This window comes from Coregonus clupeaformis, unplaced genomic scaffold (assembly GCF_020615455.1).
Source record: "Coregonus clupeaformis isolate EN_2021a unplaced genomic scaffold, ASM2061545v1 scaf1294, whole genome shotgun sequence".
Taxonomy (NCBI): Eukaryota; Metazoa; Chordata; class Actinopteri; order Salmoniformes; family Salmonidae; genus Coregonus; species Coregonus clupeaformis.
This window is the reverse complement of record NW_025534748.1, coordinates 33,606-157,990: the sequence shown is the minus strand read 5'-3', so window position 1 is coordinate 157,990 and position 124,385 is coordinate 33,606. Positions and strand designations below refer to the sequence as shown.

Below are 124,385 nucleotides of genomic sequence, written 5' to 3'. Positions count from 1 at the left end.
ACAGTTTTTCTCAATTACTAAAACACTAAACCCTATTGTCTGAACCAAATGCTCAGTTGCCTGAACCCACTGATTGACTCAATCACTCTTTTGGCAAAACCATAAGCACTTTTCACCTGTTTAGACACAACTTGCCAACACATTTTTTTTTCATTGTGATGCACCCGTGCTGCATAATGGTGAGCAACAGGTGACAAAAGTCAAAAACACAATTAGAGCACAGGTATCACCACTTGAACACAACAACTCAAAATGGATCACACTTGTGGCTAATTATGTGAGGAACATATACAGTAAGCCAGTTCAGAGAGCACTGGTTTGTGAGGCCCTACAATGGATAGAAATATGAGAGGAAGAGTTCGTGTGAGAGGAGTTCGAGGTGGTCGAGGTGGTCAGCGAAGACAAAGAACAGTAATATCTGATGAAATCAGAGCTACTGTGATTGACCATGTTCTTGTCCATGGTATGAACATGAGGGGAGGCTGGACAAAGGGTACAACCAAACATCAGTAGATTCACTGTGTCCACCATAATCCGAAGATTTAGAGAAGAGAACAGGTAATTACCTTTTTTGACATTATAGTACATTATGTACATGTTGACAGCAATTACTGTATGACATACTATATACTGTACCACAGTATACTGTAAGTGAATATATGTTTCAGTACATCACTGTACCAATGTACTGTAGTATTGTAATGGAGGGGTTGGTCTAACTGTTTGTAGGCCTAGTATTCCATGTATATTTTTTGTAACTCCATGTTCTCTTTTTGTAGAATTGAAAGACTGCCACATGGGGGTGGGAGGACAGGTATGTTCTCCCCACACCAAGAGACCCTAATTGTTGATATGGTCCGTGAGAACAATGCCATTAAACTGAGCGGAAATTCAGCAGAAGATCATTGAGGACCATTTACATTTTGAGGGTATCAACAGTGTCAGCCTCTCTACTGTTGATCGTGTCCTCAAGCGCAACAGACTGCGCATGAAACAGCTATACAGAGTGCCCTTTGATCGCAACTCAGACAGAGTCAAAGAGCAAAGATTCCAGTATGTACAGGTTGGCATATATCCAGACACATTCAATGTTGATTACTCTAAGTAGTGATTTACTGTAGTGGCCTAAATCACTTTTTTCGTATCACTTACAAAACTATATCTATTTCTACAGAGGGTTTTTCAACTGGATGCAATGGAAAGACCCCATCAATACATCTACATGGATGAAGCTGGGTTTAATCTCACCAAAAGGGGAGAAGGAGAGGCCGTAATGTGATTGGCCATCGGGCCATTGTTGGTGTTCCTGGGCAGCGTGGTGGCAATGTCACATTATGTGCTGCCATCAGCAATCATGGGGTTGTCCACCATCATGCCAACCTGGGGCCCTACAACACTCACCAGCTCCTCATTTCCTCAATCACATGCGAGATGCTTTGTTAGGGCAGCAGGATGAGCATCCCATCTATGTTGTTGTTTGGGACAATGTGAGTTTTCACAGAGCCCTCCAGGTTAGAGATGGTACAATATGAACCAAGGTTTTATCAATCTTTGCCTTCCACCGTACTCCCCTTTCCTAAACCCCATTGAGGAATTATTCTCCTCATGGCGGTGGAAGGTATATGAACGCCAACCTTTACACCAGGGTAAATCTCCTGCAAGCCATGGGACTTGCCTGTGGTGACATAGGTGTGGAGGCATGCCAAGCCTGGATACGGCATGCCAGGGGTTTTTTCCCCGTTGCCTGGCCAGACAAATGTGGCCAGTCCTGTGGCCTGACCCAGTACGGAGACATGATGCTGTGGCTGAGTAATGCACTTATTTGTATATTTTTGTACTTTATTTTTACATGGGCTTACTGTACACAAGTGGCAAACGCATAAGATTTCTGTTTGTTTTTACAAGTGCTACATGTAAATGCACAAGATTTCTGTTTTTGTCTTTTTTGTACAAGTGCTAAATGCACAGTTTTTTTGTTTTGCAACATGCATTTAGCCTACAGTGAACAATAAACATTTATTTCTCCAGCTTCATGTCCTGAGCATTGTGTTTTCTATTTTTCTACGTAGTGTTTAGTGACTGTTCAGTAGTGTTTTTATTTTGATTGACTCGGGGCACGATTTGAAAACATAGTTCAGTTTTGAGCACAGATTGAACTGTTTTGAGGTGAAAGTTTGGTTTGCAAGAAGAGTCTGAGGTTTTGTGGAATGTAGCTTGAAAATTGGGTTTTGTGTTCACAGTTAAGAGAAAATGAGAGCAGCTTTCAAGAAATGTGTCTTAGCAATCGAGAAAAACTGTAAAAGAGAAAGTCCCCTACTTACTGAAGGAGACATAAAAACAAAGTCAAATACAGTCCAGTCCGATTGCATTCCACTAAATGCATTGTGTTAGTTATCGTTAAGATTTTGCCCCCTGATGTGTGTGTAGATGGAGAGTTGTGTTTTGAACTCCTCGTTGTCACTATCAGATGAAATAGCCAATCGAGAGGGACATTGTAGAAAGAGTTCATCTCACTAGCCAATCGTGAGGGACATTGTAGAAAGAGTTAATCTCCCTAGCCAATTGGGAGGGATTTTGTAGAACAGGGTTTCCCAAACTCGGTCCTCGGGACCCCAAAGGGTGCACGTTTTGGGTTTTGACCTCCACTACACAGCTGATTCAAATAATCAACTAAGCATCAAGCTTTGATAATTTTTATCAGCTGTGTAGAGTTAGGCAAAAACCAAAATGTGCACCCTTCCCGAGGTCCCGAGGACGCTGTTGTTAGAAAGAGTTAATCTCACTAGCCATTCGGGAGGGACATTGTAGAAAGAGTTAATTTCACTAGCCAATCAGGAGGGACATTGTCTCTCTTTCTCTCTCACTTTCACTATCTTTTGTTCACTTTAACATTTTGTCCCAAACTCTCTCTGCCTCCCATTCCCCTTTCACTCTGTCCCTGTCTCTCATGTTCCCTCTGTCTCTCTCACTTTCACTCTGTCCCTGTCTCTCTCTATGTTCCCTCTGTCTCTCTTTTTTCTCCTCTCCCTCCCGCTCTCCAGTGTGTTCTCAGCTTGGTATTTTCCCTTTTCTCCTAAGGGGCTTTCACAGACATATGAGAGCGTGAGCGAGAGAAAGAAAGAGGGGAGGGCGAAAGAGAGAGCAAGATAAATAAAGTTATGGAATCAGACACCTGGGGAAAGGGATGGGAGGATGGAGGAAATGAAAAGAGAGGAGGAAAGAATGGAGGGATTGGGCAGTTCTGGAAATAATGAGCAAAATAACCTCAGCACTGGTGGTAAGGTATTTAGGTCAGTAGATGATCATATAAGAAGACTGCGTGTGTCTGTGTGAGAAAGTGAGTAAGGGTGTGTTTGTGTGTGTGTGACATGCACCTGCGTGCATGTGTGTGAGTCTCCGGGTCAACCAGAGGAACACACCCTAGCTGCGGTTCGAAAAAAACACACTGCCACTCTGAGTAAAGGAGAGTGTCAATCACAGACACACACACTGTCAGTTTGTAGCGTTAGTGTGCATGCACGCACAAACACTGCTAATACTGTATCATGGAGAGAGTCCAGAGAGACTAACCACAACAACTTGTCACTCAGAAATCAGGGTCAACAATGTAAGAGTCAATTATCCGTGAAATGAATGGCCTGCCAATCATCGGTGAGAGTGACATTAGCCTATTAAATGGCAATGGTACTAGGCTAGTCAGGCCCCGATGGTCCCGACAAAACTCCTGGCCCAGTGACCTATGACACACATTTAAGCGGTTACCTTTACAATAACATGATAGTATCCTTCATATACAACCATATCAGCCTATCAGAGAGACTGTGATTGTCATTCCAGAGGTAGGATACCGTCCCAGACCTTAACTGCTAGCTGGTCATTTAAGTTCATGGCATTGTTTTGTCTACTGAACAAATCAGATAGCAACAGACAGACACCCTTCCAAAACATCCATATATCCATACTCTATCATTCCAACTCCAGTGCACATGCACACACTCTATCATATTTGCTGTGGAGAATTTAGTATGTACGCATGTGTATTATTCGATTTGAACAGAGCATGTCCTATGTGCTCTCCTGTCTCTTCTCCTCTTCGCTCATGTTTGTTGTGAGTGTGTATGTGTGAGAGTGTGTGTTTACAGTATGTGTGTGTGCGTGTCTGCTTACAGTGTTTCTGCATTCAGTGTGTGTGTGTGTGTGCTTTTACATTGTGTGTGTGTACTGTGTGTACATTGTGTGTCTTAGCTTAAAGTGTGTGTGTGTGTGTGTATGCATGTGTGGTCGAACATGCGCGCATGTGTTTAAGGTGTCTGAGTTTCCCGATCCTCTCCTCCCATAGGTAGGCCTATAGCTCCTCTGTTTGTTATAACAGACTGGGGTATTTCACAGGTCCTATATTTCATGCTTATATAAACTCTGCCATTCAACTTTCGACCCATCGCTCGGTCCACGTGATTGGTCAGGAACATCTTGTTACGTGCCATTGCCACCTAGTAACAGCGTGAGATAGGCTACTCTGCATCACAGATCATGAATGAACTTTTCAGACCCGGCACCTGCATAAGGTGATTGTCATGTGTGTTTTGTGTATAAAGTGATAATGACCTAGGTGTTATTGGTTTGAGCAAGCCACTGGGCTGCGCACCACTGGGGTGACATGTCTGTCTGTTGAAACTATCAAGGACATTTGCAGGGTACTGTGCTTTAACATAGAGACAACAATAATTGAACTTCTCATTATTCACATAAAGAATAAGAGGGCGGATCTGATCCTAGATCAGTAGTGCTACTTTGGGACGTTTCGCGAATATGTGCCCTTAATCTTCAACAAATACGTAACCTTCAACAAAAAGGAGATGTAGCCTAGCATTTCTATGCTTTCTTGGCTCTCTGCATACACACTCTCTCGTTCTCAGAGTTCTCCCTCTGTCCATCTCTCTCTACCTATCTCTTTCTCAGAGTCCACACACACTCGCTCCCCCTCTCTCTTTCTCGGTGTCCTCTCTACCTCTCTCTCTCTATATCACTCTAGCCCCCTCTATCTTTCTTTCTCTCCCTCTCTCTCTGGCAATAAGGAAACCTTAAACATGTATGTCCTAGTGCCTGAGGGAACAATCAAAGTAAGAGTCTACAATAAACATGATCATCTCTAGGATGTAATATTTATGTTGAATATTTCCATGCTGCATATTCATGTAATTAGTTATGTTTTCTTGGCTATTTCCAAGTTGATTCTTTCTGGGCTCTTTCATCTCTCTCTATGTCAGGGTTCCGTAACTGGCGGCCCGCAGGCCAATTTATTTGGCCCTGTCACGGACGTTGAAGGACGGGTCAGACCAAGGCGCAGCGTGAAATGCATACATGTTTATTTTATAAAATAAACACACGAACAAAAACAACAAAACAACGTAACATGAAGTCCTCAGGCTAAACACAATACAAGCCTATACACGGAACAAGAGCCCACAAACACAGTAGGCAACTGAGCTACCTAAGTATGATCCCCAATCAGAGACAACGAGCGACAGCTGTCTCTGATTGGGAATCACACCCGGCCAAACATAGAAAACCAATACCTAGATTCTACACATAGAAAACATAACATAGATACTAAACATGCACGCCCTGACCAAACTAACTAGAGTTCTATAGGTCAAGGCGTGACAGGCCCTCAAGTTTTTCTGAATAAAAAACTAACGTTTTTTTGTATTACTTTTGTTATTGTTGGACATGAACTGTAAAAACACCAGCAAATCAACTCCAAGTGATTTTAATTTAGGAAATATTATTCTCACGCATAATAGAGAGATATAAAGTTGAAGTCGGAAGTTTACATACACCTTAGCCAAATACCTTTAAACTCAGTTTTTCACAATTCCTGACATTTAATCCTAGTAAAAATTCCCTGTTTTAGGTCAGTTAGGATCACCACTTTATTTTAAGAATGTGAAATGTCAGAATAATAGTAGAGAGAATGATTTATTTCAGCTTTAATTTATTTAATCACATTCCCAGTGGGTCAGAAGTTTACATACACTCAATTAGTACTTGGTAGCATTGCCTTTAAATTGTTTAACTTGGGTCAAATGTTTTGGGTAGCCTTCCACAAGCTTCCCACAATAAGTTGGGTGAATTTTGGCCCATTCCTCCTGACAGAGCTGGTGTAACTGAGTCAGGTTTGTAGGCCTCCTTGCTCGCACACACTTTTTCAGTTCTGCCCACAAACTTTCTATAGGATTGAAGTCAGGGCTTTGTGATGGCCACTCCAATACCTTGACTTTGTTGTCCTTAAGCCATTTTGCCACAACTGGAAGTATGCTTGGGGTCATTGTCCATTTGGAAGACCCATTTGCGACCAAGCTTTAACTTCCTGACTGATGTCTTGACATGTTGCTTCAATATATCCACATAATTTTCCTTCCTCATGATGCCATCTATTTTGTGAAGTTCACCAGTCCCTCCTGCAGCAAAGCACCTCCACAGCATGATGCTGCCACCCCCGTGCTTCACGGTTGGGATGGTATTCATCGGCTTGCAAGCAACCCCCTTTTTCCTCCAAACATAACGATGGTCATTATGGCACAACGGTTCTATTTTTGTTTCATCAGACCAGAGGACATTTCTCCAAAAAGTATGATCTTTGTCCCCATGTGCAGTTGCGAACCGTACTCTGGCTTTTTTATGGCGGTTTTGGAACAGTGGCTTCTTTCTTGCTGAGCGGCCTTTCAGGTTATGTCTATATAGGACTCGTTTTACTGTGGATATAGATACTTTGTACCTGTTTCCTCCAGCATCTTCACAAGGTCCTTTGCTGTTGTTCTGGGATTGATTTGCACTTTTCGCACCAAAGTACGTTCATCTCTAGGAGACAGAACGCGTCTCCTTCCTGAGCAGTATGACGGCTGCGTGGTCCCATGGTGTTTATACTTGCATACTATTGTTTGTACAGATGAAGGTGGTACCTTCAGGCGTTTGGAAATTGCTCCCAAGGATGAACCAGACTTGTGGAGGTCTTGGCTGATTTCTTTTGATTTTCCCATAATGTCAAGCAAAGAGGCACTGAGTTTGAAGGTAGGCCTTGAAATACATCCACAGGTACACCTCCAGTTGACTCAAATTATGTCAATTAGCCTATCAGAAGCTTCAAAGCCATGACATCATTTTCTTCAGTTTTCCAAGCTGTTTAAAAGCACAGTCAATTTAGTGTATTTAAACGTCTGACCCACTGGAATTGTGTGATATAGTGAATTATAAGTGAAATAATCTGTCTGTAAACAATTGTTGGAAGAATTACTTGTGTCATGCACAAAGTAGATGTCCTAACCGACTTGCCAAAACTATAGTATGTTAACAAGAAATGTGTGGAGTGGTTGAAAAACAAGTTTTAATGACTCCAACCTAAGTGTATGTAAACTTCCGACTTCAACTGTATGTGATCATATACAAATGTAAGCAAGGTTTGAAATGATTATGTTTAAGTCAAATGCTGTATCTGTTTGGGCTTCTTGCGGTCAATTTGCAGTTTACAAATTATTTACAATTATGTCCCAGCCCCCTGACCATCCGCTCAAGAAAAAAATTGGCCTGCTGCTAAATCTAGTCGATGATCCCTGCTCTATGTTCTGTCAGTAGAGAGCTCTTCTCCTCACAGTGAGGCTTTGTGTACTGTCCTGGACCCTGGCAAGAGCAGTCATGCGTCCGGTCACACTGTGACGTAACACCTAATAATCACACACAGGCACGCACATACACACACACGCGCATGCACGCACCCACGCACACACAAATGCACACATATAAATGCATACACACACAGAGTCCCCTCAATGTGTCTCTTGTTCTGTCCTGGTGCGGCATGCAAAGAGCCAGGTGACAATGGCACACGGGTCAGCTCACTCAGGACACGGGGGGTGTTGGGACTGGAGTAATTGGACCCATGCATGAATAACCCCATGTTCCAATAAACTCCCCCCCTCTACATCGCTAAAGAATGGATGGGTCTCGTCTCTGACTGTGAGAATGCAGTCTGAAGATGGATTTGACTTCCATTGAATGAGCGTGACTCACCCAAGCTACGATACTGACTTCTTTGATAACAAGCTACAGCAATGAAAGACAACTGAATGGAAGGGTTGTGTTTTAAAGATACAGTGATCTAACACTACAGCCAATCATGGAATCAGAGTTCAAATCCTATTGGCTGAGGGGGTTCACTGACCTTTGACCTTTTGATAAGTCATGACCCACTCCAAACACCTTGCAGGTGTTATTATGTTGTTATGCTATGGAGTTGTTACTGTTGTTATGACCTGACACTTGCCCCTGGGTAGTGCCAGCGCCAGGTATCTCCGTGCCCGTTGTGCCAACCACTGTGCCAACCACGCCACCCTAACCCCCGCAGGTGACACAGAGGGGATGCACTGCCAAGTGGGTGGGAGGTCCATGACCATGCAGGTGGTGGTGGTAATAGTTGGCACACCGTGCTCTGCCAACCTGCCAAGCCCAGGTATGCTCACGTGGCGCTGGCAACAGGATCCACCCGGGCACCGGTGCCAACATAAGTTACCTCGGTATTCCCTGGTTTTGGCACCCGTCTCTAGCACAAGACCTTGCATTATTTCATTACACGCACCACAAGCCTGAGGCAAGAAAGACACCTGACACCTCAACCACAGCCGACTGACCAAGAAACCACACCAGAGGGGTGAAAAATGAGATATATGTGTTGAGATATATGTGTGTGTGTGCTCAAGATTGACTTCGAAATTGGAGGTATGTCCATGTCCTGAGGACTTCCGAAATGCCTTCACAACTGGCCACTAGGGGCAACAGTGAGCGCTATTACCATCATAATCCCATGATTTGGATCCATAGGTCATATATTCAATCTCTGTGGTCATATGTTCAATCTCTGTGGTAGACACTAATTTTAACCCTTAACTTAACCATTTGGAATGAAGGCCTAAGGTTTTAACCCTATCCAAAACCTTAACCCTTAACTTCGAAATGTAATGTTTGTAGAAATGGAAAGATGCGGAGCAGGAGGAGTCAACCCAGGGTGCCAAAAACAATTTGAAATTTGACATTTGGAGCAACTTCGAAATTTGATGTTTGGAGAAACTTGGATATAGGTCAGAATCTGAAGTTAAATTGTTAAAACCATGTGATCTTGTATAAACGAGTGTGGTCTTGGTCAATGTAGGCTATTGGTTTTCAGAGGGGTAGATGTGGTTGCTTTTTTGACAGCCCCAGCTCTGCTCAGAGAAAAAATGTAGGGGGGAAAAAATGGAAGGAAAAAATGAAGGAAGAAATACATAGGGCTGAAGTCTGGCTGCGGTTTCTGGTTGAGAGAAACATTCTGAACTCTAACCAGCAGCTGATTTAAACTACATCCCTTCAACCCTGGAAGAATGTGCGTGCGCAGCTGGTGCGAGAGATCACAAGGGCTCGAGACATTGGTTGTCAGGGGACTGGGAGAGTCTGAGACAGAGGAGGCTGCCCAGAAAAACACAAGCGGAGGAAACGCTCTTTTATAAGACACGCGCGAGAGCCCACAGAGAGGAGGGAGGGTGTGCAAGACAGAGAGAGAGAAATAGAGAGAGAGAGGCACACGCCCTCAATTTGGTAACACTAAACCGAAGCAGATTTCTGCTTGATAACAACAATGTAATAAACATATTTTGGTTCCAAATGACTTTCCTGAATAACAGGTACGAGTACAGAAACGCATGCAGTACCATAATAACAACAAACACTGGCGTCATGCTTGGCGTAACACCTGAGTGTAAAATGCGCTCTAGTCCGGTGAGTGGGAAGGGATGGACCTGGCGCGCAGTGGTATGTGTGTGTTGGCCAGGTGATGGGGGAGTGCGAGTCGGACTCTATGGGTTTCTTTATTTATTTACCTGCCTGGTGAAAAGGATGGCGGCGTCGTGGTGGTGCTGGTTGTCGTCGTCCAGTGGGTTCTGCTGGTTCTGCCACTTGCAGAAGCTCTTGAGTGTGGCGGCTGCGTTCTTGGACACCTCCAGCCCCTTCTCCTTCTCCGTGACGATGGCCACCTTCACAACGGACAGACGGATGGGGTTCTCGATGCTGGCATGGCTGTACAACTTGGAAGCGATGGAGGCCAGCGTGAGCAGGTAGTGGTGCAGGTCCTTGCCATACTTCTTGGACATGGACTCGTCTGCAACCAGCAGGAGCTCCACGTGCCTGGCGCGCGAAACCGACCTCTTGCGCCGACTTCCCAGTGAGGGTGGAGAGGCACGTTTGGAGAACTGCGTCCACCATCTTCTGCGCTCCTTGCCCCCGTCCAGGGTGACATCGTGCCGGTCGCGTTTCCCTTTCCCTCGGCCCTTACGCTGGTGTTTCCTCGATGCATCCATGCGCCCGCGCCCTCCCTTGGTCCCACAGCTCTCGCTCACAGGCATGGCTTCGAAGCTGAAGCTCTCCCGCGTGAAGTAGTGGAGGGCGCTCTCCGCAGCCTTGTCCTGCAGCGAACGCTCGTCGTTATCGTGTCCCTTGGTTCGGATGAGGGTGTGATTGTGTAGCGCGCGTGTTTCAACGCGAAAAAGCCCTCTAGACCCCCACCACAGAGGCTGAAAACCGCCAGGGACTCGGGGTTGGAGTCCACGGTTCCCCGGTAAACACACTCCCGGTTCAAAGGCGCGGCGCCTTCTCCCGCCCCCATCAGGGTCATCACATATTTCGGACTGAAGTGATGTGACAAAATGGACTCATCCCTCTCCATATCTAACTGAAACCTTCTCCCATCCATGTAAAGCAGGTAACCAACCTTCCCACCCCCATGGTAAATCCGATCGACGTTCTGCACAACACCCTCTTTTGCAGGTGGAGCGAAAGCCCTGAAAGTAGTGAGACCCGCGGCGAGCACGGCATCGCAGCCCGTATGCAACTCCACGATGCACAGCAAAAGAAACACCAACATGCCTCCAGCAAAAGCACAAAAGACACCGGTCATCTTTACCCCAAAACAAGCAGTGCACGGTGAAACATATATATTCCAACTAAAACAGTCATGGAAACGAAGAACAAACAATTTTCAGAACAGGTCCCGTTTGAATGCGCATGGTCTCGATATCCAGCATTTCCATGAAAAGTGTAAAAACGCAGAAAAATTAAGGCATCGGAGGGAATGGAAGAAAAGACACAGCGGAGATGGAAGAAAGGAGCAGCGGAGAAACCGGCTTGAGGACTGAGCTGAACTTGGAGAACAAAACACAAAGTTTCCTCTTAATAGAGGAGAGAAAAAAAGTCCTGCCCCTTTGCACTCACTCTCCACACCACCCCCATCGTCTCTCTCTCTGCTGCGTTCTCGTGTCTGCCGAAATCAAAGCAAAGTCAAGTGCAGGAGGCTTCGGAGTCTGCCGCCCCACTCAACTCCACTTTTTGGTCCTGTCCCCGGCGCCGAGACGCAAACAGGAGTGTAAAGGAGCACTAGAACAAAGCATTTTTCTGTAATGTCACCCATATCTTCAGCCTTCCCACTAGTTGGGACAGCAAGAGCGTAGCAGTGTATGTCGTGTGCCTTTTTTAACGCGCGAGCATGTGTGTAGTCTAAATATGATCGCGCGCAAGGGTTCAATTCGAAGGGGTCATCCCTCAAAATCTTCTTCCTTTGTGAGATTGAAAAAAAGACACTCGTGTTTTGGAAGGAGATATAAAAAAAAAACGTGCCGTCATTTACAGTCACAAGGAGTCACTCTATGGACTGCTATAGAAAACCAGCGCTATGCTACAACGCTCCAGATACCCTAGTCGCCCGCGGGTTTAGCCTACTCACTGTACAGAATAACGGCTTTTGTGCGATGGGAGCAGGGGCATTCACTCTGGTCTCTGTGTGGGTCTATTGGAGGTCATTTCACTCAAGCGTGACATCATCACTACTAGCAGCCACACAATGTCAACAATAACAACAACACCAGCCACCACCACAACTCATAAGCTTCCGTTCTTGTTATAGTAGGCCAAATAGAAAATAGCACTCTATCTCAGCATTTAAATGGTGTATTTAACACCTGCCTGTTATTTTTAAAGGTTCTAAGTGTGGCTCTTTTAATAATTGAAGGGGAAACTGTAACAGTGGGCTGGAGAGTGTCTGAAGTCAGAATTGTACAACTGTAGAGATGGATAATTTATGGCATTTTCAGAATAGAAGTTCTCACAGTTCAACTGTCTCAAAAAGTGTGTGTGTCCTGTCCCATGTTCACAATGCTGAGCACACGTCTTTCTCTTTCTGTGCGGGAGGTATTTCTTCAGGATCCTGACGTCGAAGAGTCGCTGTCGTGTCTTCTTCACCACGGTGTCCATGTGGTTTGACCATTTCCGCTCCTCTGAGATGTGTACGCTGAGGAACTTGACGTTCTTGACTGTCTCCACGGCGGCCCCGTTGATGAGTATGGGGGCATGCCCAGCCTGGTTCCTCCTGGAAGTCCACAATCAGTTCCTTTGTTTTACTGATGTTGAGGGAGAGGTGGTTTACCTGGCACCACGCCATCAGAGTGCCTACCTCCACCCTGTAGGGCATCTCGTCATTGTTGGTAATCAGACCTACTACTCTTGTGTCATCAGCAAACTTGATAATGGAGTGGGAACTGTGTGAGGCCACGCAGTTGTGGGTATACAAGGAGTACAGGAGGGGAAGAGGATGGTGGCATCGTGGTGGTGCTGGTTGTCGTCGTCCAGTGGGTTCTGCTGGTTCTGCCACTTGCAGAAGCTCTTGAGCGTGGCGGCTGCGTTCTTGGACACCTCCAGCCCCTTCTCCTTCTCATGGACTTGTTTGCGACCAGCAGGAGCTCCATGTGCCTGGCGCACGAAACCGACCTCTTGCGCCGACTTCCCAGTGAGGGTGGAGAGGCACGTTTGGAGAACTGCGTTCACCATCTTCTGCTGTGCGCTCTGCTGTGCTCCTCGCTCCCGGGGAACTGTGTGAGGCCACGCAGTCGTGGGTATACAAGGAGTACAGGAGGGGACTGAGGATGCACTCTTGTGGGGCACCTGTGTTGAGAATCAGAGTCGAAGAGGTTATGTTGCCTACCTTCACAACCTGGGGGCGGCCCTTCATGAAGTCTAGGACTTAGTTGTATAGGGAAGAGTTCAGTCCCAGGTCCATGAGGAGGGACTGTTTTGGGACTGTCAGTGTGTGTGTGTCTTGGCAATAGATTGTGTCTTCAGGGAAGTGTGTGTGTGCCAGGGGTGTCATGCCTGTGTGTTTGGAGAGAGCTGATGCATACATAGCAGTCTAGGGCCAAACTCTCAGAGGGGAAGTGTGACTCTTCATGCATCTCCAGCTCTGTGTTTGTTTACTAGTTTACTGGTGGCTGAGTCACAGAACAGTGCTTTCCCATAGGAGTCATCAAAACACACAGAGCGAGAGAGAGCGAGAGAGGGAAGGAGATATGGAAACTTCCTTCTGTTTAGCCGCAAACACCCACGCACGCACCCATACACGCACACACACACACACACAAGCACCCACACACGCACACACGCACACACGCACACACACACACACAGTGTTGTAAAGCTAACCTTGTGGGGACACACAATTCAGTCCCATTCAAAATCAAATTTTCCCTAACCCCTAACCGTAAACCTAACCCTAACCCTAACCGTAACCATAATCCTAACCCTAACATTAACCCTAACCCTAGCTCCTAACCCTAACCCTAGCTCCTAACCCTAACCCTAACCCTAAAACTAACCCTAGCTCCTAACCCTGAACCTAATTCTAACCCTAACATTAATTCTAACCTTAACTCTAAACGCCCTAGAAATAGCATTTGACCTTGTGGGCAGTGGTAGAAAAAGTACTCAATTGTCATACTTGAGTAAAAGTAAAGATACATTAATAGAAAATGACTCAAGTATCAGTGAAATACTACTTGAGTAAAAGTCTAAAAGTATTTGGTTTAAATATAGTATCAGAAGTAAATGGAATTGCTCAAATGTACTTAAGTATCAAAAGTAAAAGTAAAAGTATAAACCATTTAAAATTCCTTATATTAATCAACATTTTATTTTATTTATTTATTGGCGGGTAGCCAGGGGCAGACTCCAACACTCAGACATAATTTTAAAACAAAGCATTTGTGTTTAGTGAGTCAGGAGGGATGACCAGTGATGTTCTCTTGATAAGTGTGTGAATTGGACCATTTTCCTGTCAAAAGTTATTTTGGGTGTCAGGGAAAATGTATGGAGTAAAAGTCCCGTGTAGCCCCGTGTAGCTCAGTTGGTAGAGCATGGCGCTTGCAATGCCAGGGTTGTGGGTTCGATTCCCACGGGGGGCCAGTATGAAAAAATAAATAATGTATGCACTAACTGTAAGTCGCTCTGGATAAGAGCGTCTGCTAAATGACTGAAAAGTACATAATTTTCTTTAGGAGTAAAAGTAAAAGTTGGCAAAAATATAAATAGTAAAGTAAAGTAAAGTACAGATACCCCCCAAAACTATTAAGTAGTACTTTAAAGTATTTTTACTTAAGTACTTTACACCACTGCTTGTGGGGACCAACAAAATGTCCCCAGTTGGTCAAATGTTGTTCATTTACTATTCTTGTGGGGACTTCTGGTCCCCACAAGTATAGTTAAACACGTCCACACACACGCACGCACAAGCACCCACACAACCACACTCCCTCCAACCCACCAGTCCCCATTTGTCCGCTTGAGAAAGGGCAAACGTTAGGTTATCAATAAATGTGCATTTTTGTGTGGGTGAACCCGAGCGCCCATCCTCCCCCTCTAAAATCCTGAGATGTCCCTTGTTGTACTAATCCAGTAATACTGTGGCCTAGTATGAGAGAGAGGGAGAGAGAGAGAGCGAGAGCGAGAAAGAGGGTGTGTGTGGGTGGACTTCTAAGCATGGCCAAAACATTAAACAGAACACCATGTGCTGACTGCCACCCTAAGCCTCTCCCCCTCTCACACCTCCACATGCATGACCGACACAACCAATGCCCCCCGCATTACAGCAGGTTAGCTTTTTTCCTAATGAATCTTATTCTGGAGGCAGCTCTGTAGAGTGGTCACTAGCTGACACAGCCACAAAGTCATTACATCGGATTTTAAACCCCAAAAAATAAACAAAGCAAATGTTTGTTTTCATGAATTTTTACAATTTAGCCAATTTTGACTTTGCAGCTGGCTCATCTAGCAGAAATTGCTCTGTTCTGCATCAAGGACAAGACTAATAAACGTCTACCTGCCACATTACATGGAAAATGAAAGGGTCCATTCCGGAAGTGTACTTAATCCAGAAAAGCAACAAAGAAAACTGTCACGTTATGCCCCTCTCGATGATAAACAAACAAAAATAAATGCATTGTAATGAATTTGAATTCTATGAATAATACATTTCCTGAGTTAATCACAACTTTCTCCTCCCCTGACAGCTGAGGTGTATCAGACCCAATGATGTGTATAAACCCTGGATGGCGGCAGGTACGCTAGCGGTTAAGAGAGTTGGGAAAGTAACTGAAAGGTTGTTGGTTTGAATCCCAGAGCCGACTAAAAATCTGTCGATGTGCCCTTGAGCAATGCACTTAACCCTAATTGCTCATGTAAGTTGCTCTGGATAAGAGTGTCTGCTAAATTACTAAAATAGTTCTGGTGATTTCACAAGCAACACATTTGACAAATGAAAAAAAAAAAGTATAAATACATTGTAAACCACTGAGGTGAATTCAGAATACATGTGCATTTTACAACTACATGTAAACCAATGACAGTCAATGCTGCTGCAGGTAATATTTTTTGTGTTTGCTTACACAAAATCGTGTGATTTGCTACACAAAGAACAACTTATAAAGCAACTGGTGATGATGGCAAAAAAAACTATATGGAAGGGGAGAGAGGGTAGGAAAGGGATAGAAAAGGAAAAGGAGGTGGGTGGGTTACAAAGACAACCTAAACACTCATACAGTATAGCGCTTGAGCATGGACAAACTGCATCTGCCACACATCCTCCAATATGTTTCTCTCTCTCTTTCATTCCTTCTATCTCACACACACACACTGGATCATTTCTAATCCTGATCAGCTGAAACAGAAGATGTATGCCAGGGAATCATATGGAACTAACCACCCCCTCATCTCCCCACACACACACACACACACACTAGTACCATATACAGTTCAATGGCCCAGTGAAATAGTGATAGATTGCACGTTCTGCACAGGAGTCCCAGAGTATCTAAAATACTCACCACTAAAACAACATGTGCATTACCACGCGTGCACAGACACGTGTGGAGCAGGGACAACCCAGTTCTATGGTCGCCTGCTGTGGGGGAATCCAATACAGCTAATTGACACCGGACTCTTTTACATAACCAACTGGCTAAGTGATGGTGGATGGTTCCAGAATTCCCCGGGCACAGCTCTTCATCTCGATGACTTTCTGTTTATGTCCCAAATGTCACCCTATTCCCTATATAGTGCACTACTTAGCACACTATGTAAGGAATAGGGTGCCATTAGGGATGCACACACTCTCTTTTCCTCACACACGCTCTCCCTCTCTCATGCATAATAGACTACTAATGCCCGCTGGGATAAAAATAAATCAGATAAAGAACGTTGGCATAATAATGAGAATCACAACATTTGTTCTCGAGTGATAGATGACAAGTTGGCTTTGATCCTTTCTAAAGGAGCCCATCCATCTCTTCATCGCGCTCTCTCTCTCTCCCTGACTATCTCTCACTCTCTCGCTCTGAAGTGTGGTGTGCCTGTTCAGAGGCGCTCTCTCTTCTGACATCTGTTGCTGTGGCAGCCAGGGGGGGTAGGTGACAAGTACAGGATGTCCCCTAGGACCTAGGTCACAGAGGTAACGTACCTACGCCAGTGAAATAGGACTCACTGGGGCCCTTGCTCCCTGCCATCCAGGACCTCTATATCAGGTGGTGAAAGGAAGGCCCTGAAAATCGTTAAAGATTCCATCCACCCAAGCCATAGACAGTTCTCTCTGCTTCCGCACGGCAAGTGGAACCGGTGCATCAAGTCTGACACCAACAGTCTCCTGAACAGCTTCTATCTCCAAGCCATGACACTGCTAAATAGCTAACAAAATGACTATACACACTGAGTTGACCCTTTTTTGCACACTCACAGGGCCCTTCACACTCACGCACACTGACACTCCAACACACACACGTAACACTCACTTCATCATTTGCTCACACACACATAATATGGTCACACACACCCACTCACATACAATCATCATATACTCTGCCGCTACTCTGTTTATCATATATCCTGATGCCTAGCCACCCTTGACCTATACATATCTACCACTCCAGTATCCCTGCACATTGTAAATATGGTACTGGAACTGACTGACCCTGTATATAGTATGCTTACTCACTTTCTCATGTTCTTCTTATTTCTTATTTTTATTTATTGTGTGTTTTTGTTCTACCTTAAGTTATTTTTAGTATTACATTGTTATTGATTACTGCATTGTTGGGTTTAGAGCTAGCAAGAAAGGCATTTCACTGTACTTGTGCGTGTGACATTAAAACTTGATACTCTGTGGAGGAACACAGCCTTCTGTACACACACACAGGCAGTCACACACACAAACACATACGTATGCACACACTCGTTTAATACAACAAAAGCATGTTTTTTTTTAAATTATGATTTCAATGAGAAAGTAAACAAAGAAACATGTTACTGAAATAAAAGAGCCATTTCCATGGCTCACAATTTGTAAACCGAGATGACAGTGTACGTTTCCAGCAGCTTTGAGAAGTAAAATAGAACACATTGGATCATGATTAGTCACAGTTGTCACATACTGTAGAACAAGTAATAGTCCCAGCGCTTTTCACATGATTGTGAAGCTCTTACATTATGCAATTAGATTATATACAGTAGAACTTCAAAGATACGAGCCTCGGAATTACAGATAGACCAATCAACCAAACAGGCAATATGAAACTGGGAACTTCTGTAAAACGTAAATGTTGCTTACATGGTCTAAAAAACACATCAGATATTACAGTATCTGGATAAATGATTAGAAAACACATGTAAAAAAAATATATATGTATATATTTTCTGGAACAAATATTTTCTATAAAAATATATAAAATCAATATATTCTATAATGCGTTTTGTAAGTGAATTTCAAAGTTACGGACATTTCAGTGTTCCGAACAACCTCCATTCCAGACATGTTCGTATGTCGGAGTTCCTACTATACACTGAGTGTACAAAACACCTTCCTAATATTGAGTTGTACCCCCTTTTGCCTCAATTAGTCGGGGCATGGACTCTACAAGGGGTCGAAAGCATTCCACATGGATGCTGGCCCATGTTGACTCCAATGCTTCCCACGGTTGTGTCAAGTTGGCTGGATGTGCTTTGGGTGGTGGACCATTCTTGATACACACGGGAAACTGTTGAGCGTGAAAAACACAGAAGCGTTGCAGTTCTTGACACACTCAAACCGTTGCGTCTGGCACCTACTACCATACCCCGTTCAAAGGCACTTAAATATTGTGTCTTGCCCTTTCACCCTCTGAATGGCACAAATACCCAATCCATGTCTCAATTGTCTCAAGGCTTAAAAATCCTTCTTTAACCTGTCTCCTCCCCTTCATCTACACTGATTTAAGTGGATTAAACAAGTGATATCAATAATGGAGCATAGCTTTCACCTGGATTCACCTGGTCAGTCTATGTCATGGAAAGAGCAGGTGTTCCTAATGTTTCGTACACTCAGTGTATAATATGTCTCTGATTATTACTTATGTTTTCAACATGGTACTATTGCATTCATTTTACTTGTTTCATTATTTCATTGTTCAACACAATAAATAGCAAAAAGGAGAAAATATCCTTTACGGTATGATATTTTTTATTTATTTTCACTACTTCCAATCCAGAGGAGATTTCTCATTTTCTGTAAACAGTTTCAGCCCTATGGGCCCTGGTTAAAAGTAGTAGTGCACTATATAGGGAATAGGGTGCCATTTCAGACCCAATCAGTCTGATCAAAATAGTCCAGTCAGAAACCATTGGCTAGTCTGACTGAAATTATGATGAGGTAATGATCTGTGTCACACAGCAGCTCATTAATGTCAGTCCCATGATCACATATAAATATAAAAGTGTTTGTCTCGCTCTACTCCTCCCTCACTCCCATCCCTTCTCTACACAGTCAGCCGGTCACAATTCGATCCCTAACCTTCCCATTGGCCCCAACGTTTGCAGATGTGTAAGGTGGAAGCAATATGGCGGAAGCTTTATTACTACACTGCTTACACCTATCCAGAACCTTCAGATGAGGGGTTAGGGCCAAGGTGGAGGGAATAGGGAGCGATTTGGGACTGGCTTTTATCCCTCCCTCCCTTTCCCTCTCTTTCCCCCCTCCCCTTCTCCTTCATTCACAAAAACACACACAGTCAGGGGCATGTCACTAAGCCCAGTCCACGTATCCCATGCCCAATAGCATACAACTGGATTCCATCACAGTTTCAACCACCATCCTGTCTCCATTTATCTGTGAGGACACAACAGAGGGGCAGAGGCCTTCCCATCTCCATAGAAACATCCCTTGATCCCCGATTCCGATCTGTCCCATTGGTGCGCAGAAACCGTGAGACCGTATCATTGGCTAAACCCAGGGTGGTCATCCCTAGATCACGTCTGCGATTGGCTCCTTGGGTTTCTCGGCGGTGAGAGCCAGACAGGGGTCAAAGGTGAGAGAGGTGGTCCGGTGGTCCAGGGCTAAATTGGAGTTGGGGGCAGGACGACACAGCCGGCGGAAACGCTACAGGCAACAGGAGAGATGGACGGGTTGTTAGTCACACACAACATATGCCTTAATGCACTGTACAGTATGTCTTATATGCTTAGTACAGTCTTCTGCACTGACTTACTGGCCAACCTAGTCACTATAGCATGATGGGAAGGTACAAGTTATTTTCAAGGCACACTAACTAATGTCTTGTATAATCATAGGGTAAGTCACAGGGGAGATGGAGGTAAGTAAGTGTAGAGTCAGTCCACATAGTGCAGTGTTGGACGGTAGGGGCAAGAGTAACAGTTAATGTGAGAGTCAGGGTTATGGTAAGGTAGTAGTTGGTTGTTGGTGTAAAAAATGTCACTGTGTGACTGACCTGTGTTAGGCTGCCGGGGGTGGTGGCCAGTGCGTAGAGCGCACAGATGGGCAGCAGGGAGACAGAGGAGAGGGTGAGGAGCCAGCCTAGGGCTGTGGCCCACCCCGGGGCTACTACGCCCTTCCCCAGGGACAGAGGGGACCAGCACACCAAGGAGAACACAAACGTTGCCTGGAGAGAGAGACAGAGAAAGAGAGTTGCACACACACATTGCTTGTCTGAATATGACCTAATGGAATCATCTTGGACCAGTGTATCAGTCTGATTCAACATTTATCCATTTATAGGGTAAGAAATGTATAGAGAAAAGTCACAACAACTAGATTCTGCAAAAAAGGTAACCAAATAATTCACACAATTGCTCACATGTATACACAGATATCCAATGACAGACACAATTGGGATATGTGAAGTTCACAGGACTCCTCCCACACACAGGGGTCAAGGGTTAAAGGTCACTCACCGTGCACATGGCTGGCGTCAGGTAGCGCCAGCACAGCTTGAAGAAGGGCAGCGGGCTGTAGCCAATCATGTGCTTAATGTTGTCATTGAACCTGTCAGGCCCTAAGGAACAGGGCGAGGGTTATTACGTGGTTCTGTGGTCAAGGCCTGGTTCTGACCACAACAATGGTTGAACCATGGTTCTGAATTGAAAGGACCATAAAAGGTCAGTCTGAAGTCCAGGCACAATCTTGAAGACCAGTAATTGAAAACTAGAAAATGGCCCTAGAGACCCCAAACCACTTAAATCAGAGCACAGACCCATATAAGACCGTAGAACAGGATATTGTCTAAGGTCCTGAATAGACCACCTTTAAATCCCACGGTCGTAACGACCATGGAGGACCCACTGGAGACCTGACCGCAGTCTAAACGACCTTGGTCAAACCCAATTTCCACAGCTCTCCACGGGGATGTAAAGCATGCCTACCTCAACTCTCCCTGGGCCTATATACAGTGCATTCGGTAAGTATTCAGACCCCTTCCCTTTTTACACATTTTGTTACGTTACAGCCTTATTCTAAAATAGATTAAATTAACTTTTTTCCTCATCAATACCCCATAAAGGGATAACAGGTTTTTAGAGATTTTTGCACATTTACATAAATATTCAGACCCTTCGATATGAGACTCGAAATTGAGCTCAGGTGCATCCTGTTTCCATTGATCAACCTTGAGATGTTTCTACAACTTGATTGGAGTCCACCTGTGGTAAATTCAATTGATTGGACATGATTTGGAAAGGCACACACCTGTCTATATAAGGTCCCACAGTTGACAGTGCATGTCAGAGCAAAAACCAACCCATGAGGTCGAAGGAATTGTCCGTAGAACGCAGAGACAGGATTGTGTCGAGGCACAGATCTGGGGAAGGGTACCAAAAAATGTCTGCAGCATTGAATGTCCCCAAGAACACAGCGGCCTCCATCATTCTTAAATGGAAGAAGTTTGGAACCACCGAGACTCTTCCTAGAGCTGGCTGCCCGGCCAAACTGAGCAATCGGGGGAGAAGGGCCTTGGTCAGGGAGGTGACCAAGAACCCGATAGTCACTCTGACAGAGCTCCAGAGTTCGTCTGTGGAGATGGGAGAACCTTCCAGAAGGACAACCATCTCTACAGCACTCCACCAATCAGGCCTTTATGGTAGACTGGCCAGACGGAAGCCACTCCTCAGTAAAAGGCATATGACAGCTCGCTTGGAGTTTGCCAAAAGGCATCTAAAGGACTCTCAGACCATGAGAAACAAGATTCTCTGGTCTGATGAAACCAAGATTGAACACTTTGGCCTGAATGCCAAGCGTCACGTCTGGAGGAAACCTGGCACCATCCCTATGGTGAAGCATGGTGGTGGCAGAATCATGCTGTGGGGATGTTTTTCAGCGGCAGGGACTGGGAGACTAGTCAGGATCGAGGCAAAGATGGAGCAAAGTACAGAGAGGTCCTTGATGAAAACCTGCTCCAGAATACTCAGGACCTCAGACTGGGGCGAAGGTTCACCTTACAGCAGGACAACGACCCTAAACACACAGCCAAGACAACTCAGGAGTAGCTTCGGGACAAGTCTCTGAATGTCCTTGAGTGGCCCAGCCAGAGCCCGGACTTGAACCCGATCGAACATCTCTGGAGAGACCTGAAAATAGCTGTGCAGCGACGCTTCCCATCCAACCTGACAGAGCTTGAGAGGATCTGCAGAAAAGAATGGGAGAAACTCCCCAAATAAAGGTGTGCCAAGCTTGTAGCGTCATACCCAAGAAGACTCAAGAATGTAATCGCTGCCAAAGGTGCTTCAACAAAGTACTGAGTAAAGGGTCTGAATACTTATGTAAATGTCATCTTTCTGTTTTTTTATTTTTTATACATTAGCAAAATTCTATAAAAACCTGTTTTTACTTCGTCATTATGGGGTATTGTGTGTAGATTGATGAGGGAAAAACACAATTTTATCCATTTTAGAATAAGGCTGTTACATAACAAAATGTGGAAAAAGTGAAGGGGTCTGAATACTTTCCGAATGCACTGTAGGCACGCATGTTTGACGCTAAACGCACACACACACAAACACACACACACACACAGTTCCCACTGCTTAGGAATCCACTAGAGCAGACAGGTTCCCACCTCACACAGACTGCTCCAGTCCCCATCATCATTCCTATCTGTGTCTCTACCTCCTGGCTCGGGCCCTTATCGTAAAACAACAATTGCCTCTTACACTCTCAACTTACATGGAAACAAATTAAAGTAGAACACCCAAAATCCCTCTACAGCTCCACTGTAGACTATCTGCAGATTTACACCCTGGCTTGTCTATGTTAGAGACTTAGTGTTAGCATTAGTGTTAGCATTTGAGGCAGATCTATGCTCAGGCTTTTCTGTCTGTCTGGAGTTTTTGGGATGTTAGCGTTAGAACGTTAGTATGTTAGCGTTCGAGGCAGATTGATGCTCAGGTTTTTCTGTCACTTGAGTTTTTCTATGTTAGCGACTTAGAGTTAGCATCTAAGGGAGATTCATGCCTGAGCTTTTCTTTGTCTAATGTTTTTGTGTGTTAGTATCTGAGGCAGCTACTGTGGGCTTCCCAGGGCCCCATGGCTGAGACTGTGTGGCGACACGTTCAGCGGGAAGATTTAGGGGCTGGGGAGACAGTGACTAATTAATAGGGCTGGCGCTGGCTCTGTCTCCACTACACTCCAGCTCACACTGAATGTCTGCAGCTCACAATAGACTACTCCAGATTCATATACTGTTGACCTGAATAGAAATATGGAAGGTAAGGGGAGAGGACGTATAAGATTTGTGCATAGTTAAACAACACCACCGGTGGCTCACTTTGTGTGTAATTGCACAATTGAGAGAGACAGCCATAGAGAGATATATAGATAAAAGTAAGAAAGAAAGAAATTACTGTGTTTCGAGGCACCCATCAGAGGGTGTGTTCAATGTTAAGTGTACATTAGGGTGAATGATGTTGTGTTAAGGTTGTGATAAGGTATTTATTGTGCACAGCCTCTGGACTCACCGTAAACCCAGCCCACAGCCACTGACTGGAAGATGGACAGGAGCAGCAGACTGGCCCCACTGCAGGAGTAGTGGTCATAGATCTGGAACACATAGAGACCACCCTATCCAAAGAGAGTGAGAGAACATTACGTCACAGATTTATCACCACGTCATAGATCTATACAATTAAAAAGATAGAGGGATATTATTTAATTGGGAGAATACATTTGGATAATGTACTAATTGTAACAGAGTGTCTAGCGGTATGTGAATATGTCAACTAGTTGGACATTAGTTCAAATAGACAGACAGACAAACAGACAACCAATCATGTAGACCAGTGTTTCCCAACCCTGGTCCTAGAGTACCCCCAACTGTACACATTTTCATTGTAGCCCTGGATAAGCCTCAATGAGTTGAATGAGGTGTGTTTGTCCAGCGCTACAACTAAAATGTGTACTGTTGGGGGTACTCGAGGACCAAGGTTGGGAAACACTGATGTAGACAGATAGACAGACAGGCAAGCAGACAGACAGACAGACAGACAGACAGACAGCTAGCCAGCCAGCCAGCCAGCCAGCCAGCCAGCCAGTCAGCCAGCCACCCAGCTAGCCATGTAGCTAGTCATGTAGACAGCCCCCCAAGCTAGCCAGCCAGTCATGTGTCCAGTAAAACAGACAACCATCCATCCACCTAGACTGACGACTCACACTAAGTTCTTCTGCTGCTCTGTCGTTCGCTACATACTTTAGTCTGGGACTGCCATCATTGAAGTTGTTTATGGTGAGGAGGGACACAAGGGGCATTGTACAATTACAAAGTAATCAGCGATTGGATCGTCTCTAACCAATCAGAGTATCAAAGCCAAAGACACATTTTCTAACCGCCGCTTTACCCACGTGTGCTCTTGCTCTGGCCCAACCCATTGGTTTCTGGACCAATCAGACAGCCCTGAATGTGTTCGCATTCGGTGAATGGTCGGGGAGGTACTCAGATTCAGACTTCCAGAGAAGAAACTAATGTCAATGGGCATGGCGTAGCGTTTGGCCGAAGCAAGGAGTCTGGGTAGCCAGGCAATCATCCACCCACCCACCCATTCATCCATCCACCCATTCATCCATCCAACCAGACTCACCGGGGTGACCATGACCAGGCCAACCAGGAAGCAGACGACACACACCATCAGCAGCAGCAGCTCACGTCGATAACCCAGCCGGATCACCGTAGGGTAGAGGTCAGTCACAGAGGTCATAAGGGCCTCCAGGCTCACAAACTGGACAGGGGGTGGAAGGGGGAGGGGAACGGGGTAGGTTGGTATGTGTAAGATGGTTGTTACATTGCAATGCTTGTCTGTTGCATACTGTGTGTGTGTCTGCGTGTGCATGTCGATACGATGCTTGTTACATTGTAATTATTTGTTATATACTGGATGCATGAGTGGAAGAGACCCTGTGTGTTTGTGTGTGAGTGTGTGTGTGCGTGCCACACACACACCTGTGTGTCCAGCCCCAGCATGATGATCATGAGGAAGAAGCACACAGCCCACAGCTGAGGGAGAGGCATCATGGCTACAGCCCGAGGGTACGCGATGAAGGCCAGCCCAGGGCCTGGAGAGAAACACACACAGTCAGACACACACAGCCATACACAGTCAGACATACAGTCAGACAAGCACAGCCATACAACACAGTCAGACACATTCAGTGCCTTTAGAAAGTATTCACACCCCTTGACTTTTTCCACATTTTGTTCTGTTACAAAGTGGGATTAAAATGGATTTAATTGTACTTTTCTGTCACAAAAAGACTCTGTAATGTCAAAGTGGAAGAATAAAAAATAACATTTATTAAACACTAATATATTTTGATTATATAAGTATTCAACCCCCTATGCCAATACATGTAACATTTACATTTTCGTCATTTAGCAGACACTCTTACCCAGAGCGACTTACAAATTGGTGCATTCACCTTATGATAGCCAGTGGGACAACCACTTTATAATATATTTTATATTTTTTACAATTTTTCTTTTTTTTTGGGGTGGGGTAAAGGTGGGTAGAATGATTACTTTATCCTATCCCAGGTATTCCTTAAAGAGGTGGGGTTTCAAGTGTCTCCGGAAGGTGGTGAGTGACTCCGCTGTCCTGGCGTCGTGAGGGAGCTTGTTCCACCATTGGGGTGCCAGAGCAGCGAACAGTTTTGACTGGGCTGAGCGGGAACTGTGCTTCCGCAGAGGTAGGGGGGCCAGCAGGCCAGAGGTGGATGAACGCAATGCCCTCGTTTGGGTGTAGGGACTGATCAGAGCCTGAAGGTACGGAGGTGCCGTTCGCCTCACAGCTCCGTAGGCAAGCACCATGGTCTTGTAGCAGATGCGAGCTTCAACTGGAAGCCAGTGGAGTGTGCGGAGGAGCGGGGTGACGTAAGAGAACTTAGGAAGGTTGAACACCAGACGGGCTGCGGCGTTCTGGATGAGTTGTAGGGGTTTAATGGCACAGGCAGGGAGCCCAGCCAACAGCGAGTTGCAGTAATCCAGACCGGAGATGACAAGTGCCTGGATTAGGACCTGTGCTGCTTCCTGTGTAAGGCAGGGTCGTACTCTGCGAATGTTAGAAACACCTTTGGCCCCGATTACAGCTGTGAGCCTTTTGGGGTAAGTCTCTAAGAGTTTTGCACACCTGGATTGTACAATATTTGCCCATTATTCTTTTTTAAATTCTTCAAGCTCTGTCAAGTTGGTTGTTGATCATTGCTAGACAGCCACTTTCAAGTCTTGCAATAGACTTTCAAGCCAATTTAAGTAAAAACTGTAACTCGGCCACTCAGGAACATTCAACTCCAGTGTAGATTTGGTCTTGTGATTTAGGTTATTGTCCTGCTGAAAGGTGAATTCATCTCCCAGTGTCTGTTGGAAAGCAGACTGAACCAGGTTTTCCTATAGGACTTTGCCTGCGATTAGCTGTACTCCATTTATTTTTATCCTAAAAAACTCCTTAATCCTTGCCCATAACATGCATACCCATTACATGATGCAGCCACCACCATGCTTGAAAATATGAAGATTGGTACTCAGTGATGTGTTGTGTTGGATTTGCCCCAAACATAACGCTTTGTATTCAGGACAAAAAGTTAATTTCTTTGCCACATCTTTTGCAGTATTACTTAAGTGCCTTGTTACAAACCCCCACACCATCACACCATCACACCTCCTCCATGCTTCATGGTGGGAATCACACATGTGGAGATCATCCGTTCACCTACTCTGCGTCTCACAAAGACACATCGGTTGGAAATAAAAATCTCAAATTTGGACTCATCAGACCAAAGGACAGATTTCCACCAGTCTAATGTCCATTGCTCGTGTTTCTTGGCCCAAGCAAGTCTCTTCTTCTTATTGGTGTCCTTTAGTAGTGGTTTCTTTGCAGCAATTCGACCATGAAGGCCTGATTCACGCAGTCTCCTCTGAACAGTTGATGTTGAGATGTGTCTCTTACTTGAACTCTGTGAAGCATTTATTTGGGCTGCAATCTGAGGTGCAGTTAACTCTAATGAACGTATCCTCTGCAGCAGAGGTAACTCTGGGTGTTCCTTTCCTGTGGCGGTCCTCATGAGAGCCAGTTTCATCATAGCGCTTGATGGTTTTTGTGACTGCACTTGAAGAAACTTTCAAAGTTCTTGACATTTTCCTGATTGACTGACCTTCATGTCTTAAAGTAATGATGGACTGTCATTTCTCTTTGCTTATTTGAGCTGTTCTTGCCATAATATGGACTTGGTCTTTTACCAAGTAGGGCTATCTTCTGTATACCCCTACCTTGTCACAACACAATTGATTGGCTCAAATGCATTAAGAAGGAAATAAATTCCACAAATTAACTTTTAACAAGGCACACCTGTTAATTGAAATGCATTCCAGGTGACTACCTCATGAAGCTGGTTGAGAGAATGCCAAGAGTGTGCAAAGTTGTCATCAAGGCAAAGAGTGGCTACTTTGAAGAATCTCAAATATAAAATATATTTTGATTTGTTTAACACTTTTTTGGTTACTACATGATTCCATGTGTTATTTCATAGTTTGATGTCTTTACTATTATTCTACAATGTAGAAAATAGTAAAAATAAAGAAAATCCCTGGAATGAGTAGGTGTGTCCAAACTTTTGACTGGTACTGTATATTGGCATAGAAAACTGTAATGTACCTGACTGGGCCACATCTGCGATGTCCACGCCCTGCTCCTGAGCCATGAAGCCCAGCACAGAGAAGATGGCAAAGCCTGCCAGGAAGCTGGTGGCACTGTTCAGCAGGCACAGGGAATAACAGTCCCTGGCAAACAACACAGACAATCACAATCAATCACTGAGTAAATATAGGGAACAGACAATCTCAATCAATCACTGACTTCAAACTATCTATAAAAAAAGAAGAATTAATCAATAAAACAAAATGCTTTAAAACATTTTCCATTATGTTCCCTAATGAACACGACCCTGGGTTTGTAATTGCCAAGACCTGTGTGTCAGTGTGGGAAACAGGCAGTGTGGGATTTTGTTCTAGTTGGGGTACGGTCTCTGCGTTTTCCCTGTCATTCCAGGCATTCTTTATGTAAAACATCTGGGGACTGGGGGACTGGGAGTCGGGGTCTGCCTCCTAAATGTCTCCCTATTACTGGGTCATAAGTAGTACACTACATAGTAAATAGGGTGCCATTTGGAACAAAGCCAGGGAGTCCCTTCAAAAGCAAATGTTCATCAACTTCAAGTTCTACGGTTAATTTTGCCAAGTCATGAGATGAAAATTGAAAGGTTAAATTATTCCTTTGCTTTATTTGTCTTGGTGAGCTAAATTGATGAAATTAGTACCACTTTGTGAATTTGGTTTGTTGTATCATCTACTGTGTGTGTGTGCGTGTATGAGGCTCACTTATAGCAGTCGTTGTTGTATTTGTTGTAGCTGCCCAGGGCGGTAAGGCTCCCCAGACAGATGCCATAAGAGAAGAAGATCTGAGTCCCCGCATCCATCCATACCTAAACAGAGATGGACAGATAAATAGAGATGGATGGAAGGAAGGAAAGATGGAGAGAAAAAAATGAGGGAAAGAGAAAGGGTAAAAGTAGAGAGAGAGCGAGAGAGAGAAAGAAGGAGGGAGCAAGACAAAAAGAGAGAGAGAGAAAGAAAGAAAAGAAAGACAAAGACAGAGAGATAGAGAGAGGGTGGCTGCATAGATAGATGCATAGACTAGAGTGTCGAATCAGAAATGCATAATTTTAGCAATGGGTAATATTATTTAAAAAAAATGTCTGCATATATATATATATATATATATTTAATTATATTTTCCTTTATTATGTTCCCCTAACCCTTACACCCCTCCCCGAATTGGAGTAAACTAATGGACAGCAACACTTAGGCTTCTACTTCCAGTTTATACATACTATATCAATTTTACAGACACAATGTATTTTACAATAGTTATTTGTTTTCTGTTTTTAATTCCATCCATCCTTCAGCTACCCTCAACCCCTCCCATCTACAGTGGGGAGAACAAGTATTTGATACACTGCCGATTTTGCAGGTTTTCCTACTTACAAAGCATGTAGAGGTCTGTAATTTTTATCATAGGTACACTTCAACTGTGATAGATGGAATCTAAAACAAAAATCCAGAAAATCACATTGTATGATTTTTAAGTAATTCATTTGCATGTTATTGCATGACAGAAATATTTGATACATCAGAAAAGCAGAACTTAATATTTGGTACAGAAACCTTTGTTTTTAATTACAGAGATCATACGTTTCCTGTAGGTCTTGACCAGGATTGCACACACTGCAGCAGGGATTTTGGCCCACTCCTCCATACAGACCTTCTCCAGATCCTTCAGGTTTCGGGGCTGTCGTCGCTGGGCAATACGGACTTTCAGCTCCCTCCAAAGATGTTCTATTGGGTTCAGGTCTGGAGACTGGCTAGGCCACTCCAGGACCTTGAGATGCTTCTTACGGAGCCACTCCTTAGTTGCCCTAGCTGTGTGTTTCGGGTCGTTGTCATGCTGGAAGACCCAGCCACGACCCATCTTCAATGCTCTTACTGAGGGAAGGAGGTTGTTGGCCAAGATCTCGCGATACATGGCCCCATCCATCCTCCCCTCAATACGGTGCAGCCGTCCTGTCACCTTTGCAGAAAAGCATCCCCAAAGAATGATGTTTCCACTTCCATGCTTCATGGTTGGGATGGTGTTCTTGGGGTTGTACTCATCCTTCTTCTTCCTCCAAACACGGCGAGTGGAGTTTAGACCAAAAAGCTCAATTTTTGTTTCATCAGACCACATGACCTTCTCCCATTCCTCCTCTGGATCATCCAGATGGTCATTGGCAAACTTCAGACGGGCCTGGACATGCGCTGGCTTGAGCAGGGGGACCTTGCGTGCGCTGCAGGATTTTAATCCATGACGGCGTAGTGTGTTACTTATAGTTTTCTTTGAGACTGTGGTCCCAGCTCTCTTCAGGTCATTGACCAGGTCCTGCCGTGTAGTTCTGGGCTGATCCCTCACCTTCCTCATGATCATTGATGCCCCACGAGGTGAGATCTTGCATGGAGCCCCAGACCGAGGGTGATTGACCGTCATCTTGAACTTCTTCCATTTTCTAATAATTGCGCCAACAGTTGTTGCCTTCTCACCAAGCTGCTTGCCTATTGTCCTGTAGCCCATCCCAGCCTTGTGCAGGTCTACAATTTTATCCCTGATGTCCTTACACAGCTCTCTGGTCTTGGCCATTGTGGAGAGGTTGGAGTCTGTTTGATTGAGTGTGTGGACAGGTGTCTTTTATACAGGTAACGAGTTCAAACAGGAGCAGTTAATACAGGTAATGAGTGGAGAACAGGAGGGCTTCTTAAAGAAAAACTAACAGGTCTGTGAGAGCCAGAATTCTTACTGGTTGGTAGGTGATCAAAAACTTATATCATGCAATAAAATGCAAATTAATTACTTAAAAATCATACAATGTGATTTTCTGGATTTTTGTTTTAGATTCCGTCTCTCACAGTTGAAGTGTACCTATGATAAAAATTACAGACCTCTACATGCTTTGTAAGTAGGAAAACCTGCAAAATCAGCAGTGTATCAAATACTTGTTCTCCCCACTGTATATATTTTTAACTGTGCCGTTTCACAAAAGTTCAGAACCTATGTACATTTTACAGACCCAGTATATTTTACATTAGTTATCTTGTTGTTTTTAGTCTGACCCTTCAGCTCCACACAACCCCTCCCATCCATCTCTTAACACAATCCAGTTTTGATTTCTACTTGCTATATATTTTCAACTGTGCTGTGATGTTTCACAAAAGTTCTGAACCTTTCTATTATCATAGTTTCTACAGACTGTAAATGAAAGATAAACATTTTTGCTAAAAGTATTATTATATTATTGATCGACTGACTATGACTTATGTTAATTGTGTAGATAATCCTCTGAGAAAGCCAATGGTCCAAACCTCATGTCTATATCACAAGCCGTTCAAAAGTCAGTGGAGTTTTTACCCTTGTAGAATGGCCAAAATTAGGGTAAACTAAATCAATGGAGGCCAGAGAAAGAAAAGTGGTAAAAAATAAGGAAAATTGCACAGCATCACGTCAGGTAGGCTGGATATACAGTGGGGAGAACAAGTATTTGATAAACTGCCGATTTTGCAGGTTTTCCTACTTACAAAGCATGTAGAGGTCTGTAATTTTTATCATAGGTACACTTCAACTGTGAGAGACGGAATCAAAAAATCCAGAAAATCACATTGTATGATTATTAAGTAATTCATTTGCATTTTATTGCATGGCATAAGTATTTGATCACCTACCAACCAGTAAGAATTCCGGCTCTCACAGACCTGTTCGTTTTTCTTTAAGAAGCCCTTCTGTTCTCCACTCATTACCTGTATTAACTGCACCTGTTTGAACTTGTTACCTGTATAAAAGACACCTGTCCACACACTCAATCAAACAGACTCCAACCTCTCCACAATGGCCAATACCAGAGAGCTGTGTAAGGACATCTGGGATAAAATTGTAGACCTGCACAAGGCTGGGATGGGCTACAGGACAATAGGCAAGCAGCTTGGTGAGAAGGCAACAACTGTTGGCGCAATTATTAGAAAATGGAAGAAGTTCAAGATCAAGAAGAGAGTTGGGACCACAGTCTCAAAGAAAACCATTAGTAACACACTACGCCGTCATGGATCAGAATCCTGCAGCGCACGCAATGTCCTCCTGCTTAAGCCAGCGCATGTCCAGTCCCGTCTGAAGTTTGCCAATGACCATTTGGATGATCCAGAGGAGGAATGGGAGAAGGTCATGTGGTCTGATGAAACAAAAATTGAGCTTTTTGGTCTAAACTCCACTCGCCGTGTTTGGAGGAAGAAGAAGGATGAGTACAACCCCAAGAACACCATCCCAACCGTGAAGCGTTCTTTGGGGATGCTTATCTGCAAAGGGGACAGGACGACTGCACCGTATTGAGGGGAGGATGGATGGGGCCATGTATCGCGAGATCTTGGCCAACAACCTCCTTCCCTCAGTAAGAGCATTGAAGATGGGTCGTGGCTGGGTCTTCCAGCATGACAACGACCCGAAACACACAGCCAGGGCAACTAAGGAGTGGCTCCGTAAGAAGCATCTCAAGGTCCTGGAGTGGCCTAGCCAGTCTCCAGACCTGAACCCAATAGAACATCTTTGGAGGGAGCTGAAAGTCCGTATTGCCCAGCGACAGCCCCGAAACCTGAAGGATCTGGAGAAGGTCTGTATGGAGGAGTGGGCCAAAATCCCTGCTGCAGTGTGTGCAATCCTGGTCAAGACCTACAGGAAACATATGATCTCTGTAATTGCAAACAAAGGTTTCTGTACCAAATATTAAGTTCTGCTTTTCTGATGTATCAAATACTTATGTAATGCAATAAAATGCAAATGAATTACTTAAATATCATACAATTTGATTTTCTGGATTTTTGTTTTAGATTCTGTCTCTCACAGTTGAAGTGTACCTATGATAAAAATTACAGACCTCTACATGCTTTGTAAGTAGGAAAACCTGCAAAATCGGCAGTGTTGTTGTTTTTATCGCACTGCTTTGCTTTATCTTGGCCAGGTAGCAGTTGTAAATGAGAACTTGTTCTCAACTGGCTTACCTGGTTAAATAAAGGTGAATTTTTTTTTTTTTTAAATCAAATACTTGTTCTCCCCACTGTATGATATATACTTTATTGTCCCCAAGGGGAAATATGAATTGGAAAATAGATGCTTGGATGCTGTGGGAGAACGAAGACTAACTGACAGGCTCACTTTCCCATTAAACTCGTCATCTTTCTTCTGGAAACCGCAGGACATAAAACAATATAGAGGTAAGATAGATATAGATTTTGAGACATGACGTAGTATTTTTACATATTAGTATATGCTTGTCATACTAATGCGATATTCCTGTTATTTTTGAAAGATTTATCATAAAAACAAGCGTATCTCTGTGTAATGTCAATATAGCACTGATCGTACACCAAGCGTTTTTTATTTTCAAAGCCTTTTACATTTAATTCAGCTAGTGTCATGCTAATTTAGGTTGTTTTGTCCCGCGGAAAAAACTTTAAAGACCAGCACCACAATATGTAAAATCCTCAAAAGTTGCTGCGAGAAATCTGCAACGCTCTGTCAACAGAGCTCGGTGCTTATTATCGGATGTACAGTTGAAGTCGGAAGTTTACATACACCTTAGCCAAATACATTTAAACTCAGTTTTTCACAATTCCTGACATTTAATCCTAGTAAAGATTCCCTGTCTTAGGTCAGTTAGGATCACCACTTTATTTTAAGAATGTGAAATGTCAGAATAATAGTAGAGAGAATGATTTTTTCAGCTTTTATTTCTTTCATCACATTCCCAGTGGGTCAGAGGTTTACATACACTCAATTAGTATTTGGTAGCATTGCCTTTAGATTGTTTAACTTGGTTCAAACGTTTCGGGTAGCCTTCCACAAGCTTCCCACAATAAGTTGGGTGAATTTTGGCCCATTCCTCCTGACAGAGCTGGTGTAACTGAGTCAGGTTAGTAGGCCTCCTTGCTCGCACACACTTTTTCAGTTTTGCCCACTAATTTTCTATAGGATTGAGGTCAGGGCTTTGTGATGGCCACTCCAATACATTTACTTTGTTGTCCTTAAGCCATTTTGCCACAACTTTGGAAGTATGCTTGGGGTCATTGTCCATTTGGAAGACCCGTTTGCGACCAAGCTTTAACTTCCTGACTGATGTCTTGAGATGTTGCTTTTTTCTCTATTTTTGTTTCATCAGACCAGAGGACATTTCTCCAAAAAGTACGATCTTTGTCCCCATGTGCAGTTGCAAACCGTAGTCTGGCTTTTTTATGGCGGTTTTGGAGCAGTGGCTTCTTCCTTGCTGAGCGGCCTTTCAGGTTATGTCTATATAGGACTCATTTTACTGTGTATATATATACTTTTGTACCTGTTTCGTCCAGCATCTTCACAAGGTCCTTTGCTGTTGTTCTGGGATTGACTTGCACTTTTCGCACCAAAGTACGTTCATCTCTAGGAGACAGAACACGTCTCCTTCCTGAGTGGTATGACGGCTGCGTGGTCCCATGGTGTTTATACTTGCGTACTATTGTTTGTACATTGCTCCCAAGGATGAACCAGACTTGTGGAGGACTACCATTTTTTTTCTGAGGTCTTGGCTGATTTCTTTTGATTATCCCATGATGTCAAGCAAAGAGGCACTGAGTTTGAAGGTAGGCCTTGAAATACATCCAAAGGTACACCTCCAATTGACTCCAATGATGTCAATTAGCCTATCAGAAGCTTCTAAAGCCATGACATCATTTTCTGGAATTTTCCAAGCTGTTGAAAGGCACAGTCAACTTAGTGTGTGTAAACTTCTGACCCACTGGAATTGTGATACAGTGAATTATTAGTGAAATAATCTGTCTGTAAACAATTGTTGCAAAAATGACTTGTGTCATGCACAAAGTAGACGTCTTAACCGACTTGCCAAAACTATAGTTTGTTAACAAGAAATTTGTGGAGTGGTTGAAAAACGAGTTTTAATGACTCCAACCTAAGTGTATGAACACTTACGACTTCAACTGTACTAGGTTACGAAATCCAACTTTTTGGATGTACTGTTAATGAAACGTCAGAGAAAGACCCTACTGAACGATTCAGAACATGAATAATTGTCACGACTAATGGGCAGGCTTCTTCGTTCGTCGTCATCGGCCTTCTAGCCACTGCCGCTCCTCATCTCATCATTCCATTTTTTTTGTCTTGTTTATTACACACACCTGGTTCATATCCCCTCATCAGTACCTGTAGAAGTGTTCCCTCTGCCCCCTTGTCTTTGTGTGTGATTGTTTATTGTGAAGGTTATATTAGCTCGGTGGAGCTCTGTGTATGTCGTATCGGCGGGATATTTCACCCGTGTGCCTTGTTGTTTCCAGTGCGTCTGATTTCCGCACTGGAGTTGTTTGACGCCTTGCTGCGTACCGCTGTGTTTTCGGAATAAACCTTTTATTCTCTGATTTACTCTCCTGCGCCTGACTCCTTCAAAATCACTCACCACAATAATCATTAGGGTTAGGCGGTATCCATATTTTCATACAGTATTACCGGAAGTACACACAAGGGCAGCTATAAAAAATAAAATAAACGCTAAAGACAATTTAGGCAACATGGATCTTGATTCAGGAGGTTTGGTTACTAGAAGGGCTTTACTTGAGGTGAACAAGTTACCCAGTTCACCTCAAGGGTGTTTCCGTAGGGGCAACTACGGTGGAAAGTCCACAGTATGCCAAGAGTGTGCAAAGCTGTCATCAAGGCAAAGGGTGGCTATTTGAAGAATCTCAAATATTTTTTGATTTGTTTAACACTTTTTTGGTTACTACATGATTCCATATGTGTTATTACATAGTTTTGATGTCTTCACTATTATTCTACAATGTAAAAAATAGTCAAAATAAAGAATAACCCTTAAATGAGTAGGTGTGTCCAAACCTTTAACTGGTAGTGTATGTAAAGACAAGATTAAATCAAGAATAGTCTGATGGGTGACAATATTAGCCTATCACTTGTGAATTATATATTATCACTTGTGAATGATGCCCAGCGTAAGGTAAGAAACAATGCCTTTTTTTGGCGACTTTTTCTAATCATAGTCACACACCTCATGTAGCCTAGCCCATATATATGTTTATATGCTTATATGTTTTGACAAGGTTTGTATCACAACTAAAGTGGCCAAATAACTTCTAGAAATTAAGCACATTAATCCGCTTTACAAGGGGTGTAAAGCCTAACTGGCATACATAAGCAGCACGTGAGTTTCAAGTTTGGGGAAGATAATTTTCACCATAAAAATGAACCTTTATAATAAAAGCATTACATGCATAATCGCATTAACAGTCCCTTTTGATAATGGTGTTTTCCCACTAATGGAACATTCGCGCTTATAGCCTACTGCCGTGTGTGCATTGCTGCGCTTATAATTTGAAGAAATAGCCTAATAGTTTATCACATTTTAAGCTAAACGTTCTGATCTGTTGTGTCAGCCTCATTGTGTAGAAAAAAAGTGGGATGCTACTGGTTGTATTAATTTGGGATCTATCGCATCCCACAACTGTCCCAGACTATATTTGGAATATTTATTTCTCGCACAGAATAGAATCGGTCAACTTTTGTATTATGGGGGATAGTAGATTGACATAGGCTAATGCTTTTGCAGTTCGTTAGGCCTACTCATCTTGTTTGCTGACGAAAAGTAAATGTGGACAGTTCTTCCAATATCTTCAATATGCACCTCGGAATTGGATAAGGATGCACGCAGTTGCGTCCCCGAAGTGGTAGCCTGTGAGAAAGACCCGATCACGCATGTAAGTGAGAGGTCCTTCGGGGGACACGCAGCACAAAGGGAGAAGGGAACAACGGCCACACAAGGCGTGGATTTTTTTAGGGTGCATTATGGCCACACAAAGGGGATGCCGCTGTGAAATTCAAGGCATTATCAAGTGCTTGTCAAATTGTGAATTAGAAACTGATGAAGTGTGTACTGCCTGCGCAAAAAAACAAAGCTCATGCCTTTCAAGCAACTTTTTTCAAATCATCATTAGATTCGCATCATGTAGCCTTACAATGTATTAAAAATCAAAACATATAGGCCAAAGTTTGTAGAACAACTAAAGTTACATTAATAACTCTAAATTAAGCACATAGGAGTACCTATTTCTTTGCTAACCGCACAACACAGAACTCCCTCAAATCGATTGGAGAAAATATCCTTTCTATTTTATTCAGCTTTGTTCAATTGTATTCTTCATACTACAAAATAATATAAAATAATGTAGCAGAATTCTAGCCAAATCTTGTCTGCTAAATGAACTAGTGTAGCCCACAGCCATATGGCATAGCCAGATCAGGACCTAACATAAGGACAACTCAGAGTATGCTATTATTTTCTTCTGAAATAGACTACATTTTCTTCATATCATGTTTCTTTAGACCTGTCTAAAATAAAACATGGATTTATTGTGAAGGTGTAGGCTATATTACATGGATTTAATACGACTTTTTAAAATGTAGATGTTCCAAAGGTCTGCATCAGTGGCTCGTAGGCTATGTGTGGAAGCCAGGAGATGCTAAATGTGTTTATGTTAATTAATGGTCAATTACCGTGAGACCGACAGTTATTTGCTTGACAATCACCGGCTGGCAAAATTTCGTGACCGCCACAGGCCTAATTATGATGACTTCCGGAGGACGTCCTCCAACCTATCAGAGCTCTTGCAGCATGAATAAACATATTATCCATCCACTCAAAGGATCAGAGAATGAATCTAGTATCGAAAGCATAAACTACAGCTAGCTAGCACTGCAGTGTGTGGTGAGTAGCTGAATGACAATAGTTGAACAGTTTTGAACAAATTAATTTCTTCAAAAATAAAGGAGAAGCAGCAGAGAGAGAGAGAGCTAGTTATATTTTGTTGTATTTTTTTTATTCTACTTAGTTTACCTTTCACTTACTTAGCCAGCTAATGCAGCTACTTTAGCCTGTTCAACAACCTGACTCAAACAGTGAGACAAATGCTATTTATGTTAGCTAGCTGGCTAAGGCTATTCAACACTGCAACTCTTCCAAGTGAAAGTAAGCTTTTGGTTTTATTAATTTATTGCCACCGGGGCTGGCCGGTGTAACTGCTAAACAGCTTGCTGTACACTGTATTGTGTGATTGTACATATGGATTGGATTGTGGGTTTACTAACGAGTTAGTTCTAGTAGCTATGTTGACTATGACGTTAGATAATATGGTGACAACTATGTAGGCTGTGTTGTGGTTAATGGTTATGGTATGAAGGTTTGGCTTGGAGAGGTTTTTTCACTTGGTCACAGACAGCTGTTGTGTTGTGCACTGAAGTCCACAAACAAAGGGAGAAGGTGAGGAGGAGAGCGCATAGATGCGAGAAGGATTTATACAATGAGGAAAGTGATGATGCTGTATGTGGCTTCTAAGAAAGTGAACTGTGTGCATGGGTGATCAGGGGTATATTTATTCTGCCGATTCTGTTGCAAAATGTTTCTTAAATGGAAGCAAATGCAACGAAACAGGGACGAACCGAGCTGAATTATTTCCAATAGAAACTTCTTGTTTTAGTTGCGAAACTGAAGGTTTTGCAACTGTTTCGACAAATGATTACACCCCAGATCAGCTAGATGCAGGCAAGAGTGTGCAAGATGGTATTGAATGAGTCACTGTCTGTCACCTTGATTACTCCAATTTGTCTCTCGACCTGTGCACCTACGTTAGAAACTTGTAGGCTAGGTTGTAGCAACCTCATGATGGGTATAGGGCAAATTCAAGTATCATGTAGTAGCCTAAACCTATCGATGTTACATTGAGCTGGGTAAATGGAATATGAATGACAGTCATCCAATATGCTGTAATAGAAATAAGGCCATGCTCAAAGAAAACAAAATCATCCTCCCTAATCTTAAACGGCACCGACCGCCACCGGTATATATGGTATGTCGTCCAAGCCGAATATTCATATTTGTCTTGGTAAAATGTACTTATAACATAAGAAAGTGAAGTGTCATCATCAAAGTGCGTTTTTACCCACTCTGGGCGGAGTGGGTGGACACCCTACATAGACTGATTCAGACTAGACCTACTCCAATAGAGGGGCGCTTGGGACTGGCTAGAAAGCAGCCAGTACAATCAGTATCCTCTCAGACATTAGGCATGGTTACCAGGGTCGTGTTTACTAGGGCACACATTGGAAAACGTTCTAAAAGGTTTCACAATGTAAGCGTTTCTTATTGGACAAGTCCTGATAGTCTCTCCCTGTTTCAGTCAGTTTTCTTCAGTTTTGTGCCTAATGAAAAAGACCCAGTATGTTGGCGGGTATGGGCGTGGGTAGTGGGTGGGTATGAGGGTGGGTATGAGGGTACCTGTGGGTCTGCCAGGCGGGTGATGTTGGGATTGAGGTAGTAGACGATGCCCTGGGATGCGCCAGGCAGGGTGATGCCACGTACCAGCAGGATGGCCAGCATCACGTAAGGGAACGTGGCGGTAAGGTAGACCACCTGGAACAACAGTAGGATAGCTTCTAGATCAATCATATCTTGTACTGTACATCTCAAATCCAACCGAAAATGGCATGATACCTTCTAAAATCTAGATTCTATATCAATCACATATTTAACTGTACAGCTATGATACCTTCTATGTCAACCACATATATATACTGTACATTTCAAATCCATTGGCCATGAAGGGTTAAGTGGAATCCTTCATGTACAGTACTCCCATAGCATAGGAGGTAGGATTACTGTAGGTCTATAGCAGGGCTGTTCAATTCCGGTCCTGGAGGGCTGAAACACTTTTATGTTTCTACCTGGTAGTTAATTGCACTCACCTGGTGTCCCAGGTCTGAATCAGTCCCTGATTAGAAGGAGTGCATGAAAACCATAGGAATAAGCCAGAATGGGTGTTGTGTGTGATGGTTTTTGGTTAAGCTCATTGGTGAGTGTTTTCTTGAGGTGGTTTCTGAAAAAGTATTTCTATGTGTGGTATCTGAGTCTGGAATTGCTCAGGGGTGTGTTTGAGGGTTGGTGTGGGAGATGTATGTGTGTGTGTGTGTGTGTATATATATACAGTGGGGAAAAAAAGTATTTAGTCAGCCACCAATTGTGCAAGTTCTCCCACTTAAAAAGATGAGAGAGGCCTGTAATTTTCATCATAGGTACACGTCAACTATGACAGACAAAATTAGAAAAATAAATCCAGAAAATCACATTGTAGGATTTTTTATGAATATGTTTGCAAATTATGGTGGAAAATAAGTATTTGGTCAATAACAAAAGTTTTGTCAATGCTTTGTTATATACCCTTTGTTGGCAATGACACAGGTCAAACGTTTTCTGTAAGTCTTCACAAGGTTTTCACACACTGTTGCTGGTATTTTGGCCCATTCCTCCATGCAGATCTCCTCTAGAGCAGTGATGTTTTGGGGCTGTCGCTGGGCAACACGGACTTTCAACTCCCTCCAAAGATTTTCTATGGGGTTGAGATCTGGAGACTGGCTAGGCCACTCCAGGACCTTGAAATGCTTCTTACGAAGCCACTCCTTCGTTGCCCGGGCGGTGTGTTTGGGATCATTGTCATGCTGAAAGACCCAGCCACGTTTCATCTTCAATGCCCTTGCTGATGGAAGGAGGTTTTCACTCAAAATCTCACGATACATGGCCCCATTCATTCTTTCCTTTACACGGATCAGTCGTCCTGGTTGTAACGATCCCGGCAGTCTGAGTCGGGTCCTGTCTGTGGACTGGTTTTTATGTTCGTGATCTCCAGTTTCCCGAGGGTTCTGGAACGCTCCGGGGAGCTCTCTTGAGTTCCGCACCTGCATCCCATCAGCAATCTGCACACCTGGTCCTGATCATCACCCTTCTTAGGCTCTGGCCTAACATCCATTCCCTGCCGGATCGTTAGCCATAAACAGTATGTTTTGCCAGCGTATAAGCCTCAGAGTACTAGCGTTAGTTTTGTTGTTTTTTGCACCTTGTTGACCTGCCTTGTACTTACCTCCGTTTGTTCTGTCTACAGTCATTCTCCCGGAACCTTCACCCAACCCCTGCCGTGTCATCAGTTCATCTGCTACTTCACCACCACCTACTCATCTCCGCCACCCGCTCCGTCTACTGGACTATTCTGCATCTTTATCTGTAAATAAACACTCCCATTCGTTCAACTCACCTTGTCCTGGTCTGCTTCTGGGTTCGGTCTTAGAGAACCGTGACAGAACGATCCGGCCATTAATGAACCCAGCGGACCTGGACTCTGTTCGCCATGCCATTACCCATCAGGAGAAGATGTTGGGCCATCATAGCACGGTACTACAGGAGCTCGCGTTGTCAGTTCGGAACCTTTCTACCGGTCTGACGGAGGCCCAGAACCAACGCAATGTTCCGGTGGAGGATCCACTACCGGTTTCACCCATCTCGCCTGCCGCTTCTGGAGCGGTGTCCTTCCGTGAGCCCAAGGTTCCGACGCCGGATAAATATGAGGGGGAGCTGGGAAGATGCCGTTCCTTCCTTATGCAGTGTGGATTAGTGTTCGATCTACAGCCCTACTCTTATGCCACAGACAAGGCTAGGATAGCCTTTGTGATTGAGTTGCTGCGTGGTCGAGCGCTGAGTGGGCTTCAGCCGTTTGGGAACGACAGGATCCCTGCATGGCTTCATACCAGGGGTTCACGGCCGAGATAAGGAAGCTCTTCGACCATTCCGTCCGAGGGAGGGACGCAGCTAGGCGCCTGTTTTCGCTTCGCCAAGGAACTCGCAGCGTGGCCGACTTCGTGATCGAGTTCAAGACGTTGGCTGTGGAGAGTGGGTGGAATGAGGAGTCTCTGCAAGCGGCCTTTTACCAGGGTCTGTCGGAGCAGCTCAAGGATGAGTTGATCTCCTATCCGAGCCTAGTGACCTGGACAGCTTGGTAGCCTTGTCTATTCGGGTGGATAATCGAGTCCGAGAGCGAAGGAGGGAGAAGCAATGGGGTCCGTCCAATCGATCAGCTTCTCAGTTCCCAGTCGGGTCGGGTGGTGGACCAGAACACGTCGATCATTCTCCACCACAAAGGATTAGGGGAGAGGTTCTCTCTCCCGATTCTGAACCCATGCAAGTGGGGCGGCACGGGTTAACCAAGGAGGAGCGTCAACATAGACGTAAGACCAACTGTTGCCTCTACTGTGGTAGCTCGGGACATTACATCTCCACTTGTTCCCGGCGGTCGTCAAACTGCCCGGCTCGCTAAAGTTGGGAGGACTTTTAGCGAGCCAGTTTCAACCTCTCAGTACCTCTGTCAGACCCCGTTTCCGGCTACCCTTGTGAACAGGAATCAGAGCTTAGCGATTAACGCTTTGTCGATTCAGGTGCCGATGGAAGCTTTCTTGATGCCGAGTTGGTGGAACAGCTGGGGCTTTCCAAGGAGCAATTGCCGGAAGCCATTGAAGCGACCACTCTGAACGGCAGTAGTCTGGCACGTATCACGATGAGGACTGAACCGGTTAAGATGCTGTTGTCGGGGAATCATTCGGAGATGATTTCATTCTTCATTCTGCCGTCTTCCCATGTTCCTCTAGTCCTTGGATACCCCTGGCTGAAGGAACACAATCCCACGTTCGATTGGGTGACGGGCAAGGTAACGAGTTGGAGCCTTGATTGTCATGCTAACTGTCTCAAGACTGCCTGTCCCCATTCGGTTCCCAGTCAGGTGATTGAGGCTAAACCCCCAGATTTGTCCCTGGTTCCCGGGACATATCACGATTTGGGGGAAGTGTTCAGTAAGCAGAAGGCTCTGTCACTCCCTCCCCACCGACCATATGATTGTGCCATCAACCTGTTCCCTGGAGCTGTCTACCCCAAGGGAAGGTTATACAGTATCTCCCGCCCTGAACGTGAGGCTTTGGAGACCTACATCAAGGAGTCCCTAGCTGCTGGTCTCGTTCGTCCCTCGTCAACACCCCTGGGGGCAGGATTCTTCTTTGTGGGTAAGAAGGATGGCTCTCTTCGACCGTGTATTGATTATCGGGGGTTGAATGACATCACGGTCAAGAACAAGTATCCCCTGCCCTTGATGAGTTCTGCCTTCGACTCCTTACAGGGTGCTACGGTGTTCACCAAGCTAGACCTACGCAATGCGTATCACATGGTCCGGATCAGAGAGGGAGACGAGTGGTTGACGGGGTTCAATACACCGATGGGTCACTTCGAGTATCAGGTGATGCCGTTTGGACTGACCAATGCTCCAGCGGTATTCCAGAGTATGGTGAACGACGTCCTGAGAGATATGATCGGTCTCTTTGTGTTTGTTTACCTGGATGACATTCTGATCTTCTCGAAGGAACCTTCCGACCACGTCCAGCATGTCCGGCAGGTTCTGCAGCGATTGTTGGAGAATCGCCTGTTCGTGAAGGCCGAGAAGTGCGAGTTTCACGCCCACACGACATCCTTTCTCGGGTACATCATCTCCAGGGGAGAGATTAGGATGGACCAGGAGAAGGTTAGAGCGGTTCTGGAATGGGCCCAGCCCGGTACGAGATTGCAGCTCCAGAGATTTTTGGGGTTTGCGAATTTCTACCGCAGATTCATCCGGGATTACAGCCGTGTGGCCGCTCCGTTAACGGCCTTGACTTCCAGTATCAGGAGCTTCAAGTGGAATCCGGAGGCGGATCGAGCGTTTCTGGATTTGAAGAGGCGATTCACCAACGCACCGATTCTCTCCCAACCGGACACGGCCCGTCAGTTCGTCGTTGAAGTGGACGCGTCTGATGTGGGAGTTGGCGCCATCCTGTCGCAGCGATGCTCCACGGACAGTAAACTCCATCCCTGCGCCTACTACTCTCGTCGCCTTTCGCCTGCGGAGAGGAATTACGATGTGGGTAACCGGGAGCTTCTCGCGGTGAAACTTGCCTTGGAGGAGTGGCGCCACTGGTTGGAGGGGGGCGGAGCAGCCGTTTATTGTCTGGACTGACCACAAGAATCTTGCTTACGTGCAATCGGCTAGACGTCTCAACTCCCGTCAGGCCAGGTGGTCGTTGTTTTTCGGACGATTCAATTTTTCCCTGACGTTCCGACCTGGATCTAAGAACGGCAAGGCGGACGCCTTGTCTCGGATGTTCTCCAAGACGGAGGAGAGTGGGTCCAAGACCGAGACAATTCTCCCCCGGAACTGCGTCGTGGGAGCTGTTAGGTGGAAGATTGAGGAGGAGGTGATGGCGGCTCTTCGGACGCAGCCCGGTCCCGGTAACGGTCCACCCGGTCGGTTGTTTGTGCCTGAGTCGGTTCGTTCTGCGGTCCTCAAATGGTCCCACGCCAGCAAGATGGCTTGTCACCCTGGCGTGGCTCGGACGATGGCGTTTCTTCGCAGACGTTTTTGGTGGCCTGCCATGGCCGAGGATACTCGGGGTTATGTTGCTGCCTGTCCAGTGTGTGCGCAGAATAAGAGTACCAATCGGCCCAGCTCTGGACTACTTCACCCCCCTTCCTATTCCCCGCGACCATGGTCGCATCTGGCCCTGGACTTTGTCACTGGGTTGCCCGCTTCTGAGGGGAACACGGTCGTTCTGACTATCGTGGACAGATTCAGCAAGTTCGCCCACTTTGTGCCAATTGCCAAGCTTCCCTCTGCCTCGGAGACGTCCGAGATCCTGGTTAGGGAGGTTTTCAGGGTCCACGGGTTGCCCAGTGATATCGTTTCCGACCGTGGCCCTCAGTTTACCTCTGCTGTCTGGAAGTCCTTCTGTTTGGCCATTGGAGCTACAGTCAGTCTCACATCTGGTTTTCACCCCCCAATCTAATGGTCAGGCGGAGAGAGCCAACCAGAAGATGGAATCCACGCTACGCTGCCTGGCCTCTTCCAACCCCACCTCCTGGGTCTCTCAGTTGCCTTGGGTTGAGTATGCCCACAATACTCTCCCTACATCTGCCACTGGGATGTCTCCCTTCCAGTGCCTGTATGGCTACCAACCTCCCTTGTTCCCTTCTCAGGAGAAGGAGCTCTCAGTGCCTTCTGTTCAGGTCCATATTCGTCGTTGCCACCGGACCTGGCATCGGGCCAGAAAAGCACTCCTTAGAGTTTCGGACCGGTATCAGCTCCAGGCGAATCGTCGCCGGATCCCCGCTCCCACCTACACCATCGGAGATAGGGTCTGGTTGGCCACACGGGATCTTCCTTTACGGACTGAGTCTAGGAAGTTGTTACCGAAGTTCATTGGTCCGTTTGTGGTGGAGAAGGTGATCAATCCGGTGGCAGTTCGACTCAAACTCCCGAGGACGCTCAGAGTCCATCCCACCTTTCATGTCTCCTGCCTCAAGCCTGTTTTCCTCAGTCCTCTGTTGCCTCCTCCGCCTCCTCCTCCTCCTCCTCGGATGATCGGAGGTGGTCCTGCCTACACGGTGCGACGCATCATGGATTCCAGACGGCGGGGCCGGGGTTTCCAGTATCTCGTGGACTGGGAGGGGTATGGTCCTGAAGAGAGGAGTTGGATTCCGCGGCGACAGGTCCTAGATGCTGACCTCATCAGTGACTTCTACCGCCTCCATCCTGGCGCTCCGGGAGTCCGCCCGGTGGCGTTCGTCGGAGGGGGGTACTGTAACGATCCCGGCAGTCTGAGTCGGGTCCTGTCTGTGGACTGGTTTTTATGTTCGTGATCTCCAGTTTCCCGAGGGTTCTGGAACGCTCCGGGGAGCTCTCTTGAGTTCCGCACCTGCATCCCATCAGCAATCTGCACACCTGGTCCTGATCATCACCCTTCTTAGGCTCTGGCCTAACATCCATTCCCTGCCGGATCGTTAGCCATAAACAGTATGTTTTGCCAGCGTATAAGCCTCAGAGTACTAGCGTTAGTTTTGTTGTTTTTTGCACCTTGTTGACCTGCCTTGTACTTACCTCCGTTTGTTCTGTCTACAGTCATTCTCCCGGAACCTTCACCCAACCCCTGCCGTGTCATCAGTTCATCTGCTACTTCACCACCACCTACTCATCTCCGCCACCCGCTCCGTCTACTGGACTATTCTGCATCTTTATCTGTAAATAAACACTCCCATTCGTTCAACTCACCTTGTCCTGGTCTGCTTCTGGGTTCGGTCTTAGAGAACCGTGACACTGGTCCCTTTGCAGAAAAACAGCCCCAAAGCATGATGTTTCCACCCCCATGCTTCACAGTAGGTATGGTGTTCTTTGGATGCAACTCAGCATTCTTTGTCCTCCAAACAAGACGAGTTGAGTTTTTACTAAAAAGTTATATTTTGGTTTCATCTGACCATATGACATTCTCCCAATCCTCTTCTGGATCATCCAAATGCACTCTAGCAAACTTCAGACGGGCCTGGACATGTACTGGCTTAAGCAGGGGGACACGTCTTGCACTGCAGGATTTGAGTCCCTGGCGGCGTAGTGTGTTACTGATGGTAGGCTTTGTTACTTTGGTCCCAGCTCTCTGCAGGTCATTCACTAGGTCCCCCTGTGTGGTTCTGGGATTTTTGCTCACCGTTCTTGTGATCATTTTGACCCCACGGGGTGAGATCTTGCGTGGAGCCCCAGATCGAGGGAGATTATCAGTGGTCTTGTATGTCTTCCATTTCCTAATAATTGCTCCCACAGTTGATTTCTTCAAACCAAGCTGCTTACCTATTGCAGATTCAGTCTTCCCGGCCTGGTGCAGGTCTACAATTTTGTTTCTGGTGTCCTTTGACAGCTCTTTGGTCTTGGCCATAGTGGAGTTTGGAGTGTGACTGTTTGAGGTTGTGGACAGGTGTCTTTTATACTGATAACAAGTTCAAACAGGTGCCATTAATACAGGTAACGAGTGGAGGACAGAGGAGCCTCTTAAAGAAGAAGTTACAGGTCTGTGAGAGCCAGAAATCTTGCTTGTTTCTAGGTGACCAAATACTTATTTTCCACCATAATTTGCAAATAAATTCATAAAAAATCCTACAATGTGATTTTCTGGATTTTTTTTTCTCAATTTGTCTGTCATAGTTGACGTGTACCTATGATGAAAATTACAGGCCTCTCTCATCTTTTTAAGTAGGAGAACTTGCACAATTGGTGGCTGACTAAATACTTTTTTCCCCCACTGTATATATATATATATATATATATATATATATATATATATATACACACACACAGTTGAAGTCGGAAGTTTACATACACTTAGGTTGGAGTCATTAAAAAACTTGTTTTTCAACCACTCCACAAATTTCTTGTTAACAAACTATAGTTTTGGCAAGTCGGTTAGGACATCTACTTTGTGCATGACAAGTCATTTTTCCAACAATTTTTTACAGACAGATTATTTGACTTATAATTCACTGTATCACAATTCCAGTGGGTCAGAAATTTACATTCACTAAGTTGACTGTGCCTTTAAACAGCTTGGAAAATTCCAGAAAATGATGTCATGGCTTTAGAAGCTTCTGATAGGCTAATTGACATCATTGGAGTCAATTGGAGGTGTACCTGTGGATGTATTTCAAGGCCTACCTTCAAACTCAGTGCCTCTTCGCTTGACATCATGGGAAAATCAAAAGAAATCAGCCAAGACCTCAGAAAAAAAAATGTAGACCTCCACAAGTCTGGTTCATCCTTGGGAGCAATTTCCAAACGCCTGAAGGTACCACATTCATCTGTACAAACAATAGTACGTAAGTATAAACACCATGGGACCACGCAGCCGTCATACCGCTCAGGAAGGAAACGCGTTCTGTCTCCTAGAGATGAACGTACTTTGGTGCGAAAAGTGCAAATCAATCCCAGAACAACAGCAAAGGACCTAGTGAAGATGCTGGAGGAAACAGGTACAAAAGTATCTATATCCACAGTAAAACGAGTCCTATATCGACATAACCTGAAAGGCCGCTCAGCAAGGAAGAAGCCACTGCTCCAAAACCGCCATAAAAAAGCCAGACTACGGTTTGCAACTGCACATGGGGACAAAGATCGTACATTTTGGAGAAATGTCCTCTGGTCTGATGAAACAAAAATAGAACTGTTTGGCCATAATGACCATCGTTATGTTCGGAGGAAAAAGGGGGAGCTTGCAAGCCGGAGAACACCATCCCAACCGTGAAGCACGGGGGTGGCAGCATCATGCTGTGGGGGTGCTTTGCTGCAGGAGGGACTGGTGCACTTCACAAAATAGATGGCATCATGAGGAAGGACAAAGTTATGTGTATATATTGAAGCAACATCTCAAGACATCAGTCAGGAAGTTAAAGCTTGGTCGCAAATGGGTCTTCCAAATGGACAATGACCCCAAGCATACTTCCAAAGTTGTGGCAAAATGGCTTAAGGACAACAAAGTCAAGGTATTGGAGTGGCCATCACAAAGCCCTGACCTCAATCCTATAGAAAATGTGTGGGCAGAACTGAAAAAGCTTGTGTGAGCAAGGAGGCCTACAAACCTGACTCAGTTATACCAGCTCTGTCAGGAGGAATGGGCCAAAATTCACCCAACTTATTGTGGGAAGCTTGTGGAAGACTACCCGAAACGTTTGACCCAAGTTAAACAATGTAAAGGCAATGCTACCAAATACTAATTGAGTGTATGTAAACTTCTGACCCACTGGGAATGTGATGAAAGAAATCAAAGCTGAAAGAAATAATTCTCTACTATTATCCTGACATTTCACATTCTTAAAATAAAGTGGTGATCCTAACTGACCTAAGACAGGGAACTTTTACTAGGATTAAATGTCAGGAATTGTGAAAAACTGAGTAAATGTATTTGGCTAAGGTGTATGTAAACTTCTGACTTCAACTGTATATAAACTACCAGTCAAAAGTTTGGACACACCTACTCATTCAAGGGTTTTCCTTTATTTTGACTATTTTTTACATTGTAGAATAATAGTGAAGACATCAAACTATGAAATAACACATATGGAATCATGTAGTAACCAAAAAAGTGTTAAACAAATCAAAATATAATTTATATTTGAGATTCTTCAAATAGCCACCCTTTCCTTGCTGATAGCTTTGCACAATATTGGCATTCTCTCAACCAGCTTCATGAGGTAGTCACTTGGAATGCATTTCAATTAAGAGGTGTTAATTTGTGGAATCTATTTCCTTCTTTGAGCCAATCAGTTGTTTTGTGACAAGGTAGGGGGGTATACAGAAGATAGCCCTATTTGGTAAAAGACCAAGTCCATATTATGGCAAGAATATCTCAAATAAGCAAAGAGAAACGACAGTCCATCATTACTTTAAGACATGAAGGTCAGTCAATCAGGAAAATGTCAAGAACTATGAAAGTTTCTGCAAGTGCAGTCACAAAAACCATCAAGCGCTATGATGAAACTGGCTCTCATGAGGACCGCCACAGGAAAGGAACACCCAGAGTTACCTCTGCTGCAGAGGATACGTTCATTAGAGTTAACTGCACCTCAGATTGCAGCCCAAATAAATGCTTCACAGAGTTCAAGTAAGAGACACATCTCAACATCAACTGTTCAGAGGAGACTGCGTGAATCAGGCCTTCATGGTCGAATTGCTGCAAAGAAACCACTACTAAAGGACACCAATAAGAAGAAGAGACTTGCTTGGGCCAAGAAACACGAGCAATGGACATTAGACTGGTGGAAATTTGTCCTATGGTCTGGAGTCCAAATTGGAGATTTTTGGTTCCAACCGCCGTGTCTTTGTGAAACGCGGTGTGGGTGAACGGATGATCTCTGCATGTGTATTTCCCACCGTAAAGCATGGAGGAGGAGGTGATATGGTGTGGGGGTGCTTTGCTGGTAACACTGTCTGTGATTTATTTAGAATTCAAGGCACAGTTAACCAGCATGGCTACCACAGCATTCTGCAGCGATACGCCATCCCATCTGGTTTGGGCTTAGTGGGACTATCATTTGTTTTTCATCAGGACAATGACCCAACACACCCCCAGGCTGTGTAAGGACTATTTTACCAAGAAGGAGAGTGATGGAGTGCTGCATCAGATGACCTGGCCTCCACAATCCGCCGACCTCAACCCAATTGAGATGGTTTGGGATGAGTCGGACGGCAGAGTGAAGGAAAAGCAGCCAACAAGTGCTCAGCATATGTGGAAACTCCTTCAAGACTGTTGGAAAAGCATTCCAGGTGAAGCTGGTTGAGAGCATGCCAAGAGTGTGCAAAGCTGTCATCAAGGCAAAGGGTGGCTATTTGAAGAATCTCAAATATAAAATATATTTTGATTTGTTTAACACTTATTTGGTTACTACATGATTCCATATGTGTTATTTCATAGTTTTGATGTCTTCACTATTATTCTACAATGTAGAAAATAGTAAATAAATTAAGAAAAACCCTTGAATGAGTACGTGTGTCCAAACTTTTGACTGGTGCTGTATGTGTGTGTATGTATGCATGTATGTACAGTGAAATTATTGACACCCTTGATGAAGATGAGCAAAAATGACTGTATAAAATAAATAATTCAAACACTGAGCTATATTGTATGTTCAATAAATTGGAAAATGATATTATTCTATACTAATACAATTGCTCAGAGAAATATATATTTTTTAACAACTAATATTTTATATTAGTAAGATTGGAGAACACATTGAGAGTGATCTTAGACCATTCCTCCATACAGAATCTTTCCAGGAGGATGAAACTTGGCCACAAGTGGATCTTCCAGCAAGACAATAACCTCAAGCACACATCAAAATCCACAAAGAAATGGTTAATTGACCACAAAATTAACATTTTGCAATGGCCATCTCAGTTTCCGGACTTGAACACCATTGAAAACCTGTGGTTTGAATGGAAGACGGCAGTCCATAAGCGCAGACGAAGGATATCAAGGATCTGGAAAGATTCCATATGGAGGAATGGTCTAAGATTACTCCCAATGTGTCCTCCAATCTCAAAAAACAAGGTGAGGTATTGAAAGGTATTGAAAACAGGGGTGTCAATCATTTTGAACCCTACCTTTTTGAGGACCAAATATATTAATTGGTAAACAAAATATCTTTCTCTAAGTAAAAATGTCATACAATATAGGTCAGTATTTGAATTATTTATTTTATACATTATTTTTTGCTAATCTCTGTCAAGGGTGTCAATAATTTCAGACCCCACTGTACGTATGTGTATTTGTGCTCACCTTGCCAGTGGATTTGACCCCCTTCCACACACAGAAGTAGCAGACGACCCAGACTAGCAGCAGACACAGAGCCAGCCTCCAGCTGACTGGCCCCAGCACATCTGGTCCACTGGACAACTGCAAGACCTCCCGCCTGGACACAAACACACACACACACACACACACACAGCTAATAATAACCCCAATACATACAAGACTAAGCATGAGCCTGATTAGAGCCACTGTAATGCCACAGGTAGATTATGATCACTCTACTCTTGGTAAAGCTGAACCCCTAAAACCAAACCCCTGTTGGAAATGGGACCCTACCTCGTCTGCAATGTCCTTCTCCTCTCCAATCTTCTCTATGTCCCCTAATATGTACTTTGGCTATTCACGAACACACCATTGTTAATACCTCACATTTTAAAATGCCAGCCCACAGCTGCATATTAAGCCCCTTTACCTTAATTTTTAAGAAAACAAAATGCAGTAGTGTTGTAAGGAATGTGGCTGAGACTCACTCCCAGAACTCGATGACAGGTGAGGTAGCATTCTCTGGTAGGCTGGTCCCAGAGGTTAGGTTCTGACAGTCAAACAACACACAGGCATCTACAAGACATAGACAGAACTTCAACACATGATCACCTTAACTCAACTAAACTAAACTTAGCTCAACTCAACTCATAATCCATAACATAACATCACATCACATACCTCTTTCTCTTCCAAAGGAAAAAAAAAGTGGTTTAATAGCAACTGCCAAAAAAAACCTGGGTCAAATAGGTACATAGGCTCCTATAGGTCAAATACTTTCAAATACTTGGACCGGCTAATTGAGCTGCACTTGATTTAGTTTTTCCAGTACAATGGAACCATTGGAATAGTCCCAAAAATGCAAACTCCAACCTAATCAAGTACACCTCCAATGCTTTCAAATATTTGACTGTAGTTGACATATGTAGGCCTATTTGACATGACCTCTTTGAAAATAAGATAACCCATCAACATCCCCAACTTCCAGTAAGGTTCCAGCAACTATTTTGGATGCGTAACCAGGCCAGCAAAGTACAGCAAAGTACAGCTTGGCTCAGCTTGACTCAGTAGTGTGAAAAGGGTATCAGTTCATGATGTACCTGTGTTCCAGGTGTTGTTGCAGTGGGCCCAGGGCAGCTCTGACTGGAAGCTGTGGCCCAGGTAGAAGAGAGCCCATGCCAGGACCACAATGTAGTACACACACCCATGGAGGATCATCACCTGACTGGCAAAGCCCAGACCTGTGGAAACACATTTCAAATACTTTATTTAAATCTAAAAATCACATTCCAGGTCCAGGTCTCTCTTGAAACTAACCTGGTTAAATAAAGGTTAAATACATGAATATAACAATACATTCAAGAAGGATTCAAACATTTCAAAAGTCACATGGACACTCATGGATACAAAAGTACCAAAAGTGTCTAAAACTTTGTCAGACCTTTATTGCATTAATAACGGCAGTTACACACCCACACACTCAAACACAGGCAGAGGCACACAGACAACACACACGCAGGCACAGGAAAAAAGACATACATTCTCATGGATACACAGTTTTAATTCAAATAGAACAGTTAGTGTGCATTTGCTGTGCTATTTCGTGAATTTAACCAATCACATTGAGTGGTCGTTACTAAATCATAGATTAACAAGGGTACAGTAAATGTGGACATACATTTGAGTTACATGCATGCATAGCTTTCAAGATAGGATTTCACCCTTAAAACTTAGGACACACTAAAGAGCACACACACATGCACAGACAGACACACAAACACGAACACACACGTCTACTAGTAGCTAGTACTACATGTACCAAAACACAGATGTGTTTGTTTTGTTTAACTAGGCAAGTCAGTTAAGAACAAATTCTTATTTACAATGACAGCCAAACCCGGACAACGTTGGGCCAATTGCGCGCTGCCCTATGGGACTCCCAATCACGGCCGGATTGTGATACAGCCTGGAATCGAACCAGGGTCTGTAGTGACGCCTCTAGCACTGAGATGCAGTGCCTTAGACCACTGCGCCACTCGGGAGCCCATCTGTTTGTCCATCTGCTAACACATGAGTCTGTTGGCCTTCACACAACTCGCTGTAAACACACCTGCTGACTGATCTGGGCTCTGTGTGTGTCTGTACGAGCGTGTACAGTGCATTTGGAAAGTCAGCAGGTGTGTTTACAGCGAGTTGTGTGAACGACAAAGCAAAAACAGGTTTTTGGAAAGTTTTGCAAATGTATTAAAAATAAAAAACTGAAATATCACATTTACGGGTGTCTCCCGAGTGGCGCAGTGGTCTAAGGCACTGCATCGCAGTGCTAGCTGTGCCACTAGAGATCCTGGTTTGAATCCAGGATCTGTTGTAGCCGGACGTGACCGGGAGACCCATGGGGCGGCGCACAATTGGCCCAGGGTAGGGGAGGGAATGGCTGGCAGGGATGTAGCTAAGTTGGTAGAGCAAGGCGTTTGCAATGCCAGGGATGTGGGTTTGATTCCCACGGGGGGCCAGTATGAAAAAATAATGTATGCACTCACTAACTGTAAGTCGCTCTGGATAAGAGTGTCTGCTAAAATGTAAATGTATTTAGACCCTTTCCTCAGTACTTTGTTGAAGCGATTAGAGTCTTCTTGGGTATGACGCTACAAGCTTGGCATACCTGTATTTGGGGAGTTTCTCCCATTCTTCTCTGCTGATCCTCTCAAGCTCTCTCAGGTTGGATGGAGAGCGTCGCTGCACAGCTATTTTCAGGTCTCTCCAGAGATGTTCGATCGGGTTCAATTCCGGGCTCTGGCTGGGCCACTCAAGGACATTCAGAGACTTGTCCAGAAGCCACTACTACATTGTCTTGGCTGTGTGCTTATGGTTGTTGTCCTGTTGGTAGGTGAACCTTCACCCCCAGTCTGAGGTCCTGAGCGATCTGGAGCAGGTTTTCATCAAGGATCTCTCTGTACTTTGCTCTGTTTATCATTCCCTCGATCCTGACTAGTCTCCCAGTCCCTGCCGATGGAGGCCACTGTGTTCTTGGGGACCTTCAATGCTGCAGACATTTTTTGGTACCATTTCCCCAGATCTGTGCTTCGACAAAATCCTCTCTCGGAGCTCTACGGACAATTCCTTTGACCTCATGGCTTGGTTTTTGCTATGCCATGCACTGTCAATTGTGGGATCTTATATAGACAGGTGTGTGCCTTTCCAAATCATGTCCAATCAATTTGTAGAAAGATCTCAAGGATGATCAATGGAAACAGGATGCACCTGAGCTCAATTTCGAGTCTCATAGCAAAGGGTCTGAATACTTATGTAAATAAAGTATATATATATATATATATTTATTTTTTTATACATTTGTACAATTTCTACAAACCTGTTTTCACTTTGTCATTATGGGGTATTGTGTGCAGATTGATGAGGAAAATAATGTATTTAATCCATTTTAGAATAAGGCTGTAACGTAACAAAATGTGGAAAAATGGAAGGGGTCTGAATACTTTCTGAATGCACTGTATGTGTGTGTGTGTGTGTGTGTACGAGCATGTGAGTGCGTCTGTGCAGCTGTGGGCCATATGGACAGAGAACAGCAGCTGTCTGGAGGAGGGGGAGAGGAGGAGGAGGAGGAAGAGGCAAGTTTACGTGAAACGGAAAGCTATCCAGAGGCAGATAGTTCTAACACCAGCTTGTTTACAAGATAGACAACATTTACAGTGTGTCGACCAGGTGGCTTCGCTAAGAAGCTACAGTCATCTGACAGGCTGCACCTGTAGGAAGTACCAAACCCGGGTTGTGTTCAGCAGGCACCAAGCAGAGAGCCGGGGTACCAGTCTATTTGAGCCACCATGCCACTCCTTGTCATGCCAAACATGTTTTGCATGACAAGGAGTGGCAAGGCGTGGCATGATGGCACAAACAGACTGGTACCCAGGTTACGAAACGGGACAGAACAGCACAAAACAGAGAAAACGGGTAGGCAATATCTGAACTTAATAAGAGATGTTTTTGTTTTCAGTTGTAAAATGTTTTGCTACGGTGTTCCCTCATGAACATGTCCCAGGTTGAACAGTTTAGACCAGTGCTAGTCACTAATATTTCAGAGGGAACCACTTTTGTAAAACAAAATCACTCTGCGTTTGGAGAACGGGGGTTGGAGGGGGTCACAAAGTCAAATTGATTCATTCATGATATTAAATGGATTTATACATTATATTCCTATTTATTAACATGGACCATCAAGCTATTTGATTACCTGATTCTCTACTTTAGGACACTTGGGGGTATCAGAAACAAATGTGATGAATCGTTAGAATTTGACCTTATTGCCATTATCTCAATAAAAGTTATCTAGCAGAAGCTATGTCAAATCAGGTAATGGCAAATTTCAGTCTGAAGGAAGCAGTCTTTGGAATGATTGAAATGCATCAGAAAGGTATTGTAATGTTCAGGAAAACATCAGGGATGATCATCAAACAATCTTATGTATGATCGTTTATGGAGAATCAATTCATTTCCCTCAGTTATCCTGTGCAGATTCAACACTCTCCCTTCTAAAAAGTCCTGCACAGCTTGTGTCTTAGATGGAAACAGAAGACATACTTGTTCCTGAAAGTCTTAGCTTTCAGGGATGGTAATAGCTTAAAATGTTGAAAATCTAGAGCCAAAATGTATTCCTTGAAACCGCCACTAATACTACGGTTCTTTGAACTAAGCGGCGTATTCAGCTGACTGAGGAAAACACATTCTTTCAGATTATTGCCGCGAGCCACCAATTAAGTCACTGAGAGATGCATGTGTCTCGTGAGACGTGCAATGACTATGCCTGGTTGAGACAATGCAGTTGGAGTAGTAGAATACAGTGGGTGAGACTGAAAAGTATTTCCTAGACTCATCTCCTTCTAAAAATGTCTGAGGGAGACGAGGAGACTATTGGAGAATATGATCCAACGAGAGGGTTGGGTGTAGCTTAGCTTACCTATACCTCTGCTCCACCAAGCTACTGTACCTATGTTATACCAAGCTACCTCTGCTACACCTGTAACGAGGTGTGAAAGAAGGAGTCAGGTGCAGGAGGTAAAATACCGAAGTCCAGAGTTTAATCCGTTTGCATAAATCAAATGCCCCAAGCGTCAAACAAAACTATTAGAAGGGAAAACATCCACCTTGGCATAAACACAATGAAATGTAGCTCAACCGAGCTACACGCTCTCACAACAAAACAATCACTCACAAAGACAAGGGGAACAGAGGGAACACTTATACACATACTAATTTGGGGAATGAGCACCAGGTGTGTGTGATTGACAAGACAATCCAATCCAACTAAACATAACCTAAACCCTCTCACTGTTTTGTCAAAACAAACAATAACACATGGCACCACAGATGAGTGAGAGTGTGTGTGACTTTGAACATGTGTGTGTGTGTAAGTCATTAAGGGAAATATAGGAGTTAAGTGTCCACTCCAGGGAATGGTCACACATCGATCTAATCAGGGCATGTGTCAGCATAACAGATTGTCAGCATGACAATGTATTAAAATCAATTCAAATTGTATTCGTCAAGTACGGCATGTATAAAAGGTGCGTGTGTGTATATGTGTGTGTACGTGCGAATAACATAATCCTTTGGATTTTCAAAATGAGTAATGATATCTGATTACTTTTGGATTACTTCATTGGTTAGCCAGATGTAGACTATTCAAAGTTTGCAAAAACACAAAGATTTTAGTGTACTTTTCCCCACTGAAACTAGAGACGTAGCTGAGTAAACTGATGACTTGTCATGTGTGTCATCCCAGTACTTAGGAAGTGAACAGGAAGGAGCTGTGTTGACAAATCAAACAATTTATTTTGACACAAAGATCCTGATGAAATTTGGGATGATTCAGTTCTCATTAAGTAGGGGTCTGACTTCAGTTTTTTGGTTTAAAAGGTTTCTGTAGAAAGCCACCAAGGAGAGCAAAGTTAACAAGCAAAAAAAATATTCCACATAGATTAGAACAGAAGAGCAAACCTTCCAATGACTGAAATGGAGTCAATGGAATGGTATCAAACCATTGTGTTTGATGTATTCGATACCATTCCATTTACACTGTTCCAGCCATTACCATGAGCCAGTCCTCCCCAATTACGGTGCCACCGGCCACCTGTGATTGCCACTGAAAGGTGACTACGATTAGCCAATGATCAGGTCTTTCTCACAGGCTACAAGTGAAGACAGACATATTGGGGACGCAACTGCGTGCATCCTTATCCAATTCTGAGGTGCATATTGAAGATGTTGGAAGAACTGTCCACATGTACTTTTCGTCAGCCAACAAGATGAGTAGGCCTAACGAACAGCAAAAGCACTATCCCCCATAGTAGAAAAGTTGACCTATTCTATTCTGTGCCAGAAATAAATATTCCAGACATAGTCTGGGACAGTTGTGGGATGAGATAGATCCCAAATTAATACAACCATTAGCATCAAAAAACATTTAGTAAGCAATGAGGCTGACGCAACAGATCAGAACGTTTAGCTTAAAATGTTGATAAACTACTAGTCTATTTCTTCACATTATAAGTGTAGCAATGCGCACACAGCAGAAGGCTAGAAGTGCAAATGTTCCAAAATGCAATCAATTAGCTGAAAAACACCATTATCAAAAGTGACCGCAAATGCGATTATGCATGTAATACTTTTATTATAAAGTTGAATTTTTATGGTGAAAATTATCTTCCTCAAACTTGAAACTCACGTGCTGCGTATGTATACCAGTTAGGCTCTACACCCGTTGTAAAGCGGATTAATGTGCTTAATTTTAAGAAGTTATTTGGCCTCTTTAATTGTGATACAAACCTTATCAAAACATATAGGTCTATGGGCTAGGCTACATAAGGTGTGCGACTATGATTTGAAAAAGTCACACAAAAAATGCATGCACTGTTTCTTGCCTTACTGCACACAAGCTGGGCATAATTCACAAGTGATAATACAGTATATAATTCACAAGTGATAGGATAATATTGTACCAATCAGACTATTCCTGATTTAATCTTGTCTTTACATATACTAAATAATATAAGTGTGAAATTTGTTCTGATTTAGAATGGGCCATTATCATGCACCTGTCTTGAAACAGGGGGAAAAAATACATGTCATCTATGCACTTAAATAGCGAATGGAGGATGCTTTTCCCATTTTCATGCCAGCCAGGTAGGCTATCCTCCTGTTGTAAAGAGAAGCAATGTGCTTAATATTAGGAAAGTTGAGAAATAAATATAGTAGCCTAGCCATTAGAAAGCTGATGGGATCCTATTCTTTTTAATAGAGGCCATCACTCACGCAATTGCATAGCCTATAGAAATGTTGCTCAACATGAGCCCATGGGCGCTCATGAAGTGTTTGATTCGATTTTCGATTACATTTGTATTGATGTCAGAGTGATTAGAGGGACAATAGAGTGCTGAGTACCAGGCAGATAGCAAGTTTGGTAGGCTACTAATGACCATCAGCAGCATCAGAGCTTGGGAAGCCTAATTACCGTGACTAAACGGTCACGTGGAATTTGACTGCCATCATGACTCGTGACCGCCGGTGTGCCGGTAATAAGGTCACCGTAACAGCCCTATTTGTGCATGGGTGTATACCTTGAGGAGTTTGCGTGTGTGTGTGAGTGTGTACCTCCGAACAGTGGGCAGATGCTCCTCCAGGCGCTGACCCCTCCCAGGCTGGTATACTGACCCAGAGAGGTCTCCATCAGGAAGAGAGGAACACCACACAGCACCAGAAACAACAGGTAGGGCACAAAGAACACACCTGGGAGAGTGCGAGAGGGATGAACACAGATATAGAGAGAAAGAGACATAAGTACACAATAGCACTTTGACTTGGTCTCCTATTTATAGCCCAGAAACTATGCATGTATGTACTGTTTTTCCCCTTGGGTATAATACTACTATAGTCGTCTTTAAGCTATAGGAATCTGCTGTCCACAATCAGGTGTGTTAGAGCTTAGAGAGTGGGTGGACAGAGAGAGAGAGAGAGAGAGAGAGAGAGAGAGAGAGAGAGAGAGAGAGAGAGAGAGAGAGAGAGAGAGAGAGAGAGACACACAGAGAGAGAGAGACAGAGATAGAGAGAGAGAGAGAGAGCGAGAGAGAGAGAGAGAGACAGAGACAGAGACAGAGAGAGAGAGAGAGAGAGAGAGAGAGAGAAAGAGAGAGAGAGAGAGAGAGAGAGAGAGAGAGAGAGAGAGAGAGAGAGAGAGAGAGAGAGAGAGAGAGAGAGAGAGAGAGAGAGAGAGAGAGAGAGAGAGAAAGAAAGATAGAAAGAAAGAAAGAAAGAAAGAAAGAAAGAAAGAAAGAAAGAAAGAAAGAAAGAAAAAGGGAGAGAGAGAAAAAGAGAGAGACAGACAAGTAGACATACTGACACAGAGAAAGAGAGACACACACAGAGAGATTTAATTTGAATATCTACAACCCCCTATTGTCACGGATTCAGCCGAGGCTGCCCCTCCTCCTTGCTCGGGCAGGCTTCGGCGTTCGTCGTCACCGGAGTACTAGCTGCTACCGATCCATGTATCTATGTTCGACTTGTTTTGTGTTAATTGGTCACACCTGTTTCCCATCATGTAGTTATGTCTTCCCTATTTAACCCTCTGTCTCACACTGTGTGTTGTGCGTGTTTGTTCATGTTTTGGTTGTCATTAGTGTGCGGGTTTGTTCCCTCCCGGGTGAGCGTCTATTCCACCTCAGACAGGGGAAGAGGAGCGTGCAGGAATTTGCACTGGACTTTCGGACTCTGGCTGCCAGCGCAGGATGGAATGAGAGGGCCCTCATCGACCACTACCGTTGCAGCTTAAGGGAGGACGTTCGTCGGGAATTGGCCTGCAGGGACACCAACCTAAACCTGGACCAACTGGTGGATATGTTAATCCGACTGGATAACCTGTTGGCCACCCGCGGACGTCCGGATCAGGGGCCGTCCATTCCATCCCCCAGCACCTCCGACCCTACCCCTATGGCGCTCGGAGGTGCTGCTATGAGGGAGACCGGTAGAGGGGCCGTCCCCTGCACCAACTGTGGCCGCAGAGGACACACTGCTGGTCGGTGCTGGGGAGGGCCTTCTAGGAGTCGAGGCAGTAGGCAGCGCACTGGTGAACCGTTTCAGGTGAGTAGGCACCCAACTCACCCAGAGCTCCCTGTTGCGCATATGTGTATAAATGTTGTATTTCCAGAGTTTTCTTCTCATTCCTAGCATAAGGCGCTAGTAGATTCAGGCGCAGATGGGAACTTTATTGATCATCAGTTTACCCGTAGGTTAGGGATTCCTATTGTGCCAGTTGATGTGCCCTTCCCTATACATGCCCTAGATAGTCGCCCTTTAGGGTCAGGTCTGATTAGGGAGGTCACAGCGCCACTCTGGATGAAGACACAGGAGGAGCATGAGGAAATAATTAGTCTATATCTGATTGATTCTCCTGCGTTTCCAGTTGTGTTGGGGCTTCCCTGGTAACTTCTCATGACCCCACTATTTCATGGCAACAGAGGGCTCTCAAGGGATGGTCAAGTCAGTGCTTGGGGAGGTGTGTAGGTGTTTCCGTAGGGGCAACTACGGTGGAAAGTCCAAACCAGGTTCCCACCATGCACATTCCGCCTGAATATGCCGATTTGGCTCTCGCCTTCTGTAAAAAGAAGGCGACTCAATTACCACCCCATCGACAGGGGGATTGTGCGATAAACCTCCAGGTAGGCGCTGCGCTTCCCCGGAGTCACGTGTATCCTCTGTCACAGGAAGAGACGGCGGCTATGGAAACATATGTCACCGAATCTCTGAGACAAGGATACATTCGGCCGTCCACATCCCGTGTCATCGAGTTTCTTTTTGTGAAGAAGGATGGTGGCTTACGCCCGTGCATTGACTACCGTGGTCTAAATCAGATCACTGTAAAATACAGCTATCCCGATCGGGGTCCCCAGTTCACCTCAAGGGTCTGGAGGGCGTTCATGGAACGTCTGGAGGTCTCGATTAGCCTTACCTCAGGTTTTCACCCTGAGAGTAATGGGCAGGTGGAGAGCGTTAACCAGGATGTGGGTAGGTTTCTGAGGTCCTATTGCCAGGACCAGCAGGGGGAGTGGTCAGGTTATATCCCCTGGGCAGAGATGGTCCAAAACTCACTCCGCCACTCATCTACTAACCTTACGCCTTTTCAGTGTGTGTTAGGTTATCAGCCGGTCCTGGCACCTTGGCATCAGAGCCAGATCGAGGCTCCTGCGGTGGATGAGTGGTTTCGGCGCTCGGAAGAGACCTGGAACGCTGCTCATGTACACCTGCAGCGGGCAATCAGGCGACAAAAGGCGAGCGCCGATCGCCACCGCAGTGAGGCCCCGGTGTATGCACCGGTGGACCGGGTCTGGCTCTCGACCCGAAACCTGCCCCTTCGCCTGCCCTGCCGGAAGCTGGGTCGGCGGTTTGTGGGGCCATTTAAAGTCCTGAGGAGATTGAATGAGGTTTGTTATAGGTTACAGCTTCCTATTAATTACCGTATTAACCCCTCAGGCCGGTAGTAGCTGGTCCACTCCAGGAGTCTGAGGTACGGGAGGTTCCTCCGCCCCCACTGGACATTGAGGGGGCTCCGGCGTACTCGGTCCGATCCATCTTGGATTCGAGGCGTCGGGTGGGGGGCCTGCAGTATCTCGTGGAGTGGGAGGGGTACGGTCCGGAGGAACGGTGCTGGGTCCCTAGGAGGGACATCCTCGATCCCTCCATGTTGAGGGATTTCCACCAGAGTCATCCGCCCGCCCTGCTCCGCGTCCTCCTGGCCGTCCCCGAGGCCGGGGTCGGCGCATGGCTGGAGCCACGCGTCAAGGGGGGGGTACTGTCACGGATTCAGCCGAGGCTGCCCCTCCTCCTTGCTCGGGCAGGCTTCAGCGTTCGTCGTCACCGGAGTACTAGCTGCTACCGATCTATGTTCGACTTGTTTTGTCTTAATTGGTCACACCTGTTTCCCATCATGTAGTTATGTCTTTCCTATTTAACCCTCTGTCTCACACTGTGTGTTGTGTGTTTGTTCATGTTTTGGTTGTCGTTAGTGTGCGGGTTTGTTCCCTCCCTGCGTGGAGGTTGTTGTTCATTCTTTTACCTACAAGTAAAGTACGCCTTTTGATTAACTCTGTGTCCTGCGCCTGACTACGCCTACCGCATTACACTGACACCTTGACACCTATATCAACTCAGCTCAGCTTCCTTTCTCAATGTATAGTGGCTATTATAAGTATCCACCCCCCTTGGATTTCTTCACATTTTATTGTTACAAAGTGGGATTAAGGATTGGGGGCAATATTTGCCCCCAATCCGTCAAGGTGTTGGGGATTTTGGCTAGACATCAATTTACAGGTTTTGCCATAGATTTTCAAGCAGATTTAAGTCAAAACTTTCACTGTCTACTTGGTAAGCAATTCCAGTGTAAATTTGGCGGGGGTGGGGGGTGGGGGGGGGCAGGCAATGTAAATAGTCTGGGTGGCCATTTCATTAATTGTTCAGCAGTCTTATAGTTTGGGGGTAGAAGCTATTAAGGAGCCTTTTGGACCTAGACTTGGCGCTCCGGTACCGCTTGCCGTGCAGTAGCAGAGAACAGTCTATGACTTGGGTGACTGGAGTCTTTGACAATTTATTGGGCCTTCCTCTAACACCGCCAAGTATATAGGTCATGGATGGCAGGAAGCTGGGCCCCAGTGATGTATTGGGCCGTACGCACTACCCTCTGTAGCGCCTTACGATCGGATTCCGAGCAGTTGCCATACCAAGCGGTGATGCAGCCGGTCAGGATGCTCTCGATGGTGCAGCTGTAGAATTTATTGAGGATCTGGGGACCCATGCTAAATCTTTTCAGTCTCCTGAGGGGGAAAAGGTGTTGTCGTGCCCTCTTCACGACTGTCTTGGTGTGTTTGGACCATGATAGTTCGTTGGTGATGTGGACACCAAGGAACTTGAAACTCTCGACCCACTCCACTACAGCCCCGTCGATGTTAATGGGGGCCTGTTCAGCCCTCCTTTTCCTGTAGTCCACGATCATCTCCTTTGTCTTGCTCACATTGAGGGAGAGGTTGAGGTCTGAGGGGTGCAACCCCTCAGAGGTTGCACCCCTGAGGGGCCCCGGTGTTGAGGATCAGCGTGGCAGATGTGTTGTTGCCTACCCTTACCACCTGGGGGGCGGCCCGTCAGGAAGTCCAGGATCCAGTTGCAGAGAGAGGTGTTTAGTCCCAGGGTCCTTAGCTTAGTGATGAGCTTTGTGGGCACTACGGTGTTGAACGCTGAGTCAATGAACAGCATTCTCACATAGGTGTTCCTTTTGTCCAGGTGGGAAAGGGCAGTGTGGAGTGCGATTGAGATTGCATCATCTGTGGATCTGTTGGGGCGGTATGCGAAATGGAGTGGGTCTAGGGTTTCCAGGATGATGGCGTTGATGTGAGCCATGACCAGCCATTTAATGCACTTCATGGATACCGATGTGAGTGCTACGGGGCGGTAATCATTTAGGCAGGTGATCATCGCATTCTTGGGCACAGGGACTATGGTGGTCTGCTTGAAACATGTAGGTATTACAGACTCAGTCAGGGAGAGGTTGAAAATATCAGTGAAGACACTTGCCAGTTGGTCCGCGCATGCTCTGAGTATACGCCCTGGTAATCCGTCTGGCCCTGCGGCCTTGTGAATGTTGACCTGTTTAAAGGTCTTGCTCACATCGACTACGAAGAGCGTGATCACACAGTAGTCCGGAACAGCTGATGCTCTCATGCATGCTTCAGTGTTGCTTGCCTTGAAGCGAGCATAAAGGGCATTTAGCTCGTCTGGTAGGCTCGTGTCACTGGGCAGCTCGCGGCTGGGTTTCCCTTTGTAGTCCGTAATAGTTTGCAAACCCTGCCACATTCGACGAGCATCAGAGCCGGTGTAGTAGGATTCAGTCTTAGTCCTGTATTGACGCTTTGCCTGTTTGATGGTTCGTCTTATAAGCGTTCGGATTACTGTCCCGCAACTTGAAAGCGGCAGCTCTAGCCTTTAGCTAGATGATCTTAAAATTATATAACAAATATATAAAAATATATATAAGTCCATTATCTTTTCTACGTACTTGATGTATAGTTTTAGTCGTTTAACTTTACACTGAAAACGTTCTTCAATTCTGAAAAGTATTTCCAAAAATAATAATATGTTCTTTAGATTTTACTGTTTGGACATAGGCGGCCCAAAAAAAACACTTAGGCGGCCCGCCCAAGACTTTTCTATGCAGAAAACCTGCCATACCATGATGCAGCCACCACATTTTACATTTTAGTCATTTAGCAGACGCTCTTATCCAGAGCGACGTACAGTTTGTGAGTGCATACATAATTTTTTCATACTGGCCCACCGTGGGAATCAAACCCACAACCCTGGCGTTGCAAACGCCATGCTCTACCAACTGAGCAACATCCCTTCCGGCCATTCCCTCCCCTACCCTGGACGACGCTGGGCCAATTGTGCGCCGCCCCATGGGTCTCCCGGTCGCGGCCGGCTACGACAGAGCCTGGATGCAGTGCCTTAGACCACTGCGCCACTCGGGAGGTTGGAAATAAGAAGGCAGTTACTCAGTGACGTGTTGTGTTGGATTTGCCCCAAACATAAGGCTTTGCATTTAGGCCAAAAAGTGTATTCATTTGCCGTGTTTTTTTTTTTCAGTATTACTTTAGTGCGTTGTATTCTGTATATTTGTATTGTTCTTTTCATTCTGTCATTTACACTCAGAAAAAAGGGTTCCAAAAGGGTTCTTTGGCTGTCCCCATAACAGAAGCCTTTTTGGTTCCAGATAGAACCATTTTGGTTCCATGTAGAACCCTCTATGGAAAAGGTTCTACATTGAACCCAAAAGGGTTCTACCTGGAACCAAAAAGGGTTATTCTATGGCGATAGCCGAAGAACCCTTTTAAGGTTGTAGATATAACCTTTTTTCTAAGTGTAGGTCATTATTGTGAAGTTACTACAATGTTGTTGATCCATCCTAATTTTTCTCCCATCACAGCCATTGAACTCCGTGGCTGTTTTAAAATCACCAATGGCCTCATGGTGACATCCCTGAGCAGTTTCTTTCCTGTCCTGCAGCTCAGTTCAGAAGGACGCCTGTATCTTTGATGTGTCTGTGTGGTTTCATACATTATCCACAGCATTATTATTAACTTGACCATGCTTAAAAATATATTCAATGTCTGATTTGTTATCGTTACCCATCTACCAATAACTGCCCTTCTTTTTGAGGCTTTCGAAAAGCTCCCTGGTCTGTAGTTGAATCTGTGCTTGAAATTCAATACTTGACTGAGGGACCTTACATATGTTGAATGTATGGGGGACAGAGGAAGGGGTAGTCATAAAAAATCAAGTCAACCCCTATTATTTCACACAGATTGAGTCCATGTAACTTATTATGTGATTCTTAAGCCAAATTGTACTCCTGAACTAATTTAGGCTTGCCTAAACAAAAGAACAGAAGGTGAATACTTTTGCAACAATACTTGTACAGTAGGACAGTCACGCAAGATGTTATTGTTACAGTGGTTGACCCTAGGATTAATTTATGGCGCCCACTTTCTGTATTGTTCCATTGACGTTATACATTTACATTTACATCATTTATCCAGAGCGACTTACAAATTGGTGCATTCAACTTAATGTTGAATGTTATGATTAAAAGAGTACAGTTAGCTCTGACATCTGTGGTAGCGTCTTTCCTTCAAATTTAGTTTCTCACCTCCTCCGTTCTTGTAGCACAGGTAGGGGAATCTCCACACGTTGCCCAGGCCTATGATCTGTCCTGCCACAGCCAGCAGGAACTCTGCCTTGCTGGCCCACTGGCCCCGGGCCTGCAGGCCTTCCACCTCCCCGGCCTCCAGCCCCTTCTTGCTCTTCACGTGCAGGCCACCGTTCAGCAACACACCACCCTGCTCCGGAGCAGGCTGGGCTGACATGACAGGATCTGGTAAGGATACACACACACCCCTACAGAAAGAGAGGGGATGGATGAGAATAAGGCAGTCATAAGGGAAAAATATGAATCAGGCTAGAGTTAGTGAGAGTGAGATAGTGATAGAGATAGAGATAGAGAGAGAGAGAGAGCGAGAGAGAGAGAGATGGCAGGGAGCTTGCATCTCTGTAACAGCGAAGATGAATGACAATTGAGGAGCCATTAGGGGGAAAAACAAAGGAAAAATATGAATTTGGCTACACAATGGGAGAGAGCGAGAGAAAGAGAGAGCGTGCGAGAGAGAGGGTTTACACGAGTGCTTACATCTCTGCAGCTTGCGATGGAGTGACCAACTACCTTAGTAGGGTGCTTCCCTGACAGTTGGCCTGCCTGCGTAACTTATCTGTACCGCCCTTCTCAGGGCCAGCCCTGTGTGGGGTGTGTGTCTGCTATCTGACTTCCTCAGGCTACGCAAGGTCTACGCAAGGCCTACGTTCCAAATGGCACCCTATTCCTTATAGGGCTCTGTTCAAAAGTAGGAAATAAGGCACCATTTGGGACGCACCCAAGGTCTAGAAGGTGTGTGTGTATGTGTGTTTGGTGTTTCGGGGGTGTCAACAACTAAGGGCGGGACTGTAAATCGTCATTTAAATACTCGTACAAGTCGTAGACTGGTGCTCCTGTGCCACACATCAATTCTGCAGTCTGTTTGTATGTAAACGTGAGCAACTCCATTCCTAAACCCCCTCCTCCTATCCCATCCCACCCCATCTGACACCTTAGAGCTCACTTTGGACTGTAGCCCAAGAAAAACGGAAATGATTTACCTCTGGTTCGATCAGCCATTCCTATTGGCAAAATGGTTTTGGAATAAATGCCAAAAACACGGTTTGAGGTCCTTTGTAGCTCAGTTGGTAGAGAGAGCATGCTGCTTGTAACGCTAGGGTAGTGGGTTCGATTCCCGGGACCACCCATACTTAAAATGTATGCACGCATGAATGTAAGTCGCTTTAGATAAAAGCGTCCGCTAAATGTGAAATATTATAATATTAACACAGGCATATGAGATCTTATACGTTTTGTTCTGTGAGAAAATATCAGTCAGAGCATGATCTTTAATAATTATAAAGCCTTTATGTGCGTTGTTTTTTGTATTAAATAAATGCTTCAAAATTCACAAAAAGTTATGTTAGCTGATGAAGGTAATCTCATAGAACAAAACGTAAGATCTCCTAAACCTGTGTTTACCACATACCTTATTTTCAGCGTTTATCCAAAAACCCTACAAAAACTCCATTCATTTTCCAATAGGCTTTGTTTAACGAACCATGGCAGACTTAATGCCTAGACAAGACACCATTACTATTGCTTTCTATTGTCAGCTGGGTTACTCAAACTGCAACTGTCATGTGACTACTATGTTGTTACCACAGTCTTTGGTTGTTACGTGTGTCTCGTGAGATAGTGATGTAAGTCAAGTTCACGTATATAACCCTGTTTTTTACGGTCTCTGATATAACCTTTCCAGGAATCATATAGACTGAGGGACAGAGAGAGCAAAGACACATGTTCAACTTTAGGAGGCTTTTCACCGTTTACAATGGATATGCAGTAGCCTAGTCAGAAGACAAGGTCCCATTTTTACAACCCAGATGCAGGGGGCTATAGAGGCGTATCCTGCAATTATTTTGGACTACAGTGTAGCCGCTGTAGCTAGGCTATAGAGGTTTGGCTTGCAATTATTTTGGACTACAGTGTAGCCGCTGTAGCTACACTATTATCTGTAACAGTTCGCATTTTACCGTTAACGATACACAAAGATGACATTTGCTTAGCTTCCCTATCAAGTGCAAAAGTAGTAAGTGAAAAAAACGTTGCCTACTATACCTGGTATGATAGCCTACAATGACGGATCTCCACTGCCTAGATTGAGGAACATGTCTTCCTTGTGCCTTTCATAGCACACCTCATGGGCAACACAAATAATTATGTGAGCATATGCGAACGAATGTAAACGGTGAACTTTGGAATTATTAGGTTTATAATATATTTATAATAATCAGGTTTAATTTGGTAGGGTAAGTGTAACAGGTCAAAGAATTACAGATTTTTGCAACCGTTCATTTTCTATTTTTTATTTTATTTTGTGAGTTGATTTCACCAAAATATTGTATTGTTCAGCATTTCGTGTAGTCTACAGATATTGGGAGAGTTAGTTGTGTAAGTGCGCCCTCTAGAGTTGGTTATATGCGGAGGGATGTTGTGCTTTTCTCAGTCTGCATTGTATTCGGCTGGGAGAGGTACGTGTTCACTTCGGCGTGACATAAACTTGATATACCTGTTAAAACTAAAACGTTTCAGTGCACATAGTAACTTGTATGTATATTATATGATGAGTGTACGTACATTTAATCAAGCTGTGTCGTGAATATAGCCATTTTTGAGAGTTGAGAAATTGCTAACTTAGCTAACCTCGTGTTCTGTTTAGCTGTAAGTTAGCAATCATCATTCTATCCTCTTGTGACGAAGCTCACGTTGTTCTTTTTATGTTAGGCGGATTCTGGTCGAGGGTAGAGTGTTGAACATTTTCTCTCTTTGATGTTGAACAGGTATGTATTCCCTATATCAGGTTAAAAATGTGTTCATTTAAAATGTTTTCATGTATTGATTAGTGTTTAATGGCACTGAAAAGCTCAAATGTGAAGGATTACATGTTGCTTCGTGCATATTACTGTGTGTACTACCTATTTGAAAGATGGTTTATGTCATGTTGCACAGTATTATGTAAAGGCTAAAAGCTCAGAGTTTTTGGCAGAGATAACGTGAATATGACACATACATAAGATATACACCAGATGCAATGTTTATTTTCCAATGATGTTGTATTTTATTCCTTGTATTTTTGAATGTGATTATACTGAGTCTGCATTGTATTCGGCTGGGAGAGGCGGATTCTGGTCGAGGGTAGAGTGTTGAACATTTTCTCTCTTTGATGTTGAACAGTCTGCATTGTACTCGGCTGGGAGAGAGTGAGAGAGCTGTACACAATAAAGTGCCTTCAAGTACGCCAGTGTGTTGTCTTCAGTGCACCGGAACACAACGCAGTAGTCGGCAAGAGACAGACCGCGCCGGCTACATAAGCAAAAACTTTCCTATGACATTCAACAGAGCACGGCGCGAATGAAACCACACAAATAAATAGCTTAAAAACAATGCGTTTTTCGTGCACAACATTTAGCATTGCACAACGATTACGGCAGGTTTGAAGTCCCTTTCGCCAAGTGTTCCCTTCGTGTATAACAACCGCGGTTATTTTAGCCAATCTAATTCCGAAGAGTAGCCTATACGTTTGCCGCGTTCAAATGCTAGTCGGAACTAGGAAACACATAAATGTCCGACTCGCTAACCGGTTGTAGTTATACACGCGCCGCGTTCAAACACGGAGCAAGTCGGGGTTTGTCTGAGTTTCCTAGTTCCGACTAGGACTTGAACACGGCATTAGAAGCGCGTACACCTCTGTCACAAAGAACAGTCGCCAATGCTAGAAATCATTCAAGGCGATATTAGGTTGCCATTCAATGGATAGGTATGTGTTACAAAGGGAATAATGAGTCTTGTTGGGGGTCCTTTTGCCTGCTAAATCCCCGAAGACAGTGCACAGCAGACGACATTTTAAATTCTCCCCTCAAAGAAAAAATCTTGCAGGTATTAAGTTTCAGTAACAGAATATGACTACAGTATAATTGCAGTCTAACTGCAAAATAACCACAGTTAAAGTACAGTTGACTTGCAAACTTACTGCAGTAGACAGCACAGGTGATCTTCGATGGACCATAAGTGAATGCACAACTAGTCCGATACTTTAATTGTAGACATTAAAACACACACGCACGCACACCCGCACCCACACACACACACACACACACACACACACACACACACACACACACACACACACACAGAGCTAGTAATACCCCCAATACATACAAGACTAAGTAGAACACCTACTCATTCAATTGTTTTTCTTTATTCTTTATTTTTACTATTTTCTACATTGTGGAATAATAGTGAAGAAATCAAAACTATGAAATATGTCCTCCCGAGTGGCGCAGTGGTCTGTGCCACTAGAGATCCTGGTTCGAATCCAGGCTCTGTCGTAGCTGGCCGCGACCGGGAGACCCATGGGGCGGCGCACAATTGGCCCAGCGTTGTCCAGGGTAGGGGAGGGAATGGCCGGCAGGGATGTAGCTCAGTTGGTAGAGCATGGTTTTTGCAACGCCAGGGTTGTGGGTTCGATTCCAGTATAAAAAATAAAAATGTATGCACTAACTGTAAGTCGCTCTGGATAAGAGCATCTGCTAAATGACTAAAATGTAAATAACACATATGGAATCACATAGTAACCAAAAAAGTGTTAAACAAATGAAAATATATTTTCAATTTGAGATTGTTCAAATAGCCCCCCCTTTGCCTTGATGACAGCTTTGCACACTCTTGGCATTCTCTCAACCAGCTTCATGAGATAGTCACCTGGAATGCATTTCAATTAACAGGTGTGCCTTCTTAAAAGTTAATTTGTGGAATTTCTTTCCTTCTTAATGCGTTTGAGCCAATCAGTTGTGTTGTGACAAGGTAGGGGGGTATACAGAAGATAGCCCTATTTGGTAAAAGACCAAGTCCATATTATGGCAAGAACAGCTCAAATAAGGAAAGAGAAATGACAGTCCATCATTACTTTAAGACATGAAGGTCAGTCAGTCCGGAAAATTTCAAGAACTTTGAAAGTTTCTTCAAGTGCAGTCGCAAAAACCATCAAGCGCTATGATGAAACTGGTTCTCATGAGGACCGCCACAGGAATGGAAGACCCAGAGTTACCTCTGCTGCAGAGGATAAGTTCATTAGAGTTACCAGCCTCATAAATTGCAGCCCAAATAAATGCTTCACAGAGTTCAAGTCACAGACACATCTCAACATCAACTGTTCAGAGGAGACTATGTGAATCAGGCCTTCATTTTTATTTATTTTTATTTCACCTTTATTTAACCAGGTAAGCCAGTTGAGAACAAGTTCTCATTTACAACTGCGACCTGGCCATTCATGGTCGAATTGCTGCAAAGAAACCACTACTAAAGGACACCAATAAGAAGAAGAGACTTGCTTGGGCCAAGAAACACGAGCAATGGACATTAGACCGGTGGAAATTTGTCCTTTGGTCTGGAGTCCAAATTGGAGATTTTTTGTTCCAATCACTGTGTCTTTGTGAGACGCGGTGTGAGTGAACGGATGATCTACGCATGTGTATTTCCCACTGTAAAGCATGGAGGAGGAGGTGTTATGGTGTGGGGGTGCTTTGCTGGTGACACTGTCTGTGATTTATTTAGAATTTAAGGCACACTTAACCAGCATGGCTAGCACAGCATTCTGCAGCGATATGCCATCACATCTGGTTTGGGCTTAGTGGGACTATAATTTGTTTTTCAACAGGACAATGACCCAACACACCTACAGGCTGTGTAAGGGCTATTTTACCAAGAAGGAGAGTGATGGAGTGCTGCATCAGATGACCTGGCTTCCACAATCCCCCGTCTCAACCAAATTGAGATGGTTTTGGATGATTCGGACGGCAGAGTGAAGGAAAAGCAGCCAACAAGTACTCAGCATATGTGGGAACTCCTTCAAGACTGTTGGAAAAGCATTACAGGTGAATCTGGTTGAGAGAATGCCAAGAGTGTGCAAAGCTGTCATCAAGGCAAAGAGTGGCTATTTGAAGAATCTCAAATATAAAATATATTTTGATTTGTTTAACACTATTTTGGTTACTACATGATTCCATATGTGTTATTTCATAGTTTTGATGTCTTCACTATTATTCTGCAATGTAGAAAATAGTAAAAAATAAAGAAAAACCCTTGAATGAGTAGGTGTTCTAAAACCTTTGACCAGTAGTGTAAATGTTTTTTTTCTTCTCACTTTTCTATTTTTTTCCAGTTGTCATGCAATTGTCAATACCGTTCACTGTGCACTTATTCCCTGGACTAAGAGAGCTTTTAGCCCAGTGCTAAGCGACTGCTTACACTTGCACATATTAATGTAGGATAGGACCAACCTTAACCCAGGGCTAGCCAATCACAGTCACCTAATTTCAATATTCTACTCCAGAAATGTGACAGTCGGTTTCAGTTAGCCCTGCTTGTGTGAACACAGGCTAAGCTAGCCCAGGGCCAGTCTTAGCCTAGGGCTAAGGCAAGCCAGGGGCTAAGAACAATGCAGTGTGAAAAGGCCTGTATAACTGTGCACTGAGTAGATTCAAGTATAAGCCTTTCAAACATTTCTGTATTTGCACTCCCTCTCCATTCCCCAAGAATGCAAAGCTTATAGCCTTGTAGGCTCTAAAATGTATTGACCAGTGCATAGCCTACCCATTTTATTCATCCACGATGAAGACCTTAAATTGATTACTTAGTTTCTTGACTCAAAGTCCACATGCAATAAAGTGTGTTTATTCAATATTAAAGTAACCATATATGACAACCTTTCTATTCATTCAGAATAGATCATAGCCCACCCAAAAGCCATCACAAAAGTACAATAATCTTGGTGGATGGATGTAGGTTAAGCAACAGCTGAACGAAGTGTTAAGGCTAAAAGGACGTTTTTTTAAAATATATTATAAAATGGTTGTCCCACTGGCTATCATAAGGTGAATGCACCAATTTGTAAGTCGTTCTGGATAAGAGCGTCTGCTAAATGACGAAAATGTAATGTAAATGTAAATGTAAATGTCGCTGCCGCCTGTAGCTTTATCCAGTTTTTGCCACTTTGGGCACCTGCATAGGAAATGAACAAAAGGTTCTGACTAGACTATGGTGTTGTAGGTTAGATAGTGCCTAGACATTTTTAGTGTCAACGGCATTCTCCTGCAGGTATCCCCAGTTGTGTGTAAGACTTCCGAGACACCCATTACCCATTTGAGTAGAACAAAAACTTAGTTTTTAACAACATAAATATCTGCCTTTCCAAGTTTTGCATACATTCTCTGCTGAATTGGTCATGCTTTTTTTGCTGATGATGATTCTAAGATGAGTCATGTCTGGTGTTCATTATACTAGCTTCAGTGTGATCTTACATTCCATCCCTAGTGCACCTAGCATAACATGCCACAGCTACATCAAACACAGGTGACCTTAGCAGCCTAGCTGTCACGGCCTCCCGCCACCGCCATCCCCAATGTCAACACTGGCCTCCTTCCTCCTGGGACTGAAGGAACATGAGAGAGAGAGAGAGAGAGAGAGAGAGAGAGAGAGAGAGAGAGAGAACCAATGTACCAAAATGCACTTCCAACTTCGACTGCAGTTGTTATTTCCATGTCAGTTGGTCTTATTTTAGAAAAGCACACATAGCTTCATAAATTCCATCTGCCTGCTCAGGCTTGTGGACTTGTTTGTACTGTGAGGGTGGACTTGCTTGTAACACACGCATGCACACACACGTACACATGCACACACGTACACACACACACACACACACACACACACACACACACACGAGCCACTGACCACCTTAGATGTGTTACACAATCATTCTTTCATTAACACATCACTATTCTGATCTATCATCGGCTCCTTGTTACAAGTCTGTCATCTACTCTTTAATACACATCATTGGCTGTTTACAACAGGGATCTGTCATATGGGGCCCTCACCATTCTGAGCTGTTATCGTCTCACCATCCCAAGCTGTCAGATTGCCTGGGATGCTAATTGCTAGCCTCAGTGCTAAAACTGTCTCCATTCCTATTAAATTAAGCAAAATAATAGGACTGGAGAGAAGCCAAATAGATGAGAGAGGAACGCCATCTCCAATCTGATGGGGTTGAGAATAAAAAGTCATCCATCTGTGAAGACAAAGCTAGCTACGGTGCATTCGGAAAGTATTCAGACCCCTTGACTTTTTCCAAATTTTGTTACGTTACAGCCTTATTCTAAAATTGATTAAATAGTTTTTTCCTCCTCATCAATCTTCACACAATACCTGTGAAGCCCTGGCTCTGGGGACTCTTGTATGTTGAGCCAGGGTGTTAGTTTCTTTGTGTAGTGTCTATGTTTTGTTTTCTATGTTCTGTTCTAGGTTATGTGTTTCTATGTTGGCCGGGGTGGTTCTCAATCAGAGGCAACGTGAATCAGCTGTTGCTTGTTGTCTCTGATTGGGAACCATACTTAGGCAGCCTGTTGTGCACTTGTGTTTTGTGGGATCTTGTTCCGTGTAGGTTTGTGTTTTGTTAACCGAGGACTTCACGTTTCGTTTTGTTGATGTAAAAGTACTCATTAAAAGATGTACGCCTATCACGCTGCGCCTTGGTCCACTTTTCATGACGATCATGACAATACCCCATAATGACAAAGCAAAAACAGATTTTTATAAATTTTATCAAATGTATAAAAAAACAACAACTGAAAAATTACATTTTCATTAGTATTCAGACCCTTTACTCAGTACTTTGTTGAAGCACGTTTGGCAGCGATCACAGCCTAGAGTCTTCTTGGGTATGACGCTAAAAGCTTGGCACACCTGTATTTGGGGAGTTTCTCCCATTCTTCTCTGCAGATCCTCTCAAGCTCTGTCAGGTTAGATGGGGAGCGCGCTGCACAGCTATTTTCAGGTTTCTCCAGAGATGTTCGATCAGGTTTAAGTCCGGGCTCTGTCTGGGCCACTCAAGGACATTCAGAGACTTGTCCCGAAGCCACTCCTGCGTTGTCTTGGTCGTGTGCTTAGGGTCATTGTCCTGTTGTAAGGTGAACCTTCGCCCCAGTCTGAGGTCCTGAGCGCTCTGGAGCAGGTTTTCATCAAGGATCTCTCTGTACTTTGCTCTGTTCATCTTTCCCTTGATCCCGACTAGTCTCCCAGTCCCTGCCGCTGAAAACACATCCCCACTGCATAAAAAAAAAAAACGATGCTGCCACCACCATGCTTCACCGTAGGAATGGTGCCAGATTTCCTTCAGACGTGACGCTTGTTATTCAAGCCAAAGAGTTCAATCTTGTTTCTCATGGTCTGAGTCCTTTAGGTGCCTTTTGGCAAACTCCATGCGGGCTGTCATGTGCCTTTTACTGAGGAGTGGCTGGCCACTCTACCATAAAGGCCTGATTGGTGGAGTGCTGCAGAGATGGTTGTCCTTCTGGAAGGTTCGCCCATCTCCACAGAGGAATTCTGGAGCTCTGTCAAAGTGACCATCGGGTTCTTGGTCACCTCCCTGACCAAGGCTCTTCTCCTGCGATTGCTCAGTTTGGCAGGGCAGCCAGCTCTAGGAAGAGTCTTGGTAGTTCCAAACTTCTTCCATTGAAGAATGATGGAGGCCACTGTGTTCTTGGGGACCTTCAATGCTGCAGAATTATTTGGGTACCCTTCCCCAGATCTGTGCCTCGACACAATCTTGTCTTGGAGCTCTACGGACAATTATTTGACCTCATGGCTTGGTTTTTGCTCTGACATGCACTGTAAACTGTGGGACCTTATACAGACAGGTGTGTGCATTTCCTAATCATGTCCAATCAATTGAATTGACCACAGGTGGACTCCAATCAAGTTGTAGAAACATCTCAAGGATGATCAATGGAAACAGGATGCACCTGAGCTCAATTTCGAGTCTCATAGCAATGGGTCTGAATACTTACGTATATAAGGTATTTCTGTTTTTTAATTTTAAATAAATTAGCAAAAATGTCTAAAAACCTGTTTTCGCTTTGTCAATATGAGGTATTGTGTGTAGATTCATGAGATTTTTATTTTATTTAATCCATTTTAGAATAAGGCTGTAACGGAACAAAATGTGGAAAAGGGGAAGTGGTCCGAATACTTTCCGAATGCACTGTATAAGCTAACTATAAATTGAGAAATTCTTAATAAATTCCTCCTAGTTTAGGCTGTCTTTGACATTTACGCCATCCCAGGCAATTCTCAACAAGTTAACAAGCTGTGTCATTGGCTGTGCTCATTCAGCCTGCTTTTTATAGGCACTGTAAAACCAAGACTCCTGCCCATAATCTGCTCAAAATCTCCATTCAGAAAATTACATTCTTGAGGTTGAGCGAGGCCAGATTAGTTTACACTACACTCTTAGAAAAAAATCCTTATAGAACTAAAAGGGTTCTAGCGCTTGCAATTAGAGCAGTAAAAATACATGTTTTGTCAGACCCGTGATACGATCTGATATGCCATGGCTTTCAGCCAATTAGCATTCAGGGCTCGAACCACCCAGTTTATAAAATGTATTATAAACTGGGTGGTTCGAGCCCTGAATGCTGATTGGCTGACAGCCGTTGTATAGCAGACCGTATACCACGGTTATGACAAAACATTTATTTTTACTGCTCTAATTACTTTGGTAACCAGTTTATAACAGCAATAGGGCACCTCGGGGGTTTGTGGTATATGGCCAATGTACCACGGCTATGGGCTGTATCCAGGCACTCCACGTTGCGTCGTGCGTAAGAACAGCCCTTAGCTGTAGTATATTGGCCATGTACCACACCGCCTCGTGCCTTATTGCTTAATTATATTCCGCGACGTTCAAGCCCTGGATGCTGATTGTCTGAAAGCCGTGGTATACGACACAATATACCATGGGTATGACGCAAAACGTATTGTTTACTGTTCTAATTAAGTTGGTAACCTGTTTATAATAGCAATTATAACAGCCACCTTTCGGCTCAACTCCTGCGGCGGTGCAGATGTATTTTTTTTGCCAGCGCTACATACCGCTATATCTGTCCGCTAATACAGTACTAGTAAAGCCCCAGTGCACTACTTTTGTGAGACAAAAAATTATTCAAGGTTCTTTCTTTGCCTTGACTGAGTATATATACAGTGACTTCTGAAATTATATATAACCCTTGACTTATTCCACATTTTGTTGTGTTACAGGCTGAATTCAAAATTGATTAAATAATTTTTTTCTCTCACCCATCTACACACAATACCCCAAAATGAAAAAGTGAAAACATGTTTTTAGAAATGTTTGCAAATGTATTGAAAATTAAATACATAAATATCTAATTTACATAAGTATAGCTATTAATTACACTTTGGATGGTGTATCGATACACCTAGTCATTTGCAATGGCTGTCCAACGATGATTAACAACCATCTTGAGCTTGAATAATTTTTTTTAATAACAATGTGCAAATATTGTACAATCCAGGTGTGCAAAGCTCTTAGAGACTTACCCAGAAAGACTCACAACTGTAATCCCTGCCAAAGGTGATTCTAACATGTATTGACTCAGGGGTGTGAATACTTATGTAAATCAGATATTTCTGTATTTCATTTTCAATACATTTGCAGGCTGTAACACAATAAAATTAGGAATAAGTTAATGGGTATGAATACTTTCTGAAGGCATTGTAGATGCCTAAATCATGAACTAATGCATGGACTATCAAGAAAGAACATGAGTGTCGTATATTACTGGTACTAGAGCTCCTATATAGACTACAGACATGCAAACACACTTAGGGTTGCAAAATTCCTGGAATTTTCAATAAATTCCCTGGTTTTCCCAAAATCACGGCTGGATGTTTCCCGAATCATGAGGGAATAAGCAGGAAATCTGGAATCCTCCAACCTGTGCAGGATTTATTTTGGCCTGATATAGATAGGCTATGTTTCTGCTTATAACTTCCGACATTTTGGTAGGCTATTTGTCAGTCAACTTGTCTATAATTAGATACATGCAGCTTCTCTTCTGTCATTACAGTATTTTATGTTGTTGAAATACTATCAGCTTTTATGATGCTGGTAAAGATAGCATCTCTACAGACAGTATCTAACTGTGCATTTGCATTCTCTCAAGATGCTGAAAGAAATCATATTTCTCCACTGCTATTCTCGAGTAAAAATGTAGCCTAAATTTGGTGTGCTGTATCATTTTACTGCAACAAATGCTTAATTCTGCATGAGTTAATATTATGGCTATGTGAGAGGTTATAGACCTACAGTCAGTGTCCAGATTTCAGTTTCAATTTAACCCATCTGAACAGTAGGCTACAGTTCCTTTGATGTGCCATAGGCCAATTTGAAGTCCCGTCTTGTGACTGTGGAATTTGTATAGCGCCTCACAATCATCATACATAACATAACATAACTTTCAGAATGCATATAAAGAAGGGCACTCAACTTGTACTGCACTGATTCAGATGACTGATGATTGGCTAATAGAATTGTATAATAAGATGATAGTTGGAGCTGTATTGTTAGATTTCAATTCTTTGATGTTATTGATCATAATTTGTTATTGAAAAAAACTCACTTGTTATGGCTTTGCATCACCTGCCATCACATGGTTGGAGAGTTACTTATCCAGTAGAACTCAGAGAGGATTCTTCAATGGAAGCTTCTCTAACATCAGATATGTACAGTGTGGTATCCTCAGGGCAGTTGCCTTGGGCTGTTACTCTTGTCTATTTTTACAAACGATTTGCCACTTGTCTTACACGAAGCTAAAATCACTATGTATGATGATGATTGCACACTCTACACATCAGCACCTACAGCCATTGAGCTCACTGAGACTCTTAGCAAAGAGTTACAGTCAGTGTCAGAATGGATAATTAACAATAAACTGGTCTTAAATACATCTAAAACCAAAAGCATTTTATTTGGTTCAAAGCATTCTCTTAGACCTAAACCTCAACTGGAGTTGTGCATAAAGGGTGTGACCATTGAACGAGTTGAAGAAACTGAACTCCTAGGAGTATAATTGGATGGTCAGTTATCATGGTCAAGTCATTTTGACAAAGTTGTTGTGAAGATGGGGAGAGGTATGTCTGTTATATTTTTGACACAAAGATCAACTGTACTAGTTGTTCAGGCTTTGATATTGTCCCATCTTGATTACTGTCCGGTAATATGGTCAGGTGCAGCAAATAAAGACCTAGCAAAGTTGCAGCTGGCTCAAAACAAAGCAGCACGCCTTGCCATTAACTGCACACACAGAACTAACATCACAACATGCATAATAGTCTGGCTGAGGAGAAATTGACTACTTCTCTTCTAGTCTTTTTAAGAAACATTTGTGTGTTAAAAATGTCTAACCACTTGTATAATCTATTTGCATACACTTCAAACAGACATGCATACCCCACCAGACACGCCACTATGGGTTTCTTCACGGTACCCAAACCAAAAACAGATTTAATGCATTGTGCAGTTATTTATACAGCCATGTCATCATGGAATGCTCTGCCACCAGAGGTTACACAGGCAAAAAGCAAGTTTAGCTGAAAAAACCCCCCTATAATAAACATCATAGCGCCTCACTTCTTTCTGAAGATCAAATTTAACTGTACTGGATATAAGAATATGAATATGTATATATGAATAATGTGTAAATAGTATTTTTATTTGTGTCTTGGTGTCTTTCCCATATACGTATAACTCCTATATTATTTATATTTTTATGTTGAATTTAATGTAATATCTTATGTTGTTCTTGTCTATTACAGTTCTGTACTTTGTCATGTATTTGTACGTTTTATGTGGAACCCAGAAAGAGTAGCTGCTGCATGTGCAGTAGTTAATGGGGATCCTAATAAACTAAGCTGACATAGCCAGCACTGTTATCATCCTCTATTACCACTTCACCAAATCTTTCCCAAATATTACTTTTCAGGCCCTCCCTTCTCTTTATTTTCAACAGCTTTTCTCTTATTGAATTAAACTCCGACATTGTCCTTTTGATTTTTCTGCCTGTTCCCAAAAGCATTTGGTGATTGGCGTGTAGGCTATTTGGTGCAAGTACAGTTAGGCCCCAACGCTTAGACTTACGCACTAATGCCACATAACCTAAAATAATGAAATAAAAACCTAAATGTAGCCTATAGATATAAATTGCACAAGAATTATACATTTATAGATTTTTAAGGTATTGTTTTCTATTTATTCAACCCGTCCCGCCACCCACCCGCCCTTCATCCACACAATATTTCATGACCCTAAACCTGCCCGCCCACCGGATATAACCGTGGGGACTGCAGGTTATGAGTCAACCCGCACATCACTTCCACACGTATTACCATACCACGACTCAGTGGTAATGCCATTCATCCACAGAAAAGCTAACTATTAACCTACACAGGCTGGTCTGCACTGGGCTGGTCATTGAGGGTCAAAAGTAAGGAAGTGTAGAAAACAACACACACATACACACACGTTGGCAATTCAAGATCCTCTTCAGACTCCGTTGGTGAGTGGAAGAAGGGACTATGTATTGTTTTTCTCACTTTTCCAGTTTTTGTTAATATTTGTGTGTCTGTTAAACATTTCTGTTTGACAGAAAGACACACGCACACACACACACACACACACACACACACACACACACACACACACACACACACACACACACACACACACACACACACACACACACAGAGATCCCCTCCAACACACACAGACCCCACCCCACACACTTTTTCATATCCGTATTCCAAACCCAACTCCAGACTCCATTCAGCTACTTGGGACAAATAAAATACCAGCGTAGGAGTCTTTTCACACAGTGGCCATTGTTCTATGCAGGACAGACCTGGAGTGGCTTTAAATTAGTGGCATAATTCAGCCCAGGCCCAGTCGTGGACCTCTACTAGCGTCCCACTGGGCAGAAACTGGTTGAATAAACGTTGTTTCCACGTCATTTCAACCAAAATATTCAATGTGATGACATTGAATCAACGTGGAAAACTGATTGGATTTACAAAAAGTCATCGACATAAAATAATGTTATTTTCTTTCACACTTTTAACCTAAATCCAATGACATGGTGATTTTTTTGTTGTTGATTTTATGTTGAATTCACATTAGTTGACAACTCAACCAAATGTAAATCAAAACTAGATGTTGAACTGACGTCTGTGCCCAGTGGATTGCTTTATGGTGCCTTTAACCAGTGTCTGGGAGGCAGGGCACTGGGTCACACATTCCCCACCTCCCACTTCCCCATGTTCCCACTACTAGATCCCCAGCATCACTCACTTATACACCACACACCACTCGCCTGGAGTCAGCACTATCCGTCACCACAGAGGTCTAGCCATTGGGGTATTGCAGTATTTTGGGGTCGTTAGAAGTAGCTGTATGAGGGATTTTCGTGTTAATACTAGACCTGAACAAAAAGTATTTGAAATCTTTGCGAGAACTGTAGCTGTGCTTGATTGAGTTTGCCTGGATCAATTGAACAAATGGAATAGTCATAAAAGTGCAAAGCCTGCCCATCTGGTACTCCAGGCAGACTCAAGCAAACAATCAAAGTATAATAACAACAACAAAAATACTGAATACTGTTGGTCACAGCTGGACATAATGTATTTGCTCTTAGTTGGTCTCGATTCAACATCTGATGCTAGCACTATGTTCTGTCCAACCCACTGTATCTACTTAAGTCACATCTGCTACACATTGGTGGTCTAAGATGTTACTTCAGGTGTGCAAATGAAATGTTCATCTACCCAGACGCTACTGACATTAGCAGAGTACCAGGCTGGGCCGGCTCCAGGCATAAGCGGCATAAGCTGAACTTTATGGGGGAACTCAGTCAGGGTCTCAACTTACTATTGAGAGTAAAAATACTAGAATACACCAGGTGAAATTTAGAAATTTGGTTGTGCATCATTCAGCAATTTTCCACTTGTTATGTCAGTCACTAACAGGACTAAATTAGTCATGTCAGCTAAAATGTTTTAGATTGGTAGTTAGTCTAGCCAGCTATCTAAACTTGTAGTAATCGTGGCCGATGCAGATTTTTTTGTTGTTGCCCGCGCTACAGATGGCTATATCGGTCCTCTAATACAGGACTATTAAAGGCCCAGTGCACTACTTTTGTGAAAAAATATATTTTTTAATAATTTGTTTTATTCCGATTTTTCAGGGGGTGCTGCAGCACCCTCAGCAACCCTACTTCCCGCGGCTATGCTCATGAGCTTTCCTTACCAGTTAAGAGTTACCAGCAGGTGTTTTGATAATAGAAAAATGCAGCAAGTCAGTGGTTCCTGCACCACATGCAATTGCTTTGGATTGTTTTGATATTTCTATAGGTCTATGATCAACCCATAAATAATCTAGACCTACATGCAACAGTATCTCTTGCGCTTTTGACAATGATTTCACATTAGGCCTATTTCACATGATATGCATAAATACTTATAACCACTAGGCTAATAAATAAACACGTTTTTCTTTCGATTATTTAATTATCATGTTATTTCAAGTTATCCATTTGGAGCACAACATCACGTTGTTAAAAAATATGTCTAAATTGGGCATGCCAATAATTCGGACAATTAAAATTATAGACCTTTCAACATAGCCGTAGGAAGATGTTTGGGGGTGGGGCTGCTGCGATTCTTTTGCACGTGATACCGGTTCGCTAATACAGGACTAGTAAAGGCCCAGTGCACTACTTTTGTGAAAATGTAAAATCTTTCAATAATTTTTTTATTCCGATTTTCCAGGTGGTGCTGCAGCACCCTCAGCACCCCTACTCCCACGGCTATGCCTTTCAAACATTATATGCAAGGTTGTATACAACATTATCGGCAAGTGACTTGATGCCTACTGTGTCAAAGCGATTTAGAGTTGTTTAATGGGCGTGACGAGTGTGTCGATATGATGCTGATTATTGTAGAAAATTCTGCTTTTAACAACCATCAGAATGGGTTAAAGAAAATTACACATGTCAACATATTAGGCAATAATTAAGAATAGGCAAAGGGATCGTGTCAGGCGAAAATGATATCAAACGTTTTATTGCATTATTTGATGTACAGTCACATTAACCGTGGTTGTCTGAAGCGTGCTCTAGAGTTTACAGCTGGCGATGCCTCATCACGATTGGTTTATCCCCAATTTGCAACAATGTCAATGAGCATCATCACTATCTTTCCTTTGCGGTACCTCAAACTGTCGTGATTACCAGCTGAGATAAACTTTTATGAGTTGATTTTGCTCCTGGCCCAGAGTTCGTCTGGGCAGTGTCTTAACATCATCCAAAACATACTCTGAGCTGGGAGTTTTTATAGTCCTAAAACAGGATTTAACAGGATTCCTAAGACCTTTTCTGAGATGCTTTGTGGATACAGGCCCTCACCACTGCTCCCCTGTCTCCGACCACTTCACACATTTCCTCTTTCTCGGATGTGGCCAGTATGGTTTGTAACCCCCTAACCCTCAAACCCCCTGCCCTCCATGTCAAACGAGCCAGGGGGAAAGCATTAATCTACTATTCCCCTACAGCATTTTTCCCAAAAAGTTTGCCGTTGGGCAGGGCTCCCCTGAGGCGATTGAGAGAGGCCGTTTAATGTTGTATTTATTGTGATTGGCGCTTTAATGCTAATAATCCTTCCTAGGGATTTTATGTGCTCTGGGCTGAGAAGGAGGGTGACTGACTACTACCCCTCAGTCTGGAGTTCCTCTGAAACAATGGTCTCTCTCTCTTTCTTTCTCTCTCGCTCTCTCTCCTGGGATTAGAGTGGACAAACCCACTCCCACCTCCCCCCCTTGCTTGCACACACCATCCTCCATTCAAGAGGGCTAATTGGGGTTAGGAGCTAGTTTAATGAGGCCAGACTAAGCAGGCTGGCCTATAGACTGGAGACATGTGAGTAGGAAATGAAGCTTACTCTATGGAAGTACATAGGGTAAGGACAGAGAGAAGACCAGATGCTACATAAATAAAAATCTGTGTGCATTATTCAAATGTGTCCACGCAAATCTTCCATTGACATAAAGCATGATTTACAGTCTGAGTTATGAGTGTCAATCTCAATTTAGGAGTTACGGATGTTGATCTCAAGTTAGGAGTTACGGGTGTTGATCTCAAGTTAGGAGTCATGTGTTCATCTCAAATTAAGAGTTATGGGTTTTGATCTCAAGTTCATCTCAAGTTAATAGTTAAGGGTGTTGATCTCAAGTTAGGAGTTATGGGTGTTGATCTCTTAGGTTCCAGTTGCTTCTCAGAGTCAAAGTAATACCATGCTTCTTCTCAAGGAAGTCAAACATATCAGTACAGTGCTGTCAACATTCACTCTGTTCTGCAGCGCACTCTGCCACTGCTTTCAGCAAGACCATACATTACACAGTGCAAATACTGACACAGTTAATGGGGCCATAGGGCCATACACAAAAACATCAACATGGATTAAAAAAAATAATGTAAGCACTCACTAACTGTAAGTCGCTCTGGATAAGAGCGTCTGCTAAATGACTAAAATGTAAATGTAAATGATGGAGGTATGTTTGTGTGTTTGTGTGTTTGTGTGTGTGTGTTTTAGTGTGTACGTGTGTGTATACATGAGTGTGTGTATATGTGTGTGTTTGTCTGTGTACATGATTGCAATGTGTGTATGTGTTTGTGTGTGTACATGTGTGTACATGCGTGTGTTTGTGTTGAATAAACACTTTGTGTTGACATACTGCACAGGCAAGATGAATGAGGAGGAGAGGCAGCATTCCCAGTTCCCATTATATGGAATCCTATAGGGTTTCCAGGAACGCTAGTGATCAAGAAAACCATGGATGGGGCAACATGTACAGACCACAGACCCACCTGGTGGTCATATTCCCATCCAATGCTCCAGTGATCCGGGCTGGGAAGAGACGGATCCAGACAAGCCAAACAAACACAGATTCCAACTGCTCACTGATCCTGGAGCCCAGGTCTAAATGGTCTAACCACAAGACCAGGCTACGAACCGACCCACACATATGCGCGCACACACATACACACGCACACATTTGCATACTAATGCACGTACACATACACACACACACATACAGGTATGCACACACACACACACACACACACACGCATGCACACACACACACGCGCCCACACACACACACAAACACACACACACACGGTCTACACTAAGTTCCATCACTGAGGGCTTAACATGGTCCTCTCCCACCAGAACAGTCATGAAGAAGGCATGACAGTGCCTCTTCTCCCTCAGGAGGCTGAAACGGTTTGGCATGGCTCCTCAGATCCATAGGAACTTTTTACAGCTACACCATCGAGAGCATCCTGACTTGTTGTATTACTGTCTGGTATGGCAACCTAGGGTGGTGCGGATGGCCCAGTGCATCACTGGGGGTGAGGTCCCAGCCATCCAGGACGTGCATGCCAGCCACCCGAGACATGGACTGTTCGCCATGCTCCTGTCCGGCAAGCGATACCGGTGCATCAAGGGGTCAGACCAACAGACTCCTAAACATCTTCCATCTCCTGGCCATAAGACTGTTAAATGGCAAACAACTACTGCTGCCCCTCACACCTACACTGTAAAACCAAGTGTTTAGGATCTGAACACATAACTAAACACTTTTCTGTAACACTTTTTAAATGCGTCAAGGCATTTCGAATTTCAATGAAAACGCGTAACAATGTTTAGATTGTAAACACCAGAACGTGTTTATTCGCTGTAACACTTTTTAAACACATGAACACATTTATTCAGCACAAGGCGTTTAGGTTTTAAACAATAAACACTGGGGGTGTCGTTTTAACACTGTAGGGTGTAAAGCCGTATTTGCATATTTTCCAGCATGGCTTTTGAGTGAATGTGAGAGATACTCACCCATGACTGTGTTTGTTAGTGCCAGAGACATGGTTTTTACATTCAATAACTTATATTCCTGAAGCCTTAACCAAGTGACTGCCTAAGTGAATGTGTTTCAATTAAAAGTAAACCCTTTCTGACCATATATTATACATTTCATAAGGCCTTTAGTTATGGCCTAGTTATTATTGAAAATTCTGACTTATGGGCCACATAAGACCTGCAAGTCACAATACACTGGTTAGTGAAGTGATTAGTAATTCCTATCAGAATCCAGCCAGAGGGAAGATATCCAACAATTGGAATATTTTATCACCTACAACATGCACTCAGAATGACTTAACAAATAAGTATACCTAAACCATCTAAACTGGAACAACCATCTCAGTAACGGGTGCAATATATCCAACCCCTTACAGATTGGATTAGTTTAGAAAGTTATTTATCTGTATTTATTTATTTGTAGAGTATAAGATCATTTAATCAATCAATGTGCATGAGGAAACATAGATACTGTATTATAATAAACTATTCTAAAAATCAACCTGTAACAAAGCATGTTGGGAAATATGATAATGTTCCCCCTCCCAAATTTTTTTTCACTCTGAGAGAGTTAACGAAAATGAGTAACAACAACACTACGTAATTTAAAAGATTTCTTGAATCAAATGTCCTGTTCAGTTGTGCTGAAATGTAGGTAAGGTGACTGTCACGATCGTTTACGGACGAGACGGACCAAGGCGCAGCGTGATATGCATTCATGTTTATTGACGACTAAACACACGACAAAACAACAAACGAAACGTGAAGTCCAAGGTAGCATACACACAACAATATCTTACACGGAACAAGATCCCACACCCCACTAGTGCCAACAGGCTACCTAAGTATGGTCCCCAATCAGAGACAACGAGCTACAGCTTCCTCTGATTGGGAACCACCCTGGCCAACATAGATCTAAACGATCTAGAAATTAACCTAGACAAACCCAACACAGAAAATACACACCCTGACTCAACCAATACAAGTCCCTAGAGTCAGGGCATGACAGTACCCCCCCAAGGGTGCGGACTCCGACCGCGCCACATAAACCTAACAGGGTAGGGGCCGGGTGGGCATTCCACCTCGGAGGCGGATCCGGCTCCGGAGTGGAGCCGCTGGCCGGAGCTGGACTGGACCCCGGTGGAGCGGATTGCTCTGGCTCCGGAGTGGAGCCGCTGACCGGAGCTGGACCAGGCACCGGTGGAACAGGCACGGGCCGTGCCGGACTGGACACACGCACCACTGGCTTGGTGCGGGGAGCAGGAACGGGCCGGACTGGGCTGACGACGCGCACCACTGGCTTGGTGCGGGGAGCAGGAACGGGCCGTACCGGACTGGCAACGCGCACCACTGGCCTGGTGCGGGGAGCAGGAACGGGCCGTACCGGACTGGCGATGCGCACCACTGGCTTGATACGAGGAGCAGGAACGGGCCGAACCATGCTGGGAACACCCACCACTGGCTTAGTGCGGGAATCAGGAACGGGCCGGACCGGACTGGCGACACGCACCACTTGATTGGTGCGAGGAGCGGGACTGGGTTCCTTCATTAACCCCCGCTCCTTCTCGCCGTGCCTCTACACTTTCCTTCTGTTCCCTCTGAACCAATGACCCCCTTAATCTGGCGGCCTCCTCTGCAAAACGGCTGAACCGCTCTATCGCGGCCTCCTGCTGCCTCGTCGTCCACGGCATGAGCCCCCCCCTAAACATTTTTTGGGCTTGTCTCTCCCCCGTGATCATGGCCTCCATCCCTCTTGCCAGACTCTCGCTCATCTCCTCCTAAGTCCATCCTCTCTCCTCGTCACGCTGCTTGATCCAGGATTGGTGGGATCTTCTGTCACGATCGTTTACGGACGAGACGGACCAAGGCGCAGCGTGATATGCATTCATGTTTATTGATGACTAAACACACGACAAAACAACAAACGAAACGTGAAGTCCAAGGTAGCATACACACAACAATACCTTACACGGAACAAGATCCCACACCCCACTAGTGCCAACAGGCTACCTAAGTATGGTCCCCAATCAGAGACAACGACCTACAGCTGCCTCTGATTGGGAACCACCCTGGCCAACATAGATCTAAACGATCTAGAAACTAACCTAGACAAACCCAACACAGAAAATACACACCCTGACTCAACCAATACAAGTCCCTAGAGTCAGGGCGTGACAGTGACAGACATTCCTAACACAGATCTCAATAAAAGGCATGGAAAGTCACATCAATTCCTAATGAATAATTCACTCTAAACAGGATGATGGGAAAGTAAACACTAGTGTTTAAAATCTGAACACTTCCTGGTTGGAAACTGACTGGAAAAAGCTGACTATTATGTTTAATCTTGCATTCTAAATGCCTATGTTGAAGATAACAATGATTGGCAAATCTAAATGTCTGATGTTTAAGTCTTAAAGACTGATGTTTAGGTTCTAAATGTGTCAAATTTTTTCATGTTCATGGTTTTACAGTGTACGATGCTGCTAAAATAATTATTGATTAGATGTATTACTACCACTGCGCTGCTGTTCATTGAATTGAGTATCCATCTATTTATCCAGCTACTGGTCACTATTCCTCCTATTTACATGTATACACACCCCCATGGTGTTTTGCCTCCCACTCCTCTTTCTATTCTGGTTAGAGCCAGTTTGCGCTGTTCTGTGAAGGGAGTAGTACACAGCGTTGTACGTGATCTTCAGTTTCTTGTCAATTTCTCGCCTTCATTTCTCAGAACAAGAATAGACTGACGAGTTTCAGAAGAAAGTTATTTGTTTCTGGCCATTTTGAGCCTGTAATCGAACCGACAATTGCTGATGCTCCAGATACTCAACTAATCTCAAGGCCAGTTGTATTGCTTCTTTAATTAGCACAACAGTTTTCAGCTGTGCTAACATAATTGCAAAAGGGTTTTCTAATGATCAATTAGCCTTTTATAATGATAAACTTGGATTAGCAAACACAACGTGCCATTGGAACACAGGACTGATGGTTGCTGATAATGGGCCTCTGTATGCCTATGTAGATATTCCATGAAAAATCAGCCGTTTCCAGCTACAATCTCCATTTACAACATTAACAATGTCTACACTGTATTTCTAATTAATTTGATGTTATTTTAATGGACAAAAAATTGCTTTTCTTTCGAAAACAAGGACATTTCTCAGTGACCCCAAACTTTTGAACGGTGGTATAGCTTCTTCTCTAATTTCATATTTCTTGTGTGTTATTTTTATAATTTATTAGTTATACTATTTTGATATTGAATACTGCTTGCAAGTTAAGCATTTCACTGTACTTGAAAAATAAAACTTTAAACACACAAACATGGTTGAATGAGGGCTGCTCTCTGTAACCCAAACACACACAGTCAATTATCTTGGTTTAGCATTGCACAACTCCCCATTGTTGACCACAAGACCAAGCAACAGGTGCATAAAACCACATAATCCCTTCACACAAATACAAATCAACCATGAACTAATACTACTACACATGACCAGCCAATATCCTTTCACTGCACCAGTACACACTTACTGTACAACGCAACCGTCCACCAAATACATTGTGTCCTCAATAAAATAAAATCACATGCTTCCCAACCCCATTTGCTAATGCCTATATGACTGATTCACCTAGATACATTTTGTAGCCCTCTAGCAGCCTCAACAAAGCCCTCAGTACAACCCACCCCAAAACACCTGTTCAGAACTGGGTCAGAAGATGTGGTGCAGGCCTGCTGGAGGCCTCTGGGGGTCTGGATGGTGGTTTGTAGGAGATATGGAGGTTAAGTCTGGAGGTATGGTAGCCATGGCAGCCCTTGCATGTAAGGAATGCCGAAATAGTCCTCCGAGCGCAATTGGATTATCTCGAGAAATTAAACAACAATCCCTTTCTCAGCCAGCTTCCACCGCCACCGGTGAAAAGAAAGAGTTTGTTTGTCACTCATACTGGGTGAACAGGGAGAGTAAATAAAGCCTTCTGATTGTGCCGACACCGTGAGAACCAGTGTTTGGGCAGCCAAGGAGGACCATGGGAAATTGAGTGTTCAACCACCCCATTAGATTAAGAAGAAAATAGCACACTAGGACTCAAATCCTTGTTGAGGTAATCTTTGGGTGTCGTGTTTTCTTTTTTGGAAGGCTCCGAATCTACAATGTTCACCCAGACCAGCACCCCATTCCCATAGAAACGTTTGGTAACCTACATACTATTAAAGTCCTTATTTTAGAAACAGAGTCATCTAATTCAGTAAGAACTGTTATTGGCCCCTTGTGTTTTTCATACTGTAAACATGATAGCATTGTGGGGGGAGGTTTCCTATATAATAAAGAAATTATTTAATTAGCATGTTATTGGATTATTACATGACTATGGTCTCCGGCTCGCTTGGCAGGTTTGCCTTGGTTTTAACATTCCACAGACAGGGCCTATTGATATGCCTGGATACCAGGACCTTAATTGAGGTTAAGCACCCTGGTCAAGGTTTTGGTGCGTCGCCCCATTGAGTTATGGGGTTTTGAGATTTTTTTGGAGAGCCCCCGTGGCCTTGTTGACCAGGGGCTGAAACAATAACATTCTCTCATCAGAGGTTGAGAGGTTCACTGAGGTTGGGGCACTCAGACTGTTAAAAAAGCTAAAGGCTGAGTCATGGCCTCTGATCAAATGAGTGTGTGTGTGTGTGTGTGTGCAACCCAGTCCAGTGTGTGTGTTGGGGGTGCATTTCATGTGATTTAGAGAGCAAACAAAACATTTGTAGCCATAAGCCTGCCTGCAGTATATGATCATACCTCCTGAGCTTTCCACTATTATTGCCCATGTGATCACCCTATAGTACCCTCAAACTCAACTCTGGACCTCGAAGCCAGTTCCACTCCTTTCTTTCATTGTTCCCTTCTAATCAGGGACTGATTTAGACTTGGGACACCAGGTGGGTGCAATTAATGATCAGGTAGAACAGAAAACCAGCAGGCTCCAGACCTCGTAGGGTAAGAGTTGAATACTCCTGCGTATAGTATATGACTTTTCTTGGAAAGAGAATGGAGGGTTAGGTTTAGGATGTCAAGAGAGTCACACCTGAGTCTGACATCAAATGTCTTCACCCTCAGTTCCCCCTCCAGACAGAAAAACACGAACAAGATCTTGTTGTTGGGGCCAGGAAGTGGAGGTGAAGGGAGCAGAGTGCCAGGGCCCGAGGCTAGGCTTAAGGCCTAGGAGAAAGGAACCAGGTAGGGGGGTCATAGAGGGGCGGTGGGAGACTACGAGGAATGGGGCTTTGTCTGTTATTCCAAGCTGGGTTGGAAAACTCGGGTCTTGTTAGAAGATACCTCGGTGAGTGTTTCCTACTAGCCATACAATAACATGTCCTCCGACCCGATGTACAAACAAAAACAAGGCAGGAGTGAAAGCGGAGCCGGCTTCAGAGCTGGAGCTGTGCCAGCAGCCTGGTCTCATAGACTAGACGTAACATAGTAAATGTAAACCGGGACAAGTATGATATGTTACATTTGGTATGGTTACATAAGACAGATGGTTACTTAAGTCAAAAGCTAAAGTAGGGTGGTTGGTCGAGGTGAATGGGTTAGCCTATAACGCAAACGTCTATCAACCCAAAGGTTGAGAGTTCGAATTTTATCACAGACAACTTTAGCATTTTAGCTAATTAGAAACTTTTCAACTACTTACTACTTTTTAGCTACTTTGCAACTGCTTAGCATGTTAGCTAACCCTTCTCCTAACCCTCACCTTAACCCTTCAACCTAACTCCTAAACTTAACCCTAACCTTAACCCTAAGATAAATATCCTTATCTAAAGCAATAAAACACAACCTCATATGACCCCTCAAGGCAGTCAAACCATAACAGTACCGTTACCATTGAATTCAGTAGGAAGGATAGAAGTAAAAAATAGGTCCAGCATTTGACTCAACATTGTCCCCAAGGGGAACCCTATGCCTCCAAAAGATCTCTGCATTAATTGTCCTCCCTTGCACTCTGGTTGCTCTTCCAAACAGAGACCAGTTTTGTAGCTGAAGGGCTCAGCTTCCATCACTTTCAGTTATTCCTTTACAATTCAGCCAGAAACGCTCAAAGAAAGCATTTCAAGAGGCATCTTGCCCACTGCTGGCCAGGGTCCCACTACACTAGGTCACTAAATAGCGACGTTAGCAAACGCGGAGCGTTTGACTGCCAAAGCCAAAGAGCTGCATCAGCAGTGTGGGATTAAGAGAAGAAAGAAAATGCAATGGAAAGTGTCTTTAACCAAACATCCGTGGTTGGTTCTCGATCCTGGCTCAGAAAACTTAAATAGGACCACAAATAAAACACACATGCTGTAAGACAGAATGATGTCACTGTGTAGTAGCACTGTGAGGAAGGAGGGGATGAAAATGCTGCTTTGGCACAACCATGCAGTCATTAGATTTCATGTGTAATGTACATGTATTGTGTACAGTCATTTGCCATTTGGAATAGGCAAGCAGCCATAGGTCACTGTTGTGAACGCCTGCTTGTTCTCATAGCTGCGAGAAGTAGGGGTGCTGAGGGTGCTGCAGCACCTTTTTCTTCCACAAAAGAAAAAGCAGAGCGGAGAAAAATACTACTCAGCACCCTGCCCCACCGTCGACAGCACCCCCAACCCAAAACATCTTCCCTTGGCCGTGCTTGTGGTTACAGCCCGTATTTATGATTATATTACATTTCACTCAATGCCTTAAACCAGTACCACTCTAGTGTTCTTTCTTACCCTAACTAAGGCTAAGGTTTAAAGTTTTGAACACCATAGACTCTACAAGGGCAGGAACAACATTGGTAATCAGATGAATGACAAAAGGTGATCCAACAAATCTCGATTGAATAATAACGTCTCATTTGAGGATAATTTGATTTTGTTTCACATATATTAGGTATTCATTATACATTACTTACCACCTTTTGCCCCCCAAGCTGTCTCCCTATGGACAATCCATTGGTAAAATGTCAAATGTATAGACAAAGGAATGGAGAATGGTATAGAATCTAGATTTCAGGTTTCCCTCTCTCAGATATACTGTTGCGGTAACTAACCTAGCATGGTAATCAGTAACCATTCACCTTAATGAGGAGGAACTAGACTAGAGCCACCCGCTGGGTCAGAGACAGTAGAGAGATTGGGATCTCCTTATCGTTCATCTCACACTGGGCTGAACTGGAGCCAAAACGGTCGCTGAGGGGCCAGGTAATGACTCAGCCATTTGACGTCCCTCTGGTATTTCAGTTTTACAAGGCCCAAGGTATATAAGACATCTTAGAGACAGGGCTGTCAGACTCCGATACTACAATGCTATACAATAAACGTCTCTCCTCAAGTTCAAGGGCCTCCTTTGGCCAGACAGTGATGAATGGAGCGTGTGTGTGTGTCTGTGTCTTTGTGTGTGACAAAAAAATCCTATGCTGCTGATGTGTTATATCTGGAGAATGTCAAGCCCCAAGATAAGGCTAGATAAGATGGGGGGTCATAAGCTGGGGGATCAAATACTTTCCATGGTGGTCCAACCCAACTCTCCCTTGACTGACATTTGTTTTTCCAGTAAAAAAGCCACAGCCTCACGGGGCCTCCGCCTCACTTCCTCTCTCAGTGTGTGTGTATGCGTCAGGGGTTGGAACCGAAATGACTTTGCAATCGTTTCATTCTGAACAGAACATTTATTTTTTTCGATTCGTTCCGCTGTTCCGACCAGCTCTGAACCGGTTCGAACCCAAAACAAGTATTAGTTTATATTGTTTATATCGTTCCTTTTTTAACCTGTGAAATTAACAGTTTTTTTTACATTTAGCTCATTAAATTACATCACCAATCAGTGTGGATAGAGCAGGCAAGCTAGTTGTTTACATGCGTGATGGACAGACATGTATAGCCAATGGCGCAAGAGGCAACTGAAATATTGCAAGTGGGGAGAGAGCGGGAGAGGGTTTTTGGTATTGTTCCCTGAACAGGTTCCAACCCCTGGTATGTGTGTGTGTGTGATATGACATTGACATTATTTACAACTACAGTTCATGCCCTAAATAAATGACATGGCACCACAGTGAAATCATTACAATTTCCGCGACAACAGCACTGTCTTCTTATCCAAATATCAAAACATGCTTACGCTCCATAAAGATGTAGGATCTTAATTTTATCACCCTGTTGCTGGAGAACATGACTGCAATGCAGAAAATGTAAAACTTGTAGTGTATTTGAGGTTTAAAAAGGCTTCTCAAGTTTGTAATTTCCACTTTGAAATTTTCCCTTATGAAATGTATCAACCCCTCCAAAAATCTCCATGAATTATAACCCACATATTAATTCAAATTTCCTATAGCTGCAGGATTATTTTCCTTCTGTAGCAAACTGGCAAAAATATAGATCCTACATCTGGAGGTGAAGCCGTTAATATGAAAACCTTGCATCAATGCAATTATGATATTATAACTCACTTTTTGTGGGGGGGGGGCTAATAGCTTTTGTATTTTCATTTAGCAGACACTCTTATCCAGAGCAACTTACAGTAAGTAATGAGTGCATATATTTTTATACTTTTTCATACTGTTCCCCCGTGGGAATCTAACCCACAACCCTGGCATTGCAAGCGTCATGCTCTACCAACTGAGTCACACGGGTTAGGGTGCAGGTTTAATAAAGTGCCTCTCACACCTTTTCCACTGTTATTGAAGGCTACAGGGTATGGTTGTCAATTACTTTGGGCGAGTTCATTTTCTTCGTCGGGTGCTCCGGGGGGTGGAGTTTGCATATTTTAGACCATTCCATTGGTCCTAAAGTGAGATCTCCACCCACTCGGGGCACTGGGTGATGCAAAATTAAGTCACCCAATGAGGGGATTCGATTAAGCTGGCCCAGGTGCCCAGAGTTTTCACCGGGTGAAAAGTGATTATATTAGTTTTAAAACTGGGCTGTCTCCGGGGCGTGAAATAAAGTGACATATGTCAAACGTGGACTAATGATTTAGGATTCCAGGTTTTTACATGTGAAAGTGTTGTTTGCTAGTAAAAAAATACGTGCTTTATTTGCCTTCCCAACTAGTAAAACATTTTAGAGCATAACATACATTATATGGAAAAGACGTGTGCTTCTGAACAATGCACCATGCTGCCTTTTTGACAATATGACCAGGTGGCGCAGATTACAGTTCGATTTGAGAAGGGCGCTCCTCCCTCACTGCTTTTGCTCAGTCTCATGGTGGGCCATAGCCTGGCAAACCAGTTTAGTAAAGCTTATCAAACAGTTTTTTAATAGAGTCCATCATCAAGTTTATAGTTTAAAGTTAATTTGCCATGTGTTGACTTACTCCTTTCAGCTACTAGTGCACTGAAAAAAAAAAGTTGAGTCAACTACAAAAAAATATTAAGTTGAGTCAACTTAGAGTCCCATTTGACTCCTTTCCAGTGTCAGTCATGGTCCAATTAATGGACCAGACATCCATAACTCAGCTATTTGTGTTGCAAAAGGCAAACAATATTTAAGTTCACATAACATTGTTTTTCAAATTCAACTCACACTGAGCAGAAATCATTGGGTTGATGGAGTATTCGATGTCAGCTCAACAATTTCCCAATTTTAGGTCCAGCCATCTTGGATATCTAAGTTCACTGGACTTTTTTTAAGTTGCATTTTTTTACGGTGTGGAGAAAAGGGCTTCATTTGTAATAAATAAATACATTGGAAGTCTTACTCACCAGAGCTCTCATAATACAAACAGCATACAAACAGCAAGAAATACACAAGATACACCAACTAGCAATTAAATGGTAAAGCTGATATACAGTACATTAAGTAGTATTACAGTAATAATGTCAGGTGGATGGATTATCTTGGCAAAGGAGAAATGCTCACTAACAGGGATGTAAACGAATTTGTGCACACAATTTGAGAGAAATACGCTTTTTGTGCGTATGAAACATTTCTGGGATATTCTATTTCAGCTCAGGAAACACGGGGCCAACACTTTACATGTTGCGTTTATATTTTTGTTCAGTATAAGATTAGTAATATATTTAATGAGGAGCTTCTTGGAGTCCCCCCAAAAATACTAACCTCCACTGTTATTGTAATGGTGAGAGGTTAGTATTCCATGGGGGTATGATATTGGTGGCTTTGTAACCTTCTCACTCATCATTATTCACAAATCATTCAGGATTATCCGTAACCACATTAATGTAGAAGGGTTTAGAAACATATTATATTCTTATTTACAATAACAGTGACTCCAAAATGACACAATACATTATTTACCATTAATTTCTATTGAGCACAAAATAATCTGAAACACAACCAATACAAACAACAAATCCATCCAACAGATTTGTAGAGTCACAAGCTTGATGTATTCATTGCGTGCTATGAGTATGGGACAAAATACTTAACTTTTTACTACTTTAATACACATATAAGTGAATTTGTCCCAATACTTTTGTTTCTCTAAAATGGGGGGACTATGTACAAAAAGTGCTGTAATTTCTAGATGGTTCACCCGATATGAATGAAAATACCCTCAAATTAAAGCTGACAGTCTAGTCTGCATTTTAACGTACATTTTTGGAGTATAGAGTCAAAATAAAAAATAAATGCTTCACTGTCCCAATAATTACGGAGGGCACTGTACTTCCATTCATTTTTTTAACTGGTACCGGGCTACCTTCAGACAAGTTTTGTGAGGCTTGTGGGCGGCCTAGAGCAAAACAAGTCTAATCTTTCCATAGAGTGTTCATATTAGTGGGCAGCCCACACTGTTCGGACGCTACAGACAGAAGTTGGCAGATTGGCGGTACCGACTTCAGACGAGTCCCATGACGCTTGTGGGGGTTGTCAAGCAAAATGGAGAACACCATCGTGTTCGTGAGAGTCTCATCTTTCCATAGCTTGGCTACCTTCCACCGCAGATGTCCATGCAAAAAACGGATATCTCTAGCTTAAACAGACAGATTTTTTCCTTATGCTAATTTGATTTATGTGGGGCGCGGACATCGAATCTATTTGTTTTTTAATGGAAGCCTCTCTAACGGTAAACATGTTGAGTGTGGTATTCCACAAGGAAGCTGTCTTGGCCCGCTACTGTTTTCTATTTTTATTAATGATCTACCACTAGCCTTAAGGGGCGCATCACTGCTGCCAGACCCTGAGGTCACCTGCATGAATAATGTAAATTGATGCCAAAGAAAAATGTACATCCTGGATGGACAATAAAGTTGTATTCTATTCTATTCTATTTTATTATATTATATTCTAACTCGATGAGTCCCACCGTAATGCCGACACATTTTGGACTTCTAACCCCTTTGTGTGTTTGAGCTACAGACTTTTGGGTTGTACTATTCGGATTCATCTACAGTATTTCTTCTGCATCCGTAGATACCATTAGTCTGAGGGATTAACGTGGGCTGAGCTAGAGCGGTGTTTGTGAGACAAGGGCGGATCCCGAAAGGTTCCTTGGGCCAGGTCTTTTTACAAAAATGTCAGTAGAGTCTGAATGGTTTGAGCTACAAACTATTAAAAGCTATCTATGAAAACCTGACTCTCATGAACATGAACATGTTTCTCTCTATGACGCTCACAAGCTAAACAAGAGTCGTTAGAAGGTAAGGGGTTCTTCTACATAGAAGTTCATAGGAAATCCCAGGACATAGTGACTATAATACTGTAATTAGCTCACAAACTCGAAATTCCACACAGTTGTCACTGACAAGTTGGATATTCATTTCCCAGTGAGCAAACAATTTCTGTACTTACAGCATTCATATACAGTGCCTTCAGAAAGTATTCATACCCCTTAACTTATTCCTAATTTATTGTGTTACAGCCTGAATTCAAAAGGGATTAAATATCTATTTTTTTACCCACCTACACACAATACCCCATAATGACACAGTTTTTAGAAATGCAAATTTACTGAATATGAAATATATATGTCACGATCGTCAGAGAGAGTGGACCAAGGCGCAGCGTGATGAACGAACATACTTCTTTATTTAATGAATGCACGAACAACAAAACAATAAACGATACCGTGACGTCCTATGTTAAACACAACAACACGGAATAACCCAAAAGGAACAAGATCCCACAACTAATGTGGGAAAACAGCCTCTATAAGTATGGCTCCCAATCAGAGACAACCAGCAACAGCTGACACTCGTTGCCTCTGATTGGGAACCACTCTGGCCAACACAGAAATACAACACCAGAATCCCGACATAGAAACACAACACATAGAATATACACACCCTGGCTCAACATATAGAGTCCCAGAGCCAGGGTGTGACAGTACCCCCCCTAAAGACTAAGACCGCGCCTCAACATGGACCAAACAGGGGAGGGCTGGGTGGGCATTCCTCCTCGGAGGCGGTTCCGGCTCCGGGCTCGCCCACCACCCTCCAATAATCCCCCCGTAGCGCCCCTGGTCCGGTCTGGCCCCGCTGGCTGGAGCTGGACTGGACATCGTAGGAGCGGATTGCTTAAGCTCCGGTGTGGAGCAGCTGACCGGTACCTGACCAGGCACCGGTGACCCAGGCACGGGTTGTGCCGGACTGACGACGCCGCACCCCTGGCTTGGTGCGTGGAGCAGGAACGGGCCAGACCGGGCTGACGATGCGCACCCCTGGCTTGGTGCGTGGAGCAGCAACGGGCCGGACCGGGCTGACGATGCGCACCCCGGCTTGAGTGCGTGGAGCAGGAAACGGACCGGACCGGGCTGACGATGCGCACCCCTGGCTTGGTGCGTGGAGCAGGAACGGGCCGGACCGGGCTGACGATGCGCACCCCTGGCTTGGTGCGTGGAGCAGGAACGGGCCAGACCGGGCTGACGACTCGCACCCTGGCTTGGTGCGTGGAGCAGCAACGGGCCGGACCGGGCTGACGATGCGCACCCCTGGCTTGGTGCGTGGAGCAGGAACGGGCCAGACCGGGCTGACGATGCGCACCCCTGGCTTGGTGCGTGGAGCAGCAACGGGCGGACCGGGCTGACGATGCGCACCCCTGGCTTGGTGCGTGCGAGCAGGAACGGACCGGACCGGGCTGACGATGCGCACCCCTGGCTTGGTGCGTGGAGCAGGAACGGGCGGACCGGGCTGACGACGCGCACCCCTGGCTTTGTGCATGGAGCAGGAACGGGCCGGACCGGGCTGACGGCTCGCACCCCTGGCTTGGTGCGTGGAGCAGGAACGGGCCGGACCGGGCTGACGACTCGCACCCCTGGCTTGGTGCGTGGAGCAGGAACGGGCCGGACCGGGCTGACGATGCGCACCCCTGGCTTGGTACGTGGAGCAGGAACGGGCCGGACCGGGCTGAAGACTCGCACCCCTGGCTTGGTGCGTGGAGCAGGAACGGGCCGGACCGGGCTGACGATGCGCACCCCTGGCTTGGTGCGTGGAGCAGGAACAGGCCGGGCCGGGCTGGCGACGCGCACCGTAGGCTTGGTGCGAGGGGCAGGAACAGGCCGGGCCGGGCTGGCGACGCACACCGTAGGCTTGGTGCGAGGAGCAGGAATAGGCCGGGCCGGGCTGGCGACGTGCACCGTAGGCTTGGTGCGAGGAGCAGGAACAGGCCGGGCTGGCGACGCACACCGTAGGCTTGGTGCGAGTGGCAGGAACAGGCCGGGCCGGGCTGGCGACGCGCACCGTAGGCTGGGTGCGAGGAGCAGGAACAGGCCAGGCCGGGCTGGCGACGCGCACCGTAGGCTTGGTGCGAGGAGCAGGAACAGGCCGGGCTGGGCTGGCGACGCACACCGTAGGCTTGGTGCGAGTGGCAGGAACAGGCCGGGCCGGGCTAGCGACGCGCACCGTAGGCTGGGTGCGAGGAGCAGGAACAGGCCGGGCCGGGCTGGCGCCGCGCACCGTAGGCTTGGTGCGAGGAGCAGGAACAGGCCGGGCCGGGCTAGCGACGCGCACCGTAGGCTTGGTGCGAAGGATAGGAACAGGCCGGGCCGGGCTGGCGACGCGAACCGTAGGCTTGGTGCGAGGAACAGGAACAGGCCGGACCGTACTGGGAACACACAACACTGGCCTTAAACGGGGATCAGGATCGGGCCGGACCGGACTGGCAATACACCTCAGTACCTCTCGCCGTGCCTCTACAACTTCCTTCCCTCCTCTCACCAATGGCTCCCGTAACCCGGTGGCCTTCTCTCCTCGTCTCCCATTTCGCCTTGTGGCAGCCTCCTGCTGCCCAGTCGCCCATGCCATGTGCCCCCCTCTAAAAATGTTCTGGGGTTGCCTCTCGTCCGTCCGCCGATGACACTGTTGACGCCGTTGCTCCTCTCTCGCCAGGGCCTTAATCTTAGCCCATGGCCCTTTGCCCCCGAGCATGTCCTCCCAGGACCACGATTTGAGACAACCAGCAACAGCTGACACTCGTTGCCTCTGATTGGGAACCACTCTGGCCAACACAGAAATACAACACTAGAATCCCGACATAGAAACACAACACATAGAATATACACACCCTGGCTCAACATATAGAGTCCCAGAGCCAGGGTGTGACAATATAAATATCTCATTTACATAATAATTCACACCTCTGAGTCAATACATGTTAGAATCACCTTTGACATCAATTACAGCTATGAGTATTTCTGGGTAAGTCTCTAAGAGCTTTGCACACCTGGATTGTACAATATTTGGACATTATTCCCTTTATAATTCTGTTGGTTGTTGATCATTGCTACACAGCCATTTTCAAGTCTTGCCATATATTTTCAGGCTGATTTAAGTCAAAACTGTAACTAGGCCACTCAGGAATGATCATTGTCATCTTGGTAAGCAACTCCAGTGTATATTTGGCCTTGTGTTTTAGGTTATTGGCCTGCTGAAAGGTGAATTTGTTGCACAGCAGACTGAACCAGGTTTTCCTCTAGCATTTTTCCTGTGCTTAGCTCTATTCCATTTATTTGTATCCCAACAAACTCCCTAGTCCTTGCCAATGACAAGCATACCCATAACATGATGCAGCCACCACCATGCTTCAAAATATGAAGAGTGGTACTCAGTGATGTTTTGTGTCGGATTTGCCCCAAACGTAATGGTTTGCAGTCAGGACATAAAGCTCATTTCAAATTTTTTGAAGTTTTACTTTAGTACCTTATTGCAAACAGCATGCATGTTTTGGAATATTTTGATTCTGTAGAGGCTTCCTTCTTTTCACTCTGCCAATTAGGTTAGTATTGTGGAGTACAATGTACAATGCTGTTGATCCATCCTCAGCTTTCTCCTATCACAGCCATTGCACTCTGTAACTGTTTTAAAGTCACCATTGGCCTCATGGTGAAATCTCAGAGTGGTTTCCTTCCTCTCCGGCAACTGAGTAAGGAAGGACACCTGGATCTTTTAATGACTGGGTATATTTATACACTATCCAAAGTGTAATTAATAACATCACCATGCTCAAAAGGATATTCAGTATCAGTTTTTATTTATTTTTACCCATCTACCAATATGTGCACTTCTTTGCGAGGCATTGGAAAACCTCCCTGGTCTTTGTGGTTGAATCTGTGTTTGAAATTCACTGCTCGACTGATGGACCTTACAGATACAGTGCCTTGCAAAAGTATTCATCCCCCTTGGCGTTTTTTGGATTTCATGTAATGGACATACACAAAATAGTCCAAATTGGTGAAGTGAAATGATTTTTTAAAACTTATTTCAGAAAATTCCAAAAAATAAATAACGGAAAAGTGGTGCGTGCATATGTATTCAACCCCTTTGCTATGAAGCCCCAAAATAAAATCTGGTGCAATCAATTACCTTCAGAAGTCACATAATTAGTGACGCGTTTGGTGTTTGCCAAAAGGCATGTGGGAGACTCCCCAAACATATGGAAGAGGGTACTCTGGTCAGATGAGACTAAAATTGAGCTTTTTGGCCATCAAGGAAACTCTATTTCTGGCGCAAACCCAACACCTCTCATCACCCCGAGAACACCATCCCCACAGTGAAGCATGGTGGTGGCAGCATCATGCTGTGGGGATGTTTTTCATCTGCAGGGACTGGGAAACTGGTCAGAATTGAAGGAATCATGGATGGCGCTAAATACAGGGAAATTCTTGAGGGAAACCTGTTTCAGTCTTCCAGAGATTTGAGACTGGGACAGAGGTTCACCTTCTAGCAGGATATTGACCCTAAGCATACTGCTAAAGCAACACTTGAGTGGTTTAAGGGGAAACATTTAAATGTCTTGGAATGGCAAAGCCCAGACCTCAATCCAATTGAGAATCTATGGTATGACTTAAAGATTGCTGTACACCAGCGGAACCCATCCAACTTGAATGAGCTGGAGCAGTTTTGCCTTGAAGAATGGGCAAAAATACCAGTGGCTAGATGTGCCAAGCTTATAGAGACATACCCCAAGAGACCTGCAGCTGTAATTGCTGCAAAATGGGGCTCTACAAAGTATTGACTTTGGGGTGGTGAATAGTTATGCACGCTCAAGTTTTCTGTTTTTTTGTCTTATGTTTGTTTCACCCCAAAAAATATTTTGCATCTTCAAATTAGTAGTCATCTTGTGTAAATCAAATGATACAACCCCCCCCAAAAATACATTTTAATTCCAGGTTGTAAGGCAACAAAATAGGAAAAATGCCAAGGGGGGTGAATACCGCTGTAATTGGATGTTTTGGGTACAGAGATGAGTCATTATCAAGAAGCTGATTAAACAGCATGATTATTACACAGGTGCAAGTTTTTGCTGGGGACAATAAAGGGCCACTCTAAAATGCGCAGTGTTGTCACACAACACAATGCCACAGATGTCTCAAGTTTTGAGGGAACGTGCAATTGAACGTGCAATTGGTATGCTGACTGCAGGAATGTCTACCAGAGCTGTTGCCAGAGAATTTAATGTTCATTTCTCTACCATAAGCCGCATCCAACGTCGTTTTAGAGAATTTGGCAGTGCGTCCAACCGGCCTCACAACCGCAGACCATGTGTAACCACGCCAGCCCAGAACAACCACATCCGGCTTCTTCACCTGCGGGATCATCTGAGACCAGCCACCTTGACAGCTGATGAAACTGAGGAGTATTTCTGTCTGTAATAAAGCCCTTTTGTGGAGAAAAACGTATTTTGATTGGCTGGGCCTGGCTCCCCAATGGGTGGGACTGGCACCCAAATGGGTGGGCCTATGCCCTCCCAGGCCCACCCATGGCTGCGCTCCTGCCCAGTCTTGTGAAATCCATAGATTAGGGCCTAATGAATTTACTTCAATTGACTGATTTCCTTATATGAACTGTAACTCAGTAAAATGTTGAAATTGTTGCATGTTGCATTTAGATTTTTGTTCAGTATAAATAGCTCGTACCATCGTCCTCACGAGCTGGTTTTTGGGTTAAAGTTAAAGAAAAGATTTGCCCTTGGCATTAGGATGTCAGGGCCTGTTTAGAGAAAGAAATTGTAAACAAAGCCTCAGTAGAGTAAGGACTTCAGTCATGCTCCGTATAATATGATACTCTACTCAGTTCACTAACAAACGGATGTTGTGAGAATCTCTCAGGTTGTTTAAAGAGCATTGGTGCAGTGACATTAGAATATCAGGGCCTGCCTCAGTAGAGCAAAGTATTATTGATGTATGGAATGTTAGGCTAAAGTGTATACAGTGTGTATTCTTATTTTAAATGTACTGTATGTAGTTCTGTCCTTGAGTTGATACCTAAGTACAGTATGTACTGATATGTGTGTATATGTGTGACTGGTGGACTCTGCTGGGTGTGAATATGGTGTAGGGGAATGATAGTGGAAACATAAGACAAGTAACTATAGAAGCAAGGTAGCTTTATTCACGTCAGGGGAATTTAACGAAACAAGGTTGTTATATTCACAGCAGGGGTGAATGTCAGCCTATTTGCAACGCACCTCCTTTTTATTGTATTTCCATTTTTTGTTTTTGTGTGTTGCACTTGCATTCAGTAGCATCTATGAATCACATGATTATGAAGTCATAAATGTATGAAAGAGTGTATACGTATTTATCATTTATGTACAGTAATTCTGTCCTTGTCTATTAATGTTATGTATTATGTCATGTTTTATGTTTTGTGTGGACCCCAGGAAGAGTAGCTTCTGCTTTAATAAAATACAAAATACTAGTGGTCATGGTCTTAATAATACTACAGTATCGTTGTCATGAGCACTCTCTCTCCCTGGTAGCAACATTAATTGCATTCAATTATCTTCCACTCTGCTCACCTCCCTCTCTCTACTCAGCCTAACTAGCTCCACCTGCCCTGCTCTGCTCTTGTTACCTGGCCAGCTGCACTGCATTTCCCACTCACCATCCTCACCTTGCCTCACTCTGTTCTAATTACTCTGCCAGCTGAACTGCATTTCCCCACTACCTCTCCCAGTATATCAAGCCCTGGTTTTCAGCCAAGCCCTGTCAGATCGTCTTCAAACCCGGACCAGTAACCTGCCTGTCTGCGCTCTGACTCCTGTTTGTGATACCGATCCTTTCTTGACTGCCTCCTTGTTCTACTGCCCCGTCTATCCCAACCTGCCTTCTGGACCTCGACTACTCTCCGATCTTCAGCCCCTCCGGTAACTCGTTTCTGCCTTCTGTCTCTCACCACGATATTTGCCCAGCCCTGATCTGTACTTCTGCCTGCCATTCATATTGCTGTTGTGTGTGTGTTCCCCCAGGTCTCCGACCACCAGATGAGCGTGCCCAGACGTTTCACCACCCTCAGCCCGATACGCCGCTCCATCACTGGGGAACACACACACTAAGCACTTGGACTGGACACCCCAGGACATTTGGTGACCCCCGAGCACAGGTACCCACAGGAGGACCCTGAAAGACCCCTGACACCCCTGGGACTCCTCTTCCCGCCTGTAACCTTGAATAAAGAACTCTGAATTTGAACTTGCGCTCTTGGGTCCTCTTCTGTTCGTGACAGAACGATCTGACCATCATGGACCCAGCGCACTCCCTGACCACGATGGAGGAAGAGCCAGAGAGGACTGCCCTACAGCGACTGGAACGCTCTGAGGGAGACATAAATCGGATGGCTGGCGACATCGCTTCCCTTCTCCAGCTATTCAACCAGCAGCAACAACAGTTCCAACTGCAGCAACAACAGCTAGCCCAAGCCCTGCAACTACTCTCAAGCCCGGCTACTCCACCTGCACCCCCCTGGTCCTTTTGTTCCTGTACCACCGATACTCCTTCATCCCTCCGCTGGAGGTCCCAATGCTGCAGGCCCGGCAGTGCTGCCACCAGATCCCCACGCTCCTGAACCAAGGATTGGGAACCCGGAACGTTTTGATGGCAACCAGAAGCAAGTAAGACCATTCTTGAGCAGCTGCCGAATCCAGTTTGCACTACAGCCCAGGACTTTCTCAACAGAGGGAGCCAAGGTGGGGTATGTCATCACACATCTCACCGGTCGAGCTCGGTTGTGGGGAACGGCGGAATTCGACCGGCAAACCCCAGCCTGTGCCTCCTTCAGTGCCTTTGAGGAGGAGATGTTAAAGGTCTTTGACCTAGGCTCGCCAACAGCCGAAGCGTCACAAGCTCTGCTCACCATCCGTCAGGGCAATCGGACAGTGGCAGACTTCTCCATTGACTTTCGTACCCTGGCCAGTCAAAGCTCGTTTAACCCAGAGGCACTGGTGCAAGCCTTCCTCCATAGCCTGGCGGACTATATCAAGGACGAGCTTGTTTCCCATGACCCGCCCTCAACGCTTGATGCCGCCATTGACCTTGCCGTTCGCATTGACCGCCGTATACAGACCCGGAGGAGGGAGAAGGGCCGTCTCAGTCAACCTGCCATCCGTACTCGGGTCGATACCGCTTCTGTCCAGCCCCTGCCTGTCAAGTCCCATAGCCAACTCAATCAGCCTGAGCCCATGGAGATTGGCCGTGCCTCTCTGACTCCCCGAGGAGCGTCGGCGCCGTCTAAGCTCCAACCTTTGCCTCTACTGTGGTGGCGAGAATCACCGTGTCGCTACTTGTCCGGCAAAAGCCGCAGCTCACCAGGTGTAGGGGAGATCCGGGTGAGCTCAACAAGCCTTCAGTCTCCCTCCATCCGAAAGACCCTGCTTCATCTCCGCCTTCAGCTTTCTGACAAGACTCATACATTGGCCGCCCTTGTGGATTCCGGGCCGAAGCAAACATCATGGACCCTGAGCTTGCACAGCAACTGGGCGTGAACCATCATCAACTGACACAACCCATTCCTGCACGAGCCCTGGATGGGCATCATCTTGGCACTGTCACTCATATCTCCGCCCCTGTGACAATCCTGCTGTCAGGAAACCACCAGGAGTCCATCCAGTTTCACCTCCTACACTCACCTGGCCAACCACTCATTCTTGGATACCCGTGGCTCCGTCAGCACAACCCCCACATCGACTGGGAGACAGGAACAGTCCGTGAGTGGGGAAGGAGTTGTCACCAGACCTGTTTAAGGGGGCCACCCTGCCCGTTCACCGGGAAGGATCTAGCGCTACCTCCGACATATCCAATGTTCCGGCCTGTTACCACAGCCTGAAAGAGGTGTTCAACAAATCCAAGGCGACATCTCTACCCCCCACACAGACCCTATGACTGCGCGATTGATCTCCTGCCTGGCACAGCACCTCCCAAGGGTCGTCTGTATTCACTGTCAGCCCCGGAAAGAAAGGCCATGGAGGACTACATTAATGACTCTCTTGCCTCCGGGGATAATTAGACCGTCGTCTTCCCCCGCAGGAGCGGGATTCTTCTTTGTCGGCAAGAAGGACGGTTCTCTTCGTCCATGCATAGATTACCGGGGTCTGAACGACATCACGGTTAAGAATCGCTACCCACTGCCCTTACTTTCGTCTGCCTTCGAACTGCTGCAGGGAGCCACTGTATTCACTAAGCTGGACCTTCGCAATGCCTACCATCTGGTGCGGATGAGGGAGGGAGACGAATGGAAGACAGCGTTCAACACACCAACCGGCCACTATGAATATCTCGTCATGCCCTTCGGCCTCACCAATGCCCCAGCAGTTTTTCAAGCCCTAGTGAATGATATCCTCAGGGACATGCTAAATACGTTCGTATTTGTGTACCTTGACGATATTTTAATATTCTCAAAGACTCTGTCAGAACACACGCACCACGTCCGGTTGGTCCTGCGCCGCCTGCTGGAGAACTCTCTTTTCGTGAAGGCAGAGAAGTGCGAGTTCCATGCCAAGACCGTTTCATTCCTGGGGTATGTGGTGACCGAGGGCAGCATTCAGATGGATCTCACGAAGGTGTCGGCTGTCACTTCCTGGCCAGTTCCTGAGTCTCGGAAGAAGTTGCAACAGTTCCTGGGCTTTGCCAACTTTTATAGGAGATTCATCAGAAACTATAGCACAGTGGCTGCACCCCTCACGGCGCTAACCAGCACTAAACAACCGTACCAATGGACATCAGCTGCTGATAAGGCCTTCAATATCCTCAAGACATGTTTCACTTCTGCTCCCATCCTCCAGATGCCAGATGCAGCAAGGCAGTTTGTGGTGGAGGTAGATGCTTCGGACGTGGGAGTGGGTGCAGTGCTTTCTCAAAGAGCAGCTGAGGATGGCAAGATGCACCCCTGTGCCTTCTACTCCCGTCGGCTAACCCCTGCCGAATGCAACTACGACATTGGGAACCGCGAGCTGTTGGCTGTCAAGCTCGCCCTTGAAGAATGGCGGCACTGGTTAGAGGGGTCAAAGGAACCATTCGTAGTGTGGACAGACCACAAGAACCTGGAGTATATCCAAACAGCCAGGAGGCTGAACTCCCGTCAACAGCGGTGGTCTCTGTTCTTTACGCTTCAATTTCACGCTCTCCTACCGCCCGGGATCTCGCAACATCAAACCTGATGCTCTTTCCCGGATGTTTCAGAAGGACGAGACCACCGCCATGACAGCTCCCATTCTTCCCAGCCACTTGGTCGTAGCGGCCCTCACCTGGGAGATCGAGAAGCAGGTCATGGAGGCTCTTCGGGACCAGCCAGGTCCAAGCACCAGCGCCCCCAACCGTCTGTTTGTTCCAGCAAATCTCAGGTCACCTGTGATTCAGTGGGGGCACGAATCCCGTCTGGCCTGTCATCCCGGCATCACTCGCACCCTTCATCTGGTCCGCCAGCGGTTCTGGTGGCGGGGGATGAGACGGGATGTCCGAGGAATTCATCCGAGCTTGTCCCACTTGTAACCGAAACAAGACTCCCAACCAGCCTCCTGCTGGGTTGCTGCAACCCCTACTCATACCCAAGAGGCCCTGGTCCCACGTTTCACTGGACTTTGTTACGGGCCTTCCGCCCTCTGACGGACACACAGTCATCCTTACCATTGTTGACCGCTTTAGTAAGATGACCCACTTCGTGCCCCTTCCCAAACTACCCTCTGCTAAAGAGACCTCCCAGGTGGTCCTGGAACATGTGTTTCGTATCCATGGCCTACCCCAGGATATAGTGTCAGACCGGGGCCCGCAATTCTCAGCAACCTTTTGAAGGAGTTCTGTCATCTCCTTGGGGCCACCGCCAGCCTATCGTCTGGATTCCACCCGCAGTCAAACGGCCAGACTGAACGCATGAACCAGGAGCTGGAGAAGGCACTGAGGTGTGTGGCTTCCCAAAATCCCCGGGCCTGGGCTCAACACCTGCTCTGGGTGGAATATGCCCATAATTCACTCACCAGTTCCTCCACCGGGCTCTCCCCCTTTCAGTGTGTCTACGGGTATCAACCTCCACTGTTTGCCAGCCAGGAGGCGGATGCCACCTGTCCGTCTGCTCTTGCGTATGCCCGCCGCTGCCGCCGCACTTGGGCCCAGGCTCGCACTGTGCTCCTGAAGTCTGGAACCAGCTACGCCGTCGGTGCCAACCGACGGAGGACCCCAGCACCTACTTACCGGGTTGGTCAGAAGGTCTGGCTGTCTGCCCGGGATCTGCCGCTGCGGGTTGTATCACGAAAGCTGGCCCCTCGCTTCATTGGTCCTTTTCCTGTGCAGAAAGTCATCAGTCCAACGGCGGTCCGACTTCAGTTGCCCGCTTCCATGCGGGTCCACCCCACCTTCCACGTCTCCAAGGTCAAGCCGGTCCATGAAAGTCCCCTGGTCCCTGCAGCTCCGGCGCCACCTCCTCCGCGCCTCGTAGATGGCGGTCCTGTCTTCACCGTCCGGCGGCTGCTCCGCTCTAGGCGAAGGGGTAGGGGTCTCCAGTACCTCGTTGATTGGGAGGGATATGGTCCAGAGGAGAGGACCTGGATCCCGGCCAGGAGGATAGTGGACCGGACCCTTATCACTGACTTCCACCGACTACATCCTGATCAGCCTGCAATCCGTAGGGGCCGTCCCAAGAGGGGTTCCTAGCCGTCCGGCCCGCCCTGCTCCTGTCTCAGTGCCTGTCCTGTCTCCCGACCGTGACCCTCCAGCTCCTTCTGAGGATGAGGAGATTCACTCGGACCGCTCGGAGGAGTTCTGACCCGCCGCCTGCTCCCCTCCACCCTCCCGGCATGATGTTGTTCTTGGGACTTCTGGGGCCGTCCCTTGGAGGGGGGTCCTGTCATGAGCACTCTCTCTCCCTGGTAGCAACATTAATTGCATTCAATTATCTTCCACTCTGCTCACCTCCCTCTCTCTACTCAGCCTAACTAGCTCCACCTGCCCTGCTCTGCTCTTGTTACCTGGCCAGCTGCACTGCATTTCCCACTCACCATCCTCACCTTGCCTCACTCTGTTCTAATTACTCTGCCAGCTGAACTGCATTTCCCCACTACCTCTCCCAGTATATCAAGCCCTGGTTTTCAGCCAAGCCCTGTCAGATCGTCTTCAAACCCGGACCAGTAACCTGCCTGTCTGCGCTCTGACTCCTGTTTGTGATACCGATCCTTTCTTGACTGCCTCCTTGTTCTACTGCCCCGTCTATCCCAACCTGCCTTCTGGACCTCGACTACTCTCCGATCTTCAGCCCCTCCGGTAACTCGTTTCTGCCTTCTGTCTCTCACCACGATATTTGCCCAGCCCTGATCTGTACTTCTGCCTGCCATTCATATTGCTGTTGTGTGTGTGTGTTCCCCAGGTCTCCGACCACCAGATGAGCGTGCCCAGACGTTTCACCACCCTCAGCCCGATACGCCGCTCCATCACTGGGGAACACACACACTAAGCACTTGGACTGGACACCCCCGGACATTTGGTGACCCCCGAGCACAGGTACCCACAGGAGGACCCTGAAAGACCCCTGACACCCCTGGGACTCCTCTTCCCGCCTGTAACCTTGAATAAAGAACTCTGAATTTGAACTTGCGCTCTTGGGTCCTCTTCTGTTCGTGACAATCGTAGTAATACAGTGGTTTTACAGTATCATAGTAAAATACCTCTAACACACAGTGAACTCACCTGGGGTCAGCTGAACAATATCCTGAAGGTGTGGTTGATTAACAGGTGGTGTTGGGAATTAGTCCGTAGCACACACCTGGCTGATAAGAACCTTCCGGAGGAAATGGAGGTGACATATAGCTCAGGTGTTATGGGAAGGACTATAAAAGTTACACCTACAAAGTTACGCCTACTTTTATGGTAAGTCATTGGCAGGTAACTAACCAGTTGCATGTTTATGTTGTCAAAAGGTATGACACATGATGAATGTACTGATTGATGGGACAAGTAAGTTGTTTAAACCACTTAAAACAAATGTAGGCATAAATGGGAATAACAGCTAGAGAAGGCTCTCACCACTGGTGGGTGTGATGAAATGCTGTAATGTCCTCAAACATGTGTATTTCAATTCAAATACTTTTTTCTGTTGTGTGCCAACACTAAAGGCACTGCCCGGCGCTTTGTGGCACAACTACAGTGGGGAAAAAAAGTATTTAGTCAGCCACCAATTGTGCAAGTTCTCCCACTTAAAAAGATGAGAGAGGCCTGTAATTTTCATCATAGGTACACGTCAACTATGACAGACAAATTGAGAAAAAGAAATCCAGAAAATCACATTGTAGGATTTTTAATGAATTTATTTGCAAATTATGGTGGAAAATAATTATTTGGTCACCTACAAACAAGCAAGATTTCTGTCTCTCACAGACCTGTAACTTCTTCTTTAAGAGGCTCCTCTGTCCTCCACTCGTTACCTGTATTAATGGCACCTGTTTGAACTTGTTATCAGTATAAAATACACCTGTCCACAACCTCAAACAGTCACACTCCAAACTCCACTATGGCCAAGACCAAAGAGCTGTCAAAGGACACCAGAAACAAAATTGTAGACCTGCACCAGGCTGGGAAGACTGAATCTGCAATAGGTAAGCAGCTTGGTTTGAAGAAATCAACTGTGGGAGCAATTATTAGGAAATGGAAGACATACAAGACCACTGATAATCTCCCTCGATCTGGGGCTCCACGCAAGATCTCACCCCGTGGGGTCAAAATGATCACAAGAACGGTGAGCAAAATCCCAGAACCACTCGGGGGGACCTAGTGAATGACCTGCAGAGAGCTGGGACCAAAGTAACAAAGCCTACCATCAGTAACACACTACGCCGCCAGGGACTCAAATCCTGCAGTGCCAGACGTGTCCCCCTGCTTAAGCCAGTACATGTCCAGGCCTGTCTGAAGTTTGCTAGAGTGCATTTGGATGATCCAGAAGAGGATTGGGAGAATGTCATATGGTCAGATGAAACCAAAATAGAACTTTTTGGTAAAAACTCAACTCGTCGTGTTTGGAGGACAAAGAATGCTGAGTTGCATCCAAAGAACACCATACCTACTGTGAAGCATGGGGGTGGAAACATCATGCTTTGGGGCTGTTTTTTCTGCAAAGGGACCAGGACAACTGATCCGTGTAAAGGAAAGAATGAATGGGGCCATGTATCGTGAGATTTTGAGTGAAAACCTCCTTCCATCAGCAAGGGCATTGAAGATGAAACGTGGCTGGGTCTTTCAGCATGACAATGATCCCAAACACACCGCCCGGGCAACGTAGGAGTGGCTTCGTAAGAAGCATTTCAAGGTCCTGGAGTGGCCTAGCTAGTCTCCAGATCTCAACCCCATAGAAAATCTTTGGAGGGAGTTGAAAGTCCGTGTTGCCCAGCGACAGCCCCAAAACATCACTGCTCTAGACGAGATCTGCATGGAGGAATGGGCCAAAAATACAAGCAACAGTGTGTGAAAACCTTGTGAAGACTTACAGAAAACGTTTGACCTGTGTCATTGCCAACAAAGGGTATATAACAAAGTATTGAGAAACTTTTGTTATTGACCAAATACTTATTTTCCACCATAATTTGCAAATAAATTCATTAAAATCCTACAATGTGATTTTCTGGATTTTTTTCCCTCATTTTGTCTGTCATAGTTGACGTGTACCTATGATGAAAATTACAGGCCTCTCTCATCTTTTTAAGTGGGAGAACTTGCACAATTGGTGGCTGACTAAATACTTTTTTCCCCCACTGTATGCCGCCTAGGGAAAAACTGTCAGGAAAATTGGGCTGTTGTGAATATAGGTGATTCTGATGGAACTTGCAATCTATCTCCTCTGACTATCGTTATGACAATAATCATACTCGCCTATATTCACAACAGCCATTGATTATTTAACAATTGCATGAAACAAATCATATGGAGATTAAACTATTTTCCTGACAGTTTTTCCCAAGGAGGCAGTATAGGTGCCAAACGCACAGGGCCAGCATCAATCCACACCTAGGAACACTACATTACTGTTCGCACATGAACACACATGCGCCCAAACCCACACATATTCTGACACAACATTAGGACATTAGCAGATAATAACCCCTGGGTTTTACGAGAAAAACACTGCATCTGAGCAGTCACTCCTTCATACTACCTTACAGGTCGGTTCTCTTCCCTGAAGCACATGCAGATTCGGAACCAGGCTAGGTCTGTGAGACTACACAGTCCTTACACACTTTGCACACACTCCAGCCATGCAATCTGAGTATGTGCAATTGTGTGTGTGTGTGAGCGTGTGTTTCTTTGTGAGTGTGTGTCTGTGTGTGTGTGTGTGTGTGTGTACTTCAGCAAATGTCAGGAGATACCCCGGCTTCGCCTATCCTCCTCAGTCTGTCCGATGTGGCTACACCGTAGTACAGGAATGAACAGCGTGGGGGCCCTGCAGATCTCATTCTGGATGGAGAAAACCGTGCAGCTGCAAGCGCCAAGCGGCTTCCAGCTGCTAACTTCCAACTGCTCTGCCGAATGCATTACAGCAGACCTAGGTTGCATCCCAAACAGCACCATATTCCCTACATTGCACTACTTTTGACCAGAGCCCTATGGACCCTGGTCAAAAGTAATTCACTACATAGGGGATCGGGTGCAATGTGGGATGCAACCAGTCTCTCCAGGGAAGGACATCTGGTGTGACACTGAGTACTCTGATGTCACCCTTCATGACCCATATTTTCCAGGCTGCTCGCCCGATCCTGTAGTATTTGGACTATCTACAGCCTATAGTTTCACTAGTTGGTTCAAAACATCTGGATTTGAGGTGTTATACTTTATTTTGAAGCAGTGGTCTTCCCTATTGGTATTGGAGAGCTGCAGTGTGTGCGGGTTATTGTTTCCAGCCTAGTAAAATGAATAAAGAGCCTAGTGCCATAACACCTGAACACGGTTACGCCTAATATTTATTGAAGCATTAGACCACAACCTTGATACTGTTTGACATCTAAGTTTGAACATTAGTCATGAAGATTAGGCTATTTTGCATTAACAAATGTATCAGTGTGCATGTTTTTGTGAGAAGGACAGGCATTTCATTTGCGTTTATATTCTTGCTCAGTATATTTATAATTTTGACAACCTGAGTATTCAAATAACCAACCTGAGTATTCAAATCAGATGCTGGGTGCTGCGCTGGAACAAAAGCCTGCACATACTGCATTTCAACAGAACAAGAAGTGATGAGCCTTGCTTTAGAGTGGCGTAAAAGCTAAACTAATTATTCTCTGCATAGTGGCTATAGCACTTGCGACTACCCAATACAATCTTTGTCACAGAAGTAAACAAAAGATGATGCCATCTTGGAAATATGTTGGAGTTGGAGGCCAGTCAACGTCGGGGTCCATGACCGATCAATGTCCCACAGTAACAGCTGAAGCCGTTATCACAGTTTCCCCGTACATACTCTAATGCACAACCGCTGTGAGAGTTTTTCTGCACAAAAATCATTCCGTAGGCATTGTGGAGACACCGCACAATGGTTGTCTAACCATTTTTGTGCATAAGAACTCTGTTGTATCACAAAAATATTGGTTGTATCACAACCAAGTGGTCCTCTGTAGCTCAGTTGGTAGAGCATGGTGCTTGCAATGCCAGGATTGGTGGATTCCATTTCCTGCTGGGACCACCCATACAAAAATTTAAGCGTGCATGACTGTAAGTCGCTTTAGATACAAGCATCTGCTAAATGGCATATATAGTCAGGTCCAAAATTATTGGCACCCTTGATAAAGATGAGCTAAAAGACTGTATAAAATAAATAATACAATTACTGAACTATATTGTATGCTCAACAAATTAAAATAATACTAATACAATTGATCAGAGAACTAGATTTTGTTTATTAAAAGGTCCCACACAGTCATCCTATTTCCCAAGTAAAAGGTGCCTTTGAATGACATCACCCATAATCTTTTTACACTATTAAAATGCTCAGAAGTGAAGAAATTGCTTTCTCTCATCTCTAACTATCAGGAAGCCTGAAAGAACAGGCTGAGTGGGCGGGGAGTGTCACCAGCAAAGCATCCCCACACAATCACACCTCCTCCTCCATGCTTCACGGTGGGAACCACACATGCAGAGATTATCCGTTCACCTACTGTCAAGGCGTGCTGAAGGTGGGTGTGGTGTAGGAATCATGCGCAGGACACAGAGGCTCAGTCCAAAGGCTTTAGTGCAATATATATATATATCCAACCGAAGCACAATAAGCCCGAAGGCAAAATGCACGACGCACACAGGCGACAAAACGAAATACGCACAAGCATGTGCAAACAACCCTCTAAAACACTGGAGGGAAAAATGTAGCTCCAAACACGAAACAGTAGTACAATCACACACAACGACAAGCACACACAACGAGAACTAAATAGGACACTAACGAGGACTAACAAGACACAGGTGTACAACATCCAGACAAAACCAATCGAACATGAAACATAGATCGGTGGCAGCTAGTACTCCGGGGACGACGACCGCCGAAGCCTGCCCGAACCAGGAGGAGGAGCAGTCTCGGCCGAAACCGTGACAATACCCCCCCCTTGACGCGCGGCTCCAGCCGTGCGCCGACCCCGGCGACGACCAGGAGGACGCGGAGCAGGGCGTGCGGGATGGTCCCGGTGGAACTCCGACAGGAGAGATGGGTCTAGGATGTCCCTCCGCGGCACCCAGCACCGCTCCTCCGGGCCGTACCCCTCCCACTCCACGAGATACTGGAGACCCCCCATCCGGCGTCTAGAGTCCAAGATGGACCGAACGGTGTACGCCGGAGCCCCCTCGATGTCCAGTGGGGGCGGAGGAGTCTCCCCTATCTCATTGTCCTGGAGTGGACCAGCTACCACCGGCCTGAGAAGAGACACATGGAACGAGGGGTTAATATTCTTATACTCAACAGGTAGATGTAATCTATAACACACCTCGTTCAATCTTCTCAGGACATTAAAGGGCCCCACAAACCGCCGACCCAGCTTCCGGCAGGGCAGGCGGAGGGGTAGGTTTCTGGTAGAGAGCCAGACTCGATCTCCGGGTGCGTACACCGGCCCCTCACTGCGGTGGAGATCGGCGCTCGCCTTGTGACGAAGGACGGCCCGCTGCAGGTGGACGTGGGCAGCGTTCCACGTCTCTTCCGAGCGCCTCATCCAATCATCCACCGCAGGGGCCTCGATCTGGCTCTGCTGCCAAGGTGCCAGAACCGGCTGGTAACCTAACACACATTGGAAGGGGGTTAGGTTAGTAGAGGAGTGGCGGAGAGAGTTCTGGGCCATCTCGGCCCAGGGAATGTACCGTGCCCACTCCTCCGGCCGGTCCTGGCAATACGACCTCAGAAACCTACCCACATCCTGGTTGACACGTTCTACCTGCCCGTTACTCTCCGGGTGGTACCCTGAGGTAAGGCTAACCGAGACCCCCAAACGCTCCATGAACGCTCTCCAAACACGAGAGGTAAACTGGGGACCTCGATCAGACACTATATCCTCGGGTACCCCGTAATGCCGGAAGACATGGGTAAATAGGGCCTCAGCGGTCTGTATGGCAGTAGGAAGACCCGCCATAGGGAGAAGACGACAGGCCTTGGAGAACCGGTCCACAACGACCAGGATGGTGGTATTCCCCTGAGAGAGGGGAAGGTCTGTCACAAAATCCACCGAGAGGTGGGACCATGGTCGTTGTGGAACGGGCAGGGTTTTGTAACTTACCCCTGGGCAGATGTCGGGGCGCCTTACACTGGGCACACACCGAGCAGGAGGAGACATAAACCCTCACATCCCTAGCCAAAGTGGGCCACCAGTATTTAGTGCTGAGGCAATGCACCGTCCGGCCGATACCCGGATGTCCAGAGGAGGGTGACGTGTGAGCCCAGTAAATGAGTCGATCCCGAATCTCGCGCGGAACGTACTTCCGACCCTCAGGACACTGTGGAGGGCTGGGGTCGGTACGCAACGCCGCTCGATTTCGGCATCGACCTCCCACACCACCCGGTGCCACAAGGCAAGACTCCGGTAGTATGGGAGTGGGCTCAACGGACCTCTCCTCCGTGTCATACCGCCGGGACAGCGCATCTGCCTTACCAATCTGGGACCCAGGGATGTACGTGATTTTAAATACGAACCTGGTGAGAAACATACTCCATCGAGCCTGGCGAGGGTTCAGTCTCCTCGCTGCCCGGATGTACTCCAGGTTCCGATGGTCAGTCAAAATGAGGAAAGGGTGTTGAGCCCCTCAAGCCAATGCCTCCACACCTTAAGGGCTTGAACTACAGCTAACAGCTCCCTGTCCCCAACGTCATAGTTACACTCCGCCGGGCTGAGCTTCTTAGAGTAAAAGGCACAGGGGCGGAGTTTAGGTGGCGTGCCGGACCGTTGAGAGAGAACGGCCCCTATACCAGCCTCAGACGCGTCTACCTCGACCTCAAAGGGTAATGCGGGATCCGGATGCGCTAGCACCGAGCCGACGTAAACAGGTCCTTCAGTCTCCTAAAGGCCCTGTCCGCATCGGCTGACCACTGCAGGCGCACCGGACCCCCTTCAGAAGGGACGTGATGGGAGCTGCCACCTGTCCAAAACCCCCGGATAAACCTCCGGTAGTAATTCGCAAAGCCCAAAAACTGCTGCACCTCTTTTACAGTAGTTGGGGTTTGCCAATTACGCACAGCGGACACACGATCCACCTCCATTCTCACCCCTGACGCGGACAACCGATAACCCAAAAAGGAGACCGACTCCTGGAAAAACAGACATTTCTCTGCCTTGACATATAGATCGTGCTCCAACAGCCTCCTCAATACACGATGCACCAGGGTTATATGCTCGGCTCGGGTAGACGAGTACACCAGAATGTCATCAATGTACACGACCACCCCTTGTCCCTGCATATCCCGGAAAATGTTATCTACGAATGATTTGGAAGACTGATGGAGCATTCATCAACCCATATGGCATGACGAGATATTCGAAATGACCTGACGTGGTACTAAACGCTGTCTTCCATTCGTCACCCTCCCTAATGCGCACCAAGTTATACGCGCTCCTGAGATCCAGTTTTGTGAAAAACCGCGCTCCATGCAATGACTCCGTCATGGTCGCAATCAGAGGGAGTGGATAACTGTATTTCACAGTAATCTGATTGAGACCACGGTAATCAATGCACGGGCGCAACCCTCCATCTCTCTTTTTCACAAAAAAGAAGCTCGAGGAGGCGGGAGAAGTGGAGGGCCGAATGTATCCCTGTCTCAAAGATTCGGCTATATAAGTCTCCATAGCTTTCCTCTCCTCTTGAGACAAAGGATACACATGGCTCCGTGGGAGCGCTGCTCCTGCCTGGAGATCAATCGCACAATCCCCCTGTCTATGAGGAGGCAACTGCGTCGCCCTAGTTTTACTAAACACGAGTGCTAAATCCCCATATTCAGGCGGAATGTGCAGTGCGGGCACTTGGTTTGGACTTTCCACCGAAGTCGCCCCCACGGAAACACTCAGACATCGCCCCTCGCACTGAGCAGACCACCCATCGAGAGCCCTCTGTTGCCACGAAATAGCAGGGTTATGGGTGCTTAACCAGGGAATCCCCAGCACCACTGGGTACGCAGGAGAGTCGATCAGATACAACGGTATAGTCTCCTCATGACCCCCCTGCGCACACATCCGAAGTGGCGCTGTGATCTCCTGATCAACCCCCGACCCCAACGGGCGGCTGTCTAAGGCATGAACGGGAAAAGGTTTGTCAACAGGTAGGAGAGGGATCCCTAACTCAAAACAAAACTTACGATCAACAAAATTCCCAGCTGCGCCTGAATCTACTAGCGCCTTATGCTGGGAATGAGGTGCAACCTGTGGAAAGCAAACAGGTATACAAAAGTGTGCAACAGAAAGCTCTGGGTAAGTGGGACGTCTACTCACCTGGGAGGCCCCCCAGTGCGTGGCCTGTTGTCGTTACTCCCCGGAGAACCCTCCCCAGCACCTGGCCGTAGTGTGCCCTCCACGACCGCACTTGGTGCAGGAGACAGGCCCCTCTGGTTCTTCCTACTCCGTTCTCTAGCGCCCGGCACCCCCGAGCTCCATAGAGCTCGGCTCGGAGGTGCCGGAGGGCGGAATGGACGGACTCCCCTCGGGACGTCCACGGGTGGCCAGCAGGGTGTCCAGACGGATGGACATATCGACCAACTGGTCAAAGGTAAGATGGGTATCCCTGCAGGCCAACTCACGTTGAACGCCCTCTTAGGCTACATCGAAAATGGTCGATGAGAGCCCGTTCATTCCACCCTGCATCCGCCGCTAGAGTCCGGTACTCTGAGCGAACACCTGAGCGCTCCTCCTCCCCTGTCTCAAATGAACTAGACGCTCCCCCGCCGCTTTGCCCTCAGGTGGATGGTCGAACACGGCCTTGAAGCGGCGGGAGAACTCGGCGTAGGTAATGGTGTGTGATTCTGTCAAGGCGTGCTGAAGGTGGGTGTGGTGTAGGAATCATGCGCAGGACACAGAGGCTCAGTCCAAAGGCTTTAGTGCAATATATATATATATCCAACCGAAGCACAATAAGCCCGAAGGCAAAATGCACGACGCACACAGGCGACAAAACGAAATACGCACAAGCATGTGCAAACAACCCTCTAAAACACTGGAGGGAAAAATGTAGCTCCAAACATGAAACAGTAGTACAATCACACACAACGACAAGCACACACAACGAGAACTAAATAGGACACTAACGAGGACTAACAAGACACAGGTGTGATTGTACCGTGTGTTTTGGGTCATTGTCATGCTGGAATACCCATCCATGACCCATTTTCAATGCCCTGGCTGAGGGAAGGAGGTTCTCACCCAAGATTTGACGGTACATGGCCCCGTCCATCGTCCCTTTGACAAGCACACACAACGAGAACTAAATAGGACACTAACGAGGACTAACAAGACACAGGTGTACAACATCCAGACAAAACCAATCGAACATGAAACATAGATCGGTGGCAGCTAGTACTCCGGGGACGACGACCGCCGAAGCCTGCCCGAACCAGGAGGAGGAGCAGTCTCGGCCGAAACCGTGACACCTACTCTGCGTCTCACAAAGACATGGCGGTTGGAACCAAAAATCTCAAATTTGGACTCATCAAACCAAAAGACAGATTCCACCGGTCTAATGTCCCTTGCTCGTGTTTCTTGGCTCAAGTAAGTCTCTTCTTCTTATTGGTGTCCTTTAGTAGTGGTTTCTTTGCAGCAATTCGACCATGAAGGCCTGATTCACGTAGTCTCCTCTGAACAGTTGATGTTGAAATGTGTCTGTTAATTGAACTCTGTGAAGCATTTATTTGGGCCTCAATCTGAGGTGCAGTTAACTCTGATGAATTTATCCTCTGCAGCAGAGGTAACTCTGGATCTTCCTTTCCTGTGGCGATCCTCATGAGAGCCAGTTTCATCATAGCGCTTGATGGTTTTTGCGACTGCACTTGAAGACACTTTCAAAGTTCTTTGAAATTTTCCGGAATAACTGACCTTCATGTCTTAAAGTAATGATGGACTGTCGTTTTTCTTTGCTTATTTGAGCTGTTCTTGCCATAATATGGATTTGGTCTTTTACCAAATAGGGCTATCTTCTGTATACCACCCCTACCTTGTCACAACACAACTGATTGGCTCAAACGCATTAAGAAGGAAATAAATTCCACAGATTAACTTTTAACAAGGCACACCTGTTAATTGAGGTGGATTCCAGGTAACTACCTCATGAAGCTGGTTGAGAGAATGCCAAGAGTGTGCAAAGCTGTCATCAAGGCAAAGGGTGGCTATTTGAAGAATCTCAAACATAAAACATATTTTGATTTGTTTAACGTTTTTATGCTTACTACATGATTCCATATGTGTTTTTTCATAGTTTTGATGTCTTCACTATTATTCTACAATGTAGAAAATAGTAAAAATAAAGAAAACCCTGGAATGAGTGTCCAAACTTTTGACTGGTACTGTATATACAGGGCATTCGGAAAGTATTCAGACCCCTTGACCTTTACCACATTTTGTTGTTATTTTGCCTTATTCTAAAATGGATTAAATCGATTTTTTCCCTCATCAATCTACACACAATACCCCATAATGGCAAAGCAAAAACAGGTTTTTAGAAATGTTTGCAAAAGAAAACTGAAATATGACATTTACATAAGTATTCAGACCATTTACTCAGTACTTTGTTGAAACACCTTTGGCAGCGATTACAGCCTCGAGTCTTCTTGGGTATGACGCTACAAGCTTGGCACGCCTGTATTTGGGGAGTTTCTCCCATTCTTCTCTACAGATCCTCTGAAGCTCTGTCAGGTTGGATGGGGAGCGTTGCTGCACAGCTATTTTCAGGTCTCTCCAGAGCTGTTCGATCAGGTTCAATTCCGGGCTCTGGCTGGGCCACTCAAGGACATTCAGAGACTTGTCCCGAACAGTCTCTTGCGTCATCGTGGGGATGGTGCCAGGTTTCCTCCAGACGTGACGCTTGGCATTCAGACCAGAGAATCTTGATAGGTGACTTTTGGCAAACTCTAAGCGGGCTGTCACGTGCCTTTTGCTGAGGAGTGGCTTCAATCTGGCCACTCTACAATAAAGGCCTGCTTGGTGGAGTGCTGCAGAGATGGTTGTCCTTCTGGAAGGTTCTCCCAGCTCCACAGAGGAACTCTAGAGCTCTGTCTCTCTATTTTTAATACATTTGCTAAGAAGGTATTTCTGTATTTCTAAAAACCTGTTTTCTCTTGTCATTATGGGGTATTGTGTGTAGATTTGCTGAGGATTTTTATTTATTTACAGTGAGGGAAAAAAGTATTTGATTCCCTGCTGATTTTGTACGTTTGCCCACTGACAAAAAAATTATCAGTCTATAATTTTAATGGTAGGTTTATTTGAACCGTGAGAGACAGAATATCCAGAAAAACGCATGTCAAAAATGTTATACATTTATTTGCATTTTAATGAGGGAAATAAGTATTTGACCCCTCTGCAAAACATGACTTAGTACTTGGTGGAAAAACCCTTGTTGGCAATCACAGAGGTCAGACGTTTCTTGTAGTTGGCCACCAGGTTTGCACACATCTCAGGAGGAATTTTGTCCCACTCCTCTTTGCAGATCTTCTCCAAATCATTAAGGTTTCGAGGCTGACGTTTGGCAACTCGAACCTTCAGCTCCCTCCACAGATTTTCTATGGGATTAAGGTCTGGAGACTGGCTAGGCCACTCCAGGACCTCAATGTGCTTCTTCTTGAGCCACTCCTTTGTTGCCTTGGCCGTGTGTTTTGGGTCATTGTCATGCTGGAATACCCATCCATGACCCATTTTCAATGCCCTGGCTGAGGGAAGGAGGTTCTCACCCAAGATTTGACGGTACATGGCCCCGTCCATCGTCCCCTTTGATGCGGTGAAGTTGTCCTGTCCCCTTAGCAGAAAAACACCCCCAAAGCATAATGTTTCCACCTCCATGTTTGACGGTGGGGATGGTGTTCTTGGGGTCATAGGCAGCATCCCTCCTCCTCCAAACACGGCGAGTTGAGTTGATGCCAAAGAGCTCAATTTTGGTCTCATCTGACCACAACACTTTCACCCAGTTCTCCTCTGAATCATTCAGATGTTCATTGGCAAACTTCAGACGGGCCTGTATATGTGCTTTCTTGAGCAGGGGGACCTTGCGGGCGCTGCAGGATTTCAGTCCTTCATGGCGTAGTGTGTTACCAATTGTTTTCTTGGTGACTATGGTCCCAGCTGCCTTGAGATCATTGACAAGATCCTCCCGTGTAGTTCTGGGCTGATTCCTCACCGTTCTCATGATCATTGCAACTCCACAAGGTGAGATCTTAAATGGAGCCCCAGGCCGAGGGAGATTGACAGTTCTTTTGTGTTTCTTCCATTTGCGAATAATCTCACCAACTGTTGTCACCTTCTCACCAAGCTGCTTGGTGATGGTCTTGTAGCCCATTCCAGCCTTGTGTAGGTCTACAATCTTGTCCCTGACATCCTTGGTGAGCTCTTTGGTCTTGGCCATGGTGGAGAGTTTGGAATCTGATTGATTGATTGCTTCTTTGGACAGGTGTCTTTTATACAGGTAACAAGCTGAGATTACGAGCACTCCCTTTAAGAGTGTGCTCCTAATCTCAGCTCGTTGCCTGTATAAAAGACACCTGGGAGCTAGAAATCTTTCTGATTGAGAGGGTCAAATACTTATTCCCCTCATTAAAATGCAAATCAATTCATAACATTTTTGACATGCATTTTTCCAGATTTTTTTGTTGTTATTCTGTCTCTCACTGTTCAAATAAACCTACCATTAAAATTATAGACTGATCATTTATTTGTCATTGGGCAAACTACAAAATCAGCAGGGGATCAAATACTTTTTTCCCTCTGTCACGTCCGTTTAAAGATTTGTTGAACCAAGGCGCAGCGTGATAAGCGTACATTTTATTAAGTACTTAACTCACGACAAAACAACAAACAAACGAAACGTGAATTCCTAGGTTACAACAAAACAAACCTTAACGGAACAAGATCCCACACCGACTAGTGCCAAACAGGCTGCCTAAGTATTGGCCCCAATCAGAGACAACGAGATACAGCTGCCTCTTATTGGGAACCACCCTGGCCAACATAGATCAACACGATCTAGAAAACACAGCATAGAAAATATGACATAGAAACTCCACACCCTGGCTCAACATTTAAGAGTCCCCAGAGCCAGGGCGTGACACCCTCACTGTAATCAATTTTAGAATAAGGCTGTAACGTAACAAAATGTGGAAAAAGTCAAGGGGTCTGAATACTTTCTGAAGGCACTGTATATTTACAAAAAAAGATATGGGTGATTTGAAATGATGCAGACAATTACATTGATGGAAGCTACAATTCATCTGCAGTATTAAAGCTGTGCTACCCCCCCCCAACCAAAAAATAATAATACAAATATAATATAATAATAAAGGAAACCCATGAACTATTTTGTGATGTGATGAAATCCCCTAGTGGCATAATTTGCACTTCTGTACTGAGGCTCAGAATACAAAAAAACAATGCTACTTGTGCCTTGAAGCGATTAACAAACCATGCTTTTACAATTGTGTAAATTTGGCAAAAGGATTACAGAGGCTAGATATGTCTACTGGCCCATGTCACAACTGAGCGAAGCAAGACTGTAACTGCTTGCAACCATTTTATGTCAGTGGAAAACTCGAGTAGGCCTGATCCCGAGATGTTTTTGGTTCAATCCAGTGAACCCTCGCTATAGTTACGAGTGCTTCTTATATAAGAACTGGGTGGAGTGGGAGAAATTAAATTAATTCCAAATGTAGAACTTCATCACACATTCTTGTACATTTACACACTGAGAAATGTCTTCTGCCAAAGGAACTAGTCCCTCTCTTTATGGGGTCCACCAAGGGTGCTGCATGTGAACTCTGACCTTTGGTATGTCTCCGGCGTCCGGTTATGACAAGTGGAAGGGTGAATCTTGACCTCATCTCTCTGTGTGACACATCACTGACTGATGATTTATATTGTTTGCAGGACAAAGGACAAGTCATCATGAAATAGCCTAGAGTATATCTTGCCTTTGTGTGTTCCAGCAAGCCGATCTGAAGACAGACTGAATGTCTTTAACCATCTCAAGTTCTTCTCTCTTTCTTTTCTTCTTTCTTTATTCACTCGGTCGTCCAGCGGTGTTTTGGTTTAGGGTGTGCACTTCCATTTGCTGCGCCTACTATGTCTCAAGAGGTCTCAACTAGCTAGGCTTCTTTATTTAAACTGATTAAGCATAGTCAGTGTGCGTGTTTGCATACATTTGTGTATGTGTGTGTATGTAAGTGTGTGTATGTGCACAGTAGAAACAATGGACTTCATCCAGTAGGTCTGTTATGCATGTTAACGTAGGTCTGTGTGTGTGTGTTTCTGTGAGTTTTTGATGAAACAATGTATGTGTGCGTATGTGTGTGTCAGTATGTGTCACACTACAATCTATTTACAGGCCCCTCATACCCAGAGCTTGAGGAGGGGAGGCAGGAGTGGAGGGGGTGGAGGCATGAGGATGGGTGCGGTTGCCAATGTTTCCTATAATCCACTATAGCACCCCAGGCCACAGCCTTCTTTCTAAGAAGCATGTTACAGGAGGGCTGGGGAGGAACCAAGAATGCATGTATATGGCTTCCTGTCCCCGATCCCTCATGAAGGACA

The 124,385-nt window shown here is 45.1% G+C and overlaps 2 protein-coding genes across 5 annotated transcripts; both read right to left on the bottom strand.

Moving 5' to 3' along the window:
• Nucleotides 1-9,905: 9,905 nt before the first annotated feature.
• LOC123486600 (A disintegrin and metalloproteinase with thrombospondin motifs 5-like) lies at nucleotides 9,906-16,901 on the bottom strand (the record flags this gene model as incomplete). Its single annotated transcript, XM_045217969.1, has 4 exons — nucleotides 16,856-16,901; nucleotides 12,686-12,941; nucleotides 12,364-12,442; nucleotides 9,906-10,595 (listed from the first exon to the last, which is right to left on the bottom strand). Coding segments are annotated over exons 1-4 (1,071 nt in total), but the record flags the coding sequence as incomplete, so codon positions are not given.
• A 1,964-nt stretch (nucleotides 16,902-18,865) lies between these two features.
• On the bottom strand, nucleotides 18,866-69,681 carry LOC121553339 (sodium- and chloride-dependent GABA transporter 2). 4 transcript variants are annotated; one of them, XM_045217968.1, is made up of 15 exons: nucleotides 69,639-69,681; nucleotides 65,627-65,874; nucleotides 58,531-58,665; nucleotides 51,969-52,109; nucleotides 51,357-51,444; nucleotides 50,854-50,986; nucleotides 39,140-39,274; nucleotides 28,569-28,672; nucleotides 27,847-27,971; nucleotides 25,143-25,255; nucleotides 24,784-24,921; nucleotides 23,668-23,770; nucleotides 20,614-20,714; nucleotides 20,151-20,321; nucleotides 18,866-19,801 (listed from the first exon to the last, which is right to left on the bottom strand). In XM_045217968.1, exons 2-15 carry the CDS (start codon nucleotides 65,841-65,843, stop codon nucleotides 19,667-19,669), a joined length of 1,839 nt encoding a protein of 612 aa, XP_045073903.1. In that variant the 5' UTR covers nucleotides 65,844-65,874; nucleotides 69,639-69,681; the 3' UTR covers nucleotides 18,866-19,666. The 4 variants fall into 4 exon arrangements, with proteins under 4 accessions (XP_045073903.1, XP_045073901.1, XP_045073902.1 ...); XM_045217966.1 differs by lacking the exon at nucleotides 69,639-69,681 and adding an exon at nucleotides 67,727-67,898; XM_045217967.1 differs by lacking the exon at nucleotides 69,639-69,681 and adding an exon at nucleotides 67,095-67,284.
• Nucleotides 69,682-124,385: the final 54,704 nt, after the last annotated feature.

Coding starts and splice junctions, on each gene's coding strand:
- LOC121553339 (XM_045217965.1), bottom strand. Junction 24,922..25,142: donor TGCTGGGGCTGGACACACAG/GTGTGTGTGTGG, acceptor CCCCCTGTCCAG/TTTGTGAGCCTGGAGGCCCT. Junction 23,771..24,783: donor GCCTGGTCATGGTCACCCCG/GTGAGTCTGGTT, acceptor CTCTTTGGATAG/GGTGGTCTCTATGTGTTCCA.